Raw genomic sequence first — 144,179 nt, forward strand, 5'->3', positions numbered from 1 at the left:
TTGGAATAAATTGATACTTTATTGAAACTTTATAATACTAAGACTTTCCCACCAAGAACATGGTACTTTTTTTCCATTTATCCAAATGTTCATTTATGTCTTTCAGTAAAATTTTATGGTGTAACAAAAAAAAAAAAAAGAAAGCTCCTTTACCCAATTTCTTTATTATAGAGGAATCATTTTTAGGATAACAGCATTTCTAGGATGATAGCATAACTAGGGCCTGAGGTTAATCTTTAAAAACAAGAAAATGGCCAGGTGCAGTGGCTTATACTTGCCTGTAATCTCAGTGCTTTGGGAGGCTGACGTAGGAGATCACTTGAACCCAGGAGTTTGGGCCCAGACTAGGCAACATAGGGAGACCCTGTCTCTGAAAAAACAAAAACAAAAACACACCACCACAACAAAACAAACCAAACACATGTGCGCACACACACACACACACACACACATGCACACACACACGCGCACACACACAAACCCCAAGAAAACAACTCATCACTTGTGCTTGTTATCCAACACTGAGACTGGGTACTAGCCACTTTTAGAGCTGGTGACAAGCTATAACCTGAGGGCACCCTGGCAGGTGACTATTTACAGGGAAGGGTTTAGTGCTTGAAAGAGTGGAAGAGCACATCCAAGACAAGCTAAAGGCAGAGGGAGTTCTAAAACTCAGGGTTCTGCCCAGCACTCCTGGGGGAACTTCACAGGCTTCACCTTCATGTACTTTGAAATCCAACGGTCCCAGCTAGTTTGGGAGCTCTCAGACAATACTGAATGTAATAAAATTCCAGCCAGAATGTTTTTCTGGCTTTGATTTATTTACTTTATTTTGGGAGGTGGAAGTGGAAGGCAGATGGAAGCTGGAAGTGAAAAGGCTGCTTTCGAGTGGGAAGCAGTTCCCTCCCCTATTCCCACCAGGGACAGTCCTATGTCATGGACATAAACCCCGGGAAGCAGCTGTGATCTCTCTTGGGAGAGGGAAAAGAGAATGGAAGTCTTCTGAGCTACAGCCCCAAAATACAAAATTCTCTCTAGGAAGGCAGCTTATGATGCTGCAGTTAAAATCTAAAGGAAGGAAACTGGATGTTTTTCTGAGTCCCAGCAGAACATCCTGGGCAGACTGGCATTGTTAACTTCTCTACTCATGGATGGGTCCCATCAACCCTCCTCTTGAAGCCATGCACCACTTGCATTAAGGACTTACCATGCTTGAGGGTCTTCTCGTAATCAACCTCATCCCTTTCTTCTCTCAGCAGATATTACTTTATTACTTATTCATGAAGAAAACAGATTATCTGGAAGGTTCTCTTTCAACTACCTCCCACCCATATGCTTACTCTTCAGGCCTTCAGTCCCAACAAGGTCTGTTTGATGTCAGTCCATAAACTCACATCCAGACAGCCACTTTCCTTCTTTTTGGGCTCTTTCCCCCGAAGAGATTGTAAATAGGCTCCAGTTTCTGCTACGTTAAAATGAGTCTATCTTGAGTCACTCTCCAGCTACCATCACAGCTCTCTTTTCAGATACTATTTTCTTTTTTTTGTTGTTGTTGTTGAGAGGGAGTCTCGCTCTGTCATCCAGGCTGGAGTGCAGTGGTGCAATCTTGGCTCTCTACAACCTCCGCCTTCTGGGTTCACGCCATTCTCCTGCCTCAGCCCTCAGAGTAGCTGGGACTACAGGCACCCTCCACAACACCCGGCTAATTTTTTGTATTTTTAGTAGAGATGCGGTTTCACCGTGTTAGCCAGGATGGTCCCGATCTCCTGACCTCGTGATTTGCCTGCCTCGGCCTCCCAAAGTGCTGGGATTACAGGCATAAGCCACCATGCCCGGCCTCAGACACCATTTTCTAAAAGTTATCTCAACTCTTACTTACTCATCAACCTACTGCAATCTGGAAACACCTCTTACAGTCACAGTCACAGCTCTTAAAAGCCAAATCCAGAAGACATTTTTCAGTCCTTATCTTACATTTGACATTTTTAAATGATGCTTTCCTGGGAATTTTCTATTCCCTTGGTTTCAGACCACCATACTTTTATCCCTCTAGTCATCCCATCCCCACCTCCTTTGCAAGAGCCTCTGCTTGGCTGTAGGTAAGGCTACTCCCCAGCCTGACCTTGGCTTTCTGCTCCTCTCATCGCGCACATTCTCCCTGATGACTTCAACATTTCTCATGGCTCAACTACTTCCTCCCTGTTAGTGGCACTGGCTGGACCTTCTTAAACTTCGCAATCATACATCGAATTATCTGCTGATGTCTCCATACAGATATCGTCACAGGCAACTCAAACTAATGATGCCTAAAATAAACTTCCCTCCCCACCATGCCTAAATCCAATTCTTCATCTTAATGTGCTCTCTCTCAGGCATGGCAACATTATCCAAGCAGGCATGCCACAGCCTCCTAGATGGAGTCCCTGTCTCCAGCCTGGTCCCCTTCAATCAAATGCAACAGACACAGCCAACAACCGGTCTCTTTAAGGAACCTGCTATCATTACCCTGCTTAAATTCTCCACTGCACTGAGGACAGTCAGCATCCCTTAAGGTAACATACAAAACCCTACATCGTCTGGCCCCATCTTTTTTTTTGTTGTTTTTTTTTTGAGATGGAGTCATGCTCCGTTGCCCAGGCTGCAGGGCAGTGGAGCAATCTCAGCTCGCTGCAGCCTCCACTTCCTAGGTTCAAGTCATTTTCCTGCCTCAGCCTCCCAAGTAGCTGGGACAACAGGCGTGTGCCACCACGCTCGGCTAATTTTTGTATTTTTGGTAGAGACAGGGTTCCACCATGTTGCCAGGCTGGTGTTGAACTCCTGACCTCAAGTGATCCGCCCATCTTGGCCTCCCGAAGTGCTGGGATTACAAGCGTGAGCTAATGCTGCAGGCCCTACCTGGCTCCATCTATGTCCCCAAACCCTCATCCCTGGACACTTCCTGCCGCCCACTTTACATAGCCTAAGAGGGACATACAAACACAACACAGGCCTTCATCTCCGTGCTGCTGCTCACGCTGACCTCTGCTGGGAAGGGCTTCCCTTCACTAATGCTCACATCCTCAAACAACTTAGAAACCCTGTCCATACCTTCCTAGTCAACTCTCCTGCCTGGATCCCACACTCCTCGTCAGGGATCCTGTTATACATTCTCATTTACTCTGAGAGGATCATTTTATGAGCTCCTGTTTCTAACCTTGTGGAGGGCAGGGACTAGATTCCTACTCATCTTTATGCTCCTTGGGCCTCTGCCTAGCAGACATACTAGATACTTAATAAAGTTTAGCTAAACTGAGGCCTATAGGAGGGGCACTGTTATTCCTTACCTCTGATAAGGAACAGGAAGCTCAGAATGAGGTTACATGGCTTTAAAAGTCACCCAAGGAAAAGTCTAGGGGGAAACCTAGAATGCAAAAGCACACCAGCTAAAATAAGTCTTCTTGATAGCAGAAGGCCTCTCAGAGCTAAGCATGGTGGGAACAGGGAACATGTCTATGTTTTTCCTCTGTTACCCTAAGCCTGACAAAGTGTTACACAGTGCACAGCAAGTGCTTAGCAAACATGGGCTGGCTCACTATGATTGTGGAAACATCACTTTCATTTATAGACTATGTAAGAGTGGGTTTGCTTCTCTCCAGCAGATGGAGCTACAACCCTGTGTTATCTCCAGCTATGATCTGGGAACCCTGAGAGAAGAACCAGCCTTTTCCATCCAACCCTTGCCATGCTTCTTTTTGTCCTTTATCAGTCTCACTTAGAAACAGCAACAACAGCCGGGTGCAGTGGTTCATGCCTGTAATCTCAGCACTTTGGGAGGCTGAGGCAGTCAGATTGAGGTCAGGAGTTCAAAATCAGCCTGACCAACATGGTGAAACCTCATCTCTACTAAAAAATACAAGTTAGCCAGGCGTGGTGGTGGGCGCCTGTGATCCCAGTTACCCGGGACGCTGAGGCAGGAGAATCGCTTGAACCCGGGAGGCAGAGGTTGCAGTGAGCCGAGATCACACCACTGCACTCCAGCCTGAGCGACAGAGTTAAGACTCCATCTCAAAAAAAAAAAAAAAGAAACAGCAACAACAAAATAGCAGGATAAATGTTTTCCACAGACTATTCTGAATGGACATAGATCTTTTTTAAAAAAATTTGTTCAATGCTCAATATACTTGCGTATCTTTTCCTTCCGGGACTTTAAAAAAAATCTGGGATAATTTCACCCAACTTGATTTACCCAATCTATCAAGTGCTAATCAGTGTCTCCACCTTTATATACTCTTCATAGGTCCTTGTTATGAAAGTCACTTATAACCCAAAATGTTCATCATACTCATCTCTATGTATATGCCCTATGTCACATGGGAAAACATTAGTTTACTAACCATCTCTCATTTAAAAACAAAACCCTTTGGGCCAGGCATGGTGGCTCACACCTGTGGTCCCGGTACTTTGGGAGGCCTAGGCAGGCGGATCATCTGAGGTCAGGAGTTCGAGACCATCCTGGCTAACACAGTGAAACTCCATCTCTACTAAAAATACAAAAAATTACCAGGCGTGGTGCTGCGTGCCTGTAGTCCCAGCTACTTGGGAGGCTGAGGCAGGAGAATCGCTTGAACCCAGGAGGTGGAGGTTGCAGTGAGCTGAGATCATGCCACTGTACTCCAGCCTGGCGACAGACAGCAACACTCGTCTCAAAAAAAAAAAAAAAAAAAAGTCTCTTTTGGCCAGGTATGGTGGCTCACACCTGAAATCTCAGCACTTTGGGAGGCCGAGGTGGGCGGATCACTTGAGTCCAGGAGTTCAAGATCAGCCTAGGTAACATGGCAAAACCTCATCTCTACCAAAAACAAACAAAAATTAGCTGGAAGTGGTGGTGCACACCTGTAGTCCCAGCTACTTGGGAGCCTGAGGGAGGAGAATCACCTGAGACCGGGAGGCAGAGATTGCAGAGAGCTGAGACTATGCCAAGGCACTCCAGCCTGGGCGACAGAGCAAGACTCTCTCTCAAAAAAGAAAAAACAAAAAGCCTCCTTTAAAAAATGCATTTTGATGCCATAAATTTATCAGTTAATAGTTTTGGGGGCAAAAAATATTTTCTGACATTTCAATAAGAGCTATAGACAGTCCAGCATTAGTCATGACTCTGGACTAAGTCTGGAAATCTGGAATCTCTTCCCAGCTCTGGGAGGTACAAAGTTTTAAAAAATAAGTTAAGGTCAAAATGCTGGAAAACATTCAATTTATTTCCTTATTAACTCAATTGTTTACTCATAAACGACAGTAACACTTGGTGCTATGGGTCATGCACTGAGGTCAGAACAAGGAACAGAAGAAAATGAGGTAAATTGATAAATCTTTTTGCAGGCTGAGGAGAGAGAGAATGCTGGCATGCCTGCTCTGTGCTGGTTTTTTTTTTTTTTTTTTTTTTTTGAGATGGGGTCTTGCTCTGTCACCCAGGCTGGAGTGCAGTGGCGCAATCTCGGCTCACTGCAAGCTCCGCCTCCTGGGTTCACGCCGTTCTCCTGCCTCAGCCTCCCAAGTAGCTGGGACTACAGGCACCCACCACCACGCCTGGCTGATTTTTTGTATTTTTAGTAGAGACAGGGTTTCACCGTGTTAGCCAGGATGGTCCCGATCTCCTGACCTCGTGATACGCCCACCTTGGCCTCCCAAAGTGCTGGGATTACAGGCATGAGCCACCACATCCAGCCCTCTGTGCTGGGTTTTATGATGTCATCCAATAACTCACAACTATGTAATTTATTTCCTTTTTACAGATAAAGAAGTGGGGGCTCACAACTATGTAATTTATTTCCTTTTTACAGATAAAGAAATGGGGGCTCAAAACTATGTAATTTATTTCCTTTTTACAGATAAAGAAGTGGGGGCTCAGAGCAGTCACGATTAACATGCCCCAAGTTATTCGTCAGTGAAGCGGAAATTGTGGTGTTCTTGTGTAAGTTCACAGTTTATACTTTACCATTATACTGTGCTCCAAAATAACTGATATTTACTTTCAAAGCATGTGTGGGAAGTTTACTATGACGATGCAGCGACATTGTCCAGAATCCAGTCCCTTGACTCTCAGGTCCCCAGAACACTCACTTCACGATTTTGTTGACCTCTTATGTCAACTTAAACCTAGCACTCTCTTGGCTGGCTTTCTCTGCTCTTCGTGGGCACTCCAAAGCTTCTGTACTTACATGCTACAATTCCAGTCATAGGAAGATGCTGAGTTCTTTAGTCCCAGATCCATATTCCTGAGAAAACCTGATTGCCTAGGCTCAGGTCATAACTCTGTATCTGTTTCAGTTGATTATGGCTGGGCCTACTGCCCCTCTGTATGGTGGCAAAAGTTCCCAGAGAGAGGCAGGGGTGACAGGGACTGTTGTCTCAAATGCTAGGCAGACATCTGGAGTGGTAACCACTACATCTGTTCACAGTGAGCACATCCTTGCAGGGAAACTGGGTTAATCATCTCTATTATTGAAACTCAGAGGTATAGTGTTTCTTCATAGGAATTTTCTTTCCTTATTTGAGATGGGGGTCTCACTTTGTTGCCCAGGCTGGAGTGCAGTGGTGTGTGATCTTGGCTCACTGCAGCCTCCCCTCCCGAGTTCAAGTGATTCCCCTACCTCAGCCTGCTGAGTAGCTGGGACTACAGGCATGGGCCAACATGCCTGGCTAATTTTTGTATTTTTAGTAGAGACAAGTTTTCACCATATTGGCCAGGCTGGTCTTGGACTCCTGACCTCAGGTGATCTGCCCACCCTGGCCTCCCTAAGTGCTGGGATTACAGGTGTGAGCTATCGTGCCCAGCCTATTTATAGAAATTTTCTATAGGTATATAAGTAATAATTTGAAGGTCACAACTAGATGCCTTTTCGTGTAACCGTATCTTGAATGGAACAAACATTTTCTTTCTACATAGAAATTATACATAAATAACCCAATGCTTTTTAATACCCATGAAAAACCATTAGCTCAAAGACACTTGCAAAATTGTATCAGGTTGTTTTCCTTGGTGTGTATTAAGTTTGAAGCAAAGGGGATTTTCAGATACCAAGACAAAGTAGAAGTCTTCCACCAAGTTGATATCATCACATTGCAATTTAATCATACGACACAACCAATTTTTTGATGTGTTATGCCATTCACCAAATACCAAAAATTTTTAGGAGAAACTTTACATCCTCAACTATACACTTCCAGCTACACCACCACCTAACATGGACTTTAAAAAGAATACAAAGTACGGTATGCCTTCTCAGTGCCTTGTTGGTAATTCAGTTACAGTTCTGCCAAACTTTCTTTAAAGGAATACAATTCTCAATCTTACACTGTTCAGAGCACAAGCATAGCTTATTGTATACAAGAGATGTGTATCAGTTCCCACTCCTCAGGGACTGTATGAATTTGGCTTTATTTTTTTGACGGAGTCTCACTCTGTCGCCAGGCTGGAGTGCAGTAGTGTGATTTCGGCTCACTGGACTCTGCCTCCCGGGTTCAAGTGATTCTCTTGCCTCAGCCTCCCAAGTAGCTAGGACTACAGGCGCACACCGCCATGCCCAGCTGATTTTTTTTGTATTTTTAGTAGAACGGGGTTTCACCATGTTGGCCAGGATGGTCTTGGATCTCTTGACCTCATGATCTACCCGCTTTGGCCTCCCAAGGTGCTGGGATTACAGGCATGAGCCACTGTGCTGGGCCAAATTTGGTTCTTGGAAACCAAGGAGTTGATGTGTGCACCAGGCCCAGGGCTGAAGAGCTGCTTCTCACTAGATGCCTCTCTTGGTCTGGCTGCTGTATCCAGTCCTATCCAGGGTTAGCTCTGTTCCTCCTTCTTGTGGCATCTGTGTTTCTCTTTCTGCTCTGTCTCTCCCTATCTCCTAGTCCAAACATCCAGAGAAATTAATTACCTCCAGGAGATTGAGACCATCCTGGCTAACACGGTGAAACCCCATCTCTACTAAAAATACAGAAAATTAGCCGGGCATGGTGGCAGGTGCCTGTAGTCCCAGCTACTTAAGAGGCTGAGGCAGGAGGATAGCGTGAACCTGGGAGGCAGAGCTTGCAGTGAGCCAAGATCACGCCACTGCACTCCAGCCTGGGCGACAGAGCAAGACTCTGTCTCAAAAAAAAAATAAAAATAAAAATAAAAAAATAAAAAAAAATTTATGACCTCTGCCCCTAACTGAACAAAGCCCTTCATCTAAGGCCAACTTTGGTTGTCAGCCTTAGCCAGACATCTGCTTCTGGTCAAATCAATGTCTTGTCCACAGGGAGGCCCAGTGCTGTTTCTAGTTTTAGCTGGATGCAGGGTGTCAGACATGGCAGGTACTACGGTCTACCTGGCGGGTATCAAAGAATTGGTCGACGTTCTCTCAACAACCTAATAGGGACCAATCATGTAAGGCCAGTAGTAAAGGAGTTTGAAGTTCCCTTTCAGGAACCAATTAACAACCCCAAAGAGACAGTGTCTAACATAAAAGAGCAGCCATAAAAATATACAGTTAAACATATTTAATAGAAATATTAAAATAATCATTACACTTCCTCTCATTGTGGAAACCAGGAAAGAATATGCCTTTTGTAATCAAAGTAATAATTTTTTATCATGCAAAAAAGTATTGTTATGACATTTGTTAAGTAGAGACTATATTTCAAAACAAGTTTATACAGACTTCAAAAGGTCTAAAGTCAAAGAGAAAGTGAAATATATTTAAATATGATTAGTTACATTGTATGCAGCTGGCACTCATATTCACAGTTTATAAAGTAAAAAAACTAAACTCTTCATGTCAGTTCTGAAATAGATGCATTTTCATTAATACATTCACTAGTTAGGTCTGTTCTTCTAAGACAGGAGGAAAGACAAGATATATGAGATATTTTTTAAAGAACAAACTCAACATATCCAGCAGCAAATTTCAGTTAAACTAAATTGGAAACCAATGTTCTGTGTAACCAAAGTGCAAAGTCAGTTCTCCAGCTCAGAAAGAACATTAAGAGTACAAACTGAAGGCTTAAGAGAACTTCAGAGAGCATACTGTGTGATTAACACATAAATATTAAAAATTATCCAATTTCTGATTTAAGAACCAAAATTATCCAATTTCTGATTTAAGAACCAAAATTATCCAATTTCTGATTTAAGAACCAAAATTATCCAATTTTTGATTTAGTTTTGATCTAGTCATTAAAACATATGCAGAGGTGTCAAAGGCAAGTAACATTACCACCTAAGGTTATTCAGAGGAACTGTGAAGATGTAGCACGGACCTCTAAGATGTCTTTCTAAAATCCCTTCTGATGGAAAGCTTATGGAACACTATCTGCCAAAAACACTGAAAGCACCAGTTTTATATTTAGATACAATGCTGAGTGATATAGTCACTGTTGTGATAGGTTTTTATTTGGGAAAATGGAGAGGATTCTGAAAACAGATTCATGGCTTGCATGCAGTGACACCATACCAAGAGCCTGGAGAAGCACCATGAAATCACCTCAACTCAACTCAAGTGGTGGGCCCACCTATTCATAGTCAGTGTTACACTAGCCAGCTCTAGGGCTCTGACAACATAATGAGTTTTAAGATAGTATAAAAAAAAAAGAACAGTTTATTTTAAAGCAAATAACTAAATTGTAGTTTAACTTAGCATAATTAACTGCAGCATATTTACTTCATAGCCCCTTAACATGTCACTTTTACCAATAAAGCTTTTTCATTCATATTCTAATCACAAAAATTTCTCAACAATTTATAACAATCTGTAAATCTGACCTTGCAATAAATAGTCATAAAACGTTATTTTTATTTTATTACTATTATTATTTTTAGAGACAAGGTCTCGCTCTGTTCCCCGAGCTGGAGTGCAGTGGTACAATCACAGCTCACTAGCCTCAAGTGATTCTCCAGCCTCAGCCTCCCAAAGTAGTGGGATTTCAGGCATGAATCACCACACCTGGCCTTGAAACATTATTTTTAAAGCCTAAATTCCAGTTGGTATGGTACCAAAATTTAGTTTAACTTCAAAATTCACAGTACTGCCGAGAAATGGGTGGGTCCTGAGGTTCCAGAGAAGTGGGGAGTGAATTCATTCCTGGTGGTTTTATTCTGGCAGCATGCATGGGAGATCACGAGTCAGAGGGCTGTGGCCTGGTTCAACACTTCAAGCTGTTGTACTTTTACTTCAAGTTGAAACTTTTAAAATACATCTGTCATATAGATGTACAAATATATGTAGATGCAAACATATATACACACTTTTTGACAAGAGAATGATGGTAATATACATGAACCATTTTTGTAAATAGATTCTATTTGGTTAAAAATATTCCTTCCATCAACCTATCGAAGTCCAGACCAACTATGAAGATAGGATGCCCATCCAGAAGAACGGGAAGCATTTTCTTCCTCACCTTTGGAAAGTAAAACAAAAAAAAAGAAAAAAAAAGAAAAAAGAGAGTATTAAAATTTCTCAATGTAAAATCTATATTTTAAAACCACTCTACAATATAAGCAAATAATGTCTTTTTTACTGATTGCATGCCTTTTTTGGGGGGGGTTCTTTTTTTTTGAGACAGGGTCTTGCTCTGTCACCCAGGCTGGAGTGCAGTGGCGTGATAAGACTTCAATGCAGCCTTGACCTCCCAGGCTCAAGTGGTTCTCCCACCTCAGCCTCCCAAGTAACTGGGACCAAAAGGTGTGTGCCACCATGCCTGGGTAATTTTCTGTTTTTTTGTAGAGATGCGGGTCTCACTGTTTTCCAGGCTGGTCTCAAATTTCTGGGCTCAAGTGATCCTCCCACTTCAGCCTCACAGTGTTGGGATTACAGTCACGAGCCACTGTACCCATCCATATGTCATTCTTTAGACACATTACTTACTAAATTTCTCTTTTTAAAGGATATACTGAATTTCCGGTTGAGCCAACTTAACAGCTAATTTTATATTTTAGCTTTAAAACATTGATAAGCAACATGAAGCAATCTAGAACTTAACATTTAAATGGCTTTATTAAAGAAATCCAGCTATGAAAATTATGCAGAAATGTTTATCTACAAACAATTCTACCAGCACATAAGAAATTCTCCCTCTATTCTGAAATACCATCTTCTCAGAACATACTTTGATGTTATGAATCAATGTCTGTTCTTGAACATTATTTATTCTTTCTCTATTAAACAATACCAAAATAAAATTTCCAGCACAACTAAATATTGTTGACAATAAGAGGATTTTAAAAAAAATTCTTTTAAAACAGAAGCTTATATACAACTTAGAATCTAAAACCAATAGATTTATGGTAAACCTTAAAACTGAACCAAAACAAACAAAAACCAAAGTTTTAATCATTTAAAAATCATGTTTATTGAGGTACAACCTACTTATAGTAAAACCTGCCATTTTCAGCATATAGCACTGAGTCTTGACAAATGCAGAGTTATGTACCACCACCGACCAAGGCCTGGCACATTTTTACCTCCTCAAAGTTCTCCCTGGCTGCTTCTCCCACTCCTGGGCAACCACTAACCTGTTTTCTGTCCTTATAGTTCTACTTTTCTCAGAGTGGCATGTAAGTAGAATCACACTGTACATAGTATTTTGAGTCTGACCTCTGTCAACTGGCATAATGCATTTGAGAATTATCCATGTTGCTGTACTGGCAGTGCATTCTTTTTTATTACTGAGCAGTATTCAACTGCATGGCTGCACCAGTTTGTTTATTCATTTGCCAAGTGAAGGGTAACTGAGATCTTCCTCGTTTTTAGCAATTTTAAAGAAAGTTTCTATGAATAATTGTATACAGGTTTTTAATTAAATGTTTTGGAGATATAATTCATATACCACATAATTCACCTTTTTAAAGTGCATAATTCACTGGTTTTTAATATATTCACAAGGTTTGTACATAGGTTTTTGTGTGAATACTGGTTTTCATTCCTCTTGGATAAAGATTTAATTTGGTATTACCCTTCCAGACACCTTTCTGTGTTTTCATATGTATCTATCTATGTATGACAGTTTGACCTTAGGCAGAGTAGCATTTTCAAAATTTTACATGGGGAAACTTTCTAGAGTTAAAGCCATTTTATTTTTCTGTTCTGTCTGGTTTTATCTGTGTGTTATTTACAATCTGCTGCATAACAAATTACTACAACCTTAGTACCTTAACACATATTTATTTCACAGTTTTTGTGGGTCAGGAGATCAGAAATGGTTCCATTTCAAGGTCTCTCACACGGCTGCAATCAAGATGTTGGCATGGCTGGGGTCTCATCTGAAGGCTGGAGTGGAGAAGAATCTACTTCCAAACTTATGTGGTAGTTGGAAGAATTTAGTTCCTCAAGGCTGCTAAACTGATGGCCTGTGTTCCTTGCCTCTGGGATGGTAGCTTGCTTCAACCAAGTGTGCAAGCAGAGAAGACAGAGAGAGTCCGCTAGCAAGACAGAAGCCACAATCTCTTGTAATCTATCATTTTTGCTGTATTCTACTGGTTAAAAATAACTCATTAGGTTAAGCCTACTGGCTCTCAAGGGGAAGAGATTATACAAAGGCATGAATTTCTGGAGGAGGGAATGAGGGCAAAGAATTCTGAGAAGTCTGTCTTCCACAATCTGAAGAACTTCTAGAAAGTAGGAGGAAGCGATATTGCTTAGGGATGGACAACTTGGCACTGGTTGTGTTCCAAGTGAGGTAACCTTGTTCCCAAGAATAAAGAGAACCAGATGTCTGTAAATGTTTCCCTGAACTGAAATGCAGATTGTTGTATGTTCACCTGAAATGAATGGTGTAAGCTGAATATAAGATTTTTGACAAAATAAAAATTTTGCTGTGTTCTCAGATCTGGCAGGCTCCTGCCCTTGTGCAAACAATGTTCCTGGCAGCTATTCATCTCCTTAGGTAAATAAGAATTGAAGAAAAGCTGTGCTGAGACAGGGTGCATTTGCTCTTGCTTTGGAAGGTTGTTTTCTGATAAGGTTCTATATCCTCTGCAAATCAAATCAGGCACTTACAGTGTGAGTATGCATTCTCTTTCTGCCAGTCTGGAGATGATCAAAAAGCCTATAACAGCTCGGCCTATTTTCCTATTGGGTTGCTGGGCTTTTTTTCCTCTTTATTTACTTGAGAGTTTTAGACCTCTGTGTATGTATGGTGTACAAGTGACAATATTCAGATCTGTAAATTGTAACCCAGTCTGGGAGCAAAGAAGATACAGAAAAATGACTTTTACTTCCTGCTTGAGTAGTAAAATTGAGATTCAAATTTTGCATATAGAAGTACTATATGGCTAACTTATTTGGGGAGCAAAGCTGACTTACCATAAGTCTATCTCAAATAGAAATGAAACACTCAATTTGTGAAATACGCTGAGTTTTAATGCGTGTGGGGGCAGGGTGAATTAACATTTGCAATGCAAGGAGAGGAGCAATCTATACTTACCAGTGTCTATTTGACATTGTTTGGGGACTACTGCTACACTCTAAGTCATTTTACATTATAACGCAGAGTTGTGACACGCTACTCTGAGCAGCTCATGACATCTGCTTGAAATTTAAGTTGGGCCTCTAATATGTGTTTATTATAAGGACTTTGATGCTGCTTTTCAGAGTTGGGTAACCTACTTTACCCCCTAAGCTAATGTTTCCCAAATACACCCAAACCCACAGAAAGGAAAACTATTCCTCATAAACTTACAGCCAACATCATAAACATTTTATATCTAGAGCTGATGATACAGTCAGATATTTACCAACACTCATGTATATATGTAGAGTTTCAAGAAATAATTGCTTACCCTTACTAGATTCAACATATTCTAATGTTTGACATATTATTTTTATCTCTTAATTTTTTTTTTTAAAGATGGGGTTTTACTCTGTTGCCCAGGCTGAAATGCAGTGGCGTGACCAGGATTTTGACCAGAAGTTTGACTGCAGCCTCGAACTCCTTATAACAAACAATCCTGCTGCCTTAGCCTCCCGAGTAGCTAGGACTATGGGCACATGCCACCAGATCTGGCATATTTTAAAATTTTTGTAGACATACGGTCTCGCCATGTTGCCCAGGCTGATTCTGAACTCCTGTTCTCAAGCAATCCTCCTGCCTGGTCTTCCCAAACTGTTGGGCTTACAGGTGTGCATCACTGAGCCCAGCTTGTATTCTTTTGATTTAAAAAAAAATTCTGAATGTGATCCACCAAATTAATTTCACCATCCACTAATAGGTAGCAACCTGAATGAAAAATACTGTTATAAACTTTACACAAAACCAGAGATTATAAACATTTCCTTCCAAGGAAATGAAAGAGGCAAAAGGTACTTGTTTGCTCTGATGGGCCCTGTTTCCTTCAGTGCCAGGAAGAGTGGCTCTCAGACCTTTCTTCTGGTATCCCTCATGTATGCAGTGTTGGTTATTATTTTCAAGGCCTTGGTAACAAAATGCCCCTAGTGTGATCAGTCAGACTGACAGTCCGTATCTGTCATATGGTGGTAAGTTTCCTTTGCATGTCTTTCTTTCTTGCGTCTTAGATCTCTTACTTAGGAAATTTCCTTTTTGCTTGAAGTACATCATTAAGAATTTTCAATGAAGGCGGATTCTTAAAGTTTTTGTTTTCCAGAAGAGATCTTGGAAAATATAAAAGGTTGGCAGTTATTTTAGTACATGAGATAGTACTACACCAATGCTGTTGAGAAGTCTATTGTGAGGCAATGTGTCTTCTTTCTCTGGCTGCTTTTGAGATTTCTCTCTGTCTTTTTTAGGGGCAGTTTTACTCTTATGTGACTAGAAAAAAAAGATTTCTTCTTTTTTTTTTTAATACTGCTTGAGATTTTATTGGGTTTTTGATCCGTGGATAGATATCCTTCAACAGTTCTGAAAGATTTCCAGCCATTCTCTTCATATATTATCTGTGCTGTATTCTTTTCTCTCCTTTTAGAACTTCGATTAGTAAAAACATGTTTGATGTCTTTTCCCACTCTTGTTTTTTGTTTCTCCCATGCTGAATTCTGTGTAATTTCTTTTGAACTATCTTCTAGTTTACATTCTTTTTTTTTTCTTTTTGAGACAGAGTTTTACTCTTGTTGCTTGGGCTGGAGTGCAATGGCACCATCTCAGCTCACTGCAACCTCTGCCTCCTGGGTTCAAGTGATTCTCCTACCTCAGCCTCCCAAGTAGCTGGGATTACAGGCATGTGCCACCGTGCCCGGCTAATTTTTGTATTCTGAGTAGAAAGGGGTTTCACCATGTTGGCCAGGCTGGTCTCGAACTCCTGACCTCAGGTGATCTACCCTCCTCGGCCTCCCAAACTGCTGGGATTACAGGTGTGAGCCACTGCGCCAGGCCTTACATTCTCTTTCTTAAAGAGAGAATGTAAGTATCTAAATCTGCTGCTAAATCATCATTGTTTTTCATTGTAATAAGGTCTCTTTTATGTACTCACATTGATAAGAGACAAGTAGTAAATAATCTTTAAAGCACAAACTAATTTAAATGTAAGTGTTTTCCTGTCTGTTTACAGGACTTAGCAAATGCACATCTTAGAGTTCTGGGTTTCTAATGTGTATCTCCTCTATGAAATTCTTTAAAAATATCTGTTATTGGTACCCCTTAGACTATTAGTCTCTTTTAGAACTTCTAAATCAATGGACCCTTAACTTATAGGAGCCACCTGGATGTTAGCAACATCTACATTAAACATGCTGAGTTTTTAAAAGAGGGCTGTTAGACATGCTAAGTATTTTGAGATAATACCATTGTTGTATTGAAAACTTTAATTTTAAAATGCAAACGTTCTTAAAGTCCTGGTTAATTTTATAACTATAAAATTAGTTATAACTTTGAGATTTCTGTCTTGTTTTTTATAGGGGCAGTTTTACTCTTAGATGACTAGAAGTAGATTTCTTCTTATTTATAACTATAAAATTAGGTTTACTTTTGTTAGAATAAATTAAAGAGAGTGAATTTGTAATTTGAATAACTATTTACTAAAAATATACAAGATGTATTCTTATTTGGGCCCTTGTGACAAAAATACTATTGTGGCCATAGAAATCTATCCTACAGTTTGAAGAACTGAGATTACTGTCAGTACTGAGAACATTCTACCTTCATCATTAGAAAGATTATGAAAAACCAGATTCAAACAAACTATCAATACTACTTATGAAGTATGTCTGTAAAAAAAATTAAGCCTGAGTCTTATCAGGCCTCTAGACCAGGGTTTCTCAAGGTATGGGCCCCAGACCAGAAGCATCAGCAACAAATTGTTAAAAATGCAGAATCTTGGGTCAGAAATTGGGGACCAGCAATTGGAATTTTAGTAAGTATACCAGATGATTCAGATGCCTGCTCAATTTTGAGGATGACTCATCAGTTTAGTTATTAGGATTTACAGGGGATAGGGGAACATGTTAAAGAGCACCAACTAGATAAGGTCAGTCAGTCAAAAGTAAGATGTCTGGACATTCTGGGCCTCCTGATGTCTTAGAAAGCACACAATACCATCTATGATGTATTTTTGTCCACCATCCCACCCAATTGCACCTGGATCTTCCTATTTATAGGCAATTGGAACAAGTTCAGTGTTACCCTGTAATGATTAAAACCCAAATATAGGACTGCTATAGCATAAATGACCACTTTCTTCAATTAATAAGTGGCACATTAAAAAATACATTTCTATATATAATTGTTATAGATAAAAAAATAACAAAATGGCCGGGCGTGGTGGCTCACACCTGTAATCCCAGCACTTTGGGAGGCCAAGGCGGGCAGATCACAAGGTTAAGAGATTGAGACCATCCTGGCCAACATGCTGAAACTTCGTCTCTACTAAAAATAGAAAAATTAGCTGGGTATGGTGGCGTGCATCTGTAGTCCCAGCTACTCGGGAGGCTGAGGCAAGAGAATCGCTTGAATCTGGGAGGTGGAGATTGCAGTGAGCCATGATTGGACCACTGCACTCCAGCCAGGGTGACAGAGCAACACTACATCTCAAACAAACAAAAACACAACAACAAAGTAAAGCTTAAGGAACATCAACCAAATCCAATATATGAGCCCTATTTAGGATACTATAAAAAGACATTCACAATAACACAGGCAAAATGAACATAAACTAGGTATAGGTGACAGAGAAATCCAATAAACATTGAATTATTCACTGGGGAAAGAAATGATGTGTGGGATTTAAGTCTCTAACTCTCCCCTATTTACGCCAAAAGACTGTCCGTGAGTTGAAAACTATTAGAGATGCGTGACAACTCAAGAGAGATTATAGTGTCCTCCTTGTATGCTTGAAAATGTCAAAAATAAAAGTAATTTAAAACTAAAACAAAAACGAAACCATAATTCTTAAGATGCAGCTTGAATTCAGTTAACTACAGCAGTTGTATGTGAAGCATTTCAAAGAAGTTAATGACATCACAGTATTAAATCCATCTGACATGGAAACCAACTCTAACTACAACATAGGTTTTTGTTTTGTTTTGTTTTTTTTGAGATGGAGTCTCACTCTGCTGTCAGGCTGGAGTACAGTGGCGTGACAGATCACTGCAACCTCCACCTCCTGGGTTCAAGCGATTCTCCTGTCTCAGCCTCCTGAGTAGCTGGGACTACAGGCGCATGCCACCATGCCCAGCTAATTTTTGTATTTTTAGTAGAGACGAGATTTCACCATGTTGGCCAGGATGGTCTCAGTATCTTGACCTTGTGATCTGCCTGCCTCGGCCTCCCAAAGTGGTGGGGTTATAGGAGTGAACCACTGGTGCCTGGCCTATGGCACAGTTTTAAAACTGCGTTTGCCTAGAAAGTGGATTGCTGTATATAGGCCAAGTGTTGGGCTATATGACTCCATTGTCTTAGGCTATTTGGGGTTGGAGGAAGGAAGAGGGGTGAAGTAGAAAAGGAACAAGCTAATAAATGTTTTTTAAAAAGTAGAATTTAAAACAAAACCACGTTCAGCTGAACACCAGAACTCAACACCAGGATAAAAATCCAATTTTCAAAGAGCTAGAAGATCAAGCTAAGCACTTACTGTATTTTGCTGAATGTTAAAATTATATAAATGTACTACAGTTGCCTCAAGATGTTAAAAAGTCAGCTTTTCAAATCTGGTCACGGCCTACTCATATGATAGACCCAATTCAAATGAGCAAAATTTAAAAGTTACACATACAGACAAATTCTCAACCACCAGGCTGTTTAGTTTAAGTTATAAGTCAGAAGTTCTAAGACTCTCCTTTTACCCACCTTGAGCAATCGCAGCAAGTTTTCCCTTTTCTTCAGGGCTGAGCTGCAACATTGTATTTATAACAGGAAGAAGTCTCTCTCTTTCACTACCTGGTTTCAAGAAAATGAACTGCAGCAAGACGTTCTTCAAGTATTCCAGGTTAGCTGCAGACTTCTCTCGCTCTTGATTCCTTTCCAATCTTCTTACTTCACTTTTGAGAAGCTGGTGTTAGAGAAATGAGTTAAAAATGGGCTTTAGGAGCTTCTGATTAAATATGGCAGACTGAACTCATGTATTTTTCTTCTCTTCCCCGCAAATTTCTCCCTTCCCTCCATATGGCAATAAAGGAAGGAATTCAGTTAACTACAGCAGCTGTATGTCAAGCATTTCAAAGGAGTTTATGACATCACAGTATAAAATCCATTTGACATGAAAACCGGAACTCCAACTATGAGATAGTTTCAAAGCTGCATCTGCCTAGAAAGTGGATTGCTGTATATGAACCAAGTGTTGGGCTATATGACTCCATTGTCCTAAGCTGTTTGGGGTTGGAGGGAAGAGGGGTGAAGTAGAAAAGCAACAAGCTAATACAAGAGGAGAAAAAGTAGATGAGACACATCAAGAAATTCTCACGATAAACAGATGAAGAGGTGGAAATGAGTCAGTCCAGCAGCTTACCAAGTATCACTGACAAGAGGAGAGGATGCATCCTGTGTAAATACTGGGGTTCTTGTCTCAGAAGCACAGGGTATCATGGAAATTGGAGTTGAAAGCTGGGGAACTGATGGAAGATCTCCATGAGGAGCAACTAACTGGAGCCATGGGTTGGTACCAAGATGTTCCCTCTGCCTTCTACTTTCTATAGAAACTAAGCCAGTATGGCATGGGGCTCTGAAAATGGGCTGAGGGGAACATCTGTAGCCTCCACTAACCCCCTGCCCCTACCCTGTTCCTAAAGTCCCAGGCAGTTAAGACGTCCACAGTGAACGGCACTTAATCAAAAGTTCAGACACAGTGAAAATTCAGGAATATAAGACAATGTGAAACACTATCAGAGAAATGAGGCAAAGAATGATATAGAAAAGGTAATAGCATGTTCAAGTCTTTGAGGAAGATTTCCAGTTGAAACCAAGCCATAGCTTTTAGTATATTTTCATTTTAGGTTAGACAAGAAAGTTAGAGAACTTTGTCCTCAAACCTAAGACCATTTAAAAAAGTGACAATAAAGAAGACTAAGAAATCATGAAGAGAGTATAAATTTATGAAAATATAACATTTGGCCAGGCATGGTGGCTCATGCCTGTAATCCCAACACTTTGGGAGGCTGAGGCAGGCAGATCACGAGGTCAGGAGATTGAGATCATCCTGGCCAACATGGTGAAACCGTGTCTCCAGTAAAATAAAAAAAATTAGCCAGGCATAGTGGTGCGTGCCTGTAGTCCCAGCTACTTGGGAGGCTGAGGCAGGGGAATTGCTTGAACCTGGAAGGAGGAGATTGCAGTGAGCTGAGATTGCACCACTGCACTCCAAACCTGGTGACAGAGCGAGACTCTATCTCAAAAAAAAAAAAAAAAAAAGAAAATATAACATTTAAATAAGTCATTTAGGTTTACTGGGCTAGTTGGTGATTTGTTAGCTATGATAATGTTTTTATTAGTGGGAAAATGTTATTTTATAGAGATGCATACTGCAGTATTTAATGGTGGAATGTCATGATATATACAAGTTACTGAAAATAACTGAATTCAGCTTTAAAATAATCTGACAAGGATAGCTAGTGGCCTTGCACAGTGGCAGGACAGATCTATTAGGAGCAGCAAAGTACAGGGGAAAATCATGTCCTTTTCAGACAGCTATGAGTTTGAATTTTGTTCCACCATTTACCAGCTTCAATTTTTCTCTCAACCAGTGATGAGATTAAATAATATATGTAAAGCCCAGGGCCTGGGTCATAAGAACTCCTCAATAAGCAGTATGACTCTATTCTGAGGGGTGATTTATCAGTGAGCCAGGGTGGAAATACCTCATTTGAGTAATCCTCAACTGCTCTGCACCATTCCTAGATGTTTCTGGTGTCTACTTTAAACAGGAAAAACTTCCCATGCCACTTTGCCATCTCCACCTGAAAACTGTTTAGTAGTTCAGTACTATAAATATCAGCTGAATAATTTAAATTTACTGTTTATCTTTAGAATTCAAAGACTCACATCCATTTAAGTTTTATTTAAGCATATGTGAACAATGATTTGTGAATATCTCTCTAGTTTCTAAATCTATTACGGTTTCTTAGAAAAAGTAGGAATAAGAAATAATCTTTATGTAATAGGTGTAAAAGAAGTATTTTGGCTGGATGCGGTGGCTCACGCCTGTAATACCAGCACTTTGGGAGGCCAAGGCAGGTGGATCACGAGGTCAGGAGATCGAGACCATCCTGGCTAACATGGTAAACCCTGTCTCTACTAAAAATACAAAGAAATTAGCCAGGCATGTTGGCGGGCACCTGTAGTCCCAGCTGCTCAGGAGGCTGAGGCAGGAGAATGGCGTGAACCCGGGAGGTGGAGCTTGCAGTGAGCCGAGATCGTGCCATTGCACTCCAGCCTGGGTGACAGAGCAAGACTCTGTCTCAAAAAAAAAAAAAAAAAAAAAAAAGGCAATATTTCTCACCATCAGGAATCTAATATAAAGATCAAGACATTATAGATGCATCTGCAATGTGAATTTTTAAACTTGGGTGCATGTGTACGGAGGGTCAAGAAAACCAAACTGGCAGTTTTCACGGTGGCCAGGTTTTCTGATCTCACCTTAATTTGCTCCATAAGGATTGCATTGGTTGCTTCTGTTTCCCGAAGCAGGCCATTTAAGTGATCTGCACTTTTTGTGGTGGAACTGAGCTTCTGAACCAACTCTTCTTTGGTAAATTCAGCATGCCATAATGGAGGCTCTGCAAGATGTTGTTCCAAGAATTAATTTTCAAAATCATAGATTACAGATGAAGATTCTAAGTAAGAAAAATCTAAATATGAATATCTTACTATGTGATATTTTATAGGTCTGCTTTCTTTGCCATTCATCTATTCAGCATACCTCAATCAACAGATTATATGTTGTAGGTGACACAAATAAAACAGTATCTCTGTTGTAAAGCATGTAATCTAACTGAATACAAGCCCTATGAGTCCCAGTTCTGAAATTTGTCAGAATTGTGTTTATAGACAGTTTTATTACACATCTTCTTCCCATCTATTAATATACCAAGATTTTATGTCATTTCACGTATAAGGAAAGCATTAACATTTACTGGTCACGTATCATGTTCCCTCCTAAGAATCTTCTATCAGGTGGGGTAGGTATCATTATTCAAACTTTACAGACGATGAAACAGGCTCACAGTTGACAGGTAATTTTTGCAGAAATCACAAAGTCAAATTGGCTTCTGGAGTCTGCTGCTGCTCTATCATGATGCCTCCATGTCACCACTATTAACTTTGCCTGAAGGAACCATGACTTGCAGTTTCTACCCCACGTGGTCAGTGACCATGAATACAAATGACCCTTACTCCAGGTGATCCTGAAGTCTCAGGAAGATGACAAACAGATTCCCCCTAAATTTTGAACAGTAATATTAATTACAGGTAATAACATATACCAAAACATCACTACAAAAATTTAGCATTACTTCATCAAGAGGAATAAACTGAAACTGTCAGTTTCTTGGAAGGGTGAGAGTATAGTTTATCTTGCTTTCTAATATCCACCACCTATTTGTGACTATAAACTTCCCACCACTTATTTATGGTTCAAGCCTAGGGCAAGACCTAGCATTTTATTTTAAAAAAGATTTGTTTAATAATTTTTCCATTTGGACAGTGTGATGGTTAATACTGGGTGTCAACTTGATTGGATTAAAGGATGCAAAGTATTAATCCTGAGTGTTGTCTGTGAGGGTGTTGCCAAAGGAGATTAACATTTGAGTCAGTGGGCTGGGGAAGGCAGACCCACCCTTAATCTGGTAGGTACCATCTAATCAGCTGCCAGTGAATATAAAGCAGGCAGAAAAACCTGAAAAGGCGAGACTGGCCTAGCCTCCCAACCTACATCTTTCTCCTGTGCTGGATGCTTCCTGCCCTTGAACATCAGACTCCTAGTTCTTCAGTTTTGGAACTTAGACTGGCTCTCATTGCTCCTCAGCCTGCAGATGGCCTAGTGATCATGTAAGGTAATACTTAATAAGCATCCATCCATCCATCCCATCCATCCCATCCATCCATCCATCCATCCATCCAATTAGTTCTGTCCCTCTAGAGAACCCTAATACAAACAGGTAGTGGAATATTGAAAGAAATTTTATTGGAGCAGCCCAAAAAAGTGTATGTAACTTAGAGTAATAGTAATTAAATAAGACAGTGAAATTAAATAAGAAAAACATATTTAGACAGAGTAACATACCAAGTTTAGTTGCGGGAGAATTAAGCAGCTGCTCTAAAGACTGTGTGTATGTGCTGGTGGAAGACACAGACTCAGTATCAGTTGTTTCCATGCCTTCTCCCTCTTCCCGGGTTACAGTGTGCATGTCTAGAAGTGGGAGGTCTGTGTTTCTCCTTTCTCGAAGGTTCTTCAAAGATTGTTGAGAGGAAACTGGGCCTATTAGATTTTTTTTAAAGGTTAAGTGTGAGATTGTTCAAAATCTATTGATTCGGCCTTACAGAGATACACAATAAAATGAAAATATCAAATGATAAGAGTAGAGGAATTAAGTAACTATAAGATAAGTGAAAGGTGTATGAAGAATTGCTAAAACATTTCTTAAAATTTAGTCATCAAGGCCGGGCGTGGCTGAAATCTGTAATCCTAGCAATTTGGGAGGCTAAGGTGGGTGGATCACGAGGTCAGGAAGTTCAAGACCAGCCTGGCCAAGATGGTGAAACCCTATCTCTACTAAAAATACAAAAAATTAGCCAGGCACGGTGGCAGGTGCCTGTAATCCCAGCTGCTGGGGAGGTTGAGGCAGAGAATTGCTGGAAACCAGGAGGTGGAGGTTGCAGTGAGCCAAGATCACGCCATTGCACTCCAGCCTGGCAACAGAGCGAGACTCCAGCTCAAAAAAAAAAAAAAACAAAAAAACAAAAAACAAAAACTTAGTCATCAAACTTTTAACTACGATAGTCATCTTAATAGAAGCTATAAATTAATTGCTACTAGCTAAGATAAACTGTTAGATAACACAGCTCATAATATAGTACTACTTATTTTTTATTAATTTAGAGTAGAGGGCCAAACTACTGCTAAATACTGGCCAAAATTAAAAAACTAGATTGTAGCAATTTTTCAGGATTAGGTATTTCAGATTGCTGCATACTTCTTGAAACATACTTGCTGAAATCTGCTTGGCAGACTCCTCAATCACTGCCCTTATACCTTTACCTCTGCAGCTTCTTAATTGTTGCTGCTCATACCTACAGTGCTCATACAGTAAGAGCCCAGAATCCAGGGCATGGAAATAATCAATTACATTGTCTAGCAAGACTTTCCTGTTTGCTGATAAACTGTAAAGTGTTTTTTTTTCTGAGACAGGGTCTCACTCTGTCACACAGGTTGGAGTGCAGTGGCACGATCTTGGCTCACAGCAACCTCTGCCTCCCAGGCTCAAGCCATCCTCCCACCTCAGCCCCACAAGTAGCTGGAACTTACAGGTGCATGCCATCCACCCAGATAATTTTTGTATTTTTAATAGAAATGGGATTTCACCATGTTGTTCAGACTGGTCTCAAACTCCTGGCCTCATGGGATCCAACTGCCTTGGCCTCCCAAAGTGCTGAGATTGCAGGGGTGAGACACCACGCCCAGTCTAAACTGTAAAGTTTATCAGGCCCTTTGACATGTATTGGTTTATTGACTCCCCAAAATCTGAAGTTCAGAGAAATTTAATGACTTTGCCCAAGGTCTCATAACTGAGTTAGAAACCAGAATTATAATCTAGATTTTTAAACTTCAGATTTCATTTATTTTGCATTTCATTAAGTTGCCTTAGTCCTGACTGCCCTTTCTGAAGCATTTTCCTGGGTTTCTGGTAAGCTGACTCCTTATTCCACTGCTGATTGCTAGATTACAATCTCTTGTGCGACCTTTGCCCTGGCTGATTACTTCCTTTGTTGATTCTTTGGCATATGTTAAATTCTTCTGAAGTTGCTTTTTTACCCTAATAAGTGACTGATAGCTGCTAATGCTCCAGTGACAATATTTCCCATGGGAAACCAAAACACCATCAACTTGCTACTAAAATACTGCATCATCATGGCTGACATTTTTCCATTTCTTCCTGGAAGCAGAATGGAAGATACTGGGTGCGGCTGAACTAAAACTCCAACTAGCTGTAAATGTGAAAGCAAAGAAGCTATATTGGTTATGCAATTCTACACATTCAGTGCCGCTTGAGTGTTTCTAAGTTCCTTGCTCTATCTAACGTTTCTATTTAAAAAGTAGACAAATTTGATGACTAACAATGGAGAACACGAAACAAATCTGGTGAATACTAGAATTAAGACGTGTCAGCCAGGCACAGTGGCTCATGCCTGTAATCCCAGCACTTTGGGAGGCTGAGGCGGGCGGATCACGAGGTCAGGAGATCGAGACTATCCTGGCTAACACGGTGAAACTGTGTCTCTACTAAAAATACAAAAAATTAGCTGGCCTGGTGGCAGGCACCTGTAGTCCCAGCTGCTCGGAAGGCTGAGGTGGGAAAATGGCGTGAACTCAGGAGGTGGAGCATGCAGTGAGCCGAGATCGCGCCACTGCACTCCAGCCTGGGCGACAGAGCAAGACTCCATCTCAAAAAAAAAAAGACGTGTCATGAGACTGACAGAGCATGTTTAAGTCAGAGAAAAAGAAATACTCCTTTCCATTGAGGGTAAGGAATACGTCAAAGTCAGCATTCTAAGAGGTTATACAGGCTTCTGTAAGTATAATCAAGAGGGAAGGATTCAGATGATTCAAATATCTTTCTAGTAAGCAAATCCAAAATTCATTTATCAGATTTGACACTGGTGACACCTAGTAAATTTTCTTTCTTATGAATTTGTGAAGAATGTATTTAAGAGACATAAATACCTGAAAACATGAACAACTAATATTTCCATGTGTACATACATACTTCTTGTGGTCGGTTCATTCTTAAGCTGGAAGAGCTGTGCTTCCATCTTGGAGAGCTGCTGCTGTAATGTCTCCACTGTCTTTCTGTGCTCTTCCTGCAAATGTCGCACTTGATCTCGGAAGCTATTTTGAAGGACCTCGTTCTGGGATGTGAGCTGACTCACAGTCTGTGTATGTTCAGATTTCATCATCATGTTCTCTGATTGTATTGAACACAATCTGAAAGATGAGAAACTTAGTTACAGAAGATCTTTCAATTTTATATGCTGACTTAGCCTTTCTCAACTGGGTTCTGCAAGAGAATTAGCTCTAAGACCTCTACTGAATGTATGAATCAACTTCTCTCCTACATACCTACACTGTACTCATTGTGAAATAACTTGATGAGAACTGACACTGGCTGTCATCTAGTTCAAATAATCTGTTACACATTTCAGATGAAGAACTCCAGTTAAGAAACTGTGTTGTGTTGTCCAGACTAGGAACTTCTTTCATGGTTCATCAGAAAATAGGACTATATTTAAAGCATAAAATAATTATACTTTTAATTAGTTCACTTCTTCACATCATCGTATGTGGTAGCTCACATAAATGTAAGATTAATCTCCCTTTTATCTACTACCCTGAAAACATTAAAAAAAAAAAAAAACCCACACTCTTTTGATTTACTCAGAAAACTTTAGCGGACAGTATCCATTTTTGAGTCAATTAACATGAACCACAACAAACACAGACTTGGTTTACTATAGCTGTTTCAAATCTCACTGCACATGAGAATCACTGGAGTACCTTGTTGAAAATAGAGACGTCTAGTTTTCATGTTACACCCACTGAATCAGGATCTCAGTAGTGGTTCTAGGAATTCTCTACTTTTAAGTAGTTTTCAATGTGATTTTTATGTACTCAGCCTGAAACTAACCAGTGGGCCTACAATTCGGGAACCATCACTTTTAATGGTTTACCTGTAGTTTTCATGTTTTATATGTTTGGCTTTGGTAAAAAGTAAATAAATAAATAAATAAATAAATTTCCTTTTATACAGGGGATCCACAGAGTTCTCTCATAAAAATTAAAAAAATACAAAAGCTGCCAGAGAAAAAAGTAAAAGCCCCTTATTATTACTCTCATGCCTGGCAGGATAAAATCCCAATTCCACAGGTAGATAAACGTTGTTAACAGTTTAGTCTGTACTTTTCCAAGATATTTTTTCTACCTGCTACACATATGGGCACCATACAAGGTTTAAAACAGGGTTTAGTGGCTGAAAGGAGAAATGCAATAAAATACCATGTTTCAGGAAAGAAATCTTAATTACTAAGTTCATATTGATTAATGAATCTAGAAAATACTAGTGTATACACATTTCTCTGCAAGCATTTTGTTCAAACAATATCTACCAAGAAAGTGAAGGAAGAACCATCGGAGGTTACAAAAATAGTCTAAGCAGGATAAAAATTAGAGGTAGGGTAAAGTGTCTATTCTCAGGCAGTATCACTGACATTTATGAATTACCAATTTGAAAGCTAAATGCTTAAACCCCCCATCTGGAATCAGAATGATTGTGCTGACAGAAGTTCACTGTTCTGTCTCAGTTGTTACAGAGGTGTTTATATTAACTGTAGTCTCTGGGTAATACAGATATTCATTAGTTAGCCTAATTATCACATTCCTCTGGAACCATTTTCACAATCTGCTATAAAGAAAGTATGAATATTAAAACATTTTTTAAAAGTGGAGACTATATAAAGAGAAGGCTATTTCTTCATACTTGGGCACAGACAGTAACAATACCATTAGTTTTTAATATTTCTGAAGAAGAGGAAAGACTCCTAAAGATATCTCAAAATGCAATGAAAACTGACTGGCACATAGTAGGTGCTCAAAAAACACTTACTGAAAGACTGAATTACTTTAGAGGAATCAACAGTACTTTATTTGTGTTAGCAATGTAATTTGCAATAACTTTCCTAAAGAATAAGTGTTGGAGAATATCAAGCAAACATCACTATATATAAGATAATCTCATGGTAAACCCTGGTGATAGGCAGTTAGAAAACTGGTACATCTTCCCTGAAACTTTGGTTTACATGATTAACAGGCAAATTACACTGTTAACAGACAGAAGCCACAAAAAGCTAAACCTGCTTTCATTTTTCAGATCAGCATAAGATTAGGTATATATTATATAAGCAAATCTGTGATAAAATTATCTTAACACCCTTGATAAAAGATGCTCAATGAAGAATTCTTTTCCTCAGCCTAATACTCCTACTACCCAATTTCTTTATCACAGGAGTTGAAAACTTCTTGTTCACAATAATCTATTTATTTTGCCAATACTTCTAATGTCTATTTAAAGTATTATAGTGATGAACAAAATATGACAAATTGAAGACAGAATTGCAAAGATAAGTTGTATATTCTTTTTCAGTTAGCAACTATTTGGGTGTTTTCTTCTAGAAAAAAAATGCTTATGATTTGATACCTGGGTTGAAAAAGTAGCATGTTTTTGTTTGTTTTTTTAGAGAAACATCCTAGCCAACAAGGCTGTAGGAGACACAATACTGGATGAGCAGATAGACATTAATTGTTCTTAAAAATGCAAAATATAAAAGCAATGTAAAAGGCGAAGCTCTAAGGTAGATAAAGCAAAGTTACCAAGCCTTTAGAAATGTCTATTTTTTATTTTCTAATCTGCATTTATCTCAAGGATCAACATATTAGAAGTTTCAACAAAGAAATACATTGCTGTCTGGTACAGCGTTAGTGCTGCTAACAGCCTTACTTTTCCCGGAGTTCCGCCTCTTTGGACAGTTTCCTGCAGCATCTTGTTGTGCCTTTATAGCAGTGTATCATGTTCAGACTGCAATGTTTGAAGTTCAGATACATTAATCTGTAAGTTATTTTGGCTATCTTGTAATTTCATTTTTAGCTGGTCAATCAGCATTTCCAGATGTTCCCTAAAACAGAAATACAGTTTTAAAATTTTTTGAAAAAGGTGAATTTGATTTTGTGGTTTCAAATATAGTTTAACCGTTCAACCTTTCAATGCCATACACTTGGATGATTCTAAAGGAAATATAATAGTCTGAAGAATTCAAGACTAGGATTAAATATAATACAAAAGATACTATAGCCAGATTTAAAATCTTAGGCACTACAGATTTACAAAAAATTTCTTCAAAATTTAGAATTTCATATTCAAAAAGGGGCATCAAAATAGCCTATTTTATGTTACAGGACTATGTCAGTTAAAGAAAAAACCTCACACTACTTTTTTTTTTGAGACGGAGTCTGGCTCTGCTGCCCAGGCTGGAGTGCAGTTGCGCAATCTCGGCTCACTGCAACTTCCACCTCCCAGGTTCAAGTGATCTTCCTGCCTCAGCCTCCTGAGTAGCTAGGACTACAGTCGCCCACCACCACACTGAGCTAATTTTTTATTTTTAGTAGAGACAGCATTTCACCATGTTGGTCAGGTTGGTCTTGAACTCCTGACCTCAGGTGATCCTCCAGCCTTGGACTCCCAAAGTGCTGGGATTACAGGTGTGAACTGCCATGCCCGGCGCACTCACACAGTTCTTAAATTGTTGTTATAAGAATGGTATGTCAGACCAAGTTACAGTGAAAGATAATCCCTGAAGAAAAGCAGGCCTTTTTAGACTTGGAAAAAACACTAGGTGGAAATAGTTAAAATCCTGATTCTGCCACAATGAGTACAATACACTATTAGTTTCTTTTTTTTTAATGTATATTATAAGAAAGTAGAAGGAACACAAAACATTTACATTCATATAATGTGAACTCAAAATTTAGGCATGGTCAAAAATGGCTCTTGAAAATGGTGACATTTATATTAATGAAATGTATCAGTATCTAATTTCCCCTTTATATAATGAGCTACTAGAAAGAAAATACCATGTTTCAATCTACAGTCTCTATATTTAATAGATTCCTAAATGAAAGTAACAGAAACATAAACATACAAAAATTTCAGAATAATTAGTCTTGTTTAGAACAGTAAGAGCCAGATGTAAAACTGCTTTGAATACTGAACCGCTCAACACAGATGCCATGGAATGCCCTATTTCTCTCTTACTCCCAGTACAAACAGGATCTGTATGCTAGTTTTAAAGCAGCATAAACAATATACCATTCAAATAGAACTGAAATGGTCATAAATAAGAAAAGTTTAATTCTAGACCAAAATTCAGTACTAAATTTAAAATTTTTGAAATAAGTGAAATATTTTAAAGCAACTTCTGTTTAACCTAAATTAATGGCAAATAAGTATACTTAGCATTTTAATTTTTACTTCTAAATTTTCAAAATTGGAAAAACAAATCATAATGTAATTTTAATGCCTGTATTTTCTACCATGACAAGATCTTATTAAGACAAGATTGAACTGTGAGCCTATTATCTCATATCCTGGCTTCACTGTGCACTTTAACATCTAATTTTAGAGTTTGCAACAGTGTCCTTTGTAATGAAGTTTCCCTGTTACTGTTTGCAGACACAGTGAAGCCAAGAAATTCTGTTCTCTTTGGTAACAATATACATAATTTCACAGTTAAAAATCATAATAGGATTTTAGGCCGGGTGCTGTGGCTCACGTCTGTAATCCCAGCACTCTGAGAAGCTGAGGTGGGTGGATCATCTGAGGTCAGGAGTTTGAGACCAGCCTGGCCAACATGGTGAAACCCCATCTCTAATAAAAATACAAAAATTAGCTAGGCATGATGGTGTACGCCTGTAATCCCAGCTACTCAGGAGGCTGAAGCAGGAGAATCACTTGAACCCAGGAAGCGGAGGTGGCAGTGAGCTGAGATTGCACCACTGCACTGCAGCTTGGGCAACAAGAGCGAAACTCTGTCTCAAAAAAAAAAAAAAAAAAAAAAAAAATCATAATTGGATTTTCAATCTACTTGGTGAAGAACCTGCATTGTGGGAGGAAAACTCTGCATATTTAATTTAGACTTTACCTTTCTTGTTTAGCGCCCTCAGTTTCAGCCTGAGACACAGATTTATTTTTCTGTTGTTTTAGAACGTTATGAACTCGGACTTTGTAGCTCTCGAATTCAGAGGTCATAGTAGCTTGTTCTGCCTATAACATTTAAAAGAGAGAAACGTTTTCTATTGTAACAGGGTCCTTCTGTTTTCTTTCAGAGATTAACAAATTGAGATAAAAACGTGTTTTTGAAAATGAGAAAGATAGCTGACATTCTTTTTGGTTTCTTGATTAACCTTGCTAAAAAGCATACTTCTGTTGGCTTTACACTTAAAAAATTTTAATTGATACATAATTGTACATATTTATGGGGTGCATGTGATATTTTGATGGATGCATACAATGTGTAATAAGCAAATCAGGGTAATTAGGATATCCATTGCCTCCAACATTTATCAGGTCTTCATGTTGGGAGGCCTTACACTTTTTAAAGGCCTCTCAATAATACATATTTTCTGATAAGAGATCCGTTTCTACCATGTCTTCTACCCTGGTAGATTAATTTACTAACCATACATTTTATAGTGACACTATGTACTTTTGGAACTTTATAAACATTTTCTCTTATGATATCTCCTCTTTTTATAAATTTGAGAAAAATTAACTCAAAGAAATTAAGTTATTTGAACTTCAGTTTTCAAAACAGGGTGGTTAAGTGTTAAGTTCTAGGTCTTCCACTTTCTTGAAGTGATCTGTAAACTCCCACAACAGTGTTGCCATGATTGCTTAAATAAGAGCTGCATCTAACACAACCACTGCACTGTGTCTGTTTTGGATGATGACAAGAAAGTAGGCCCCCCCACAGCCATGCTATTAAAATGTTATTTTATAATCATTTAGCCCTAAGAACTGTAACACTTTTCTAATAAAAAAAAGCTTTATAAATAAGTGACACATAAATTGCAAAACAAGGTTGAAATGGAAAAAACATCATGTTTTTCCTTTTGGCAAAAAAAGTGATCCAAGTTACGATTAGGGTTGGCATGGGATTGGGGTTAGACCCAGATTAACTGAACAGGTCTTAATCTAATAAGTGCTCTTAACAACAAAATACTAAAAAGGGAGAGCACAGCCCTGGAGTAAACCAATGACTAGCGATAATAAAATCCTAGTGGCTTGCTGTGGCTGAAGAACGCACCTTGGCAGCACAGCTCTCTTCCTGTAGTGCTGTCACTCTCTGCTGGTATGCACTTAGCTTACACTGGTGCTGTTCCGCAGAGGTTTTCAGGTGCTCGTGGATTTTGTGCTTCTCTGATGTTATTTCAGCCAGCTGTATCTGGGGGTAAATCTTTAAATTTAGCTTTAGCAAATCCTATCTTCACTAGTTAAAGAGGTTTTCCTTAAAATACAAACTTTAGGTTTGAGACATAAGTACATATAAGGCATAATTAAGTAGTGAAATATTTTTATGTATTATTATTGAAAAAGTAGAGACAAGTAGAACATTTTCTCACTAAGCTATCGTTTCTTAAACCAACATCAATTCAAAAAAATGAACATCCCAGACTACATATTTAACATACAATGTTTAAATACTTCAAGACATTATATATATAAAAATATACACAAACATAGCAAACGTATAAAATCATTTTATAAACTGTTCCTTGTGACTGCAATATCATTAAGTTCAGATGCAGGCTTATTTTATTTTGCACTATTCTATAGTATATTACGAATTTCCAAATACGTGAAAATAATCTAGCTTGAGCTAACCAATATACTCCAGTTATATGCCAGATTTGATTTATTGTTGTAACTTCCTCAAAATGTTGAGGAATCTTTCTAGATATCCTTATAGGATAATTAATAAAATCTCTAAATGGTACTTCACTTCTACATGAAAAAACTTTTTTTAATCTTAAAAAGTAAAACCCTTACTTTATAGACTTCTACTTGCTGCTGGCTTGCCTCCAGCTCACCTTTTAAAGATGCTTGAAATATTAAGTGATCAGTTTCCTACAGAATGAGAATCTTGGTTAAATTTTTTTTAATGTTACTCACAAATAAATTATGAACAAGTACTAAAATATGAAACTGAAAAATTAACGTACTGCTTGCTTTGAATCTGCCAGTTCCTTTTTGGCTTTCACAAGCAATTGCTTGATTTTGGTGTTTTTTTCTTCATATTGTTGTACTGAAGACTGTAATGAAGCTAGCACAAGAAATAATTTCAGCAGAAAAAGATGTAACAATTTTTATCAGTGAATTTAAATACATAAATATGTCTTCTTTGTATTGGCTTATCTTTAAGCCTGTTTTAGCTTTTTATTATGGAATACTTCAAACATATGTGACAGTAGTAACAACAGTGCCATAAACTCTACTGTACCCATCTCCTGGCTGTAACAATTACAACCCATAGACAATCTTAGTTAACCCAGACCAGGAAACAGCAAGGTACTTAAGAAATGTTGAAGTGAATAAATGTGGACTATAAACATCTTAATGGCAAATAGTTTTACACCCATTCTGGGTCCCCAGTAACATTTATCACTGTGTTAAACACCCGACTGACAGTGAAAGACTGGTGAAATAAACAAGTAATGCCCCCCACCAAATCAAGTTGTTATGATGAAATAATTAAAAGGTAAAGTGAATTTTCTTTAACTCACTTATTTCTTCTTGTAGGGTTTCTTGTTTCTGTTTTTGAATTTTTATTTCTTGCTCCAAATCTTCTATCTTGTTGTTTTTATTAGTTAACTTTTGATTTAGTTCTTTCATCAAACGTTCATAATCAGCTATTTCCATATTCATCAATGTGGTCTGTTGGGCATCCTGCACATTTTATAAGTAGAAGATTTACACAATAGTAGATCAGTTCATTTGTAAATTTTTTTTGTCATTTGTAAAATTGCTAAAATGATGCCACAGCAATAAATGGGTGCTTTTCTGTAATACTGAAATCGTTTACACTGTAACAAAGAAATGAGGAGTTGGATATTTTCTAGTTTTTAATTTCACAAAATATTTTCTAGTAGTTTAACCCAACTTTCTTAGTTTCATTTTATTTCATTATAACTAACTACAACTGACAGTTGTAGCTTGCGGAGCTCTTATTTATAAAATACTAATATGTCAAGTGGCTCTTATAGTACATTTCTTTTTAGCCTCATCTTTGAAGGAGTAAAGTCAGCCAAAGTTTTAAGTATAATACAAATTTCAAGCTTTGACATTAATTAAATCTGAATGTGTCATACAACAATCATGTATACAAAATGAAATGTCAAACCAAAATCTTGTAAATCAGGAGCCTAGATTCTTCTGAAAGGACTGGTACTTAGACAATTAAGTTAAATTTTCAATTTTTTGAGCAAATAATTTATAAAGCATTATTTTAGTACCACAAGTAACATTCTAAAACACTTCTTTTCAAAATGTATAGAATAGTTTAACAATGCAGGCTGAGTGCGGTGGCTCACACCTGTAATCCCAGCACTCTGAGAGGCTGAGATGGGTGGATCATTTGAGGTCAGGAGTTCCAGACGAGCCTAACCAAATTGGTGAAACTCCATCTCTACCAAAAATACAAAAAATTAGCCGGGTGTGCTGACGCATGCGTGGAATCTCGGCTACCTGGGAGGCTGAGGCACAAGAATTGCTTGAACGCGGGAGGCGGAGGTTGCAGTGAGCCGAGATCATGCCACTGCACTCCAGCCTGGGCCACAGCGTGAGATCGCAGAGAGAACAGAACAAATAGAACAACAAAACAGAACAATGTGAACATTACATCAATTTTCATCCTAGTGTTTTATTTTACCTTTTTAACCAGCTCTAATTCTTGCATGGTTTTCTGAAGCTGTTTCTTTTCCTTTTGAAGTTGTACCTGAAGTTCTTCAAGTTCATTTACAGTAGTGGCATGTTCCTGAAATTAAAAATAAAAACAACCCACACAACCCAACCAACATTAAAAAGGTATTTTTAAGGGGCTTTAAAATAAATCTGACAGCCTGGCGTGGTGTCTCACACCTGTAATCCCAGCACTTTGGGAGGCTGAGGCGGGTGGATCACAAGGTCAGGAGATTGAGACCATCCTGGCTAACACAGTGAAACCCCGTCTCCACTAAAAACACACACGAAAAATTAGCTGGGCATGGTGGTGACTGCCTGTAATCCCAGCTACTCGGGAGGCTGAGGCAGGAGAATGGTGTGAACCCGGGAGGTGGAGCTTGCAGTGAGCTGAGATTGCGCCACTGCACTCCAGCCTGGGCGACAGAGCGAGACTCCGTCTCAAAAAAAAAAAAAAATAAATAAATAAATAAATAATAAAAAATAAAAATAAATAAATAAAATAAATCTGACATGCTAAAATACAGAAAGTTTGGGAATATTTCAATGTTTAAAACGTATACACCCCGAAATCACAGCATGGATTCTCAAATTTATGGTTGGTATTAAGAAATTAATGAACTCTGCTGTATTCATAAATGCTACTCTTTAGTAAGTCTTCCCTTCATTTAAATAATATTTTGGTAAATGCATCATATATATGTGAATCAATCTCACAGGATTGTTTTTACCTTTATCTTCTGTTCTTTCTGAAGTTTTTCAGCTTCTAATTCTTTGTCTATCATTGCTTTGGCTCTCTGGACTTCTAAAATCTGTACTTCTAATAATTTGGCATTAGACTGTAGTGTCTCAATACGAGCCAGGAGATCTTCATTATCAGAATTTATTTTTTCACACTGAAATGACAAATGATTCATTACTATAAACATGCAGAAAACATATACAGCAGAGGAAGAATGAACAGGTACATTAATGAGAATATTGGCATAGTGTGACAAATGAAGATTTCCAAGTCCATGCTACAGAATAATATTAAGAATCAGTTTTAAAATCTGTCATTGAAATACTAATATGGTAAACCTTACAAGAGATCAGGTTGCACTGGCAGAGCAAAGAGCAGAAATGAAAAACAAACAAACCCCCAAACAAACAAACAATTCTCTAGGGGAACTGAGATTAGAATAATAAGCAAGATAGTTGCTAGCTGTTTCGTCTTATTCTTCTCTCCTAAGTGGGAAGGAGGGTGAAGTGGGGGGGGAATAACTTCTGTTTCCGACTATATTTAATTTTTTATGCAAAAAGTATTGAGATTAAAATATACCTGTTATAGTTTTCATTTTTGGATTTATTAAAAAATTACCTGCAAAGTCGAATTTCTTAATTGTCTTGTAAGGTCTTCAATATGACGCTCAAAATTATCAGCACGTTCTTTTTCCACATCCAGTTGCTCTGACTGCTTTTCATATTCTAATAAAAGATTCTTCAATAAAAGAAGGATTTAACTTTGGCATATTATTATGCATTCAACAGGTCAGACTTCATCATCAAGCCACCTTAAGATTCATGAGTCCATTCCGGATGCTTAAAATATTTACCCAAGTTGAACAGAATACCTAACTGGCATTAGGTAATAAAATTAGCATATTTTGGGTAACTTTTAGTATTGGAGGGTGGGGGAAACATATGAAAGGAGAAGAAAATTTTAAATATAAACAATATAATAGCTCCAAGGTTAAATATTCTACTCATTAACAAAAATGAACTTCTGAAATGTAACCACAATTTAAGGATAGATAAAACGTTTTATAAACACAATTTAAGGACAGAGGATAAAAAGTTTAACCTGGATACCTAACTCTACCTGAAGAATTCTGATGAGAGAAATATTCCAGGCCTGACCTAATATAAGGTAAAGGTGCTAATGAAAGAACACTGGAAGACATTCATAGATTTAGTCTCTCACACTCTGCAGTGACACTTTCAGTATTTCCTGAAGAATCCAAAGCCAACTGAATTTTCTTTGATATTCCTAGTTGGCCTACTGAAGGACAGAATGATCAGACTTTTTTGCCACACACAAGCTAATTAGGTTATCCACCAAAATATGTAAATGAGATTCAGTTTCGAGATTGCATGTAGTTCTTTTTCTCTCTCTCTCTCCTTCCTTATAAATCCTGTTTTTGCCTTTGTTTCTGGAAAACTTCTATTTTCTTCCCATAAATGTGCCTGCAAAATTACTAGCAAAATGGTGTTTTTAAAAAATTTTTTAAGTTCAGGGGTACATGTGCAGGTTTGTTACGTAGGCAAACTTGTGTCACAGGGGTTTGTTGAACAGATTATTTCCCCATCCAAGTACTAAGCCTGGTACCCATTACTTATTTTTCTGATCCTCTCCCTCCTCCTACCCCTCCACCTTCTGTTAGGCCCCAGTGTCTGTTGCTCGTCTGTATGTGTCCATGTGTTCTCATCATTTAGCTCCCACTTATAAATGAGAACATGTGGTATTTAGTTTTCCATTCCTGCATTAGTTTGCTAAGGATAGTGGCTTCCAGCTTCATACATGTCCCTGCAAAGGACATAATCTCATATTTTTTTATGGCTGTGTAGTATTCCATGGTGTATATATACCAATTTTCTTTATCCAGTCTACCACTGACAGGCCCTTCGGTTGATTCCACGTCTTTGCTATCATGAATAGTGCTGCAGAGAACATACACGTACATGTGGCTTTATGACACAATGACTTACATTCCTTTGGGTATATACCCAGTAATGGGATTGCTGGGTCAAATGGTATTTCTGTTTTTAGGTCTTTGAGGGATCTGTTTTCCACAATAGCTGAACTAATTTACACTCCCACCAAAAGTGTAAGTGTTCCTTTTTCTCTGCAACCTTACCAGCACCTGTTATTTTTTTAACATTTTAATAGTAGCCATCCTGACTGATGTGAGGTGGTATCTAATTGTGGTTTTATTGCTAGCACACTGTTTATGTTTTCTTGCAAAGTTTATATTTGGAAGTTCCACTGAGATATTATGCGTAAAAGAGAAACGACATTAACCAAGAGGACTGTGAAGCCTGGCAGTGGCTTTCCTGAGGACCTGGACCTCTTGTGTCCTTGGCTCACCTCCAGAGGCTTCTCTGGTGTTTTTTTTTTTTTAAGATGGAGTCTCGCTCTGTTGCCAGGCTGGAGTGCAGTGGCGTGATCTTGGCTCACTGCAGCCTTCGCCTCCCGGGTTCCAATGATTCTCCTGCCTCAGCCTCCGGGGTAGTTGGGATTACAGGCATGTGTCACCACAACTGGCTAATTTTTGTATTTTTAGTAGAGACAGGGTTTCACCGTGTTGGCCAGGCTGGTCTTGAATTGACCTCAGGTGATCCGCATGCCTCAAGCCTCCCAAAGTGTTGGAATTACAGGCATGAGCCACTGAGCCCGGCCTCTGCTGGGTCTTGTGTGGCATTTATGCTCTTTTGGATCGTGCTTGCGAAATCTTTTTTTTGAGACGGGGTCTTGCTCTGTCGCCCAGGCTGGAGTGCAGTGGTGCAACCTCAGCTCACTGTAACCTCTGTCTCCTGGGTTCAAGTGATTCTCCTCCCTCCGCCTCCCAAGTAGCTGGGACTATAGGTGTGTGCCACTACAGCCAACTAATATTTGCAGTTTTAGTAGATGACAGGGTTTCGCCATGTTGCCCAAGCTGGTCTCAAACTCCTGAGCTCAGGCAATCTGCCTGCCTAGGTCTCCCAAAGTGCTAGGATAACAGGTGTGAGCCACCATGCCCGGCTCTTGCTTCCCAGATCAGATCCTTGACTAACGCACTTTTGTTTCTAATTCTCATTTACATATGGTCAATTATTTGACTCAACTGGTGGCTGACTGTTACAATCTGAATTTTAATTTTATAGTCTGTCCATTTAGTGATTTCAGTGGCAGAAGACAAGACTTGGGAATCTAGAATCTGGCTTATGTTCTATTTTTTTTGAGACGTTGTCTCGCTCTGTCGCTAGGCTGGAGTGCAGTGGCGCGATCTCAGCTCACTGCAACCTCCACCTCCCTGGTTCAAGCAATTCTCCTGCCTCAACCACCATGTCCAGCTAATTTTTTTGTATTTTTTAGGAGAGATGGGGTTTCCCCATGTGGCCAGACTGGTCTCGAACTCCTGACCTCAGGCAATCCTCAAGCTATGGCCTCCCAAAGTATGTTTTTCTATGTTTATTTATGAGTTTGCTACTTCTTGGCACACATGCATACAGGGTTGAGGTATCACTAGGGTCTTTTCTTTTCCATAGAAAGAAGATTCTGTGCTTGTTTAGTATTTGGGTAGGCTCCTCTAGAAATCAGAGATATTTATCCTCTTAGTCTCTATCTGGCCTTCTTCATTTTTACTCATTCTGGTTCCAATTGCTGTCAATAGCTGTAAAAACTGAATTGCTATGCCAAGGCATAATAAATAATGGCTCCCTTTGGGAAATTCTGATTTTAATCAAGTATTATTCCTAAGGGGAGTCTTGGAACAAAAACGAATGCCATGCATACAAGAGTCTACTTTCCTTATGCAGGGTAGACACTTCTAAACATCTGAATAATTACAAATTATTGTCCCTCTAGAACTCCTGTGTGTTCAGATCTTTTAATAAACCGATACAAGTTATTACAAGTGATATGAACACTAAAAAACTAGCCAAATTAACAAACTCCAAAAATTACTCAGTATCTTTATAATGATGCATCCTGAAGAACCTAATAGAGCATAGGTATATGTGTTTTTTAAAGTGATAAACATTAATAAGCATTTCAGCACCTCTGGTTCTACCTTAAATCCTGTCACATTTTTATACGTAAGTTTATATTACATATGAAAATATGGTAATGAAATTTGAAAATTTAAATTTATACATGACAAAGAATTAGTATGCTTATATATAAAGATCTTATAAATCCATTAAAAAACCCATTTAAAATTTATATATGGGCTTCTTCATAAGAGCAAGTTACATGAGGAACTTGCTTCTTTACATTTTAAGAGACCCTATAATCTATTAATTTCTTCCAGAGGTAGACCAGACATATCAATTTCAAGTAGTTAAATCTATCAATCTTTTCCTTTGTAATTTGTTAAAATACTTTAGGTAGGGGTGCAGTGGTACAATCTCCGCTCACTGCAACTGCCACCTTCCAGGTTCAAGTGATTCTCGTGCCTCGGCCATCCGAGTAGCTAGGACTACAGTCACCATGAGTGTGTGTGCCACCATGCCCAGCTAAATTTTGTATATTTTGTAGAGACAGGGTTTCGCTGTGTTGGCCAGGCTGATCTCAAACTCCTGGCCTCAAGTGACTCACCCACCTTGGCCTCCCAAAGTGCTAGAATTACAGGCGTGAGCAACTGCACCTGGCCTAAATTTAGTATCTAAAGTTTGAAAAAGTCTTTTGTATCCAGAAGTCAGTTAAAAAAAAGATCAAGTACTTCACTTCAGGTTTTTTAAAAATATTTTTCACAAAATTTTTTAACCCATCCAGAATACATTTTGCTATGTGGAGTGAAATAAAAACCTAATTCCTTAGAAGGAATGTCTTTCTTCATTGGTTTCTGTTTCAAACTTTACTGAGATGGTATAGCTTAGTTGATGAAACAATAGATCTGGAACGAGACTCCCTGAATTAAAATTTCAGCTCTGCTCTGTTACTTGTTCTGTGACCCTGAGGTTTCTTAAGAAATCTGAGTCTGTGACTTTGAGTTCCTTCATCTATTTATGCCTCAGAGTCCTCACTTGTAAAGTGTTGATGCTAATATACTTGGGGGTTGTTTTGAGAATGAAGTGTATTGAGATATGTAAAGTGCTTAGAAGAGAGCCTGGCACCTGTTTGTTGTTATGCGGAAGTATCTATCTCTTCTGCTACATTCATCTGTACCATTCTTGCATCAGAATTCTACCACATTACTGTAACTGTGATAAGTTTTAGTGTCTCTTTCATCAGTAGGATGTCACTTTTTTCTTTTCATTTACAAAAAATTTAGCTACTCTTGCTAGTTTTTTACTTAAAACTTAGAATTCTCTCAAGATCCAGCCAAAAAAACTCTACAATTTTTAACGAATTTGTCTTAGAATTTATAAACCAATCTGAGAACTGATAGTTCAAATAACAGTCATCCTATATAAGTTTTGCAGTTTTCTTCATTAAGTGCCAAAACTTCTCATTTAAGTGCTTCCTAAGATTGGATTTTATGGCTGCTGTGGGATTTTTTTTTTTTTCATCAAATCCTGCCTGATTACCACTCACTCTCTTCTCCCTTCCCACCTTACTTTTTTTTTTTTCTTATGAAGTATTTATTGATGATTCTTGGGTGTTTCTTGGAGAGGGGGATATGGCAGGGTCATAGGATAATAGTGGAGAGAAGGTCAGGAGATAAACACATGAACAAAGGTCTCTGGTTTTCCTAGGCAGAGGTCCCTGCGGCCTTCTGCAGTGTTTGTGTCCCTGGGTACTTGAGATTAGGGAGTGGTGATGACTCTTAAAGAGCATGCTGCCTTCAAGCATCTGTTTAACAAAGCACATCTTGCACCGCCCTTAGTCCATTTAACCCTGAGTTGACACAGCACATGCTTCAGAGAGCATGGGGCTGGGGGAAAGGCCATAGATCAACAGCATCCCAAGGCAGAAGAATCTCTCCTAGTCAGAACAAAATGGAGTCTCCTATGCCCACCTCTTTCTACACAGACAGAGCAACAATCTGATCTCTCCTTCCTTTCCCCATACTTTCCCCCCTTCTTTTCAACAAAACTGCCATCGTCCTCATGGCCGGCTCCCGATGGTCGCTGTCTCTTCGGAGCTGTTGGGTACACCTCCCAGACAGGGCGGCCGTGCAGAGGCGCTCCTCACTTCCCAGATGGGGTGGCGGCCAGGCAGAGGCGCTCCTCACTTCCCAGAGGGGGCGGCCGGGCAGAGGCGCTACTCACCTCCCAGACGGGGTGGCAGCCAGGCAGAGGCGCTCCTCACTTCCCAGAGGGGGCGGCCGGGCAGAGGCGCTCCTCACCTCCCAGACGGGGCGGCCGGGCAGAGGCGCTCCTCACTTCCTCCCAGACGGGGTGGTGGCCGGGCAGAGGCGCTCCTCACCTCCCAGACGGGGCGGCCGGGCAGAGGTGCTCCTCACTTCCTCCCAGACGGGGTGGCGGCCGGGCAGAGGTGCTCCTCACCTCCCAGACGGGGCGGCCGGGCAGAGGTGCTCCTCACCTCCCAGACGGGGCGGCCGGGCAGAGGCGCTCCTTACTTCCCAGACAGGGCGGCCGGGCAGAGGCGTTCCTCACTTCCCAGACGTTGGGCGACTGGGCAGAGGCGCTCCTCACATCCCAGACGATGGGCGGCTGGGTAGAGACGTTCCTCACTTCCTATACGGGATGGCAGCTGGGAAGAGGCACTCCTCACTTCCCAGATGGGGCGGCCGGTCAGAGGGGCTCCTCACATCCCAGACGATGGGCAGCCAAGCAGAGACACTCCTCACTTCCTAGACGGGGTGGCGGCGGGGCAGAGGCTGTAATCTTAGCACTTTAAGAGGCCAAGGCAGGAGGCTGGTAGGTGGAGGTTGTAGCAAGCCGAGATCACGCCACTGCACTCCAGCCTGAGCACCACTGAGCATTGAGTGAGCAAGACTCCGTCTGCAATCCCAGCACCTCGGGAGACCGAGGCAGGCAGATCACTCGAGGCCAGGAGCTGGAGACCAGCCCGGTCAACACGGCGAAACCCCGTCTCCACCAAAAATACTAAAACCATTCAGGCATGGCGGTGCATGCCTGCAATCCCAGGCACTCGGCAGGCCGAGGCAGGAGAGTCACAGGAGCCTGAGGCAGGGAGGTTGCAGCGAGCCAAGATCACGGCAGTACAGTCCAGCTTCGGCAACAGAGGGAGACCGAAAAAAGGAGAGGGAGACCAAAGAAGGGAGAGGGAGAGGGAGAGGGAGGGGGAGGGGGGAGGGGGAGGGAGAGGGCCCCTCTCCTTCATTATAAACAAAAAATTAGTATCATTTCCTAGCTAGGAGAAAAAACAGTACACCGTATGATACAGATTCTTGTTCCACTTCTGCTATTACTCAGTAAAGACACCTTGGGTAAATCAGATAGCCTCTCTTGGCCTCAGTTTACTCATGACTAAAGTCTTCATTTCTAAGTTCCCTTGGGACAATGACATTATCAGATTCAAAACAGAATAAGGCTCTATATTCTACAGTAGTGTATAGGCACATTCGTTTTTAGGTCAGGGATTCCTAACCTAGAGCTCACAGAAACTATACGCAAGTATACATCCACTTTTAAGTTAACACTTCACATTTCTCAAAGACCGTATCTTTAAAAATAAAAGATTAAGAGCTACCTTAGCTAGTAATAAAACCGGTATACTTAAAAAAAATTCAGAGATTGTTACTTTATCATTGTACTTGTTTGGCATGGCTAAGATGTGTTACTGGTCACTAATGGTGAGATTTCACTTCCCTAACCTGTTCTTGAAGGCTTTCAACAGATCCCACTTCTTCTTCCACTCTAGTAGCCACACTTCTAAAAATGATCTGTGCAACACATATAATATGCAAGCCGTAGAATGCTGGCTGTTAAAAATGGGGTCCATTTTCAAATACAACATTTTTCTAAACCATGCACAAAAGAACAGCCCTACAGGGACACTCTTCCATATTGTATACATGCCGTTGCCACTACATTTGAATACTGGCAGACGTTAGTGGCTAAAGATAAACATTAGATAAAACATAGGTCTTCACTGAGCAGACCTGAAATAACAGAGCAATGAAGTACATTACAAATCAGCATCCCAGTACATTTTAAAAAAACAAACCAACAAGGGTGTCATGCCACCAGTCAAAAGGTACTTTGCTTAAACTGGCATTCTTTAACATGCATGTTGTAGTGCTAAGTACTTAATTTCATATAGCCACAGTTATTAATACTTTGCTAAGAGCTACCACCTGCTAAAAACTGCTGTTATCTCATACTGAGAATGCTAGTTCTATACCTTTGCTCTCAGGCTGTGAGGAAGGGGTGCTAGTCCAAAAGGCCATGGGATTAGATTTAAAAAGGCTAAAATTAAATCCTAGAAAATAAAGAATATTTTTTAACATTTTGGGAAACAAAATGAATATGCTTTTAAAACATAAAAAGCCAGAATCCCTCAATTTATACCACCAATCTGATTGTCTTACATATTCATTTATCCCTGTAGTTTCATTCTTTGCTCATTTAATAAATGAGCAAGACTGACATACAACATATAAAATGAGAACATCTCAATATCATGTTCTTTTTTTTTTTTTTTTTTGGAGACAAAGTCTCACTCAGTCAGGCTGGAGTGCAGTGGCATGATTTCAGCTCCCTGCTACCTCCATCTCCTATGCTCAAGCGATCCTCCTGCTTCAGCCTCCTGAGTAGCTGCTAATTATAGGCACGCACCACCATGCCCAGCTCATTTTTGTATTTTCAGTAGAAACAGGGTTTCACCATGTTGGCCAGGCTGGTCTCGAACTCCTGAGCTCAAGTGATCTGCCCACCTCAACCTCCCAAAGTGCTGGCATTCTAGGAGTGAGCCACCGTGCCCAGCCTCAATATCATGTTTTCTGAGTGACAAAAGAAACTGAACAAATGAAAATGAACACTTTAAAAAAAGACTCACATTAATGCGCATGATTCAAGCATGAGTCCGTATACTGTACTGAGTTCTTTTGCTCTGCCCTAGCATGATAGAAGTATCTTCCAGTTACTGAAACGTCTTAAACTAAGTTCTCTTGCTCTTTGAAACATCACCGTGAACTTATTAAGGGAGAAAAAAAAATTGCTCAAATATTTTGGGGGTGTTCACAAAGCATCATTTATATCCCAACATTAGTATCCTACAAAGAGTCTGCATCAAGCTAAACATTAAAAGAAAGAAAAACTGTGCTTAACTTAACAACAAAGTACTTACCCTTTTCTGGTGTTTTAAATGTGTAGTTGATTGAAGATTCTTCCGTTGGAAAGGAAGCAAAGAGATTTTTGACTTTGCTATCTGAAGACTGTTCCATATCAGAGTTCTTTGACAGTTCACATTTGTTAGGTTCCACTTTGCTTTCAGATCCACTCTGGGATACTGAACTAGTTTCACTATTGTTACTTTTCAAAGGTGCATTAAAACTAAATCCAGGAGAAACCACTGCTTGTTGTTTCAGATGTGCTAGACACTTCAACTTCTGAAGTTGCATCTGCTACATCATCACCCTGAATAACATCTGTCCTCTCTCTTGTGGTTTCTTCTAATACAGCTACAGCAATTTTGCCACATGGTGACTCTCTGGGAGTGCTTGACCGAGAAACATGAGGTGTTATCAAAGAATCTTTTTCCTAGGCTGTTTTTGCTTCATGAAAAAAAAAAAATTTTTTTTTTAAGCTTTCCAAAAAGAACATATTCCTATTTTATTTATTCTAATTTAATTACCCTTTTTTAAAAAATTATTATACGTTTGCTTTTATGGTATATGTGTGCAATGTGCAGGTAAGTTACGTATGTATACATGCGCCATGCTGGTGCACTGCACCCACCAGCTCGTCATCTAGCATTACGTATATCTCCCAATGCTATCCCTCCCCCCTCCCCCCTCAAAAATTTTCTTAAACGAGTCTGCAACATCCTGTAGTTTAAAACAAACAGCTAAATGCTCGACTTTTCTTTCTCCATCTGCAAAATCACATGCAGTCCACACCCATACTCTTTCTGTTCCTTTCATATTTTGCAAAGTCATGTCTGGAGTTATTCTGTGATTGGCACAAAGTTTTAATACTTGGTCACTTCTCATCACTATACGAACTTGCTTATTATCATAATTCTGTAAAATCTTTATATCACCAATGCCCCTTTCTTTCCATTGACCAACATCTTTATCATATCTGTAGAGTTTTGCCCTGTGACTAAAAACAACTTGTTCATTTTCCTCACCACTGGATACTTCAACTAGATCAGGTAAAGGAACAACAGGTTCAAAGTACTGTCCATCTCTCTCTTCTTCTTGAGTAACATCAGATTCTTCATCAGTGCCAACTGAAGTCCCACTCTGATTCAACTTGGCAGGAGACTTAGATGGACTCAAAGCAGATTTCAAACTCAAGTTAAATCCTGTTGTTGACTCACCAGAGCGGAAAAGATTTTTTCTCACAGGGCTACCTGCCAATGCAGAAGCATGTACTGAGCTACTACTAACACTATCATCCAAAGCATCTTCCCTTAACTCGTAGTTATCCCATTCTAATGTGGGCCCAGTGTTTTCAGGATTGGGTTTTATTGTTGTGTCTGAGGCACTGGCTGCATCTGTATCTGAACTCTTATCCTCTTCCTCAGTGACTTTTGTTTGATCATTTGTCAAAAATGTTTTGATATCTTTCAGTCCACTCTTCATTTCTTCAGCTCTCTGTATTAACTTGGCAGCTCTGCCAGTATCTACAAACTTATGGGGAGTTTGAAGTGGTACGTCTAACAGAAGCCGCTGGCATTCCTCAAATCTCTGCTTGAATTCTTCAGCCAGCTCTGGTGTTTTAAATTTTGCTGCCAACTGCTCTAGTTTGGCATCACCACCAGAGAAATCAATGGCTAACCAGATCCATGCTCTATCTGATCCAGAGAGAGGCTTCAGGTTCATTGTAGTCGTTATCCAATGATTAGCACACACTTTTAGTACTTGTTCTCTTCGCATCAGCATTCTTAGTTTGCCATTGACCTCATTTTTGAGAATTTTTAAGTTCCCCAAGCCCCTTTCTTTCCACTGACTTATCTCAGCATCAAATCTAAATAGTTTTACCCGCTGTGAATACAGAACTTTTTCATCTTCTTCTCCTGTTACAAGTTCTACTTTTTCAGGCATTTGAACTACTGGTTCAAAATGGATGTCATCGCTGTCCTCAGTCTTATAGGCATCATCATCTTTCTCAAAATCACCAGAAGTCTTTGCTTTATTGGCCATTTTACCGCATTGTGATGAGAATAATTTTTCTCCAGCACCTGAAAATCCCTTGAAATTGGGCTCTTTTTTGCCAAACTGAAATCCTTCTCCGGAAGTTGATTTTGCAAGATCTGCAAATGTAAGCGTGCTACTTGTTGTTTGGCCAACAATCACAACACGACCATTCTTCTGGCTACTAATATCCTGAGCCTGGAAGCCAGTATCATTTCCAAGAGGCTTTTCACTTTTCTTTTCTTGATTTCCTGGTTCCGAAATGCCAAACTTAAATCCATCAGCAGACACAGGGATGGAAAATCCTTCTTTGGTTGACTTAAATTCTGTATTAGAAGAACCCTGAAACATACATGAAGGTGAATTTTCTTGATCCACATGCCCAAATTTGAATCCTTGCTCTGTATTGCCAAACTTAAAAGCTTTTTCTGAGAAATTACTTTTAAATCCTGTTCCCACCTGACTTCCAGAAGAGTCATGCAACTTCATTTCTGAGCCCAAAGTGAAAGCTGAAGGAGCTTCTGCAATAGGTTTATAAGTTGGTTTAGAGGCATCACAAGCCACACATTTTAAGAAAGAACTCTCATTTTGTACACAGCAAACACTACAGTCCCACTGTCCTTTCCTGATGAACATTCCTTCAAATCCACTCTTTGGAGCCTTGCTTATCTTGTTATCATGACTTGTGGGTTCTTTTACAATTCTGACAGCCTGATTTGATGCTGTGGCTACATTTGTTCCTGGGGCTTTTAAAATGCTCTGGGCTTCTTCAAACTTGCACTTAAAAAGTGCTGCTTCCTCAGGAGTTTTGAACCTAATAGCAAGTTGTTCTGGTTTTAGCAACTCATCTGCATAATCAAGGGCATGCCATACAAAAGATCTGTCTGATCCAGCATTTGGTGTCAATTTCATATCTGGACTGATGTAATGATTTGCACAGATTTTCAATACTTGCTCTCGTCTCATTAGAAGGCGAATTTTACCAGATGTTTTATGCCTCAGTATTTTTACATTGCCAATCCCACGTTCTTTCCATCCATTGGATTCTACATCAAAACGAAACAATTTCGCGCGGTTGCAAAAGAATTCTTCTTCATCTTCCTCACCAGTTTTTACTTCAACCTTATCCGGAAGAGGTACTACAGGCTCAAAGTGAGGACCGTCATCATCATCATCCCCATGGGCACTTCCTCCATCTGTCTCCTGATTCTTGTTTGCTGTCTCTAAAGTGGGTGTTCCAAATACTGATTTCCCTGGACCATGGAAAGTAAACATATCATCACTTCGCCGAAAACCAGAATTCTTTTGCTGACTCGACCCCATGTTTTCTGTAAATGAAATTCCAGACACATTTTTGCTTCCAAAATTGAATGTATTTCGAGGCCCAATGGTTTGACCACCAGGAATTGGTTTGGGTCCACTATAGCCATCTCCTTGCAAGGGTTTATCTGAAGTCAGGAGACCTAAAAGGCTTTCACTGTTACAGTAAGCTGCAGGAGGGGGCTGTGTCACAACCTGTGGTGAGGAAAACGTGAAGTCACCATCATTTGATTTGAAATTTGAGTTAAATTTAAAAGGAGCTGGCTGTGTTGTGTGTGCTGGTGTTGGCAAAGATGGCCTTATTCCTTCACCCGGCATGGGCTGAACAAAATTAGTTTTCCCAAATTCTATAGCCTTAGATTCTGCAGATCTTGAAGCACGAGCTGCAACTGGAGGTTTTGTGAAATATCCTGGTTCTGGCAAAGGTGGATTTGTGCTTGTCTGTTGAACATTGTAATTAAAGGAATCATCACCCCTGGGCGATAGAATTCCTGTTGCAGGAGACTCAAAATGCAATGCAGGAGGACCATACATCTCCTGAGAGAACATACAAGCAGATGAGCTTTGCACTGGCGGTGTGTGCATCTGTTGCGGATAGGCATAAATATGCTGTTGGGGTGGAAGCCTATTCATGCCATAGACTGGGCCCTAAAAGACAGAAAGTTAAAACATTTTGTAGATTGTCTACAAAACTACAGATAACTAAATGCAAACCAATTCTCACAAACTTGAAACATGAATATGAAGTGAAGAAGATCTCATTAGGGGATGTAGTACACATCATTAACCCGTTTATGCCAGAGGCTGCAAATTTTCTGTGTGAAAAATCAGACCCTGGCAATGACCTTGAGCAGTAGGATATAAATAACTCCCATAAGCTTAGTGTTCCAATAATGGAGCACTAGGCATAAGTAGGTTAAGAGAAAACCACATTACTACAAAGATACTTGCATATATACTTGGCATATAATGAAAATTAATTATAGCATCTTAAAATCTACAGCTAAAGTCATAAAATAAATAGCTTCTTCATTCCTAAACAATTTATCAAATGATGTTAACAATAATGATGATGATGATGATGATGATGATGATAACATTCATTGAGCATTTATTAATGTGCCAGCTGGGCACTGTTCTAAGCACTTTACATTATTATCTCATTTTAATATCCCCAAAAACCCTATGAATTAAGGTATTATTATTATCCTCATTTTACATATGAGGCAACTGATGCATTGAGAGGTTAAGAAACTTGCCTGTGCTCAAAATAAGCAGAAGAGCAAGGGTCTAAATGCACCCCAACACTCTGTCCTCAAAGCTGTCACATTCAACTACCACTGTAATATTGAGTCTTCAATCAATTGTTATACATATAGCTGTATCAGGCCTGAAAGTACTTACCACATAGTGGGTCAGCAAGGGCATTACAGTTCTATTTCTGTTAAAACAGAATGATGAAGGATCCACCACCACCACTCCCATTTTTAAAATATTCTAAATATTCACACTTATTGTAACACAAAAATAAGGTGACTAAGAAGTATAATTTCTGTATTTGGAGATAAATTTAAAATATCTACATTTTAAGGGACATAAAAGTTTTAATACTGAACTACTGCTCTCTTGAATTTATTTGAAGGAACCCTAAACAATTTAAAAAGGAAATAATTATAAATGTATAAATTATTCCTTTGTTACCTTTGTGGGAGTAACATTAGCTGCTGGTCTGAGAAGATACCGGGAATTATATGCTGGTGACTGACTATAACATACTGAAGGGCCAGTAGTTGCAACTAAAAAAAAAAAAAAAGAAAAGAAAGAAAACACTGTTAAAGTCTATACTACAGTTAAGACTATCTAGGCAAGAGCTATAAATACAAAAGCAATAGAAATTAAAGAAAGATTTAACTACATAAATTTTAAATTTCTATACATCAAAATACACCAATCAAGATTATCAAATGACAAACTAGAAAAAAATTGCTAAATATGACATGAAGAATAAGAGAATAGCATCACTGTGATCAACAAGAACAACTACCTCACAAGCATTCAAAAAGGAATAAAGAAGAAAGTAACTGTTGCCTTTTCTAAGAAAGATCAGTATGATGTGGAATTATGGACATTCAGTCACAGAAAGGACGTAAGGAACCAAGATGCCATCTGATGGTCAATGCATTTGAAGTGGGCCTAGAAAATCTGCAGAAAGACTAGGTTGTATTTTGTAAACTAAAGCTATTACTGAGAATGTTCAGCTCAAAAATCACCTGACAAATTCATGGAAAGGATGTCATAAACAACATAAAATGTGTTCCCTGGCTTAAAATAAAAAGCACATCAACACTCATGCTGATGTACAAACTATCTGCTCCCTCTGTTTTGTGTGTTTTACCAGGAAACAAAACGACTAGAAGGCACCCATGTTAACGGCAAAACTACCAATAGTCATTTGCTTGAACTGTTTTATGATAGTTTTACCAGAAAACAACCAAAAGACCTTTTATGCCTGTACATGGAAGAAGAAACAGAAACTGTGCCAAGAGGTTCCAAACAATTGCCTCTGGAAAGCATTGAAAAATCAAGACCGAGAAAAGGCTAGCCAGAAGCCCAAGTTTGATTTTGGAAACCTAACAGAGGTGAGGATAGCTATTTTGAAATTACTATGGGGAGGAAGCAGGCACAGAACACAGAACCACCTGACAGAAATGGCCCAAGAATCTTCAAGTCTTGCAAGATGTCTGTCTACATGAAAGCAAAAAGAAAAAATATAATTTTAAATTTAAAAAAAAAATCTTAGTCTGAAGTTTAAGTAGGGACTTTAATTGACTACTGACTCTAAACTGTGCGGAAAAAAACTAAAGAGCTCTAATAAATCTACTAAAAGTAATCTAATTTTTAAAAGCACCATATGAATAGACAATTTAGGAAAGAAATATAATAGGCCTCAAGGAACATGTTTTTGAAGTGAGCCTTGAAAATCCGCAAAATGACGAGGTTGCATTGTGCAAACTGAAGCTATTATGAGAATGTTCAGGTCAAAAAAATTACCTGACAAATTCATGCAAAGGATCTCACAAGGAACACAAATGTGTTCGCTGGCTTTTAAAAAATCACATTAACATTCATGTTGATATACAAATTCTTCTCCAACTGTTTTGTGTGAGTTTTACCAAGAAACCAAACAACTGGAAGGTACCCACGTTGAAGATGGCAAAACTACCAACAGCCATTTGCATGAATTGTTGAGCATGACTAGTATTAAAAAACCTTAAAAATTGATATCACTTTTGTTCCTACAAATTGGCAAAGGATTTTATAAACTAGTAAGTCAGCATTAGCAAAAGTGCGAAGATGGCACTATCAGATGCTAGTGGTAAGAGCACAAACTGAATATTTTGAATACCCTACAAAACTAGGACAGTGTCCTAGAATTTGTAATGGCATAAACCAGAAACAACATAAATAAAGGAACAGAATTTACAGTACTTCCATGTGATGGGATACCATGAACTCATTAATCTTCAAAAAACATTTAAGTTTAAAAATGCTCAGAACTAAAGTAACATTTAAAAAACAGGCTAGCTCATCTACACACAACATAATAACATGGTAACAATCTCATAAAAAATACTGTATGTATAGAGAAAGAACCAGAAGGAAATGCTCTCAAATATAAGAAATGTTAATAAGGTGGTTAGTTTTTAGTTTTCTTCACCCTGTTCAGTACTTCTGAGTATCTCCTATGAGCTCATTAATCTTTAATTTTAATCATCTTACTTTAAAAAAAACAAGGACCATCTTGATATATGTTTACTTTTATTAAGGAAAAAGAATCTATGAACACAGGAACAGAAATCAGGAGATCTTGGCTCTCGCCCTTTCAGTGCCCCAAAGCTGTTTTGTGAACCTGTAAATAATCCATTTGGAGTCTCCATATTTCTCAATTGTAAAATGAGGATGTGCTGCTTCTACACATTTCATAGGGTCATTGCAAGAATAAAATGAGACAATGGGAATGTTGTATTTACATGCTTGTATAAGAACAGAAGACCTTTTATGCCTGTACACAGAAGAAATGGAAACATGACCCACAAGGCACCAAATAACTGACTGCACACATCACTAAAAAAGCCCCAGAAAAGGCTAGCCAGTTCGTTTGTCCTCTTACAAGGACCTATATGATGTATAAGGTTTTAAGTAAACAAGGTTTGAACGTTAGACATTTCATATACTTATCTATGACTTATGACATTTAATAAGCTTGACTTCACAAAGATTTTCTGTTATTTTCCTTGTGTTGAGAAGATACTATCACAAAAGGCTAGTGGGGTTGCCTTAACTATATGAACCATCACACAAATGTGCTAATCTAAACTAGATTTTATTCTAAATCTTTCCTGGGCTAAAAAGAGAAGAAAAAAAAAAAAAGGGCACTACTACTACCGTTTCAGAAGTCTGTCGTACGTAAAAGGAACAATTTTGTTATTTCTGGCTGCCTGGGAGCAATGTATTATACTGGCAAGTGCTTTGGAGTTACACCACTGGAGTGTGAATCTTGGCTCTATCAATAACTAGCTGTATAATAATGAGTAAGTTACCTAACCTTTCTTGATCCCATTTCTTTATTTATAAAAAAGGGATTAAAATTACATTCACAAAGCACTTTTGCACATAGCCAACCCACAGTAAACACTATTAGTAACCTTAGTTCATTAACTGTTTACTGTATACTCTAATAAATGTCTGATACACACCCACGCCCACCTGCACATACACAAATGCTCATAGTAATTATGTAAGGCAAGTATTATCTCCACATTTCAGACAGGTTAACTTACACAGCTATTATAGTAAGTGATAGAGCAGAACTTAAAAACCCAGTATGATTCAGGTCCAAACTCCTTTTCTTTCTTTATATAACCATAATATTTCAAATTAAGTAAGATTTCCTATATAATGTCCTGCCTCTCATCATTATCATCAAAATAATTCCCCAGAGGTGTAGGTTCTTAATTAAGCATTTCTTAGTGCATAACCCTATCCACTAACATTTTTCAATTTAAGGAATAATCTCATCTCAGCTCATCTGAGGTGTGGATTAAGTGTTCTTTAAGCCTTTATATACACGTGATCACATACAGCTCGTTTTTTCTGCTTGGGGTTATAAAAATCTCCGTTAACACCAAATACAGCTTCTGAAGTAACATATAAACAGACGTTGACATGTATATTAACAAATATATATAAACAAGGTGATTTCACAAGTTATCTACTTAAAAGACGGAAGTAAAGTAGTTTTACTAAAATATGCAATTATCCACTTGCCAGCTCACCTGTTAGTGGAGCCCCATGAAATGTCTGTGACCCCTGATATCCACCAGGCACTGAGTCTGGTCCATAATTCTCTGTGGGCCAACGATGAAGGGATGCTGAGTTACTGCTATTTAGTTTCAACTCCTGCATTTCTTTCTATTGGAAGAAAAAAAAAAAATCAAATAATTTTAAACATTTAATTATATCATGCCAGAAACAGTGCTGGGAAAGCTTACTCTTTTAAATTTAAATAACTGATTTTTTTTTTTTTTTTTTTTTGAGATGGTGTCTCGATCTGTCGTCCAGGCTGGAGTGCAATGGCACAATCTTGGCTCACCGCAACCTCCACCTCCTGGGCTCAAGCAATTCTCCCACCTCAGCCTCCCGAGTAGCTGGGATTACAGGCGTCAGCCAGCACGCCCGGATAATTTTTTGTATAATAGTAGAGATGGGGTTTCACCATGTTTGCCAGGCTAGTCTTGAACTCCTGACCTCAAGTGATCCACAACCTCAGCCTCCCAAAGTGCTGGGATTATAGGTGTGACCCACCACGCCCGGACCTGATTATATCTTTTGAAAGTTTCTATTTGCCAATGAGTTCTAGGTACCTGGTGCTGATTTTAAAATATGATTCTTAATTTGTTAAAAATTTATCTGCTCCCATTTTCATTCGTTAATACAAAACCTAATTCATTAACTCTCTCACCTAAACAAATAACCTCCTAAATGATCACACCTTCATTTCCATTCTGCACTTGCCTACATTAACCTTTCTGATGTTCACCTCCAGCCAAGACAATTCCCTGCTCAAAAAAACAAGTACCTAGAAACTAAATTTCTTTCCCCAACTTTCACAGTCCTCTAACATTACACTGACCATCCTTTCAGTGTGTTCTTTCTACACTGCAATCTGGACTACCTGACATTCCAAATCACCTCCCCAAATTAGCTTTTCACTTAACCCCGTGCTGAAACAAAATACAACTCATTCTCAAGGTGATGTTCAAATGCTCCACCAGGAAAGGGAAAAAAGTAGTAGCTGCAGAGAAATTTATTATGTATATAATAATATGTCCAACGCACTTAAACTCTTAATTTTTATACTATCTACACTGTTAGGTAAACAATATTAGCTCCTATCTTAAAATGAGAGAAAGGGACGCAGGGAATAACAGCTGGAATTTGAACCAGATCTGACTCCAAAAATGGTTTCTGAACACAACTCTGCTGCCTTGACAAGATGGCAGATAGATACAATGCCGTCTCGTGTAGCTATGTGGCTACCTGATCTCTGCTGAAGAAAACTAAATGACAGCACCATACCCAACCCTAGAACCTACAAAATGTCCCCTTACAAAACACTTAACAGGAAATTGTTTTTCCAAAGAAATTGTAGTGGTATCAGAAAACAGGTAAATTTTGAAAAGTTTCAAACTTCTCTGTATCAGCCCAGGAATCCGACCACTTCTAACAAGTGAGGTCAGGGACAGATCTAGCATGTCGGCTTTCTTTTTCCATAAGTGTTTCAAATAAAAATTTCCCAGAAAGACCTAACCATGAGGTCCAAAACCATCTCAATTTTCAAGCTAAATAAAATTTCCCCCACTCATCCATCTACAGTGCCTAGTCCAGATGCTACACATACACATCCAAGAAATAAGAAACTAGTGGAATCACCTAGAAAACTTTATGGTCACTGTTGGTATCCACACCAGAGCTTTGAATTTGCAATCACTGCTGTAACTGTAATTTTTAACATTCAATGTGATGAGAACTGGCTTCAATAATTCTCTCGTTTTTAAAGATAAGAAGCCAAACAGTCGCAAACGAAGTGACTGGCCCAAGATCATTAATTAATGGCAGAGTCAGTACTAGTACCAAGCTTTTCAAGCTCATGGACTAGTGCTCCACTATACTTCCACAGAATACAATGCTGGGAGCCTGAAACCTGAATGTTAAGTCAAAATTGTATGTAATTGTCATAGGCCACGACTACACAGAATTAAGATTCAAAATTTTTGTGCAAATTCAAAAATGTCTTCCCCACCAAATAGTATTCTCTTAAGTTGCAAATACTGCTGATCACACTGTAATAATCGCCACACATCAGCATATCTTTGATGTAACTTTAGCAGTATGAGTAATTTAGTTCTTGCCTGATAAGCATGAAAGAACCTACTTTTATTTCCAATTCCAAAAAAGTCAAGCTCCTTTGAACCCTATTGTTAAAATAAGATATATATACATAACTATTTCCTTACATAATTAAGTCAAATTCATATGGAAGTATTAAAATATAGTAGGACTTTTTGAAGCTCAGACCACTTTTCAATTCCTAGCTATACATTTGAAACACATGTAATCCACAGCTAATCTGGGAATGAACTCATAGACCAGAGTATGATTAGTACAGTGTAGCAGTTCGATCACTCAGGAAACTTCTCTGTGCCAGGAACTCTTATATTTTAAATAAAACAGTTTCTACCTTTGAAGGTCTCAAATTTTGTGGAAGATGAGGAGAGAGACACATAAAGTACTTTCAAAAATATGGTAAAGGGTTGGGCGTGGTGGCTTACACCTGTAATCCCAGCACTTTGGGAGGCCAAAGCAGGCAGATCACCTGAGGTCAGAAGTTCAAAACCAGCCTGGCCAACATGGTGAAACTCTGTGTCTACTAAAAACACAAAAATTAGCTGGGCGTGGTGGCGGGTGCCTGTAATCCCAGCTACTCTGGAGGCTGAGGCAGGAGAGTCGCTTGAACCTGGGAGGTGGAGCTTGCAGTGAGCCAAGATCGCACCATTGCACTCCAGACTGGGCAACAGAGTGAGACTCCATCTCAAAACAAAACAAAACAAAATATGGTAAAGGGTCAAGACCGAGGTATGTAGGCTGGGCACAGTGGCTCACGTCTGCAATCCCAGCACTTTGGGAGGCTGAAGCAGGACTGTTTGAGCCAGGAGTTCAAGGCCACCCTGGGCAACATGGCAAAATCCCGTCTCTACAAAAAATACAACAATTAGCTGGGCCTGGTGGCGTGTGACTGTCTGTAGTCCTGGCTTCGTGGCAGGCTGAGCCAAGAGGCTCTCTTGAGCTAGAAGGTCGAAGCCGCAGTAAGCTGTGATCATACCACTGTACTCCAGCCTGCACAACAGAAGAAGACCCTGTCTTTAAAAAAAAAAAAAGACCAAAATGTCCCCTTGCCATACTATTTGGATGGCAGGGGGACATTTTCACCAGCTTCAGAAAAAAAGTGAGAGAGTGGCCAGGGAAGGAATCTTGGAATAAAAAGTACAGCTAGAGAAATTAAGTGACTTACCTTAATGGCCTTTAGTTGTTGGCAAATCATTTTCAGTAAAGAATTCTGATCTTCTGCCCATCGAGGTGGTGTTTTGGGAGAATACTAAAAAAAAACAAAAATAACAAAACAGCATTTAAAACACTTAGAACAGAAACAATTTCACAATGAAATGATTCCATTCTTTCCTGTTTACCTTGTAACTTTTACTTGGTGATAGTGAATATTTGGTAGGAGATGGTGTAGAATGTTTTATTTCTGAATCTACATTTCGCAAAGAACCATTTTTATAAAGAGGACCTCCTTCACTATAGTCTTCGAGTTCCTGCATGACTGAATTAAGCATCTCTTTTACAGACTCCAGGGGCACAGGCAACTAAAAAGACATTAATTAAGGGCTTTTGTTTGCAAAAAATTCCAAAAGTAAAAACTCTAAAATGATATATTTTATCTTATTTACATTTTTGTCACTTTAATAAGCACTTTACACTTTAAATAATAATACACGTGAAAGTGTTTTTTAATTATCTTTTTTCTTTGTTTTTCTGTTGTTTGGTATTATTATTTTTATTTTTTTGTCTTTATTCTATAATTTTTTTCTTCATGAACACAGAAAAGTGTTGTACAATCTAACATCTTCTGATTCTAAAGTCCATGCTCTTTCTATTACTTCCGTTAACCATGATAATTGTAGAGGAATGTTAACTTGGAAAGCTTTTCCAAGTGAACAAAATAAGTTACTGATGTTTCCTAACTGATTTTCAATGGTGACAGAAATACAGATGCTACAATACACCAGACAACATAAATCCTAATAAAAGAGTAGTAACACAAATTAATCAACAAAACACTCAGAAGACTGAACATAATTTAACATCCTCATGACAATCTCAAACAGCTGACAGCAAGAAAACAAGGGCATTCATAATGGCTGATGAGGATGAGAAGAAATGCTCTTAAGTTGTCAGCAACAACTTTCAATTTCAGCAAAGTTCATTAAGAATCAGTCCTGAGGCTATATTTGTTTTGATTACACTGCTAAGATAACAAAATCAATGTCTTATCTTAGAAATCTTTTCTAATTCCCCAAGAAGTACTTTTTAAGAGCATATACCTAGATTCCCAAGTTTAAAAAGACACACCAAACCTAAGACAAAGCAAGCAAATATAAGCATTTAGACACACACATCCCTTCTGTGCATTAGTAACAACATATTACTGAGTATTTTTGAAATTACCAAAATATAAGACCAACGCAAAAACATTGACCAGTGGGTTATCAGTAAGAACGTACATACAACAACCTGCTACTTACTTTCTTGACCACTGAAAGATTTGAATCACTGTCATCTAAAATCTTTATTAGGTAATCCCTGGTCTTTCTCAGATAATTTTTGCATTCTTCTTGTTCTTCAGGAAACAGGGCATCATTTTCAATGTCTTCTGCCTTCCTGTGAAAAATCTATACAAATAGTGCTTTTATGAAATCATTAGGTTTTTAAGACAAAAAACTTTTAGCTTGGCCAGGCACGGTGGCTCATGCCTGTAATCCCAGCTACTCGGGAGCTGAGGCACAAGAATCGCTTGAGCCTGAGAAGCAGAGGTTGCAGTGAGCCAACATTGTGCCACTGCACTCTAGCCTGGCCAACAGAGAAACCCCATCTTTTAAAAATAAATAAATAAATAAATAAAACTTGTAGCTCAAGTACCACATCTACTTACCAGTGCGAGATTCCAATAAGAAACAACGCTTTTTATAGATTCAAAAGCAGTCATAGCATCTTCTATATTTCCGTTTACTGCATCCAATATAGCAAAAGTTATGTGTGCATCTTCTTCATATTCAACAATTTCTGATGCCTAAACACACAGAATAGTTTTTAGTCAAATTGTTTATACTCAATATAAAACCCAAATGATTTTCCAAAGATTTTATGTGATCTTAAGAGACAAACATCTCATTACTCTTCTCTGTCATATCTTATTTGTGAGAGCTAGTGAATTTAGAGAACAAGATTACCATTAAATAACAAGGCAATTAATTTAAGCAGTTTATAGCTCAATGTCTTTGTTTATAAACTGGAAATTCCCATCTCCAATAAATTCATAAAGGAACTCTGTTACCTGAATGTCTACACTATGAAAATGTTTAAACAGAGGATCAATAGGTTCAGGAATACTGTTCTTCTTTTTTATTATCTTCAACAATGGCAAAACTTTCTTCCAATAATGAACACTTCTCCCTATGTATTCTCGTTGATCATAAAAAGAATTAAGATCGCTGCCCTAAAAAAGAAAGTTAAAAGCACACAACTTTAAGGAACACGCATGATTAGATCTAAAGTTCATTTACAAGTTGTAAGAACTGGCTAAAATTTCAAGTCAAAACCAAATGGTACCTCAATAGTCATTTGTTCAGCTTCCAAATACTGTAATAACTAAACCACCTTAATACCAGTGATCATTCTACACTGACTTTTTTTTCTTTTTGAGACAGAGTCTCGCTCTGTAGCCCAGGCTGGAGTGCAGTGGCGTGATCTCGGCTCACTGCAAGCTCCGCCTCCTGGGTTCACGCCATTCTTTTGCCTCAGCCTCCCAAGCAGCTGGGACTACAGGCGCCTGCCACCACGCCCGGCTAATTTTTTTTTTTTTTTTTGTATTTTTAGTAGACGGGGTTTCACCATGTTAGCCAGGAATGTTCTCGATCTCCTGACCTTGTGATCTGCCCACCTCGGCCTCCTAACATGCTGGGATTACAGGCATGAGCCACCGCACCAGGCCTCTACACTCAACTTTTAAATGCTTCTAATGATACCACCCTAACGTAGCAATCCAAACTACTTTTTAACAGTTACCATTTTTAGATAGCTGAAACCTGCCTCTTCTGTAGTGTCAGTTTGTTCAAAAGGCTGACCATCTACACCTAATGGTGACACAAAAAACACCTTAAATATTTAGAAAGATCTATAATGGTCTTACCTACAAAGCCTTGTGCTAATTTTTTTTTAATTTTTCAGGCTGAATAATTATCAGAACTTAATTATTAAGGAATAACAGTAACAGCTCAGCTAATATGTAACATTCACTGTGTGCCAGGTACTGCTCCTCTAAGTGCTTATATTTAACTACATTAACTATTTTGCAGCAATAAAAAACACATCTGTCATAATATGACCAAGCTGCTGTTTTCAGAACAAAAAAACTTTCAATGAAAAGTTCATGATTTTAAAAAATTAAGGTAATGTTCTTTAAAAATGCTTATACTTTAAAACTCACCATTTTCTGAAGGCATTTTGCCCAATGTACAAGCAGAGCAGGTTGAAGGCCATGTTTTTCCTGGGCTCTTAGAGTGTTTATTTCATGCTGAACAAGAAGTCTCAATTTTGCTGAGTTTCCAGGTCTAAAAAATAGTTCAATTTACTAAAATTGCTTTCTAAATACACAGTTCAGCGCTTACATACATATATGTTAATGGGTCACATGACAAATTAAATCTTCACATGAGGATTAAATCCCTGGTAAAACCTATGCACTAAGTGACAGCAATATTTTTGTTTTACTACTTACACTGCTTTTCTGTGAATCAGAGTACAAACCGCATCCCACCAAGATTTTTGTCTTTCTGTACAAAGCTGTTTACACACAGGAAGGGGCAGGCATAACGGCTGATAGGAGCTGTGGTGAGAATTACATTTCTCCTTCAATTGTAAGTGGCTGGTATATACTACTCCAAGGAGAAATACCTGTTTTATTTAAGGAAAAGTTAAGTTAGAAAAAAAAAATTAAACAAAATTCAGAATATTTAATTTGTTAAAATCTTTGCTTACTTCAAGGTCTAAAATACATATTGATTCAGGTGCATTTGTTTCAAGCCTTGAGGTTTCCTGGGGCAAACGATGGAAAAGCTGTTTTAGCCATTTTCGGATTCCAGGTAAAGCAGGCAATGAATTCCACTGTAAGCCAAGCCAAGTAAGGTGCTGAAGACTACCATTATGTGCTCGAATAGCACCTAAAATCAAATTAAAAAATTGGCTTAAGGGTTTGAAATTTTTCTTTGTGCCATTAGTTTTGCCAACATAAGCAATTCACATTATATATATCTTAATTATATAACTGCTTTTCTATATCAAAGCTGGAGAGAATTCTATGTTAGGCAAAATCTCATGTTCTTATTAAATGCATTCTCACTTGATTATTTCTAGAAATTTTAATAAAAATAGTAGTGATGAAGAATGTTTAAGTCCATCTTAAAAAATGACACTGACTAGAACTCAATAAACCAAAATCAACTGACAAAAGCCAAATAAAGAACACCTAACCTAATAAGAAACCCCAAAACAATGGGTTTTCCTTTAAGTCATTAAAGCAATGGAACATCACTATATTAATCCATCAGTACAGTAAAGAAATCTGTTTTCCTATAAGAAAGTCAATACTGAAAAGGTTATGCGCAGTCAGGAGTTCGAGACCAGCCTGGCCAGCATGGTGAAACTCCATCTCTACTAAAAATACAAAAAATTAGCCGAGCATGGTGTCACGTGCCTGTAGTCCCAGCTACTTGGGAGGCTGAGGCAAGACAATTGCTTGAACCTGGCAGGCGGAAGTTGCAGTGAGCCGAGATTGCGCCACTGCGCTCCAGCCTGGGCGACAGAGTGAGACTCTGCCTCAAAAGAAAAGAAAAGAAAAGAAAAGGTTATGTGCTTCTGGAAGCATAAAGAGGTATAATCTTTCTGTCATTTTGGCAATTTGCAAGACTTAAAGATGTTCATGTCCTTTGTCTCAGTAATTCTGTTTTTAGGTATCTCTATGGAAATAACTTGCAATGAAGACACTTTTTGTTGAAGTTTTTATCAGAGTATGATTATTAACAGTGGAAAAGTTGAAAACAACTTGGATGCCCAATAACAGAAAGTAGCAAGCAAATTATGACTACTTCATAAAAAAGATTCTATTGCCAATAAAAGTGATATTTATAGTTTTAATACAGAGACTATGGGAGAGAATTCATGAAGGAAGCAAGATAAATCATACATAAACAACCATTTAGATGAAAAATATGGCCAGATGCAGTGGCTCATGCCTATAATTCCAACACTTTTTGTTTTTGAGATGAAGTCTCACTCTGTCGCCCAGGCTGTAGCGCAGCGGTGTGATCTTGGCTCACTGCAACCTCCACCTCCCGGGTTGAAGTGATTCTCCTGCCTCAGCCTCCTGAGTAGCTGGGACTACAGGCACATGCCACCACGCCCGGATAATTTTTGTATTTTTAGTAGAGACGGGGTTTCACCATGTTGGCCAGGATGGTCTCGAACTCCTGATCTCAGGTGATCTGCCCGCCTCGGCCTCCCAAAGTGCTGGGATTACAGATATGAGCCACTGTGCCGGGCCCCATCCCAACACTTTGGGGGGCTTAGGCGGGAGGATCACTTGAGCCGGGCGTGGTGGCGGGCACTTGTAATCCCGCTACTTGGGAGACTGAGGCAGCAGAATCACTTGAACCCGGGAGGCAGAGGTTACAGTGAGCCGAGATTGCACCACTGAACTCCAGCGTGGAGGACAAGAGCAAAACTTGGTCTCAAAAACAACAACAACAAAAACTACATGCCACCCCCACAGCACCACATTCAAACTCCCCCCAGCCCAACCCACACACGAAAGGAATACAGGAAAATATTAAGTCATTATTTCTGGGTAATAAGATTATGGGCAATTTATAAGAATTAAGACAGAGACCGTTTCCTCTGAAACATATAACTTACCAACATCATATCTAGCCAAATCTTCAAGCTCTGGTTCTTGTACATCAATGTTTCCAATATCATCGCTACCAAGAAAAGATGTATCCTTAGGTGACTGACTAGAAAACAGAGCATCATATAATGCAGACTGCCCGCTTTTGTTGGCAAAAGATTCAACAACCTCTTTTAAAAAATCTTGCTTGCCACAACTTAAGTTTAGCAACATGTGCCCTGAAAATAAAATTTATTTCCATCACTTTAAAAATACAGATTGTATTTGCTCACATTGTCTCATTTGTATACCCAAAGGGGAAATAACATGATTATTGCAGACCTAACCCTCCAACCCAAAAAATACAGCTGGACAACAAAACGGGTGCTTATGTAGAAAATGAAAAGAGTACAGGTTTAATATTCTCAGTATCTACAGAAGACAGCAGAAGGGGGAAAAAAGACAGGAATGTGTATGGAAAATGCCAAACATATTTGCATTTTAGATGAAAAGGTCTGGATTTAAGTGGCCATAGGAGAACAGGGACAAGCTCTTATTCTCTGATCTGATACACTGATTTCTAAATCTGGCTGATCAGAATCCTCCTTTAAACAGCTTTTAAGAATTATTTCCGGCTGGGCACGGTAGCTCATGCCTGTAATCCCAGCACTTTGGGAGGCCAAGCTGGGCGGATAATGAGGTCAGGAGATCGAGACCATCCTGGCTAACACAGTGAAACTCCGTCTCTATTAAAAATACAAAAAAAAAGATTAGCCGGCCATGGTGGCGGGCGCCTGTAGTCCCAGCTACTGGGGAGGCTGAGGGAGGAGAATGGTGTGAACGCGGGAGGCAGAGCTTGCAGTGAGCCAAGATCACACCACTGCACTCCAGCCTGAGCGACAGAGTGAGACTCTGTCTCAGGAAAAAAAAAAAAAAAGAATTATTTCCAGGCCTCGTTCCCAGAGATTTTTATTCCATATGTTTACAGTAAGCAATCAAAAAACATAGTCCTCGGATAAAGTACTGATACATGCTATAACGCAGATGACCCTTGAAAACCTTGCTAAATGAAAGAAGCCAGTCACAAAAGACCACATACTATATGATTCCACTTACGTGAAATGTTCAGAATAGGCAAACCTACAGAGACAGATTGGCGGTTGCCAAGGCTGAGAGGTTTGAGTAAAATGGGGAGTAACTGCTAATAGGTACGGAATTCCTCATGGAGTGATGAAAATCTTCTAAAACTGATTGTCGTGACAATGGTAATACTCTATGAACATACTAAAAGCCACTGAACTGTACACTTTAAATGGGTGAAGCGTATGGTATACGAATTCTATTTCAATTGAACTTTTTTTAAAAACCGTCCTTCGAGTTAATTCTGCTGGGCAATTAGGTTTGGTTACCACTACACAGTTGTGTCTCAGCACACTTACAGAGGCACCCTCGGGATGCCCAGATCAAAGACATAAAAAAATATAGGCCATTTTTATCTAACTGTGACCATGCAAAGGCACTTATGAGAGCCCTGCAAGGGTAGAAGAAAAAGAGAAAAGGAAAAAAGTAGAAAGTCACTTTAAGGATTGAAAGCCCAACTCCCACAAAAAAAGTGGGCTATGGAATAAAAAAGCAATGTGAGCTTTGGCCAACAGCCTAACTATATACCAAAGCTTATAATAACTTTGATTTAATATTACATCTTGCTCTTTACAAAATTCATCCAATTTTATATCAAAACTGCTCCTTATAGAAAGCATTATGTTTCTTCAGTTCACTGCTTGATTCAATGGCCACCTAACTACCTTAAAGTTTGTATCTTAGCAAAATCACAGGTAATATGCAACAGACCTTTAGGATTCATCCCAAGCCAAAAATGGGGGGAAAAAATCCACAAATTCCAAGAGCCTAATATAAGGTAAGTATATATCTTCTATCTTCCTCACTATCCTCTCAGCTCTTTAAGACAGATCCATATCTTCTTCATCTTTATATCCCCACAGCAGTGTTTTTAGAATCAGCTGGTGTTAAATGGTTGGCAAATCAATAATTATACTTAGTTCAGGAAGTGACTAAATATTCAGGATAGAGGCTCTAGCAGCCAGATAAAGAAAGAGTTAAGAAATCCTCTCCACCTAGGAACAAACAATATCAAATATTCATGTTTTTTAAAGAATGTGCTATTTCTTCGCATCTCTTCCATACCTATTGCTCTTAACTGATACGGCAAAAAGAAATAATTTTGACAAATTATCTCCTGGACAGATGAAGATTTTATCATAAGATATGCCTTAACAGAAATTCCTTTTTCTTTTTAAATCAAATTAGTTTAATATTACTATTACCTGATTGGCTCAGTCGGTCACAGGCCATCATTTCCAGCAGATTTTGTCCAGCTTCACCTTTTATTAATTTAATCTTTGGTCTTGGAACCTAATAATTTTAGAATCAAAAATCTTAATTTGATGATACCCATACTTCTAATAGTAACATGGTCTTATCTATTACACTGTACTTTTTTTGATAATGAATAAACAGGTAACCATTAATTAAACTGAATTGGAAAAGACTGCAAAAACTGGGAACCAAGGAATTTATATAACCTATGAAAGACAGGCCAGGTACAGGCGTGGTGGCTCACACCTGTAATCCAACACTCTGGGAGGCCAAGGTGGGCTGATCACTTGAGGTCAGGAGTTTGACACCAGCCTGGCCAACATGGTGAAACCCAGTCTCTACTAAAAATAATTTAAAAAAAACAAAGAGCCAGGCGTGATGGCACACATCTATTAATTCCAGCTACATGGGAGGCTGAGGCACAAGGATAGCTTGAACCTGGGAGGCAGAGGTTGTAGTGAGCCAAGACCGTGCCACTGCACTTCAGCCTGGGTGAAAGAGCGAGACTCCATCTCAAAAAAAAAAAAAAAAAAGAGCGGCCAGACATGGTGGCCCACACCTGTAATCCCAGCACTTTGGGAGGCCAAGGTGTGGGGATCGCTTGAGCCCAGAGTTCAAGACCAGCCTGAACAACACGGTGAGACCCTATCTCTAAAAGAAGTTTTTTTTTAATTAGCCAGGCGTGGTGGCACACACCTGTGGTCCCAGCTACTCAGGAGGCTGAGGCAGGAGGATCACTTAAATCCAGGAGATCAAGGCTGCAGTGAGCCATGATCATGCCACTGTGCTCCAGCTTGGGAGACAGAGTGAGACCCTATCTCCAAAAAAAGAAAAAAAAAAAAAAAAGCATACACAGAGCAGTTCTGAGAAATTAGTTTCTACTAAAAGCACATTCATGTTACAATCAGAGAAATGGAAATTTTAATTACATTACTTTTCTACCCTGCCTAAATAGGACAACAGCAGATGTTGTCCTATCTGAGTAGATATGACACCCTACTTTAAAAAGTACAGGTGAAATGACACTTGGAAATGCCACGTTGTAGATAACACATTTTCAGAGTATGGATAATATGGGATAGCACTGGAATAAATGGGACAACCAGGAAATTAAAGAGATCCTAATGTAATAACCTGTGAAAACAAAAAAACATGATGAATAGAATGGCGAAGGGAAGACATGACAGCTGCCTTCAAATATTAAAATTATTTTATAAAAGCAATCATCAAAAGAAGAAACAAGACCAACAGGTAGAAGGCTTGAAGAATATTTTTATTCTATATAAGGAAGTACCAAGAGCCAAACCACCTAAAGATGCACTGGGCTATCTTGAAAAGTAATGAATATCCATCACTGAAAATGTCCAGTCATAGGCAATGCCCACTTACTAGAAACATGCCAAAAGTAACTATATGGGTGACTAGAGCATCGGCTTTTAATTCTATCACCACTTTCTTAATTGGTGGTGGAAATGTAATTTGATACAACCTCTTTAGGGTTAGATATTTGGCAGCAGCTCTAAAAATTATAAATGCACAGATATACTTTGATACTGCAATTCTTTCAGGAATTCATGGCACAAGTTAATCATTGCTAAATTACTTGAAGTAGCATTAAAAAAAAAAAGTAAAAGCAAGCTAATGTCCTGGTTTTAGGACCCTGGTTTTAAAAACTCCAAAGCTACAGTACATCCACACAATGGAATAATATGCAAGCATCCAAACTAATGAGAATGCCCTTTATATATACTGACATGGAAATATCTCCAAGATACAGTTAATGGAAATAAAGTAAATGCAATCTTCAAATGTTTTCCTCCTTCTTTTAAAGACAGGGGATGTATGTGTGTTTACTTGGAGATGCATACAACATTTCCTGAAGAATACACAAGAAAGCAATAACATTAGTTTCTTTGGGAGTGGAGAAAGTAAATAACTAGGGAACAGAAAGGAGTCTTCATAGCATATTCTTAAGAGCCGCCAGAATTTTAAACCATGTATATATAATTCTTTCCAAACATGCTCATTTTTCAAAATATATGATTTATGAACCTAAAAGCTTCTGATTTTGAATTTTAGAAATATTCGTATCGCCTATCCTTTTACTCACAAGTTTTCTAAACATCATGTCAAAGTTTGTCATCTATATGTTGAAAAGAGCACACAAAATAAGAAACAAAATGTTGACATCATTCTTTTTGTTTTCAAACTGACCTCAATTCATAAACCCGGCCTCTTTTACAAAATTATTCAACAGTTGAATTTGTGACCAGTTAATTAGTTGTGAATCCACTCAATCAAATCATCTCAATTCACTATTTCCTTTTTTTTTTTTTTTGAGTTGGAGTCTCGCTCTGTCGCCAGGCTGGAGTGCTGCAGTGGCAAGATCTTGGCTCACTGCAACCTCCGCCTCCTGGTTTCAAGCAATTCTCCTGTCTCGGCCTCTCAAGTAGCTGGGACTACAGGCACCCGCCACCATGTGTGGCTAATTTTTGTATTTTTAGTAGAGATCGGGTTTGACCGTGTTGGTCAGGATGGTCTCGAACTGCTGACCTCAAGTGATCCGCCCGCCTCAGCTTCCCAAAGTGCTGGGATTACAGGCATGAGCCACCGCGCCTGGCTATTTCCTCATCTTAACTAAAAGGTTTCAAGATACTTTGTTAAATACCTAGCTGCAATGCAGATGTACTTACTAGAACCACAGTATTCCTCTGATTAAGAGTCTGAAAATCTTGCCATAAAAGTTAGCCAATTCTTAAATACCCAAATGCCAGCACATAACCTACATTTTATGCTTATAATCATTTGATCATTAAGCTTTAAAATAAACTGATAAAATAAAATACAAGCATCTAAGATGTTTCTATTATATATTCATTCTACAGAAATATGTGGTAGTTAAAGACTGAGGTAGGTATCTCTGTGCTGAAGTGGAACAATGAAGAAACATTTAGAAAAGCAAGGCATCTGGCAATAGGTAAAGCACACCCACATTGAGGCACAATATTTTTTAAAAGCAGAGAAAGAATGTATTGCACATTTGCATATGCAAAAAATATTTCTGAACACCCAAGAAACTCCTAACAGTAGTTGTCATCTAGGAAAGGAGACCTGAGTGAATGGATTAAGAGGGAAACTAACTTTTTATTATTAAAAGTTCACAGTCAGGTGTGGTGGCTCATACCTGTAATCCCAGCACTTTGGGAGGGCAAGGCAGAAGGATCACTTGAAGCCAGGAGTTCAAGACCAACCAGCCTGGGAAACATAGCAAGACCTTGTCTTTACAAAAAATTTAACAATGTAGCCAGGCATGGTGGCAGGCACCTGTAGTCCCAGCTACTGAGCTGAGGCTGAAGCAGGAGAGGATCGCTTGAGCCCAGGAGTTGAGGATACAGTGAGCTATGATCATGCCACTGCACTCCAGCCAGAGCAACAAGAGTGAGACCCTGCCTCCCAAAACTACATATCAAAAAATTTTAGGCTGTGCACAGTACCACCTATAATCCCAGCACTCTGGGAAGCTCGAGCCCAGTTCAGCGTTACAGTGAGCTACGATTACGCAACTGCACTCCAGCCTGGGTGACACAGCAAGACTCTAATAGACACACAGACAGATAAATTTTAAAGTTTCCATTAAAAATAAGAACTATTGGCAGGGCGCGGTGGCTTATGCCTGTAATGCCAGCACTTTGGGAGGCCAAGGTGGGCGGATCATGAGGTCAGGAGATTGAGACCATCCTGGCTAACATGGTGAAACCCCATCTCTACTGAAAATACAAAAAAATTAGCCGGGCGTGGTGGTGGGTGCCTGTAGTCCCAGCTACTCGGGAGGCTGAGGCAGAAGAATGGCGTGAACCCAGGAGGCGGAGCTTGCAGTGAGCCGAGGTCGTGCCACCGTGCTCCAGCCTGGGCGACAGAGTGAGACTCCATCTCAAAAAAAATCAAATAAATAAAAATAAGAACTATCAGTTACTTGAGAATTTCTATAAGAACCTTTTAATGTTTGTATTACCTAGTGAAACCTCACTAAATCCATTAATTTTCACTAATCCATTCCTTATGAACACAGAAGTTTCTACTGAGCATTTTAAATATTAGTACTTAACATGTGAACTCTCTATCAACGGTGTTTTCAAAAGATTTACAGGCCGGGCTCGGTGGCTCATGCCTGTAATCCCAGCACTTTGAGAGGCCGAGTCGGGTGGATCACGAGGCCAGAAGATCGAGACCATCCTGGCTAACATGGTGAAACCCCATCTCTATTAAAAAATACAAAAAATTAGCCCGGCATGTTGGTGTGTGCCTGTAATCCCAGATACGTAATAGGCTGAAGCAGGAGAATCACTTGAACCCAGGAGGCACAGGTTGCAGTGAGCTGAGATTGCACCACTGCACTCCAGCCTGGTGACAGAGCGAGACTCTGTCTCAAATAAAAATAAAAAGATTTATATTAGGCAGGGCATGGTGGCTCACTGCCTGTAATCCCAGCACTTTGAGAGGCCGAGGCGCACAGATCACCTGAGGTCAGGAGTTCGAGACCAGCCTGACCAACATGGAGAAACCCCGTCTCTACTAAAAATACAAAATTAGACGGGGGTGGTGGCGCGTGCCTGTAATCCCAGCTACTTGGGAGGCTGAAGCAGGACAATCACTTGAACCTGGGAGGTGGAGGTTGCAGTGAGCCAGATCACGCCATTGCACTCCAGCCTGGGCAACGAGAGCAAAACTCCGTCTCGAAAAGAAAAAAAGATTTATATTAGAAGGAGGGGCCTTCTCTAAAAGTAATGAATCCTTTTTTTCCCTCCCCAAGCAAAAAATCCTTCTCTAAAATTAACAATCATTTTTCTAAGCCTGGTTTAATGCTTTTTTGGAAGACTGCTTATTTCTTTTCCTTTCAAAAGTTATGCAAGCTCATTAAAAAAAAAAAAAGGCCGGGAGTGGTGGCTCACGCCTGTAATCCCAGCACTTTGGGAGGCTGAGGCGGGTGGATGACTAGGTCAGGAGATTGAGACCATCCTGGCTAACACGGTGAAACTCCGTCTCTACTAAAAGTACAAAAAAAAAATTAGCCAGGCGTGCTGGCGGGTGCCTGTAGTCCCAGCTACTCGGGAGGCTGAGGCAGGAAAACAGCATGAACTCGGGAGGCAGAGCTTGCAGAGAGCCGAGATCGTGCCACTGCACTCCAGCCTGGGCGACAGAGCGAGACTCCGTCTCAAAAAAGGCCAGGCACAGTGGCTCGTGCCTGTAATCCCAGCACTTTGGGAGACCAAGGCAGGTAGATCACGAGGTCAAGAGATTGCGACCATCCTGGCTAACATGGTGAAACCCCGTCTCTATTAAAAATACAAACAATTAGCTGGGCGTGGTAGCACGGGCCTGTAGTCCCAGCTACTCAGGAGGCTGAGGCAGGAGAATCACTTGAACCCAGGAGGTGGAGGTTGCAGTGAGCCGAGATCACGCCACTGCACTCCAGCCTGGCGACAGAGAGACTTGGTCTCAAAAAAAATAAAAAAATAAAAAATAAGAAAAGGTTTTATGTTTTCAAGATTAATAGATATACTGTTACACATACACAATACAGTCATAAATGTTATATACATGTTTTTCAATTAACATGTTAAATTGCAATCATATTCTTCTATCATAGGTTACAAAGCCACTGCCCTACATCTACTTATTAGGATTTTGTCCAAGTAACACATCTTTTTGAATCAAGCTTTACCCATAATACAAGATTACATCTTTATCATGTTCCCAAAAATGGCAGAGTAAAAAGATTAAACTCTTCAAATGTGTCTACAAACAAATCATGGCAATGCAGGCTTTCAACAAGAGTGCATTCAACATCCCTGTTTCACCAGCCTCACCAGTATTGTGTATGCTTAGTTATTTTCCACTGTATCAAATTGACTATTTCATTTTAACTTTAATTCCACAGGTTTGTTCACATACTGTCATTACATACCAGAGCACACCTTCATTTAAAACACATCAAGACTCAGTGAAATGTCAATTGCTCCTACAAGTGGAAGACTTACCTGAAATGCTATGAGATAGCACAATGCAGCCAGCTCAGAAAGAGCTCGCCATTGAACATTACTATGCTGACCCATCTTCAAAAGCAGAGAACCAGCATGCATGTAGAAATGTCCTTTCATTTCTAAGAAAGTAGCTGACAGTTCATCATTTCCACCCAAAGAAGATTTCACAGACTGAAGAGAACTACCAAAACTGTAATATGAAAATATCAAACAGATAATACACACTTACTGCACTGTGAATAATCATGGTTTATTTAATTCAAAACAAAATAAACATTTTATTTCAAGCTTCATCTTCCACATTCAACTTCTAATAATTCTTATTCCCCATGTTATAAATTATGAATCATCTAATGCTTATTTTTATCCTGCATGCTTCCTATACTTCATGCTTAACCTCTCAAATGATGTCTTATTCCCAGTTATTTCCAGCCCTCCAATCACAGGATAAATATAAGATTAGTGATTATAGGTGCACATTTCAAAATAAACCAGGAGAAAATTGGGAGACTATTTTGTAGCTTCTTCCTGATCATATAATTTCATTATTTAATTAACAGTTGTAATTTCTCAAATTAGACATACCATTTCCAAATTACAAGTAAATAACTGACAGGTATTTGAGTATCAATACAGTAATTGCTCTCTTTACTACACAGATCATTACAGTGTTAAATAAATTGTCTTCCTTTTTTTTTTTTTTTTTTTTTGAGACGGAGTCTCTCACTATCGCCTGGGCTGGAGTGCAATGGCACGATCTAAGCTCACTGCAACCTCCACCTCCTAGGTTCAAGTGATTCTCCTGACTCAGCCACCTGAGTAGCTGGGATTACAGGTGCCTGCCACCATGCCCCGCTAAACTTTTTTTATATTTTTAGTAGAGACAGGGTTTCACTATGTTGGCCAGGCTGGTCTCGAACTCCCACCTCATGATCCACCCGCCTCAGCTTACCAATGTGCTGGGATTACAGGCATAAGCCACTACGCCTGGCCTATTATTTGTAATCTATATTCTAAATTAGTTCTTCTAAATCCTAATGTTTCTCCAAATCCTCACTTTGGAAGAAAAGTAAAAGCAAAAAGCAAACACTTAAACGTGAAGCATGATTTTAAAGTGGCTTATAATAAAGCAGCCAGAGCAAGTGAGGTCTAAAGATCTCTGAGGGTGCTCAAAAACCCCTTCAGGGGATCCATGAAGTTAAAATTACTTTCACAATAATACCAAAAAAAATTTATATTTTACATATTCATTTTCTCATGTATGTAGAGCTGAGTTTTTTTGTTTTTGTTTTTGTTTTTGGAGACAGAATCTCGCTCTGTCACAAGGTTGGAGTGCAGTGGCACAATCTTGGCTTACTGCAACCTCTGACTCCCAGGTTCAAGCAATTCTTCTGCCTCAGCCTCCCGAGTAGCTGGGACTATAGGCGCGTGCCAACATGCCCGGCTAATTTTTTGTATTTTTAGTAGAGACAAGGTTTCACCGTTGTTAGCTGGGATGGTCTCGATCTCCTGACTTCGTGATCCATCTGCCTCGGCCTCCCAAAGTGCTGGGATTACAGGCCTGAGCCACCGCGCCCCACTGAGCTGAGTTTTCTAGAAGCTTCATGACATGTAATAGTTTTACAGACTGAAAGAGGAAGTAAATGAGAATCTAGCTATGTTCTATTAAGTGAGACATTAAAAAGATTTACAAAAATGCAAAAACAATGACACTTTTCTGACTCGTTTTTTGCTGTTGGAAAATAATTATTTTTCATAAAAAATGCTATTATTGGCCCTGCGCGGTGGCTCACACATGTAATTCCAGCACTTTGGGAGGCTGAGGCGGGTGGATCACCTGAGGTCAGGAGTTCAAGACCAGCCTAGCCAACATGGTGAAACCCCATCTCTACTAAAAATACAAAAAATTAGCCAGGTGTGGTAGTGGGCACCTGTAATTCCAGCTACTTGGGAGGCTGAGGCAGGAGAATCGCTTGAACCTGCGAAGCAGAGGTTGCAGTGATCCGAGATCACACTGTTGCACTCTAGCCCGGGCAACAAGAGCAAAACTCTGTCTCAAAAAAAAAAAAATAATAAAGCTATTATTATTAACACACAATAGGGCTTATTACATTTTTAATGGATTACATATTTTTTATTTCTTTTAATTTCTAATGTAATAAACACTGATAGAAATAACCCACATACAGCCGGGTGCAGTGGCTCAGACCCGCAATCCCAGCACTTTGGAAGGCCAAGGCAGGCGGATCACGAGGTCAAGAGATTGAGACCTCCCAGTACTTTGGGAGGCCAAGGTAGGCGGATCAAGAGGTCAAGACATTGAGACCAGCTGGGTGCGGTGGCTCACGCCTGTAATCCCAGCACTTTGGGAGGCCAAGGCGGGCGGATCACAAGGTCAGGAGATCAAGACCATCCTGGCTAACACGGTGAAACCTCATCTCTACTAAAACTACAAAAAATTAGCTGGGTGTGGTGGCGGGTACCTGTAGGCCCAGCTACTCAAGAGGCTGAGGCAGGAGAATGGCGTGAACCCTGGAGGCAGAGCTTGCAGTGAGCCAAGATGGCGCCACTGCACTCCAGCCTGGGCGACAGAGCGAGACTCCGTCTCAAAAAAAAAAAAAAAAAAAAGATCGAGACCATCCTGGCCAACATGATGAAACCCCGTTCCTACTAATTAGCCAGGTGTGGGCTGGGCATGGTGGCTCACGCCTGTAATCCCAACACTTTGGAAGGCCGAGGAGGGCAGATCATGAGGTCAGGAGATTGAGACCATCCTGGCTAACACGGTGAAACCCCATCTCTACTAAAAATACAAAAAAATTAGCCGATCGTGGTGGTGGGCGCCTGTAGTCCCAGCTACTCAGGAGGCTGAGGCAGAAGAATGGCGAGAACCTGGGAGGCGGAGCTTGCAGTGAGCCAAGATTGCGCCACTGTACTCCAGCCTGGGTGACAGAGCAAGACTCTGTCTCAAAAAAAAAAAAAAATTAGACAGGTGTGGTGGCGGGCACCTGTAGTCCCACCTATTCAGGAGGCAGAGACAAGAGAATCACTTGAACCCAGGAGGCAGAGGTTGCAGTGAGCCGAGACTGCGCCACTGCATGCCAGCCTGGTGAGAGCAAGACTCAGTCTCAAAAAAAAAAAAAAAAAAAGAGATTGAGACCATCCTGAACTCCGTCTCTACTAAAAATACAAAAATTAGCTGGGCGTGGTGGTGTGCGCCTGTGGTCCCAGCTACTCGGGAGGCTGAGGCAGGAGAATTGCCTGAACCCAGGAGGCGGAGGTTACAGTGAGCCAAGGTCGTGCCACTGCACTCCAGCCTGGTGACAGAGCAAGACTCCATCTCAAAAAAAAAAGAAAGAAAGAAAAAAAAGGAACCCACATACAAAGATCTTTGATGTCCTTAAGAAAAATGTAAAAAGAACTTGGGACCAAAAAATTTGAGTATACAAAGAATACAAAATAAAACATCCTACATGTTTTCTAAAATAATCTTAAAGTTATGTTAGTTCTTTTAGATACTGCTTTTACCCTACCAATTTAGGACACTATGTACTTTTTCAAGAAAATTACCTACTCCCTGCACTCAGTGAAATGAACTTCTGTCCTTATACCAGATGGGGAAATAAATTAACTTCCAAACAAATGGACAGCCTAAACTAGCAATCAGTAAACTTTTTCTACAAAAAGGAGGAGAATACTAATCTGGCTTTACAGGCATACAATCTCTGCTGCAACCACTCAACTCCAACCTTGTAGTATGTAAGCAGCCACAGACAATACATAAACAGAGGCATGCTGTATTCCAATAAATATTAACAAAATTAGGCAGGGGCCATATTTGGCTCACAAGCTCTAATCAACCCCTGCTCTAAACTAACATCTTTATACAAATCCAAGTGATGTTTTTGTTCAATGGAATTTATTTTCAAAATGGAGACACTGGTTTTCAAAATCAAAATTTAGGAAAAAAGGTAAATCACATAGTTGAGTTCTTTTGTTTCTTAGCTAAAACAGTATTCTCTGAAATACTAGTGATGCTAAGTGCTTATACTAGTACATGTGAACCTAGCCATCTGATGACAGATGAACTTTAATTTTCACTCAAGATTATACTATTATAAAAAATAAAATATGAAATAGCAGTTAGAACATTCATTTTAAGCTTGACTATGACAAAACTGAGTATTTAACCATGAGGCTAATTTTAATCAAGCTTGAACTATAAGAGTTCTCTAAAAAGGAAAGTCATATAAAACCAATTAGAACTTCCCCATAAAAGAAGAAAAATAAGATTGCCTCCTAGTGGTTCACTGTATTAACTATAACTCCTAGATACATTATAGAAATAATGATTCAGTAAAGAAGTTTACAGCAATGAACTTACTGCAAAAAGAAAAACTGCAATTTATACTAAAGCATTCTCCTCAAAGTCAACGTACCTTTCCAGTAATTCTCTACTTTCCTGCACATCTCTAGTGGAAAGCGTAAGAAGCATAAGATTAGCATAGGCCAGCAGTAAGTCTGTATTGGTTGCTCGCCAGTCACTGTTATCAGACTCCAAACACTGTAAAGACTCCAGATATTCCTATTTTGTGGAATGAACAGTAAGTTACAAAACTTAATCAAATGTTAAGAAATTAACCATTTTATGCCTACAAATTCCTTTTCTCACTCCAACCACGTTTGTAAAACTATATTGATTTTTACATCAACCTTAAAATGAAAACACCAAAAATATATACAGTTATCATAGTTATCTCCCCAATCTTCCCATTATAAATTTAACTGATCCTGGTAAAAATTTCATTTTATAACTGTTCTACATAAATAAAAGAAATTTAAGTCCAGCAGGGCACTGCTGCTTTAGTACAAAAAGATGTATGCTAATTGCCTACATAGAAATGTAAAGATCCAATAGCTTTTATCTACCTTAAGGGTCTGTACAACACACGAATTCCATTCTAAACTTGAACGCAAAGCTGTGTTCCTCTCTGCCTCATGGCAGTGGGCCACAGCATCCTTCAATCTTTTATTTGAGCGATACAACTCCACTAGCCGGATATTCACATGGACGTCATCAGGTCTTACATAAAGTTCTGACTGAATCAAGTCAAAAAGTTTATTCCATCCATCTTCACCTTCACAATCTAGAAGCTGTTCCTATTTAGAGGGGAAAAACAAAAATTATTAGAGTAACACTTGTGCAATTTTAAACAAGTCATGCTCCCAAAGAGCACCATTCCACTATGTCTAGTTTTATGATGATGCCACCAAAAACACCATCCTATATACCTTATTCGTCCCTTCTGAGAGTTGCTTACAACCCAGAAACTAAGCCTCAAGAACTGTATGTGAAGAAAAGCATCTGTGATTACTGCAGTAGCTCACACTCTCTTCAGAGACTACCACGACTATTGCCACACATCCCTGTCCAACTGAGTCACCACCAGAAGCCTAGACCTCCCCAGTCAATCCTCAGCAACAAGGTCTTTATCTTCAAACTGCTCTGTATCTCCTTAAATCTGACTCAATCCTGCATCCCCTCTCTTTCCACTGTTCTGTTACCTTCATCATCATCTCAAAGCACTGTCATCACCTCCTGACCTTAAATGAAGACAGTATCATCTCAGGATAACCCCCACTACCATGATGGCTTTTTCTCTCTGAACTTACATACAAGGAGAGGAAGTAGGGTTTGTGGCCACTCACTTCTCATTTGCGATGCTCTTCCATCAGCCTCTCAAGAAGCTAGGAGCACAGGCATGCACCACCATGCCCGGCTAATTTTTTTTTAATGTTCTGTAGAGATGGGGTCTTGCCATGTGGCCCAGGCTGACTACTCAGTTCCTTAATCACCTCATCTCCAGTGATGTTATCCTCCACTCCAACCTCAACCATCCACTTGCCACTGACACAGGTCTTCAAAATCTGTATTTTGGTCATACCACCGAAACCACCGTGCCACCCTTCTTATTCTTCCACCTCACTGAGGGCCTACATACCCTTACTTTCAGAAATATACTTCTCCACCACATGACAAGTTCCCTTCAAGACAATAACATCATCAAGTTTTAAACACCTGTAAACACATATAAATACACACACTTTCTTCTGTCAGGCAAAAAATGCTATAATCCCTTATATCCATAATTACTGTTTGCTTACAGATCCCTTCAACTAATTCCCTCTTTTCCTCAGAAGAATCCTCCGAACTGGTTTCTGTGTGCTTAGATTTGGGAAATCATAACCCCAAGCTAACTGATTTCATTTTCGTTATCTCAACCATCAAACTGGTGCTGCCTAAAACAAAATATCATTTTAGTACTAACAGACTCACTTTCTCCACTCCCTGACACTTCACACCTCCTCCTATTTCCTCAACTTCCCCATACCTTCCTTTGACCCTCACTTTCAACCTATAATCTAGATTCATCCTTCACTGAGAAACTTGATGCTATCACACATAAATTCCATTTTACCTTACCTACTTAAACTCGTCTTTCCCCAACTCTCAAGACCAAGCCGCCCATTAGTACTCTGTATTTCATTCCCCTCTCTCCTTTATCAATTTCTCCTCTTCTGGATGAGATGGATGATACCCTGGCCTCTCCCTATTGCAAAAGCCCTAGTCTTTGACTCTATGTTAAAAATTTTTTTAAAAACCACTATGAGTGCTTTTAAAAAGTTCTATCTCAAACTTGAGAGAAAAAGCCTTCTCAACAGTAATACTCTCATTCATTAAACAAACGTCAGAAACTGTTTACCTTAGCAAGCCTTAAATTTTAGGAGAAATGGAATTACTTTGCATGACAGTTATAAATCTCATGGATTTCAATTCCAAAAAAAAAAAAAAATCTGATACAGGAAAGGTGTAACAGTGCCTTCAAGTTATTAAAGAAAATCTTTAAAGAATGCTTCAAAGTATCTAACTTGTTATACTGCAAGAAAAGAATCCCCTATCATTACATATGTTCTTTAACACTACTGACACCAGATTAACTGGATTGCCATGCCCAATATGGGAATTATGTTTGAGGCATAACTCCTAAGAGAGTAAAGAAATCTGCACAATTAGACCTCACGTTTTAGACTAATATTTAAAATCCAGCTGCTTATTACTGGGGAGAAAAACTTATCAGTAATTTTTATCTTCGGAAGCATTTTCAATGCTTTTTCAGCTTCAAAAATCTGTACGTGACTGTTCATAGCAGTTAACAATAGCCAAAACCTAGAAATAACCAAAATGCCCCTCAAAAGTGAATGGTTAAGGCTGGGCACAGTGGCTCACACCTGTAATCCCAGCACTTTGGGAGGCCGAAGTGGGTGGATCACCTGAGAACCCAGGAGGCAGAAGTTGCAGTGAGCCGAGATAGCACCACTGCACTCCAGCATGGGCGACAGAGCAAGACTGTCTCAAAAAAAAAAAAAAAAAAAAAAAGTGAATGGTTAAATTGTGGACCATGAAATACTACTCAGAAGTAAAGGAACCAACTATGGATATACAAAACTTATATGGATCACAAATGGTATTATGCTGACTGAACAAGCCAACCTCAAAAGAGCACATGCTTGGCCGGGCGCGGTGGCTCACGCCTGTAATCCTAGCACTTTGGGAGGCTGGGGCGGGCAGATCACATGAGGTCAGGAGTTCAAGACCAGCCAGGCCAACATGGTGAAACCCTGTTTCTACTAAAAATACAAAAATAAGTGGGACATGGTAACATGTGCCTGTAGTCCCAGCTACCCGGAAGGCTGAGGCAGGAGAATCGCTTGAACCTGGGAGGTGGAGGTGGCAGTGAGCTGAGATTGCGCCAGTGAACTCCAACCTGGGCAACAGAGCAAGACTCCGTCTCAAAAAAAATGAAAAAAGAAAAAAAAAAGTCACACACTTCATGATGACATTTACATAACATTTTGAAATCACCAAAGTATAAAGATGGAGAACAGATTAATGGTTGCCAGAGGTCAGGCATAGTGAAGAGAAGTAAGTAGCATGACTACAAAAGGGGCAGCATGAGGAAGATCTCTGTGGTAATAGAGTAGTTCTGTATCTTGACGGCAGTGGTGGTATGAATCTACACGTGATAAAATGAAAGAAAACTATACATACACATTGTACCAATGTCAAAATTCCTGATTTTGATATTGTGCTTTGGTCAGGTTAAACAGGTTGAGTATCCCTTATCCAAAATGCTTGAGACCAGAAGTATTTCAGATTTTGAATTTTTTCAGACTTTGGAATATTTGCAGGATACTTAGCAGGTAGAGCATCTCAAATCTGAAAATCTGAAATCCAAAATTTTCTAATGAGCATTTCCTTTGAGCACCATGTCAGTGCTCAAAAAATTTCAGATTTTGGAGCATTTAGGATTTCGGATTTTAAATGCTCAACCTGTATAAGCACTGGGGAAAAATGAAGTAGCATATAGGATCTTTCTGTACAATCTTTGCAACTTCCTGTGCAAAAAAATCTATAATTATTTCAAAGTTAAAATTTTTTACATTTCTATCAGAAACATATATAATGGGGGTAGGAGGAGGCTAAAGGCAAATATACATTTATAATTTAATATTGTACATACACAATAAAGTATACATTAATATATAAAACATTACAATATACATTTTAAATGTTTGCCAAACATAGTTGTGTAGATTTTCTCCAGAACAGTTACTTAGTAAACTATATTTTACTCTATAAAGAATATCAGGACCAGTCAACACACTAGCAAGAACTTCCTACCATTTTTAGTAATTACGTCTTATATACTAGAGAAACCACCTTTTATCTTTTGCTTGAAAACCTTACTATCTCAAAATACAATCCCTTCTACTTTCAGACAATAGTTATTAGAAAACTCTTCTTTAAAATATCCCTAAATTGTCATCCTGTAGGTAATTTTCACTTAAAGAAGCAAAAATTGGATACCAGACAGAACTTAATGTAAATCTTAGCTCTACTTAGTTTACAGCTACTAAACTGTAAAATCCCTAAAATATTAATTATTTCAGAAGGGTAAATGAGATGTCACTTATAAAGTATAACTATGCCTAATAAGACAGTAGATGCTCAGAAAGGTTTTAATACACTTTTTAAAAGAAAAATTTTAAAGGAAACACAAACACCTGGGCTTAAGGTTTGCTATTGAAAAGTAATTTAAACTCCAAATATTAGAAATGGTTATGTCTTTTCTCCCTTTATGTTTTGTTTGTTTACCTTTAGTTTATAAACTGCAGGACTTCCTGGGAAAAGTTTAGCTGCTCTTTCAACCCAGTATTTTGCTCTTCCATCAGTAACATCATTTTTACAAAGCAATTTTGCAATCTTCAACACAAGATCTTTTTGTGTTGGGTTTAATTCCACTGAACGCTAATATCAGAAAAGAAATTAAAGATTAGTAAATAAATTGTATGTATGTATGTAGGAGTATATATACTTATATATAAAGGTTAAAAAATGATCACTCCAACCCTTAAAAAATTCTACTTCTAGAGAAAACATGTTACTTCAAAGGTGTTAAAATAAAAGTGTCTTGGAATTTTCTGGAAATGAATCAAATAAAAATTATATTTGTGTCATTCGAATGCAAAAAACACAAAAGAACACCATTTCTGACCGTGTTAGACTTACAATTTATAGGTGTTAAACAATTCTATAGCTGTTCCAAGCTGTGTCACGTAATGTACTATGATACCAATGCCTGTTTTATGATATTCATAAAATATATTTGACTTACTTATATAAATTTCTCTGGGCATCATGTGTTTGGCTATGCAAAGGCTATATTTGAATCCTATAACTTACCCTGTAACATTCAACGGCTTTGTCTGTGTTTTCTTCTAATTCATAAAGAAGACCCAGAAATCTATGAGCTTTGGGATCCCTCTCTTGCCCATTAATGTAAGTACATATGTATCTGTTTTTTAAAAGTAATACAAAAGTAAATTAAACTTAGAACTGTACTTTTAAATGCTAACCGAAGAATACATCTTAAACCAAAGCAACCACTAAACTCGTTTATATTGTTACTCAAAACTACCACTATTTATGCAGATAACTCAAAAGTATTCATAGAAAGAAATGGGTAATACTTAAAAACACGTACATAGAGTTGACCACATACTCATTTTACCATTAAATGTCACATTTACCAAATTTTTCTCCAGTGTTATCCACACATAAGAAATGAACATATAAATTGCTTTTTCTTCCTGATCACATTTTAATAAAGCACTAACAGTTTTGCAAATAAATTAGAAGTGATTATAGTAAACATTTTTAAAGTTGTCATAATGCAAAATACTAAACAGCAACAATTTCCCAAACAAAGGGAAATACATTTACCCTTTAAGCAAGAAAGTAATTTCTAACAGTACTATATCCAGCTAAAATCGAACAGAAGAAAAATTACTAATTACAGTACCAAATACAGGAAATTTCCATTTCTCAAATCAAGTAACAACTAAAATAAGTAAATATCCTCTAGGTTCCTTGACAGTATTACGATCAGAGAAATTAGGCCAGACCTAAACTAAGGGATTAAAGTCTCACAGTAAAAAGGTACAAGAGTTAACAGTCACAGTGCTGCTAGTTACATAATTTATGTACCACCATTTTCCTTTCTTACCAGCATTTCCATCTTCCTTTGGATGCCTTTAAAAGCCTGCCTCCCAGCTGGAAGCAGTAACACACACCTGTAGTCCCAACACTATGGGAGGCCGAGGCAGGCAGACAGCTGTGCTCAGAAGTTCAAGACTAGCCTGGGCAACATAGTGACACCTGTCTCTACCAAAAAATGCAAACCTTAGCCAGGTATGGTGGTGCGCATCTGTATCCCCAGCTACTTGGGGCGCTGAGGTGGGAAGATCTCTTGAGCCCAGAAGGCAGAGGTTACAGTGAGCAAAGATGGAGCCAGCTGCTGCACTCCAGCCTGAGCAAGAGAGACAGATACTGCCTTAAAAAAAAAAAAAAAAAAAAAAGCCTGCCTCCCTCTTAATTTCCTGCTTTAATCCACTCCAAGTCAGGAAATCAGAATCACCAAGCTTCTTATCCCTAGGATAGAGACTTAGAGCATCACATATTGTGTCAATTAAAGATCTTTTATACAAGCTATTCTCCTGCCTTACACTTACAGTTTAATTTTTTATTCATTGCTATTTTTCATCTGATTAAGGTATCAGATATTTAACCAAAAACAAATTAAGATATAGGCATGGTCCTCTTTTACTCCAACAGAAGACAATTTTTAGAAAAAGTGTTTTAAGCCAAACAATTTCTTGCCCTTGGTATAAACAAGCAGCAGCATGCAGAAAACACTAATTACCGTTTCAATCTCAATGGAATCTAGGCTGGTCCTTAGCATCAGTCTGAGTGATAAATCCCTTATTCCAGAATACACTTAGGAAGAACTACTAAGAACATATTTTTACCTATTTCAAAGAAGAAAATGAGAAAACGCATTGATTTTTAAAAAACGAATACATGTTACAGTTTGTACTTACTTTTTAGCAAGATCATATTCTTTAGCTTCATAATACAGCTTTGCAAAATAGAATCCTTTCATTGACATCTAAAAAAAAATTAAAAGTGGTTTTACTTTTCATACAGAAATATTTTCCAACATTTTTTCAAAAGCAGTAAAAACCTGTCCTAAGTTTATGTTCAAATACGCCATTTTCATTCACTTAAAAGTTTTTTTTAAAGCCTGACAAATGCATAATTCCATGTTTTATAATTTCCTATCACAAAACAAAAAATAGAGCTGGGTGCAGTGGTTCATGCCTGTAATCCCAGCACTTTGGGAGGCCGAAGTGGGCGGATCACCTGAGGTCAGGAATTTGAGACCAGCCTGGCTAACATGGTGAAACCCCGTCTCCACAAAAATACAAAAATTAGCCAGGCATAATGGTGGGTGTCTGTAATCCCAGCTACAGGCTGGGGCAGGAGAATGGCGTGAACCCGGGAGGGAGAGTTTGCAGTGAGCCGAGATCGCGCCACTGCACCCCAGCCTGCGGGATAAAGCGAGACTCCGTCTCAAAAAAAAAAAAAAAAAGAAAAGAAAATGTCTAAAATGGGAGAAAGGGAATTAAAAATAACAAAAGTATATATGTGTGTTACTCAGAAGTATATAGATGTAAAGCGCAGAAAAAACAACTAACAGCTGTCAAAGGTGCCTGCCTGTAGTCCTAAGTACTCAGGAAACAGAGGTAGGAGGATCATTTATGCCCAAAAATTTGATGCCAGCCTGGGCAACACAGCAAGACCCTATTCTAAAAAAATAAAAATAAAAATAAGAGCTGTCAAGTAGCCTTTGAGAAGTAGGAATCAGCTGCAGAATAAGAAACCAACTTGACAGAACATAGAAAAACTAAACAGAAGCCATCTGGAAAAAGAAAAACTAGAGAAAGAATTATTTTTTTTTATTTTTTTTTTTTGGAGACGTAGTCTCGCTCTGTCACACAGGCTGGAGTGCAGTGGCGCAATCTCTGCTCACCACAACCTCTGCCTCCATGGTTCAAGCAATTCTCCTGTCTCAGCCTACCCAGTAGGTGGGACTACAGGTGCCTGCCACCACGCCCGGCTCATTTTTGTATTTTTAATACTGACGGATTTTCACCATATTGGTCAGGCTGGTCTCTCGGCCTCCCAAAGTGCCGGGATTACAGACGAAGAATATTTTTAAGAAAGGCAAAAGCACAGCCGCCAAAGCTCACCCCGGAGCTGCGTCAGTCCCCACTGGGTTCCTCCAGGCCAAAGAGTTAAGACCTCCGTCGCAGCATATAGAGTAAATGTCCAGGACATGGGAAGAAACCCGCCGATATAGCACCCGGGTGCCCAAGCCCCCGAGAACTAGGCCGCGCCGGTACTACGCGGCGCGCCATCGGCCAGAAAGCCTGGGCCAGGGCGGGCCCACGAGCGAGCACCGTCGGGAGCCAGCACCGTCGGGAGCCAGCACCGTCGGGAGCCAGCACCGTCGGGAGCCAGCACCGTCGGGAGCCAGCACCGTCGGGAACAAGCCGGGAGAAAGAGAAAGCGCCGGCGCCAACGGTCTCCCGTCCACCGCGGTCCCCCAAGGACTCTCCCTGCGCTTGCAAGCGCCACGCCGCCCACAGGACTGCGCTAGCCGGCCGGCGCCTCAACAGAGCGCGCCAGGGAGCAGCGCCCGTCGGGAGCCATGACGCCTGAGCTGCGCCAGGCCGCCGCCCGGCCAGGTCGAGGCCGTCGGTCTCTTCCAGACCCACTCACCTTTCTAGGCGACGGGGCGGAGCCCTGCACCCAGGCGATGTACCGCTCCACGTCGGCCTTGCTGCGCTTCATCGCGCCGCCAACCTGGCTGCCGAGCCGCGTGAGACCAGCGCTCAGCCCCGCAGCAGTCGCCACTTGGAAGAGGAAAGCGCCTGGAAGTCAAGGACGCAGCTACGTAGCCCGCAGAGGACCATTGTGACGAACTTGCGTGCTGCGTCATCACTGTGCGTCACATTGGCGACGTCGGCGCTCGAGCTGCACTCCGCAGAGCTCTTGGCAGCGCCCTGGGCTCTGAGGTTGTCTTGGCAACCCCGGATCAGATTTCGGCCACCAGCCTCCACAGCCTAAGGTAGATTTCCAGCAGATAACAATTTGCGTGATGGGCTCTTAAGCGTTTTGGTCACTTGTTCTAAATTATAAGTGCGCAATGCATTGGAAGAAAAAAGCACTCAGGCCAATTTGGTGAACGTCTAAATTGGAACAACGTTTCTGGAGATGACTGGTTAAATACGTTGCATCGGACATGTGTGAATACTAAAGCATACATTTTTAAATTCATATCTATTAAAAGAAATGAGGGTCGGGGGTGGTGGCTCACGCCTGTAATCCCAGCACTTTGGGAGGCTGAGGCAGGCGGATCACCTGAGGTCAGGAGTTCAAGACCAGTCTGACCAACATGGTGAAACCTTGTCTCTACTGAAAATACAAAAATTAGTCGGACATGGTGGTGTTCACCTGTAATCTCAGCTACTCAGGAGGGTGAGGCAGGAAAATCGCGTGAACCCGGGAGGCAGAGGTTGCAGTGAGCTTAGATCACGCCACTGCACTGCAGCTTGGGTGACAGCAGGCACGCACCACCATGCCCAGCTAATTTTTGTATTTTTAGTACAGACGGAGTTTCACCATGGTGGCCAGGCTGGTCTCAAACTCCTGACCTCAGGTGATCCACCCACCTCAGCCTCCCAAAGTGCTGGGATTACAGGCATGAGCTACTTCGCCTGCCCTATGTTTTGCTTATTAATCCCTTGTCAGATAGATAGTTTGCAGATAATTTCTCCCCTTCTGTGGGCTGTCCTTTCACTTTGTTGATTTTTTTCCTTTGGGGTGCAGGAGCTTTTTAATTTAATGTGATCCCATTTGTCCATTTTTGCTTTGCTTGCCTGTGCTTTTGAGGTATTACTCAGGAAATCTTTGCCCAGACCAATGTCCTGAAGAGTTCTCCCAATATTTTCTTGTAGTAATTTCATAGTTTGAGGTCTTAATTTTAAGTGTTTAATCCATTTTGATTTGATTTTTGTATATGGTTAGAGAGAAGTCTAGTTTCATTCTTTTGCATATGGATATCCAGTTTTCCTAGCACCATTTATTGAAGAGACCATCCTTTCCCCAATGTATGTTCTTGACACCATTGTTGTAACGAGTCCACTGTACTGTGTGGATTTGTTTCTGGGTTCTCTATTCTGTTCTAGTGGTCTATGCATCTGTTTTTATGCCAGTACCATGCTGTTCGATTGCTATAGCTCTGTAGTATAATTTGAAGTCAGGTAATGTGATTCCTCCAGTTGTGTTCTTTTTGTTCATGATAGCTTTGGCTATTCTGGGTCTTTTGTGGCTTCATATAAATTTTAGGATTATTTTTTCTATTTCTGTGAAGAATGTCATTGGTATTTAATAGGGATTGCGTTGAATCTGTAGATTGCTTTGGGTAGTATGGACATTTAAAAAATATTGATTTTTCCAATCCATAAACATGGAATATTCTTCTATTTATTGGTGTCCTCTTCAATTTCTTTCATCAGTATTTTATTGTTTTCATTATAGAGGTCTTTCACCTTTTTGGTTAAGTTAATTCCTAGGTATTTTATTTTATTTGCAGCTACTGTAAATAGGATTACTTTCTTGATTTTTCAGATTTTTTGCTGTTGGCATATAGAAATGCTACTGATTTTTATATGTTTATTTTGTATCCTCCAATTTTACTGAATTTGTTTTTCAGTTCTAATATTTTTTTGGGGGAGCAGGTCATTAGATTTTTGAAATGTAAGATCATATCATCTGCAGACAAGAATAATTTGACTTCTTTCTTTCCAATTTGAATGCCCTTTGTTTCTTTCTCTTCTCTGATTTCTTTCTCTTCTCTAATTTCTGTAGCTAGGACTTCCCCAGTACTTGTTGAATAACAGCAGTGAAAGTGGGTATCCTTCTCTTGTTCCAGGTCTTAGAGGAAAGGCTTTCAGTTTTTCTCCATTGAGTATGATATTAGCTGTGGGTCTGTTATATATGGTTTTTATTATGTTAAAGTATGTTCTGTCTATATGCAGTTTTTTGAGAGTTTCTTTTCATCACAAAATACATTGATTTTCCTATCTCAGCCTCCTGAGTAGCTGGGACTACAGGGGCATGCCACCACACTTGATTAATTTTTTATTTTTAGTGGAGGTGGAGTCTTGCTATATTGACCAGACTGGTTTCAAACTGTTGGCCTCAACTGATTCTCTCACCTTGGCCCCCCAACGTGCTGGGATTACAGGCATAAGACACTCACTGTGCCTGGCCAAGATGTTGAATATTATCAAATGTTTTTCCAGCATCTAGTGAAGTAGTCATATCATTTCTGTCCTTTATTTTGTTGATATGATGTATTACATTGATTGCTTTGCATACACTGAGCCATCCTGGGATAAATCCCACTTGGTCATGATAAATGATCTTTTTTAATGTATTGGTGAATTTGCTTGCTAGTATGTTGAGGATTTTTGCATCAACGTTTATCAAGAATATTGACCTGTAGCTTCCCTTCCCTTCCCTTCCCTCCCCTCCCCTCCCCTCCCCTCCCCTCCTCTCTCCTCTCCTCCCCTCCCTCCTTGCTTTATATATCTGGGTGCTCTAGTATAGATGCATATATATTTGTAATTGTTATAGTCTCTTGATGAATGGACCCTTTTTCATTATATAATGATCTTCTTTGTATTTTTTATAGTTTTTGTCTTGAAATCTATTTGGTATGATGTAGTATAGTTACTTTGGCTCTTTTTTGCCTTCCATTTGCATAAAATATCCTTTCCCAATCCCTTTATTTTCAATCTATGTGTGTCTTTATAGGTGAAGTCTGTTTCTTGTAGGCAACAGGTTGTTGGGTCTTTTTTTTTTTTTTTTTTTTTTTTTTATCTATTCTGCCACTGTGTCTTTTGATTGGAGAGTTTAGTCCATTTATATTCAATATCATTACTGAAAAGTAAGCACTTAACTACTTCAATTTTGATACTTGTTTCCTGGTGGTTTTGTAGTCGTTCCTACCTACCTACCTTCCTTCCTTCCTCCTCTCCCCTCCCCTCCCTCCCTGCCTCCTTCCCTCCTTCCTTCCTTCCTTCCTTCTTGTGAAGGTGATTTTCTCTGGTGGTATGTTTTAATTTCTTGCTTTTTATTTTTTCTGTATCTGTTTTAGGTTTTTTTATTTGAAGTTACCACAAGGCTTGCAAATATCATCTTATAATTTACTATTTTAAACTGATGAAAACATAACACTGTAAAAACAAATAAGCAAAGAGAAAACTAATAAGTCTACACTTTAGCTTCATCTCCCCACTTTTTAACATTTTGTTTTTTCTGTTTATATCTTATTATATTGTCTATGTCTTGAAAAACTGTTGTTATTTTTTGATAGGTTCATCTTTTAGTCTTTTTTTTTTTTTTTTTTGAGATGGAGTCTTGCCCTATCGCCCAGGCTGGAGTGCAATGGCATGATCTTGGCTCACTGCAACCTCCGCCTCCTGGGTTCAAGCGATTCTCCTACCTCAGCCTCCTGAGTAACTGGGATTACAGGCGTGTGCCTCCACGCCCAGCTAATTTTTGTATTTTTAGTAGAGACAGGGTTTCACCATGTTGGCCAGGCTGGTCTCGAACTCCTGACCTCGTGATCCACCTGCCTTGGCCTCCCAAAGTGCTGGGATTACAGGCGTGAGCCACTGTGCCCTGCCCTCATCTTTTAGTCTTTCTACTCAAGGTATGAGTAGTTTACACACAACAATTACAGTGTTACCATATTCTATGTTTATGTGTGCAGTTACTATTACCAATGAGGTGTTTTTTTAACCTTCAGATGATTTCTTATTGCTCATTAATGTCCTTTTCTTTCAGATTGAAGAACTCCCTTTAGCATTTCTTGTAGGACAGGTCTATTGTTGATGAAGTTCCTCAGCTTTTGTTTGTTTGAGAAAGTCTTTCTCCTTCATGTTTGAAGGATTTTTTCACTGGATATACTATTGTAGGATAAAAGCGGGTTTGTTGTGGTAGTTGTTGCTGTTGTTGCTTTTCAGCTCTTTAAATATGTCATGTCACTCTCTCCTGGCCTGCAAGGTTTCCACTGAGAAGTCTGCTGCCAGATACATTGGAGCTCCTTTGTATGTTATTTGTTTCTTTTTTCTTGCCACTTTTAGTATTTCTTCTTTATCCTTGACCTTTAGGAGTTTAATTATTAAATGTCTTGAGGCAGTCTTATTTGGGTTAAATCTACTTGGTGTTCTATAACCTTCTTGTACTTAAATATTGATATATTTCTCTAGGTTAAGAAAGTTCTCTGTTATTGGCTGGGTGTGGTGGCTCACACCTGTAATCCCAGCACTTTAGGAAGCTGAGGCAGGTGGATCACCTGAGGTCGAGAGTTTGAGACCAGCCTGACCAACATGGAGAAACCCCATCTCTACTAAAAATACAAAATTAGCCCAGCATGGTGGTGCATGCCTGTAATCCCAGCTACTTGGGAGGCTGAGGCAGGAGAATCGCTTGAACCCAGGGGGCAGAGGTTGCGGTGAGCAGAGACTGTGCTATTGCACTCCAGCCTAGGCAACAAGAGTGAAACTCCATCTCAAAAAAAAAAAAAGAAAAAGAAAAAGAAAATTCTCTGTTATTAAGAAACAATACAGTATTATTAAGAAACAATACAAATAAATGAAAGGAAGACAGGAATGATTTATTTCATGGTTCTGTCAAGTGGGAAGACATGAGTTTATGTATTTAGCTTATTGGTAGAATACATGAGTCAGGCTAGGCTTGGTGGTTCATGTCTGTAATCCCAATAATTTGGGAGGACCACTTGAGACCAGGAGTTTCAAACCAGCCTGGCCATCAACATAGTGAGACCCTGATCTTTATTATAAAGAAAAGATGAAAGAGATAAAGAAAAGAAAACGAGTCAAAGTGAATGGAAGAGGTATAAGTGGAGGAGGATGAATTCAGAGTAAATATGTCATCTAGGAAATCCAGGTCCCCGCAGTGCTATGTGTAGCTACGGGCAGAGATGACCAGAGCTGAGTAGAGGAAGCTGCATTCAGTTCCCCATGAGAAGTAAAACAACATTTAGAGAAAATTACAGAGGATGACAGAAAGATTTTACAGCAGCTTAAGAAAAGCAAAAAGACAAAATGGTTCAGAAAAAAAAAAAAAAAACAAAGAAAAATCTATAAGGAGCTGATAAAAATGTGCCATAAACTAGATGTGGAGCTGCTCCAGGAAAGAACCAATAATATACCTAAAAAATGTTTGTAGTATTTGAAGTTCATACCTTAGAACAAGCTTGCCCAACCCACGGTCCGTGGGCCACATACAGCCAAGGACAGCTTTGAATGTGGCCCAACACAAATTCCTAACCTTTCTTGAAACATGGTGAGATTTTTGTCATTTTACAATACAGCTATAGTTAATCTTAGTGTATTTCATGTGTGGCCCAAGACAATTCTTTTTCTAATGAGGCCCAGGGAAGCCAAAAGATTGCACACCCCTGGCTTAGATGATATTATTTATTCAACACCATAGATATGTATGTGTGTGTGTGGGTGTATATATATGTATATGTGTGTATGCATATCCATATGTACCATATATATATAAAATATATATATCATATGTGTATCTCCTGCTTCTAAGAGGGAGGAACTTTTCCAAATAGAAACAACATAGATGAAATGTAATTCTTATCCTAACCATGAACAAGCAAGCTTTTTTGGAATTTTTGAGTGGATGTAATTTTATATTCCCCTTTATCAAACACTGACCACAGGGAATATTCCCCTCTAATAAGCTTCTTTTGTAGCTTTTTTCTGAAAAACTGGACAAATGTAATGTGGGAGTCAGACAGCATGTGTCACTAAGCTGAGAGCAGTGACATATGAAGGTGACATTTGCATGTCCTGGCAGCATTGTCCAGCAGAGGCTTCCTTTCTTTGGGGATGGACCCTCCCTCCTCACCTGGAGCAGCTCCACGTCAGGCATGTGGCACGTCTCCCACAGCTCTCTGTACATGTCTTTCATCCTTTCTAAATGTTGGGTCATTCTCACTTGACTGTCTTGTAGTTGTTGGAAAAGCTCTTTTGCTTCTCTGTCCAGTGCCTGCAGATGCAGTTGCTTCTCCTCATCGAGAAATAGAGGCATCTTTTGATATTGAATATTGATTATCACCTTACTTAATGACACATAGTTCTGCGGAGACATTTGGTTAAAAGGATTACATACTCTCACTCTCAACAGAAAACTTCAAATAATTATATGCTGGGTGTAATCAAGCAATCTATAAACTTTCTGCCTCACTCTTGCAAGGAGTCTTGAATATTTGTTATTTCTTTCTGTCTGTCTTTTTCAATGTTCCTGTTCTCTTTCCCTCTTTAAATCAAAACCTGTATAAAGACTTCCAGTTTCTCTTCCTGAGATGCTTCTTCACAGTTCTTACTGAGTCCATTATTTCCTCTATTAATCTCCCTTTTAGGATTTTTCCATGTCTGATTCGCCTAAATGTTAAAAAACATTTAGCCATACGCCATATTATGCAGATTGATTTTTCCTTTTACTATATTTTTACTCTATATACTATTTTATATACTATTCTATTTCTTTCCTCTTCCTCACACCCAATCTTGGTGAAATGTCTCATGTCCAGTGTCTGAAAAGGTTTATACCAACCTTCAAATTTGAACTAGAATACATATCATGCCATTTATCCAATAAACTAGAATTAATTTGGTTAGCTTGTGTGGGCTTCTCTATTTGCAATTCCTGTGGGCTTCTCTATGTGCAATTCCTATTATATCAATTATATCAAACCCCCTCTCTACTGACAATGCAAAAAAAAAAACTAGCCAGAGACAGAGCCAGACTCCTTTCAAAAAAAAATAAACAAACATAAAACTTCTGTTTTGAAGAAACCTAATCATCTATGTTAACACCCACCTACGCCCTGTGAAATGCAATCAATTAGAGGAAACGGATGTGGTCTTCACAGATTTATAAACGGACACTTCAGGAGCCAAGCTCATTCTTCTCCAGAGCCCACAGAGTAGCTTTGCAACTGGCTTTGGGGACTTCCGAAATCTACCAGCACTGCAGTGAGACTCTCATCCGTGAGCTCAATTCATCTGATTCGACAGCAAGCTTTGGTGAGAACACAGATATATTTCTGAGGTAAGTACACAGTTTCCAGAGTAGGAGCTACTATTAGGTTACAAACCAAAACAAAATTTGGGGACTTTAATTTATCTGCAAACTTAGATTATTTTTAGATGAAATGATCTCATTTTCTGAGTTTTAAAAACGGCTCCATTTCTTTATAAAATTATTTTAAACATAATCCATAGGTTTATGGATTAAACATGGGCCACCATGTTCAGCTGTTTGTTTGCTTGTTTGTTTGTTTATTTTGAGTTGGAATCACTCTCTATCGCCAGGCTGGAGTGTAGTGGCGCTCTTGGCTCACTGCAACCTCCGCCTTCCAGGTTCAAACGATTCTTCAGCCTCAGCCTCCAGAGTAGCTGGAAATATAGGTGACTGCCACCACGCCCAGCTAATTTTTGTATTTTTTTTAGTAGAGACGGGGTTTCATTATGTTGGCCAGGATGGTCTCCATCTCTTGATTTTGTGATCCGTTCACCTCGGCCTCTGAAAGTGTTGGGATTACAGGCCTGAGCCACTGCGTCCGGCCTTTTTTTTTTTTTTTTTTTTAATTTATATAAGTATTTTTAGAGACAAGATGATCTAGACATTTTGCCGTGTCACCAGTCTAGTGCTCCTGAGCTCAAAAAACCTGCCTGACTTGGCCTCCCAAAATGCTGGGATTACAGGCTTGAGTCACCTTCCCTGGCTTGGTTTTTATTTTTATTTGTATTTTAGCAAAACATACATTTAAAATGCTGACTTACTGTCTAGTGCCTAGTTTTTTGTTTTTGTTTTTTCTTGGGGGGGAGACAGAATCTTGCTCTGTTAGCCAGGCTGGAGTGCAGTGGCACAATCTCGGCTCACTGCAAGCTCCGCCTCCCAGGTTCACGCCATTCTCCAGCCTCAGCCTCCAGAGTAGCTGGGACTACAGGCGTCCGCACCACTCCCAGCTAATTTTTCATAATTTTTAGTAATTTAGTGAATCCCTATCTCGGATTCACTATGTTAGCCAGGATGGTCTTGATCTCGTGACATCGTGATCTGCCCGCCTCAGCCACCTTGGCCTCCCAAAGTGCTCTGATTACTGGCGTAAGCCACCGTGCCCGGCCTCTAGTGCCTATTATTGCATGATACTTACTCTTTTCCTGACTGTGTGAAAGAGTCATGATAATGCTTCAATTATCATTATCTTTTTGTAAATTTAATTAATTGTCTTTTAAGGATGTTGTAATATTAACCAGTACATCCCCAAATTAACAGACTGTCCAGGAACAGTAAACATGCCAGAAAGTTTTTGTTGATTAAATTAACATAGCAGCCTAGAAAAACAATGATTCTTAGCTTTACCTTGGAGAGGTACCTTACCTTGATTTGACTGTTTTTCCTTGGAGAGTAAAGGCTAGCTTTTTCTGATTTGGGTCAAAGTATGAGTTCTGCTCTAACATTTTCAAGCAAAGTCCTTCTGGAAAAGTCATTATGGATGGTTGTTATAGTTAAATAAAATAATGAGAGTAGAAGAGCTTAGTTAGCTTTCCTTCTCTAAACCAATCACCGGCAATTAAGAGTGTTACTGATTTTCAGACCATTCAAGACCCAAACCTTGAGTTTACAGGTTGATGAAACCCTTGAAGCCTAAGCAATTTGGTGGACACTAACACCTCAAAAAAATCCGACATTCTTCCATGCAAGAAAGTAGAGTTTGCAAATCTAGGTCATGTGTTGATTGGAGAACAGTCACTTTTTCTAGAGGTTGATGTCTCTTTGTGCCTTAGTTTTCTATTTTTCCTATTTCTGTCGTTGCAAATTAAAGCCTATAGTTCTCTAGAAAGAAAGGATATTATTCGATCACGAACTGATTCAAACTTTGCTCAGATCTTTGTCTCTCCAGGGTAGAAGCTTAAATTCTTGTGGTTTTCTTTCCTTAGGAAAATGGACTCAGACTTCTCACATGCCTTCCAGAAGGAACTCGCCTGTGTCATCTGTTTGAACTACCTGGTAGACCCTGTCACCATCTGCTGTGGGCACAGCTTCTGCAGGCCCTGTCTCTGCCTTTCCTGGGAGGAAGCCCAAAGTCCTGCCAACTGCCCTGCATGCAGGGAACCGTCACAGAAAAAGGACTTCAAAACCAATATTCTTCTGAAGAATTTAGTGACCATTGCCAGAAAAACCAGTCTCTGGCAATTCCTGAGCTCTGAGAAACAAATATGTGGGACCCATAGGCAAACAAAGAAGATGTTCTGTGACATGGACAAGAGTCTCCTCTGCTTGCTGTGCTCCAACTCTCAGGAGCACGAGGCTCACAAACATTATCCCATCGAAGAGGCAGCTGAGGAACACCGGGTAAGAGATAGCTGTGTGATCACCTGAAAGCTGGAGGATGGCAGAGTTAAAGAGATTAGAAGGACGATGAGAATCACGGTGGTTACTCCATTCTTTACTGAGTGCCAGGTGCTGTTCTAGGTACCAATGATGACATTTTGAATAAAATGTGCAACTCTACCTTCCTTCATGGAGCTCGCACCCAAAAAGAGACTGATTAAGTACATGTCATTCTTATTGACTCTACAGGTCAATGCTAATGACATTGAAAAGCTACCAAAACTACCAGTGCAAAGAAAGGTACTTTGGAAATATATTTAATATTACTGGACAAATGAGTATGGGAATAGCACACTACAAAATCAGGGGCTAGCATAGTGGGTTCTGAAGCAGGATGTTTCCCTGAACTAATTTAGCTGGGTTACAGGAAATCTTCACTCTTCAGTTCTCTAAACTGTTCTACATTCTGAAACCTCAAACTGAAAAATATCAATTAAGGATGAGCAATGAAAAATTTTGTTTTTTTCTCCTCCCACTAATGTATTTATCTATTATATCCATTGCCTGCATATACCACTCAGATTGTGGAATCTTTGGTATTTGACTTTCTGTTGTTCAACCTTGTAATTCTTTTGCAGGAGAAACTCTTAAAGCAAATGAGGATTTTATGGGAAAAGATTCAAGAAAATCAGAGAAATCTATATGAGGAGAGAAGAACAGCCTTCGTCTGGAGGGTAAGTATGAGACCGTGAGTCCTCCTGACCAGCTTGAGACAAGCACGCTGACAACATTTATATTAGCAACTTGAGTTGAAATTCTCGTATGCCAGATTTTGTCATGTGTTTATTCATAGGCTGGAAAACAACCAGACTGTTCAATATAACGATTGTTCAGGTTTTCTGTAAATGCTTTTCAGATAAGTAAAAAATAAATATAAATTCTGAAGGGCAAGCATGTGCTCAAAATTAATAAGTATTTCAGACAGAGTTTTCTGTATAATATGAATTATGAAATATTGATTAAATAGTATATAATTGAGAAATCAAGGCATTGATTGGTGAATATGATATTGTCCAAGGGGAAGAAACCGGGTGGGAACAGTAATTTAAGAAATGTGCCTGTGCTGGTGAAATCTGATAGCGAAGGACCCACATGATGCCAGTCCAAGTAGGAGAAAATGCAACATGATGAAAAGCTGAGGAGAAGGGATAAAAAATGACTGGGGGAGTGAGAGGATAAATATGTCATTATTGAGAGGAGAAACACAATGGAATGGGGATTCATGTTCTTAGAATGGCAGTGCAATACAGAGTCTATGGATTTGACAGAAGAAAGATAGGAGACAGAAAAGAGGTAGTCGGTTTGACAGATGGGGGTTACATTTTTTACAAGATCCTTTTTGTGTGATGGCTTCTGATCCCGATTATAATATACTAAAAACATTTCTACTAAGAGTGATTGTTCAGGCTGTGAAGTACAGAGATTTGAAACAACAACCTAATTGAGTAACAAAGATTATGTGTATTATTCATGACAATGTAACAACCAATCATAAATTTTAGTTGTTTTCTAATTGTATTTCCGATTTGAGAGGACATAGATTTAAACATTGAAATTTAAAGGGCTTTTTTGCAGGTGTTTGGGAATTGATGAATTACATAAACTTTGAAGGAAGGTCTTGCTTAACTCATCATCCTGTTTGTAAAGGATGGAAAATAAAAGAAGGAATGAGGAGGATGAATTTGTGGGTTCTGCGAGGTGGAAGTAGGCCTGGGTATATAACCTACAAAATTCATATCCCTACAGGGCGATGTGGTTTTACGGGCACAGATGATCAGGAATGAGTATAGGAAGCTGCACCCGGTTCTCCATAAGGAAGAAAAACAACATTTAGAGAGATTGAACAAGGAATATCGAGAGATTTTTCAGCAACTCCAGAGAAGTTGGGTCAAAATGGATCAAAAGAGTAAACACTTGAAAGAAATGTATCAGGAGCTAATGGAAATGTGTCATAAACCAGATGTGGAGCTGCTCCAGGTAAGAACGGAGGATGCCCCTTGAGACACTTTGTGTTAGCTGACCTTTACATCTTTGCCTTCCATTGGGTACCAAAGACATTATTTCTTCATCTCCTGCATTGATGGTGAGAGTCATTCCCACCAGTTATAGAGATAAACTGTAACTCCTACCCTAATCATGGAAATAAAGCTTTATGGAATTGTGCAACTAGATTTCCATACAACATTTTCTACCACAAGCTTCCTCCTCCAGCACATTTCATTAAAACTCTGGAAGAAAAAATTTCATGTGAAAATTCCATGTTTAACTCCAATGGATAATACATAGAAATTATGGAAAAACTGACATTTCCTTCTTCCTCCTTTTGGGAAGTCCTAGGTTTGAAATGCTCTTGATTTGAGCCACATTACACTTTGGGGACTAGCCCTGAAAGAGACCACACTGTAGACAGCTGCAGCAATGCGCAGTCACTACTCACACCTTTCTCTCTCACTCAAATTTAGGGTCCTGAATTTATCAGAAATTCATACTGTCAATAGGTCTTACTGGTATAATTGTTAGAGATGACAATACATTTTAAAAGAGTTGCAGTGATACTATGTGGTAATTCTAAAGTTTTCAAAACCTGAAGACCAGATAGGCAGAATAACAACTGTTTTTGTGTGTTTATTTTGAGACAGAGTCTTCTTCTGTCACCCAGACTGAAGTCCAGTGGCCCAATCTCAGCTCACTGCAACTTCTGCCTCTTTGGTTCAAGCAATTCTCCTGCCTCAGCCTCCCTAGTAGCTGGGACTAAAGGCATGCACCACCACACCCCACTATTGTTGGTTTTTTTTTTTGTTTTTTTTTTTGGATTTTTAGTAGAGACGGGGATTTGCCATGTTGTCCAGGCTAGTCTGGAAGTCCTGACCTCAGGTGATCCACCCACCTTGGCCTCCCAAAGTGCTGGGGTTACAGGTGTGAACCACCTCACCCAACAAGAATAACAACTTTCTAAATAAGTAATTTTTTTTTCTCTCTCTCTCTCTCTACAGGATTTGGGAGACATCGTGGCAAGGTATGTTTTCGGCCATCAGTGCAAACTGGAGCACAAGGCATGCTATGAAAAACAGGCTGTTTCCAACAAAGTGAAAACATAATTTACTAACACCATAATGTGTCAGTGTGATTGTGTGTGTATGTGTGTATAGTCACGTGTTTGTGTGGTATGATAAATGTTACCTATGCCTTTTATCAGACATTAATCTTTTCTTACTTTCCCAAGTGACTCAAGGGGTTATGTTTTGAAGAGTGCAATGCAGAGATTGCTAGAATACAGTTGCCTCTTTTTATGATTCAGAATCATAATTAGAGATCAATTATTTGGTGGCAGATAGGGAGAGAGGCATTTATCTTTCAGTGGCAGTAGGTTAGAAATGGAGTGAATAGTTAGAAAGATTCCCTAAGAGCCACAAACCCATCCTAGCGTTGTGGAGGTACATTACAGTATCAGAAGTGGGTTTGAATGAAGCATTTTCTGTTGGAATCTGTTTCTTAAACACAGACATCAGAAACTTAACCAACTCAACCTACTTCCTTGCAGGAGTGAGTCTGTGCTGCTGCACATGCCCCAACCTGTGAATCCAGAGCTCACTGCAGGGCCCATCACTGGACTGGTGTACAGGCTCAACCGCTTCCGAGGTGAGTGTCGCCCTCTTGGTGGGATCAACGTGCAATGCCTTCAATTATGGTTTTCTATGGGCAGCTTTCCCAGTGTAATGATCTTTCATCTAGAAGAAGAGAATAGTCTGTGAATAGGTATTTATATTTATAGTTTCACTATCATCAAACAGACAAAACTAAATAAAAGCTGGTGAAATGTAATAGGAATCAGCCATATAACAAATTTCTTAGAAAAATAAAACATGCAGAAGGGCTCTTTAGGACTTTAGGAACCATTCTCTGATACAATTTCATGTATACAATTATGACATGAAGCATACAGAACTGAATTCAGGACATTTCAATTTCAAATTCAGTGCAGTTAATGACTGATTTGAGTGACAGTTTTTTTTAATACATTTCAGGTGAAGTTTCATAGCATTTATAATTTTAATCATGTTTTTAATCAACTAAAGCACACATGAGTAACTTATATAACAATGCAAAAACTGAGAATCTGTGAACAATAGGAACATGATTTGGTGGTTGATGAGGTCTTAGATAGAACTCCAGGATAGATCATGACAAATCCAGCAGGATAAAAGAAGTCTGTGCCTGAATCTGGCATGAAAGTCAGATAATTCTTGCAAGGAATCTTCACTTTTCAGAAGGCAGATTCAGATTTTGTCTTTAAGTATGAATTTGCTAGCTTAAGTCGCAGATCATAATATTTCTGGAAAGTGATAACTTTTTTATTTGGGACTAAGAATGTCTGCCCACCTCATCTCCTGTCCAAAGCCTCCTGCTCTGCCCTGACAGAGAAGAGACAATGAAGGTTAATTTTATTGCTATGGACTTGGCTACAGCGCAAGAGCTTCCAGTTTTCAGTTGTTATGAAAGGTCGCTAATGAGACATAGACATGACCTTCCTCCCCTTTATACTTTTTGAGTTTATAGAAATTGTGATCATCATAGTTTAGCCGTTTATTTGTGCAGATCACCTAACACCCTTTGATTCCAACATTTTTCCAGACAGAATTTTCTTTCTAATCTTGACCTGTGTTTTCTAGTGAGAATCTCTTTCTTATCTGAACATAAGAATTTATAAACTGCTTTTCACTGGAACATTCTCTTTTTTCTACAGTGGAAATTTCCTTCCATTATGAAGTAAGCAATCACAACATCAGGCTCTTTGAAGATGTGAGAAGTTGGATGCTTAGACGTGGATCTTTGAATTCTGACAGATCTGACTATTTTGCTGCATGGGGATCCAGGGTCTTCTCCTTTGGGAAACACTACTGGGAGCTGGATGTGGACAACTCTTGGGACTGGGCTCTGGGAGTCTGTAAGGATGCCTGGATAAGGAAGAATAGCACAATGGTTAAATCTGAGGACATATTTCTTCTTTTGTGTGTGAAGATGAATAATCATTTAAGTCTCTTGACCACCTCCCCAGTGTTTCCTCACTATATAGAGAAACCTCAGGGCCGGGTTGGTGTGTTTCTTGATTTTGAAAGTGGAAGTGTGAGTTTTTTGAATGTCACCAAGAGTTCCCTCATATGGAGTTACCCGGCTGGCTCCTTAAAGTTTCCTGTCAGGCCTTTCTTTTACACTGGCCACAGATGATCAGGATTAAGAAAACTTACTGTTTGGGAACTCCATATACAAGGGAGCCCTTCACTGTTGATATAAAGAAATCATACTGTTCAGGCTTTTTTCTACTTCAGTGTCACTTCATTTTATTGCTATTAAATATAAAATTTGTAAAAGGCAAGACTTTTTGTACATTTTCTTACAATTAAAATAATCTCTTATGGCCCATTACCTAAAATACGTATTGTGATTTTCAAGTGTTTGTGAATTTATTGGATGGAATTCTGGAAATATGTGTGTGTGTGATTCCAACTTAATGATCTCATTCAGGAACAAATTTTGCACATCATGGACAGACGGTGTTTTGTACAATGAGTAAGTGTGAGAGTTCCCTCCTATTAATACAGTAAATTCTACACCTCATCACTTTGGGGGGGAAAATTTATTTTACACAGAAGTTTTCACTGAATCTTTGGGCTAGAACAGGAATTTAACAGTCATGCATCCCATGGCAACAAAATACATTCTGAGAAATGCATTTTTAGGCACTTTTATCATTGTGTGAACATCAGAACACACTACAAAAACCTAGATAGTGTATCGATCTACAGACATAGGCTAATGGTACAGCCTATTGCTTTTCTGAGAATTTGCCAGCAATGTCTGAGCAAGAACCAAAAGGGTTGAACCCACATTGAATTCTGTAGCTGTTTGATAAAGCAAACAGCGTCACCCACGGAATAATAGACAGATGTGCAGACTGTCTGCTTTAAAATGTGTTTGTATTTCCAAGTCACACAGACTGTGAATTCTCACTGATAACCTAGAGACCAGACATAACCATCACCTCATGTTACATTGGAAACATATTAGTATCAGGTAAAAATAAATAAAAAATAAACAAATTAACTAAATTAAACCAAAACCAAAAACAAAACAAACAAAACCCAGTTCTGATGAAAACCCAGTTTATAGTGAGTCCATTGAGTCTGTCTACCCACCAAATGGTCATTTTCATGATCACTGATTAAATAATGGAAACATTCTACTTCCAGTCCAGCAGATGATCCTGGCTGATGTCTGAGGTTCCTTGCTTGGGGCTGTTACCTAGAATATATTCAAACGGCCTCTCCAGGTAGCCGCTTGGGCTTGCTCACAGCATGGTAGATAATTTTCCACACTGAAGATTCCCATAGAGTCAGGAGAATTGTATACTACCATTATTCTACAGAGTAAAACATCAGCCGTAGTCACAACCCTACACAAAGTAAAGGGACTAGAACACACACACAGCAGTAGCAGTCTTGAAGTTACATCATAGAAAAACAATGTGGGATGGAATATATAATTTAGCACTCTTTTAGAGAGAGTGGGGGAGGAATATAACCTACTACACCTACTCTTCCTAAGAAGTGGACATTGAGGATCTATATCCAGAGACTGGGGGTCCTGTAAAACATGAGATCCAATGAGCCCCTTATAGAAACATCATTCAAGTTCCAGATTCCTGTAAAAGGGCAATTGATAATTGATCAGGTAAATATTTTTTGGAAATTTTCTTCAAGATTTGGTATCAACTGGACAATCATTAAGAACACAACACAGCAAAATCACTGACGAAAATGCACACGACACTGGAGTAGACGGGGGGAAGGGGTGGTCCATCTCCTTCAAGATGACCAGGGACAGACACAGTAATTCTAGGTCAGTGAGATAAAAAAGGTCAGGGCATCTTTGTCAGGAACCGCCTTCTGATATCTATATGCGGCTGCAAACTATTCATGTAGGCCTTCTGAATGCCTTGTACTTCCCAAGATTTCTTGATGTTAAGAGCCACTGACTGGGCTTCATAGTACATAGAATACCTTCAGCATACAGGGTGACAAAGTCTTTCCCTCAAAAGCCAGAAGTTCAGAAACCTGTAACCGAGTCATCCACGGGACCTTACGAGTAAGTGTGGGCTGAAGAGAGAGACACTGGCTTTAACCTCAGATAAAAGGTATTCCATTCTCACTGCCTTGTAGCCTCTCATACTCAGAAAGGAAGGTGAGGCTAGGTCCTGACTATTCATTCTTCCAGACTGTGAAAGTTTTTGATGCTGACTCAGAGAAATGTCCTCTGCTTACTAAAATCTAACGTCTATTAACATTCTGCTGCAAAAGAGATAGGCCTTGTCTTGTCACAGTCCTCTCAACCTGTGCCCATATGTTCCACTCCTCTGGCCCTTACTGAACCATGATTCCTGCCAGAATCACTCTGAAATTCTTCTGCCCCTGTCCGTCTTCTGGCCCAGTTCTCGGAACACAGGTCCCTGTCTATCCGCTTTCCAATGATCTGTCCATGCCCTTCAAATTCACAACATAAGAAAAGTTGATCATGAAAATATCCCAGAATGGGAAATACAGGTTCCCTGTTTTGTCTGAGACCAGCAATGCAGATGCAGGATTCTAGGGGAGGAGGAGAAAGCAAAAGTTGATGCCCTTGAAACTGCTCAGTCACATCCTTGTGACATCTAAAAGGGTAAAAGGTATTCAGGGTTAAATAATTGGAACAGAAAGAGGACAGTCAAGTTCAGGCATATACGGAGAAAGAGAGCTTCTATCAGAGCCTGACACCAAGTAAAACTCTTTCTTTAATGGAATGCACCCATAAATGTGTCAGAAAAATAACCCTTGGTGAGGAAAAGCAAAGTTGTAGAGAACAAGGGATAAAGAAGACAACAAGCAACATTTCCTGCCTATTTCAAAATAATTCTTGAGTGCTTACATTTCCTGGAATTGCCATGAGGCTACTGTGTATTATCACCCACTGTGAAAAGGTCAGCTGAGAGTAATATGGTATCATGGTTAAGAGCAATGTCTTGAAGCTAAATTTCCTGGGTTTGATTCCCCAACTCACTGCTCATAAGCCTCATTCCCAGAACAAAGTGCCTTTCTCAAAGCCTTGTGCGTGGGTGTGGGGTGTATGGGTGTGTTAGGCATATTTTTATATAATATAGTATTTGTATATTCACAGTAATTGTGTGTGTGTGTATTTGTGTGTGTGTGTGTATATATATATAAAAATATATATATGTGCTGGGATTATAGGTGTCAGCCAATGCGTCTGGCTTACTCTCACTTTTAATTATTGTCTTAGAAGCATGCATGATTCAATTTGTTTTTCAATTCACGAATATATCTAATGGTTAGAGATGTATTTTTTAACTTAACTGTCATGTTTTGCTGATAATAAAATTATGATATCTTTATTTCTATTCAACCCTCACATTATTTACTTCTTTTTCTTGTCTAGTTGCATTGAAAAGGACATCGAGCAAGATGTTGAACACAAGTGGTGATAACAGGGCTTATATCTCATTCCCATTCCTAAGTAGAAGCTTTCAAATTCTCTGTTAAGTATGGTACTGGCTCTAAGTTATTACCTTCTTATTAGAGAAAGTTCATGGCTATTTAAGTTTTTTTAATAGTGCTTTCAAAATTGTACATGACCATTTTATTGTATCAAATATTTACTTCCTCTTTTTACAGGAACAATAATATGTATTTCATCCTGTTCATGTGGTGAGTACTTATTTCAATTTCTGATGTTACATTAGTCAACCTTTCTAGAATAAGCTCCACTTGGAGATGATATGAATTTATCTCTCACAAGATTTGATTAGCTAGCTAACTTTTTTGAATTGTTGCACCTATATTTATTTTAGAGTCTGTTCTGCAATTTGCATTTCTTGTAACACACTTATCAGGATCGAAGATCAAAATTATATGTTGGAGCTTGGCACAGCAGCTAGAGCCTGTCATCAGAGCCCTTTGGGAGGCCAAGACAGGAGGATCACTCGAGCCTAGAAGTTTTGGGCTTCAGTGAGCTATGATCTTGCCATTGCACTATAGCCTGGGCAACAGAGAGAGAAGCTGTTTACAAAAAGTAAAAGAAAAACACAACAGAAAAGCAAAGTTACGAGTTGGGAGGTATTACTGCTTTTTTCTGTTCTCTAGAAGGGTTCGTCTAAAAGTGTGTGATTTTTTTCTTAAATGTCGTAAATATTTCACTGAAAAAGATCACCGGGTTTTTCATTGGGAGAAGTTTTGTTTTTTAAATAATAGGGTAAATTTTTAGAATCTACATCATGTCTTAGATTTGTCTATGATTTCTTCTGTTGGTTTTTGTCAGATATGTTTTTCAGGGAAATTTCTCATTTCATCTAAATCATTAAGTGTATGAGCATAAAAGTCGTCTTAAAATCTTCTTATTAACATATTCATTTGTGGACGACCTAAGTGTTTGCCTATTTATTTTTGATTTGAACCCCTCTTCTCCATTTTTTAATTGAGTCTTACTAAGAATTTATCAATTTAATTTATCTGTGTAAAGAGCCTACTTTTGGCAGGTGTGGTGGCTCACACCTGTAATCCCAGCACTTTGGGAGGCCGAGGTGGGTGGGTTATTTGAGGTTAGGAGTTGGAGACCAGCCCAGCCAACATGGTGAAACCCCAACTCTACTAAAAATACAAAAATCAGCCAAGCGTGATGGTGCGTGCTTGTAATCCTAGCTACTCGGGAGGCTAAGGAAGGAGAATCACTTGAACCTGGGTGGCAGAGGTTGCAAGGAGCCGAGATCGCACCACTGCACTCCAGCCTGGATGACAGAGTGAGACTCTGTCTCAAACAAAAAAAAAAAGCATACTTTTGACTTCGTTGATTTTATCTACTGTATGATTTTTAATCAATATTCTACAATTATTTTAATTTTTTTTTAGATTTTGGCATGAATTTACTTTTCTTTTTTTTCTTAAATATTATAGGTTTATTTAAAACTTAATTCTCACCTTGAGTATGCAAAATACAAACTCCACAAAATGTTCATTTTACTTTGTAGTTTACAAATATACAAAATAGACGTTTGCTTAAATTTATATTACATATTTATTAAGGCAAGGAACTATATAGAAAAACACATTTGTTCTGCTTAAGGCATACTTGGGAATAAACCATGGTACAAATTATTGCACATCTGAAACCACAGTGCATAACAGACTGTCTGCATAAAAATGCTAAAGAAGTAAACCAGGTATATTACCTGACTTAGGTCATAAATGTAGATCGGAAGACAAATATAGATTTTCCTTGTCAAAGTATGCAGCAGTTTGAAAACTTTGGCTTCCTTGTTTGGTACCTTTAGAACCAAGACTCACCAAGCACCATCATTTAGGCTATTTAAACATGTTTTCTGTACCTGAATTTCTTCCTCTGCTTCTAACATCATAATAATGGCTTTTAGAAGGTAAAGAGAATACGTGGTGATCTTTTATGCTTATATTGCATCAATACACAATTCAAGGGAATTCTGGTCTTCCCTCCCCCCAACTCACGGATATAATTTATACCCTGATATCCACAACTTCCAGTCACCCCCTTGGCATTTTGTAAGTCCAGGAATATTCAGGTTGGATCTAGAATTGGAATGATAGAAGATCCAGTCACAGACCCCATCTATTCTTTGATTTTTGTCTTTTGAATTCCTCATTTTTCCTGATTATCCACCCACAAGATGACTCAGTTGGGAACTTGACCATGATTGTAGTGCTTTCTGGCTGGGCTCCTTCCCTCATCGGGAAGACAGTGTGAAAAGTAAAAAATACTGAATTCTCTTCTGGCAGTGTGGGTCATATCCACTGTCTGGGATTTAAAAATGCCTCTTCATGTGTAAGGCAAGGTGGTCCGACCTGGAAAATGCTCGGTCGCATTTTTGGCACTGGAACGGGCGGTGCCCAGTGTGTTTACGGTAGTGCCTGGTCAGTTCATCTGAGCGGGCGAATTTCCATCCACAGCCGTCCCAGTCACAGTGGTAAGGTTTCTCACCTGTGTGGGTTCGCAGGTGTGCCTTGAGATGAGAACTCTGTGTAGGTTTTGCCGCAGCCCGCGTAATCACAAGTGTGGGTGGCAGTCCTTTTCCGGGGCCACGATCGTCTTCCCCTCTTTGGCTTGGGCTCCTCCGGCATGCACGAACCGGGTGGCATGAGCTCTTGGTAGTGGAGCGGCGGGACTTGCGGCTGCATCTGGTCGGGCAGGAAGGATGGGTAATTGGGCCCCGGGTGGGGATGGAAGCCGGGGGGAAGCGGCAGGGCAGGGTGACAGTCCCTGCTGCTCAGCACTGCCTCAAGACCCAGGGTCGGGGTAGTCCTGCTGGGGAGCTGCCGCCCCAGGGGGAGGTCGTGTGCAGCCGGCCGGTGGCCATTGCTGAGAGGGGGTCCAGCGCCCAAGTGGGTGCACGAGGAGACCGCCTCCTGCTTGATCTTGGGACACGTGCGCGGCGGCCCGCCGTTGTAGGGCGCCACCACCACCGGGTGGCTGCCGTCAGGGCTGCCTTTGCCGACGCTGATGACCGACGGGCTGCCGTACTCGCTGCCAGGGGCGCTCAGCGACGCCTTCAGCACGAACTTGCCCATCAGCCCGCCACCTGGCGGCTGCGGCTGCTGCGGCGGAATGTACACCGGGTCCAATTCTGGCCGCAGGAGCTCGGCCACGAAGCCGCCCGAGGGGCTCACGTCGTTGATGTCCGCCAGGTTGAAGGGAGCCGTCGGAGGGCGAGCGGGCTCCCTGCCATCAAGAGGCCTCCGCCCGTGCCGCCCGGCGCCACGCCCGGGTCGTTCCCGGCCCGGATCGGATAGGTGAAGCTGCAGGTGGAGGGCGCGCTGGCAGGGCCGCTGCTCGACGGGGACGACGAGGAGGCTGACGCTGACGAGGACACGGTGGCGGCCACTGACTCCGGAGGATGGGTCAGCGAATTAGAGAGGATAAAGTCCAGGTCCAGGAGATCGTTGAATTCCTCGGTCTCTCTCCGAGGTAGGGGCGCCAGGTTGCTACCGCCGCAAGCGGCACCGGCTCCGCCGCTCTCCAGGTCTGTGGCCACGGTCTCCGCCGCCAGGTCATAGGGGCGGCCGGGAAGCACCGGGGGAAGTCGCTTCATGTGGGAGAGCTCCTCCCGCCAGCGGTTATTCGGGGCACCTGCTTGACGCAGTGTCTTCTCCCTTCCCGCCGGGCCAGACGCGAACGTGGAGAAAGATGGGAGCAGCGCGTCGCTGACAGCCATGTCAGACTCGCCAGGTGGCTGCCTCATTAATGTGGGGGCCCAGAAGGTCCTCGGGAGCCCGAAGCAGCTGGGGCACCCGAACCCCAAAGTCAACGAAGAGAAGAAACGAAGCCAAAACCCAAAAACCCAAATTGGCTGAGATCCTTCTTCTTTGGATTAAATATAAATTGGAAGCGTCCTTTTTAAAAAGTTCCTTTGTATACAAAAGTTCTTAGAAAAGTTGTAAACTCAAAAATAGACAATCAGCAAGGCGAGTAAGTAGGTCTGGTGGCCGGGCTGCGCTCTCTTCCCCTCAGCAGCGTCCCCCACCACTGTCGCGGTCGCCTCGAGTGCTGCCGTGGGCGCAGGGGCTGTGGCCGGGGCGGTGGGCGCAGGGGCTGTGGCCGGGGCGGTGGGCGGGCGGTGCCGCCAGGTGAGACTGGCTACCGTGGCGCGGAGCTGCGAACTGGTCGGCGGCGCAGGGCGCGGAGTCCGGAGAGTTGTGTGGAGCGCGCGCGGCCATGGGCGCGGGCCACGGGCGGGTGGGAGGGTGGGGGGCCAGAGGGACGGGGAGGGTCACTCGGCGGCTCCCGGTGCCTCCGCCGCCCGCCACCGCCTCTGCTCCCCGCGCGCCCGCAGACACGTTCGTTCTCTCTGGTCGGGGAACTGCCCAATTTACTTTTCTTTATCTGGCTCTTTGGGATAGACCTTCATTTGTAAATAACAGATGAATATACTGCTATACATTTTCTTCTTAATATTGTTTTAATTAAATCTCAGAAGTTTTCTTTCTATATATCTTGAATATTATCCCATGAAAAATATATTCATTGCTTTTCTTTAATTCATGCATTTGCAGAGAAACTGTAAAGGAAAGAGAAGAAAATACTTTTTCAAACCTTTATTTTAAGTATAGCAATACATGCGCGGGTTTGTTACATGGGTAATCTTGTGTCATCAGGGTTTGTTGTATAGATTATTTTATCAACCAGGTCTCAAGCCTAGCACCCATGAGTTATTTTTCCTGATCCTCTCCGTCTTCTAACCCCCACCCTCCTATAGGCCCCAGCGTGTGTTGTTCCCCTCTATGTGTCCATATGTTCTCATCATTTAGCTCCCACTTATAAGTGAGAACATGCACTATTTGGTTTTCTGTTCCTGTGTTAGTTTGCTAAAGATAATAGCCTCCAGCTCCTTCCCTGTCCCTGCAAAAGACATGATCTAATAATTTTTTATGGCTGCATAGTGGGAATACATTTTCTAGTTACATTATAAAACAATAAGAAACAACTGAAATTAATTTTAATAAAAATTGTTAACCAAATATATCCAATATGTTTCGACATGATTAACATGACAAATATTAGTAAGATATTTTATATTGTTACTCTTTTGTTGTTTGTTTTGAGACAGGGTCTTCCTCTGTCACCCAGGCTGGCATGCAGAGATGTGCATTCCAACTAACTGCAGCCTCAACATCCTGTGCTCCAGCAATCCTGCCACCTCAGCCTCCCCAGTAGCTGGGACTACAGCTGCTTGCCACAACACCCGGGTAAATTTTTTTTGGTAATGATGAGGTTTCACAATGTTGACCAGGCTGGTCTCAAACTTCTTGAATCATGAAACGTCCCACTGCAGCCTCCCAATGGGCTGGTATTACAGGCACGATCCACTGCACTCTGCTTTCTTACTTTTCATGCTAAATTTTTGAAATTGTGCACTAGAAGATCTGAAGTAAGAGAAGTGTTAAAAAACATGAGGCCCCCAAATTGCAAGAACCACAGAGAGTAATAAACTGTGGTCCAAAGGTAATCAGACAGATTTAAACTCATATACAGAAAAACCAATCTAAAAAGAAAGGAAACATTGATTATAAAGCAAGATTCTTGACTTGGTGATTGCAGACTTTGTGATTAGCAGTTTTCTATAATGGTAAAATTCAGGTCAGGCCATGAGAGTGGAGGCAGAGATACAATAAAGGAGAAGTTCTTTCAACCAGACCTCACAATCTAGTAGAAGTAGCAGACACACTAGTAAAGCAACAATCCCAGTACAACATGGAAACTGCCACAAATATCTATCTATTGGACATATAGAATTAAAGATCAAATCGTTTGCATGAGTCTTGAAGAATGAATGGAAATTTTCCAGGTGAATAAACAGTAAGAGTTGTCCAGGTTCAGACAAACGCCTGCATAAGGGAGAATTTTCTGTCTAAGGTGGTTTTCAATACCTGCGATTCTCGGCAGATGAGCAATGCTTTGATGGTCCAGAAAAAATCGAGGGGTGAGTTAAAAGTGTATTTGTGGAATGCAACTTTTTATAAATCCAAAAAGTAACTTTTAAAAGGAGACTGTGGATGGATTTCTGAATCACAAGTAAGGGAAACTCTGTCAGAGAGGACTTCCAACTGGACAATTTCAAATGAGGAATCCTTAGCTCATTTGAAATACCAAGGTCTTAGAAAAAGAGAACAGAGGCCATGGACTGGAGATGAGAGTTTGTGTTTTAAACAGGGTGGTCAGAAAATGCCTCAATGGAAAATTCATATTGAGACAACGTCTTGAAGAGGAAGGCAAACACAAGTGTGTGTGTGTGTGTGTGTGTGTGTGTGTTGTGTGTGTGTGTGTGTGTGTACTTAGAGAGAGAAAGAGGGAGAGAGAATTCTAGGTGAAGAAAACAACATGTGCAGTAATATTGAGTTTGTGTTTATTTTGAGGGCTGAGGAACCACAAAGAAGTCTATGTTTTATGTTAAAGTCAGTATTAAAGGCAATGGAAAGAAATGAGATTAGAGAGACAAAGAAGGCCAGATCATAAACGAAGCCTTATTAGCATAGGTTTTGCTTGGTGAAATGCATTGAGCTGAGCATGCTAGTCTGAGGCTATTTCACACGTGATGAATTTAAATAACTTGCCCCAAATTTCAGAAATGAAAATAATTATTTCCTTTCTAGTCAATATAGCTCTAGAGTCTAACTATTAAGCAGGAACTGTCTGACTTTTGTATAAATATGGGTTGGAAAAGAGGAATCCAATTTGTTTTTCTTCTTTATGACTATCTTAGAAAAAACACTTTATCATGAATAAAGTGAATATATTTGGGTAGATACATCTATGTTGGTTGATCTTCATGCAGAAAAGAAAAAAGAGTAAAATTTCATATAGTCTGAGAATTGGCAAGACCAAGAGTTAAAATATGGGATGTTCAAGAGACAAAGAGGAATCAGTGAGATTCAATAGGAGATGAGTAAATCGGTTTTGTTTTTGACTAACCCATTGTTACTGCAGGATTATGTGAATTTAAAGATAGAAGCAATCAGAGCTGAATATTGGAAGATGCCTGCATTTCTCCATGAAGAACAGCAACATCATTTGGAGATGCTTCAAAAGGAGGACAAAGACAATTTTTAGCAACTCAATAAAAGCAATGCCAGAATGGCCCATGAGAGGGAGATTTTAAAAGGAATGTATGAGGAGCTGAAGGAAATGTCCCATAAACCAGATGTGGAGCTAATCCAAGTACTGACTGACCATGGGGTATCAGGATGTGGAACATTCATGTGCACAGGTGTTTTTCCTCTTTCCTGAAATGCTTTCTTCCCTGTCTTTCCACGACTTCTTTCCAGAAACACATTTCCATAACTCATGCTACTTTGTGGGTAGAGTATAGCCCCTCCAAGGGATTTTACCAGAAAAAAGGTCCCTCTTACTTTATCCACCAGCAACAAAACTTTGTGGAATGGTCAAGGTAACAGCCCTAATAAATATTCCCCATCTACAGTCAATAATATATTTTGGCTTTTTGAACATTTATAAAATAGTGAGCAGTTCATTTACATTAGGTCAATCTGGAGACATGGCAAGACTGGGAGTTTGGGGAATCTAAATATTATTTTTCATCCACTCACATTTATAATAGGGCCTAGGGAAGATGACTGGATAGGTTCTTCATAGTTACTGCAGAAGATAGACTCTCTGGACCTTTTCTCCCTTCACTTGTGTAAAGAATGTCTTCAAGACTCCGACTTCACTAGGACATTAATTCATAACAATATGAGAGACAAGGTTTTTCATTAGAGAAGAAATATAAAATGCTTTCCAGAAGGGAAAATGGCAGGAAAATAATATTTTCAGAAACTGCCTCCAGATCTCACACTGAACTTAGTGGAAGACTCATCTTGCAGAAAGCACAAACGCTTTCTTTTTTTTTTTTTTACAGGTGTTTGGAGACATATTACCCAGGTGCGTGTGTACCTGGATTTTAGCAGGTGTTCTTTCAGTTTCCACAAATATTAAACAGGATCTACTAAAGCGAAGGCATACATGATCAATATATTAATATTACTTTTTCCTGGATCTACTTTCGCTCCCCCACCTTATGTAGTCATCTATTATGTTGCCATCCTCAGTGATTTTACTGGACAGATGCAAAGAAAGTATCGGAAAAAAAAAGGAGAAGAAGCAAACACCAATACATAAATGAATAAACAAAAAAAGAATGAAAGAAAACAAGCTTCTCAATTTCCAATTGTTTTATACCTCCAAATCCTGGATAGGTGAAAGATAAAGTGTTGTTTCCTGGATGGTGGGAAAGTCACCAGGGGAAGCAGCAGGAGAGAGAAGGGGAAAGTATTTTAGAAGTGAGAAAGTGTTGATGATTTGTTGTTTACATATATATATATACACACACACACATATATATACACACACATACACATATATATAATCAGCTGATGTGCTGAAAAATAGATTAAACAAACTGTAAAGTGTTAGTGCCAGAAAAGCCTGGCCCTAAAGAAGAAGAGCACACTGACAGGCACCAGCAGACGCTGGCAGCCATTAATGGTACAATGACATGGAAATCAGCTGAGAGCTCTTGGAGGTGAGCCCTGCTGCTGAGACGTTTTACTGCAGGGGAACACCACCTTCCCACTCCATCCCCCTCCTGGCACACCATTTATCTGCTGAAAGCTGCTTTCACCAATCAATAAATCTTGCACTCATTCTACAAGCCCACATATGATCCGAGTTTTCTGGCACACTAAGGCAACAACCCTAGGATACAGAAAGCACTCTGTCCTTGCAAAAAGGCAGAGGGTCTAATTGAGCTGGTTAACACAAGCCATTTGTGGACAGCTAAGCTAAAAGAGCACACTGTAACACAAGCCCACTGGTGCTTTTCTTTTATAATACTATAAAATCTAAAACTTAAAGAAATGTCACTTTTATTTACTACTATACTCCAGGAAATAATAACACTTAATCGGTTAATATAATGTCTAGGACATAATGGATATGTAACAAATATTTCAATAATTAAACTTAAAAATGCATAAGAGAGATTTGAAAGCTTTGATGTTAAAGATAGGAGCATTAATTTAATGGTTTGCATTTTTTAGGATTTTAGGTTGATGTGAAAACAAATTAAATTCTAGAAGCTTATTTTTTTATTATTATTATTATACTTTAAGTTTTAGGGTACATATGCACAATGTGCAGGTTAGTTACATATGTATACATGTGCCATGCTGGTGTGCTGCACCCATTAACTCGTCATTTAGCATTAGGTATATCTCCTAATGCTATACCTCCCCCCTCCCCCACCCTAAACCTCATGCATTTTCCATTTTTTTAGAAAGTTTCCTATGTTTGTTGGGATGCAGGGATTATAGAGAGTGTATTAGCACAGAAGCCTAATGTGTGGGTGTGTGATAAAGTCATGGTGGTTATTCATTATTTATTTTATTTTATATATATATATATAAATACATATATAAATATATAAATATATGTAAATATATATATAAATATATGTAAATATATGTATAAATATACATAAATATATATAAATACATATTAATATATAAATATATGAATATATAAAATATATATCAATATATAACAATATATAAATATATAGAAAAAATATATAAATATATGTATGAATATATATAAAAATATGTATAAATATATACATAAATATATATAAATATATAAATATACATAAATACATAAATATATAAATATACAAATATATATAATATACAAAATATCTACATAAATATATAAATATATAATATATAATATATATAAATATATATGAAAATATATATAAATAAACATATGAATATATACAAATATATATAAAATGTATATAAATATATAAATATATAAAATATATAAATATATATAAATATATAAAAATATATATAAATATAAAAAACATATAAATATATAAATATGAAAATAAATATATAAAATATATATAAATATATATGAATATATGTAAATATATAAATAAATATGTAAATATATATAAATACATGTGAATATATAAATATATAAATATATATAAATAAGTATATAAATATATAGATGTATATGAATATATAAATATATAGAAAATATATATCTAAATATATAAATATATATCTAAAAATAAAAATATATAAAAATATATAAAAATATATATAAATATATAAAAATATAAAAAATATACAAATATATAAATATATAAATATAAAGGTACATAAATATAAATATATAAATATAAAGGTACATAAATATACATATATAAATATAAAGGTACATAAATATACATATATAAATATATAAATATATAAATATAAATAAATATATAAATATATATAAAAATATATAAATATATAAATACATACAAAAATATATATATAAATTTATAAATATATAAATATACATACATATGTACATATATACATATAAATATACATATAAATGTATATGAATATATAAATATATATAAATATATAAATGTATATAAATATATAAATATGTAAATGTATATAAATATATAAATATATAAATATAAATATATATAAACATATAAATATATAAATATATGTAAATATATACAAATATATAAATAAATATATAAATATATATAAATATATAAACATATATAAATATATAAATATATATAAATATATAAATATATAAATATATATAAATATATATAAATATATAAATATATATAAATATATATAAATATATATAAATATATAAATGTATATATAAATATGTATAAATATCTAAATACATAAATATATAAATATATATAAATATATATAAATATATAAATACATACAAAAATATATATAAATATATAAATACATAAATATATACATAAATATATAAACATATATAAAAATATATATCAATATATAAATATATAAAAAATATAAATATATATAAAATATATATCTATATATAAAAATATGTATAAATATATAAAATATATATAAAAAATATATAAATATATACATATACACGTATATAAATATATAAATATATACATATACATATAAATATATAAAGATATACATATATACATATATAAATATATAAATATATAAATATATACATATACATATAAATATATAAATATATACATATACATATACATATATAAAGATATACATATATACATATAAATATATAAAGATATACATATATACATATAAATATATAAATATTTAAAAATATATATAAATATATACATATATAAATATATAAATACATATAAATATATACATATACATATATAAATACATATAAATATATAGATATATAAATATATAAATATATACATATATAAATATATACAAATATAGATATAGATAAATATATATAAATATATACATATATAAATATATACAAATATAGACATAGATAAATATATATAAATATATACAAATATAGACATATATAAATATATATAAATATATATAAATATAGACATATATAAATATATAAATATATACATATATAAATATATACAAATATATACATATAAATATATAAATATATAGATATACATAAATATAGAAATATATACATATATAAATAAATGTATAAATATATACTATATAAATATATATAATATATATACTATATATAAATATATAAATGTATATACTATATATAAATATATAAATATATACTTTATATAAATATAAATATAAATATATATAAATATATACTTTATATAAATATAAATATATATATATATAAATATATATAAATATATAAATATATAAATATAAATATATATAAATATATATAAATATATAAATATACATAAATATAAATATATAAATATATAAATATATATAAATATAAATATATAAGTATATATAAACATATATAAATATATATAAATATAAATATATAAGTATATATAAACATATATAAATATATAAATATACAAAAATATGTGTATAAATATATATAAAAAATGTATAAATATATAAATATAAATAAATAAATATAGATATATATAAATATACATAAAAATGTATATATATTTGGATAGAAAGATAGACCGAATTTTTAAAATGGAGACAGGGTCTCACTATGTTCCCCAAGCTGAACTCATACTCCTGGGCTCAAGGGATGCTCCTCCCTCAGCCTATGGAGTAGTCAGGAATATAGGAGCTGGCCACCATGCCTGGCAGTTTGTTTCATTTTAATTTAATTTAAGGTCATCCCCCAGGCCATAAGAGAAGGGATGGGAGGATAGAAGAACAAAGTGTAGACATATACTCCCTACTTTCTATTCTCATTTCACCATCATACAATATCCCCTTGGTTTTTGTTTTAATAATTGTTCTGCCACAGTTAATTACACATTTACTAGTGTGTTTCCACTATCAAACACACTTCTTCAGTATACTGTGGAAATTAACAAATGCTTGTTAACAGAAAAAAAACAAAACTTAAAGCTTGGTCAACATCACTGTCTTCCATACCTGGGAATGAGTGTTGCTGTGGGGCCTTGAACAAGTCTCCTCAAGGTAGGGGGCTAAACTTGACTTTCGAGGTAGGGCTTAGACACCAAACCAAATTGAGGATTAGCTAAAACAGGGACCAGGCAGAAGCAGCTTTCCAAAATACACGCCCACCAGTGTGCCATAGCAGGTTACCATTGCCATGCCAACACCCAGGAGTTTTCACCCATTCCATGGCAATGACTTGACAACCCAAATTACCCTTTCTCTAGAAATTTCTGCATAAACCCCTTAGTCACCCTTCATCACCGCATTTCAACTGTTTACACACAAACACAATTTAAAGTTTTTTATGGCTTGGCATGGCGGCTCATGCCTGTGATCCCAGCACTTTGGAAGGTAGTGGCAGGAAGATTGCTTGAGGTTTGAGACCAGCCTAGGCAATATAGCAACACCCCATCGCTACAAAATATATATGTATATATAAGCCATGCATGGTGGCTCACACCTGTAATCTTAGCTACTCACAAGGCTGAGGTGGGAGGACCCCTTCAGTCCAGGAGTTTAAGGCTAAAATAAGCTATGATTGCACCACAGCACTCCAGCCTGGGTGACAGAATGAGACCTCGTCTCAAAAAAAAAAAAAAAAAAAAAAAAAAGTTGTACGTGAATATATGTTTACAAAAATGCCTGCTTTGTTCCAGACATGGATTGTTGTGCTCTGGATATATGAAGTTCTTAATATTCTCCTTACATAAGAATAAAAGAATTAATATAAACAAATATTTTTCTGTAATAGAATTAGGAAATTTTCCCCAAAGCATGGGTAGCGTAATATGATAGAAAATATTAAAGGATAATGTCAAAAAACGTAAGAAGATTAGTGTCAAGATTCACATGCTAATGAACTTTCATTATTTATATATTTGAAACAATTGTGTCTTATTTTTCTTCTATAAGGTTGATTTTGAAATTTTCAGAGGATGGCCAACATGTACCAGTAAAATAGGAAGATTCTTAGTGATAAGAAAATATAAAAAAGGACTTACAATGATGGAGACTGTCAGGAATTAAATTGACATATATATTAAGCTACTCACTAAGAATAAAATGATTTCCATCTCATTTACTGTAGAAATATACAAAACACACATTATAAAGAGGAATACAGATGATAGAGAGTGCAAATTTTTATAATAAATTGAGAAACCTATGTTAAAACAAAAAAGGAAAGAAAATATCTTGGATTATATACAAGAGATCAATTGTGACTGATATGTAAAGAATTTGTATCATCTGTAATTTATTCAGTCTCATAAAACTGAGGGTACATTTCTCTCAGATACTCAGTATCAGCGAAAACCTCTCATGGGATCAGTTAGGGCACAGGCTAGTTTACTCTAATAAAGATCCCAATTTTAAGTAAATGGGGGCTATTTTTTTTCATCTACTTATCTAAATAGAGGAGGTAATCAAAAAAATGACTATTACTTTCAACAACTGGATTTCATCTCTATTTGCAAGAAAGTGAAATTTGTTGCCATCTGCTGTTCAGCAAGAAAACTGAAAAACCATCCTGAGCAAGAGGACCTGAATGTAAGGAGATGACGTGGTGCTTTCTACAATACTTCTGTTCCCATCCTCTTCCTTCAAGCTTAGGCATGCAGCACACTGAGCTGCCAGATGTATCTGGAAATGCTGAGTACACATTAAATATTTATTTTTATTTCCTTTATTTTATTTTATTTATTTTCTATTTTTATTTTTATTTTTTGCCAGAGACAAGGTCTTGCTATGTTGCCCAGGGTGGTCTCGAAGTCATGAACTCTAATAACCCTCCTACCTCAATCACCCAAAGCTTGGGATTAGAGGCATGTGCCACTGTGTCTGGCCTTTTCTTTTTCTTTTTTTTTTTTCTTTGATTTAGAAGAAAAAAAAATTCAATGACAGACAGAGCAGAAGAAATACCCAGAGCTTGTGTTCAGTAAAAATCAGGTGATCCTTTACTAAAGAGTTGCTTTTAGTTCGAACTGGGAATGAGTATTCAGGAATAAGTACACTCTGCTTTTCACCACTGTCGAGGTGTCCAGTGTTTCCCCATTCAGCAACTGGCTAACTAAGGATCATATGGCAAGAAGGATCTTATGTGTCTTTTAATCTCTTAAATTGATGGCTAAATCAAGGTGATTATCCAAATTATGAAAATACTTATCAGCAATGCTTCCTTATTCTTTCTGTCTGTACTACCTAGACTGCTTAGTTAACTTTCTCTCTTCTCCTCCCACACATTTTTTTGTAGCACTTTACTAAGTAACAGGAAAACTCTATCACCTTCTGAAATTTGTGTCTCTCCAAGTGATCTCACATTGTGGAATTTTACCTTCTGGGCTTTCAACTCAATTTTCCTTTCTGTTTCCACCTAAAGTTCCTGAGCATTCTCTATTGACACTAAAATTTCCATAAGCAACAGCCATTACACTCTCAATATTACCTTGTTACCAATTTTGTTTGTCATTGATTCAAAGAAAATTTTATAGCTAATCTTATTTAGCTTAGATTTACTTGTACATACAGGTGGTATCAGCCACCAAGGACATTTAAGATATAGGTTGGTAAATTTTCTCAGCCATTAAACCAAAAATTTATTACATTCTTCTGTTTTGATAACTTCTATTATAGTTATTATCACCTGGGACGTTCCTAAATTGAGAAATAAAATTAAGGTAAGACACTGGGAACCTTGCCAGTTATATCAGAAACCTAAGATTCCTTCTCACCTCTTGAAGAGGTTATTGATCCATTTGCCTTGTCACATTTTGGGGGGCAGAAGTAAAATTCTTCATAGAAATAAAATTAAAAACTGATGTGGAAACATAGCATGTGTGTAGTTCAAACCAGAGAAGTGATATGAAATTTTAAGGAAGAGTATACAAAATGGGAAGAGATCATAGTCTATGATGAAATTCTGGGAAAGCCATAGCATAAAGGTCACATCAAGGAATATGAGCCCAGGAAGGAACTAAGATGTGTTAACCATGTAGTTAAAAAAAGAAAATTACATGTTGGGAGGCTGAGGCGGGCAGATAACTTGAGGTCAGGAGTTCGAGACAAGCCTGGCCAACATGGTGAAACCCTGTCTCTATCAAAATTATGAAAATTAGCCAGACATGGTGGTGGGCATCTGTAATCCCAGCTACTTGAGACACAGAGGCTGGAGACTTCCTTGAACCCAGAAGGTGCAGGCTGCAGTGAGCTGAGATTATGCCACTGCACTTCACCCTGGGTGCCAGAGTAAGACTCTGTCTCAAAAGAAAAGAAAAGAAAGGAAAATTATTTGTGGCAAAATCAAGCAAATGCATAATAGTAGCATACATAGAGTTCTTGTCTTGTGTTCTCCATTTAGCCAGCATAATTTAATTTATCATTTCAACTAACTATAGTTGATGATGCTGCAGACTCAGAGAGGAATGTCTACCCGGGTGTCCTCCTGTGAGCTTTCCTTTGACTCATTGTTAGTAACCAAAAATTCAAGATTATATAAAATAAAGTTACTGTTATTAGACAATAAAAATTCTACTGCCTTCAAATCAGAAAATGTTATTTCTGTTCTCAGTTCAACTCCTGATTGTGTGTGTGTATGTGTGTGTGTGTGTGTGTGTGTGTGATTTTGGCCAGATTTTCTCATATCTCTTTGGGTTTTCTCATTGTATATTTGAAGATATGAGAAGACAATATTTTTGCAAATTTAGCTAAGTGATCAAATTGGCTTCTATCTGTGATTCAAAAATCAGGAAATATCTCATCCAAAAATAGAGAGTTTCTATGCTGGGTATGGGACAAGAGCCAGTTTTTGTAAGGTTTCTTGAACAGGAGCAAAGAAACAAAATAATACAACAAATGAAATGGTTAACATCAGGTTACTCTTCTTCCGTAGATGAAAGAATAGAAGACTTCTTTATCATGCTGGCTAAAACTGGCCTGTTTTGGCGTTTGGCTATTATGCATCCATCCTGATTTTTTACTAAGTCAGGTAAACAATGTAGTTAAAAATTCAGGGATGGAGAACTTTAGCATGAATAGCTGCATTTTGATTTGGTCTGTTGGGGCATAGTCCAAATAAATGGCATTTTTTATAATTTGAATTAACAGAATGTTTTTACATTTATCTCACATTTCTATAGTATTTTAGGATTTAATTTTCTATCCTTGATATTCATCTGAGGTTTTCTTAAAATGTCTGAGGACAGTCACCTAATACATATTGGAATTTTATACTTCTAACCTTTCTAACTTTTAGGAACACACATGACCTTATTTTATAGGGGGAGCTTAAATTCATTATTTTATTACTTTTGAATTTCAGAAAGAAAATATCTTTCTTTCTGAATTTTCTGGGAGATAGGCAGAATAATCTGGGAGATAGGCAGAAAATCTAGAGACAACTGAGAGAAGACGGCAATATGATCACAATGTGGAAAAGAGATCAGTGGCAATTTTTTTCTTTTAATCCAATCTTGGAACCAGATCATTTATTCACTCACGCATCCTTTAATCCCAGCCACTTGGAATTCCCTTGTGAGTCTCTTCCCTCACCTGTAGTTTATTTCCAAACATATTTGGGAAACATGCACAGAGAACACTACGTTACCCTAATCCTATTAATAAAACAATCACTTTAATAGGAAGGAAGAAGCCTGTAAGAATCAAAAAGGACGATCAAGACAAATTTCTGTGATTTTTTTTGTAGCATCGTGCGTGGAGGATCCACATGGTTTCCACAGAGCTGGAGTCATTCAGGGAAGCTTCTTATATCAAGAGTGGTCCAGAAGAATTCTACCAAAGATTTAAGAAGTGTTTTTCTGCAACTCACATCTTCATAAGTGTAAAGGGTAAAGATTCTCAGAATACAGTTCATGGATATCTGATTCTTAACAGGTAAGACAGATACTGTCCAAGAGCATTTCCAACAGGATAATATTGAGTAGTGTATCCTTACATGCACCTGGAAAGCCAGGAATTAGAGAAAAGTATGAAGATGAGAAAGCAGTGTCATCTGCTATTTTTGCAGTGATGGTACAAGCTCCAGCTTACCAAACTATCAGTGGGCAGCATACTGCCATTACTCAGTGAGGAGCTTTAGAACTAACTAGTAATGATACTCTTGGTGCACAGGGACTGCAGAAAAGATAACGGACTAGAGGAGCTACTCTATTGCTGGTGACATACACAGTGCACTATCTAGAGACCACTGATGGGCAGAGAATGCTAGCAGCCAGCAACCAGGTTGTGGTACTAGCTGTCACAGAAAATGTGCCATCATCCCAGATTGGCATCCTCTATCAGCATTGTTCCTGAAGCTGGTAGGGCATCTTTCCCAGGTCCAACTGCTCAGCTTTTCAAAAGGCAGTGGAGAAGAGAGAGAGGCTGGCCCGAAAAGAAACAATGAAGCATCATGAGAATATTGTAGAAAGTATAAGGAAAATGGGAACAATTTAGAAAAGAAACTGCAGAACTTGGAAAAGTAAACAACTCTTTCATTAAGGACATAAATTCACTTAAGAGGTTTGTTATTGGAAAAAATAAAATAGATTATGTTTCAATTTATTTGTTGTGTTTATTTGCATGGCAAGTTTCCTGACATTAGCTTTATTGAAAGAGCTGTTTGTTCTGAAGAAAAGCAGCAGGAGTATCTCAGATTAGTACTGAAAAGCAAGGATACCATAAGGAAGAGTTTAGATTATGACAGGAGCTTTGCTTGAATGCTGAGTTATAAAATCTGGTCAGGCAGTGGTGTGCAAGATGTTCCATAGGCAGAAAGAGGCAACAGCTAAGAGATTAAAATAATTTCCATCAAAAGGAGCCTTGATTGTTAGTATAGCATACAAGTAACAGACAGAGAGATGGAAGTAAAAACAATACAAAGAACATCTCCAGCCAAATATTTCAGATATCACCATCTTATCCCTCAAAAGTACTTATCTAGGCCAGGCACTGTGGCTCACACCTGTGATCCCAACACATTGAAAGGCTGAGAGCGGGGGATCACCTGAGGTCATCAGTTCAAGACCAGCCTGGCCAACTGGTGAAACCCTGTCTCTACTAGAAATAAAAATAAAAAATTAGCCGGGCGTGTTGGTGGGCACCTGTAATCTCAGCTAATTGGGAGGCTGAGGCAGGAGAATTGCTTGAACCCAGGTGGCAGAGGTTGCAGTGAGCCGAGATCGTGCCAGGGCACTCCAGCCTGGGGAACAGGGCAAGAGTCCATCTCAAAAACAAACAAACAAATGAAAAACCTACTTGTCTAATGCAGTCCCATCTTCTCCAACCCAGAGTGTGTGAGGCGTGGATTCCTTATTTGGTCCTAAGCATTTGGCTGCATAGCTGAGACAGCTTTTCCTCTCAGTTGTGCTCTATGTCATTGTTTCTCTGCTGTGATATCAATTGTGGGTGTCCGTTTGAGTGCAGACTTTCATGCTTGACATGGGTGGCACTTTGTGGTATGTGTGATGGCAGATCCTCATCAGGACACAGATTCAGAGTTAGTTTCTCAGAAAATGAAGATCTCAGAGGGAAGAGCTGTGACTAAACTAGCCCCGTAAAATTTGAGAATCAGTCAATTACTCTGCAGAAAAAGAAACACACCTAAAATTTCACATGGAATTGTCTTCATTGACAAGTGTCTTGCCATATTTTAGTTTAGAAACTGTACATATGAGTAGGTGACTCTAAAGTAATGGCAACAGTAACAAGAAGTTGATAGTATTCCTAAATATAGAAAACAGCATTTTGCCTTTGTGGAAATAGAAGAGAGGACATTTGCACAGAGGTGCGCCAAGCACCATCTGATGAGGGATGGGCACCAAGATTGGAAATGGTTACAAGGAAATATATAAATAGCAATAGATAATAACCACTTTTAATTTATTTACCAATCCCCCAATTTAGTGAGGTGTACTTTGTATGTAAGATCTAGTTTTGTGATTCTTATTGTTGAAATCAAAGAAGGTAAATGGTTTTGTATCTGAATTGATGAAAACTCGAGCAGTTGCAGCTAACTTGAGTTTGGTAAAAAATATCCAGAACCTGAACTGATTCTGTTAAAGCAGGAGGTCATATTTGAGAGGTCACTATAGACTCTGTATACAATCTGGACGGATGTTTTGGGGCCAAATTTTGTATTTCTCAAAAAGCACAGTGGCCTCAATTAACATCAGAGGATCTGAACATATCTGCTCTGCTTTTTGTCCTGTGTGAGATGTTGTGAAGTGGAACAAGGAAGAAAGAAAGAGCACAGCCATGAGCTACCATGGTAAGTAGCGGCCCTGAAACCAGAGCTCTCCAGCACAGGGCTGGTCCTTAACAATGAAATACGAGCTAATACTGGGTGTCTAATTTGCAAGAAGAAGACCAACATACAAAGAAAGAGCCTTTTTATTAAGCATTAGGGGTTATGACAGAAATAACATTTTTTCTAGAAATGATGAGACAGAAGCTCACCACCAAAATTACTCATGCAGGGAATATTGCCATAATAACCAACGAATGCATGTTTTACATGTTGGGAACAGTTATCTTAGGACTTCTTAATTTTCTTAGGACTAGCACCAGAAAAAAGCAAAAACATCTGGAAAAGGCTGAATAAAAATTCCTTTCAAGGCCAGACATAGTGCCTTATGCCTTTAATCCCAGCACTTTGGGAGGCTGAGGTAGGAGGAAGGCTTGAATTCAGGAGTGCAAGATGAGCCTGGACAACACTGAGATACTCTATTTCTATAAAAATATTTTTTTAAAAAATTAGCCAGGTATGGTGGCACACATCTTTGGTTCCAGCTACTTAGGAGGCTGAGACGGGAGGATCACTTGAGCCCAGGAGTTTGATGCTGCAGTGAACCATGATTGTTCCACTGCATTCCATTCTGGGCAACAGAGCTAGAGCTTTTCTCAACACCAACTAACAAACAAAAAAAGGTATTTTATTTCACTACAATATTTTATTTGTATATATTTACATGTGCACATATATGTGTGTGTGTTGATATATTTTAGAGTAGAAGACAAACTAAGTCACTAGATGGATGACAGTTTGAGCTTACATCCCCAAACTGTAGCATGTGTTAGAATTATCCCCAGGGCTTGCTTTATAGATATTTCTAAACCCCATCATATAAAGCTTATTGTAACTACAGACATCTAAATAATTATTTATGTTAGCTCTATAAGAGATGCATATCTGAGAGTATATTCTTATAGAAGCAAAGATTTCACTTTCAATAGAAGCTTATTCTCATTAACAAATTGCCATAAAATGTTTTTTTAAAAGATGATAATTTTAAAAATAATATCAGCAAGCTTTTACCATTAAAATCTCCAAGGGATTTAGTCCTTTTGATATTTTCCTGTACATGTTTTTGTCTATATCCACCTTTGTCTATATTTTTTAAAGTTTTTTCTAAAATAAGTCATATTTATTTCTTGTATTTTAAAGCTCAAAATGTATTTAAACATTTTATTAATTTAGGCTCTTTTAAATAATATCTTGTTATTTGATATGTTCAGTTAATTACTAGTTGGTAACTTTAGACATAAAGTTTTAAATGGCAGAAGTCTATTTTATAAATGATGAAGCCTGAGGTTGTCAAACCCTAATTTGATCAATGCACAATTTATACATGTATCAAAATATTATATTGTATGTCATACATATGTGCAATTTTTATATATTGATTAAAAATAAAAATTTAAAAATTATTCAAATAAGTTGTCATTTAAATAAAGGTTTTTTTGATTAGCTTGAATTTAGTAAAAATGCTTTAAATAAAATCACCTGAATATTTTTTATGCACAGTACCTACTTCATTTCCCTGAGTTTAAAATTAAATCATCCATAGGTGCCAGACATTGAGGCTCTACTTGTCCTTTTCCAAAACCATCCATCATTGTCATTAGCATTTTGATCTTCAAATCTAAAGACTGGTAGAAATTGATCAGTACTGAAGGGATTTACATGTCGATGAGCCAGGTGAGATGGTAGCAGATCCTAGATTTCAGTGAAGAAAGGGCAGAAATTATCAAAGAATGAAATGGTGTATTCAAATCTCATATAAAAATACAATCAGATGTGGGAGCAGAAATGAAAGTAGACTTGGGGCCCCAGAAAATCAAACATTAATTTGCCACGTGGGTGTTGTTTAATAATCAATGACAAAAGCCAGGCATGGTGGCTCACACCTGTGATTCCAGCACTTTGGGAGGCCGAGGTGGGCGGATCACCAGAGGTCAGGAGTCTGAGACCAGTCTGGCCAACATGGTGAAACCCTGTCTCTACTAAAAATACAAAATCAGCCGGGCCTGGTGGCACATGCCTGTAATCTGAACAACTCGGGAGGCTGAGACAGGAGAATCCCTTGAACCTGGGAGGCAGAGGTTGCGGTGAGCCGAGATCATGCCATTGCACTCCAGCCTGGATGACAGAGGGTGACTCCGTCTCAAAATAAATAAATAAATAAATAAATGACAAGATAAACCAGCACTAACCACAACTAGAGGGTGTTTGTAGAGGGTTATTTACAGAGATTAGGAATTGAGTTGATGTAAACAATGGTGGAAAGGTAAATCCTTTCATTTGTACTCTGTACTGCAGAAACCTAATAAGGGAGGGGCTTTAAGGATCCTATAATACTTTGGCCTCCAAAAAGCAAGGATTATTACTTATAGAGGCATTTGGAATTTGCTAGACTGTGGAAATCTCAGAGAATAACATCTGTTATCCAGAAAGCCCAGAGGACACCCAACTCCTGAGCCAAATGCATGAATTTCCTGCAAGCACTGTTCAGACCAGTTATAGAATATTCAGGTGAGTATTTCCTTTAATTTTTTTCTTTGTGTATAAAAATTGTGAACTTCTGGGCAGCAGGTCCTGGATATTTTACAGTTTTATCTATAGCATGACATCTAGAATTTAATTGGAAACGTTTATTGTAGAATATGAAAAGTTCTATGTTGACTGTAACTTCAGGTTGTATGCAGCCTTGGTCCTCTGCAAAGTTTTCAAAGTGCTCAAAGGCACTTTTTTATTTTCCTAATATTCCACTGAAGTTTTTATTTATGTAATGGTATTTTTAATTTACAAAATCTATTTTGTTGTTTGAATGTTCTTTTCAAAGCCTCTTGTTATTTTTTGAGATTTTTACTCTATAAAATAGAAAACATGTGACTTTGTGAAGGTTATACGTTTGTATTTCTTTATTTATTTTTATTTTTTACTTTTTATGTCACAAAAATTAAAAAAATAAAAATTAATAAAAATTAAAAACTAAGAATTCATACAGCTTCACAAAGTCACAGGAGTCCATACATTATGTTTAAGATCAAAACTTACCCTCAAATGATTCAAGGATAAAAGGATGTCTTAAACTTCTAAGTATTTTACAAGTGATGATGATAAAAAGTAAAAAGTAAACAAATAAAAGATGTATTCTAACACAGAAAAGGGAGCAATCACATACAATTGACAAGGTTAATTTTTTTGAGACAGGGTCTCACTCTGTTGCCTAGTCTGAAGAGCACTGATACAATCAAGGCTCACTGAAGTCTTGCCCTCCTGTGCTCAAGCCATCCTCTCACCTCAGCCTCCAGAGTGGCTGGGACTACAGGCACTACGAGTGTGGGTCTGGCTACATTTTTGTTTTTCTAGAGATGGGGTCTCTCTAAGTTGCCCAGGCTGGTCTCAAACTCCTGAGCTCAAGCAATCTTCCTGCTTCAGCCTCCCAAAGTGTTGAAATTACAGGCGTGAGCCACTGTGCCTGGCCCTGTATACATTCTTAGTTTTTCCCAGCTTCTTTCTTTCTTTTTGTAAGAGATGGGGGTTTCTCACTTGTTGCCCAGGCTTATCTTGAACTCCTGAGTTCAAGTGATCCTCCCATCTTAGGCTCCTAAAGTGCTGGGATTACAGGCATGAGCCTCCACACCTGTTTGCAGTTTTCTCACGGAAGTAATACAACAGCAAGCATAAAATGACCTCATAGAGATTCAAGGAGAAAAATAAGATATTAATAATAAGTGTAAAACATTTGCATATTAGTTTGCTGGGGCTGCTGTAATAAACTATCACAGATGAAACAGTAATTTGCTCTCTCACATACTGAAAACCTAAAACTTATAATCAACACGTTGACAGAGTTGGTTCCCATTGGGGATTCTGAGTAGAAATCCAGCCCCTCCCTGTCTACTAGTTTCTGGTGGCTGATGGGAACATTTAGCTTTCATTGGCTTGTGGCAGCATAGCTCCAGTGAGCTCTGTCTCCACATGACTGTTGACGTGTCTCAGATCTTCCTTTTATTTCTTCTATAATGATAAGAGTCATCGGACTTAGGTCCCACCCTAAACCCAGACTAATCTCATTAGGAGATTACCAAGGTAATTACATCTGCAAAGATCCTATTTTCAAAAGGTCATATTCACAGGTTTCAGGGGTCAGGACTTAGACATATGTTTTGGGGGGCCACACTCTTTAACTGGCAATTTGAAAAAATGTCTGGCTCATAAAAGAGCCACATAACAACAAAAACACAACTGTATTTTTATTTTCACTGCTTTATACACATCATCCTAACATTTACAATTGGGAAGACAGTACTTCTTTTCCTAAATTCAGATTCTGAGTATTCCACATCTCTTTTCTAACATCAAGTCTATGTGACTTCTCCTTTTTCTGAGTTAGAATACATCTTATATTTATGTATTTATTTTTTATAATCATCACTTACAATATATTTGGAAGTTTGACATCTTTTTATCCCTGAACCATTTCAGAGTATGTTTTGATCTTAAACACAAAGTATGAAATCAAATGTTTTTTAATTTTTTTATTTTCCTTTCTGAATGTTACTTTTTTCTTAATTACTCTCCCGTTATACTATTAAGTTTTTTTTTTTTAGGACACTAATGAAATGACTTTTTTCAGATTTTTGAGGTTAAAAATTCAATAACTTTCAAGTTTACCCTCTTCTAAGTTTTTCAGTTTATTTTAATGCTTTTTTATAAATTTTAATTTTTTATTTATATTTTCATTTATTATGAACAATTTTCCAAAAGCCTTTTTCACATAATAAATTTGATATATGAGCTATTCTTTATTTTATCTTCTACCTCAAATATGGACTTGAATTATTATTCAATATTTTAAAACATTTTAATCTATATATTAAGGAATTTGTGTTTTGAGGCATGTGATATTATAACATTCTTCATACTTCTAGTGAATTTTTAACATCATTCAAAGGCTACATCCTTCTATACTTTACTGAGAATTAAAAATAGTTCTCAAAAATATTCTCACATATTCAGAAACTCATTCTCAGAATTTCAACCTCCACTGGCATCTTTTTTTATTATTATTATTATTATACTTTAAGTTTTAGGGTACATGTGCACAATGTGCAGGTTAGTTACATATGTATACATGTGCCATGCTGGTGTGCTGCACCCATTAACTCGTCGTTTAGCATTAGGTATATCTCCTAATGCTATCCCTCCCCCCTCCCCCCACCCCACAACTGTCCCCAGAGTGTGATGTTCCCCTTCCTGTGTCCATGTGTTCTCATTGTTCAATTCCCATCTATGAGTGAGAACATGCGGTGTTTGGTTTTTCAGTTTTTCATGTCCTTTGTAGGGACATGGATGAAATTGGAAATCATCATTCTCACTGGCATCTTAACTCTGTTCTCTTTCCCTTCTAATGCATATTTTCCCCTGAAGGCCCCATGTTACACTCCTTATGCACCCTCTATTTAAGATCTGGTTTAATTTAATGTTGTATGTATTTGTACACAATTTTACTGAAGTTAGGCTTTGTCTTAGAATAGAAGATTATCCTAAAAAGACTAGTGAAAGAGTTACGAGAATTTGGAGAATTAGTTGGGAAATCATGCCCCAGAGGAATTACTTTAGGCAAAACAAAATTGGTGGAAAAAAAAAAAAAAAGCAGTAGTTATCGGATCTGCCATGTTTTCAAGTTCTATAGTGGAAAATGCCAGGTACTTTGGAGGCACTTTCTGGAGGAAGCCAAACTTTCACTGAGGCTTAAAGATGATGAACAGTTAACCAAATAAAATTGAAATGTTTTATAATTGCCATTAAATCCTTGATATTTAAAAGGAGAAGCAGTATGGTTCACTAGAAAGCATTCATTCCCATGCATGGGTCCTGGAGAATCTTTAATTCAGTCTTTTATCACAGGTTCACATTCCCTCATAAAAAGGTAACAGTTGGATGCATGTCTGGAGGAGCTCTTGGGCTTGTCCTATTGCATCTTTAACTTCTCATCTGCAACTTTAGCTATGGCCATTTGGGCTGTGCTTAGAAAACGGCCATACTCAGGGCACTGTAGAATGAACAGTCTTTCCCGTTTAGGCATTTCTCCTTCCACTTTAACTTTTGACTCTGTCTTCAGGGCATTTCTGTTCTATTAAGCTTCTTAAGTGATGAGTGGTCTGGTGTTTGCCTTATGCAACTCAATTTAAGATCAGTTCATGTGAGATCTGGCAGAAAGAAGGCTGGAGTGGAGTGTGGAGATATTGAATATTGCACATGTAGCATATGAAAGGCAAATATGGATTTTAATTCAGAAATGGGCTATATTTTATTTATATCGTTAAGAGTAAATTAATTATACAAGGGATGTATGGCAAATAGGGTGTAATTTTTTTCATCAATCCCAATGAAGCAGAGTAACTTTCCTTTCTTTCTCCTCAGAAATACAGAATCACACATACTGCAGGACTTCCAGAAAGAAATCATCCACTGACTCTTAAAAGTAAGGAACTCTGTGTTCTTACTCTGATGTCTACATAACCGGGATCTTATAAGTAAGCCAGAGACATCAAAATGGCTTTGCCTAGAAGCCAAAGCCATTGGTCCAATGCAGACGTCTTGAGGTTACTGGAATGCATGGAGAATAATCTCCCATCTGATGACAACGGCACGTTCAGCTCAACTCAGTCACACATGGACTGGGGAAAAGTAGCTTTTAAAAACTTTTCTGGTGAAATGTGCAGACTCAAATGGTTAGAGATTTCTTGCAGCTTGAGAAAATTCAGCACTTTGAAAGAATTAGTCCTGGAAGCTAAGAAATGTGTTAAAAATACAAACGAAAGCCAAAAAGGCAGGAACCATCCAGACTTTCCAAAGAGGCCCCTTACTGCTTATATCCGCTTCTTCAAGGAGAATTGGCCCCAGTACTCCCAAATGTACCCTGGGATGAGAAGCCAGGAACTGACCAAAATCCTGTCAGAGAAATACAAGGAGCTCCCAGAGCAGATGAAACAGAAATATATTCAGGATTTCCAGAAGGAAAAGCAAGAATTTGAGGAAAAACTTGCTCGATTCAGGGAAGAACACCCTGACTTAGACCAGAAGGGCAAGAAATCTGATATCTCCAAGAGGGTTCAAACCAAAGTGCAAAAGAAGGTTCAGAAAAATATTGAAGAAGTGAGGTCTCTTCAAAAAACAGATCGATTTTTCAAGAAGGTAAAATTTCATGGAGAGCCTCAGAAACCCCCCATGAATGGATACCACAAGTTTCACCAAGATTCCTGGTCAAGTAAGGAGCTGCAACATTTGTCCCTGAGGGAGCGCATGGTAGAGATTGGCAGACGCTGGCAGCGCATCCCTCAGAGCCAGAAGGATCATTATAAGAGCCAGGCTGAGGAGCTGCAGAAGCAATACAAAGTGAAATTGGATCTCTGGCTCAAGACTTTGTCACCTGAAGATTATGCTGCATACAAAGAATCGACCTATGCTAAGGGTAAGAATATGTTGATGACAGGAGGTCCGCAGTCCTCATCAGCAAAGGGTCTGCAAGAAGGGTTTGGGGAGGGGCAGGGGCTCCAGGCTGCAGGAGCAGATGCATCACAGACTATTTGGGTAAACTGCCATGTCTCCATGGAACCAGAAGAGAACAGGAAGAAAGATGGCGAAGAGGAAGAAAGCAGTACCTCTTTAGACTGCAGTAGTGGAGAAGAAATGGAAGTTGATGTCTGAGGGCAGTGACTCTAGTGCAGCTTCCTCAGAGGACTTCTAAATGGGACTCTACCTGACTCAGACTCCGCCTGACTCAGACTCCAGGGTCAGGCAGAGTTTCTCCACAAAAGCCCATTCATGCCATTCGTGTCAAGGAAAAGGGACTCTCCTTCTGCCTCTTTTTACTTCTTTGCTTTTTTTTTTTTTTTTCTCTTTTCTGCCTTCCCCGCTCTCCTCCTCTACACAAAGTAGGAGAGGTTGGAAAGAAGCAACTTGGTGCAGCACCCTCTTACATCAGGATTACAAACCTGGGAGGGACTCTTTGGGGAGAATAAATATAAGTTTCAGACAATACCAACCTTATCCTTAAAAAACAGGCAAATATCCTCCCTTTCCCAGTGAATTCTCTGCAATTAATGCTTCTGGAATGAAGCGATGATTAGGTGTAGGGTACACACTGTATTAGACTGAATATTTCTGAAGCAAGAAGCTTTGCTTTACTCATTTTTGTTCTGCTAAAGGCAGTAAGAAGACACCCATGAGCCTGGGACCCCGACCTTCCCTGTGGAAATGTTTTTCAGGACTCCTGCACTTAATCTAGGGTTGGGGATATTTGATGAAAGGTGGGGTAGGTGTCTTAAGAAAATTGTTGTACTCTTGATATCTCTCTCCTCCACTCCCCGAAGTAAGGAGTTGGTCACTCGCATGCCTGGGAGTAGGCAGCAATATTTCTATATATATATCTGACTCTTAGCTTTCATTGAGACTTTTCTTTCTCATTTCCAAAAAAAAAAAATTGAAAATACAAAATAAAAACTTACCTATTTCATCTGAATGAGCTCCCCCACAGAATCCCTTATGACATTGGGTACAGCATCTCTAAGTGCCATCTGCATTTATTCTTGAAGCTCCAAATATTTTCTCCTGATTCAGGTGCAAGTGAATCTCACCTTAAGCACTCAGGATTGATAGAAAGATGCACAGAAAGACACATATAGATAAATACACTACTCTGTTTCACTATCTTCTCTATGAATTCATGCACCAATATAACATTGTTTTAATTTTTTTTGGTTTACTAATATGTTTGAAAATCAACCTAAGGTTAGTGCCTTCTCAGTATACCTTTATTCTCTTAAACATTTCTGGCTATTTTCATATTTTGTTCTCATGAATATAAGCATTACAGAAGTAGTTGTATACTTTTTATATGAAAACCATTGACTATCATGTGTTTATTTTGTCCCTAGATATCTTAATAAATTTTTATTTATAAGTTTTTTCTAGGTAAATAAGTTTCAGAGAATAATGAAAATATTTACCATTTTATACCTCTAATTTCTAAATGTATCAGATTAAAATATCCAGGAGAATATTAAGCAATAATAAAGTAATATGTTCTTTGCTTGCTTCTGATTTTCAATCTAATGCTTACAGAATTTAAAATCATGAAAATTATGCTGATGTGTATATTTGAAATAAATTATAAAAAAAGAAAATTGCTATTTACTGTTATTATTTGGTTGACTTTATAATGTTTATCGATTTGAACAAATTTATTTTGTTAAATTTATCATATATTTATGTAATTTTTCCTTAGTGTGTTAGTCATCATCCTTCAGAGAAAAGTAGCACCAACATAGAGAGAGAAACAGAGTGACAGAGAGAGAGATAGAATAATACAGAAAGGAGACAGAGAGAGACAGATACGGTGTCTTGTCGCCCAGGCTGCAGTGCAGTGGTATGATCTGGGCTCACTGCAACATCCACCTCCTAGATTGAAGCGATTCTCCTGCCTCAGCCTCCTAAGCAGCTGGAATTACAGACACCCGCCACCACACCCAACTAATTTTTGTACTTTTAGTAAAGACGGGGCTTCGCCATGTTGGCCAGCCTGGTCTCGAACTCCTGACCTCAAGTGATCCGCCCACCCAGAAAGACTAATTTTATTATGAAGAGTTGGCTCACAAAATTGTGGAGGCAAAAAATGCCATGATCTGCAATGTGCAAGCTGGTCACTTAGGAAAGCCAGAGGTGTCATTCAATCTGAGTCTGAAGGCCTGGGAACCAGGGAAGCCAGTGGTGTCAACCCCAGTTCAAGGGTAGGAGAAGATAAGATGGGATGTACTAGCTTAAGAAGTGAGGCAGGAACAAAAGGGTCAAACTCCTCTATCATCTGCCCTTCATTCTATTCAGGAGCTACTGGGGAGAGAAATCTACTTTACAGAGACCAATTCAAGCTGACACATAAAATTTACCATCACACTTTCATTTTCTTACAGATTCTGGGGAGTTAGGCATTTTTACCATTTTTTCATGAATTCTAGATGTCTGATGGGTTGAATTTATTTAGAAAATGTATTTGCATATTATGCCCCTTGTTTCGCTTCAAGTTTGCAAAATTAAAGATCTGATTCTTTTTACTTCCAATTTAGAAGATACTGTAAGTCACATTTCCCACTAAGTGGTAGTAAGGCCTATAGCTCAGGCTAGATAGTGAGATGTACAAATGCAGTTGGGGCTTTGCTTGTGATTTTAAATACAGCATTTTAAAATTTATTCAGCCCCTACTCTTTTTTAAGGCGTGCCCTCCTTGTGTGGGACACACAGATGAAAGGTACAATTCTTGACTTCATGACACTCAGAGTTAAAGATGGTATTATTTGGTTTAAAAAGGGCAAGTACTGACAAATAGAAACTGAACTTCTGAGTTTGCTATTATAATAAAATATCATTGGTTAAAATAATGATCTCTTTGCTTTTCTGTTACCTCATCTATACATTCTTGAAGTGGGAATAAAATTACAGTGAGATTAGGCCAGGCATGGAGGCTCATGCCTCTAAGCCACCTTACAGCACTTTGGGAGGCTGACTCTGGCAGATCACTTGAGGTCAGGAGTTCGAGACCAGCCTGGCCAACATGGTGAATCCTCCTCTCTACTAAAAATACAAAAATTACCCGGGTGCTGTGACACTTGCCTGTAATCTCAGCTACTCAAGGCTGAGGCAAGAGAGTTGCTTGAACCTTGGAAGTAGAGGGTGCAATGAGCCCAGATCATGCCACTGTGGGCCACCCTGGGTGACAGAGTGAGACTCCATCTCAAAACAAAACCAAAAACAAAATGAAAAAATTACAGTGAGATTAAATATAGGTAAAGGTTACACTTAATGCTTATAAAGTACCTATCTCACAGTAGATTTACAGAAAATGTTAGGTTGATTTTCACATTTTTTTCTCCTTTATTCCTTTTTTCATCCATATTTCTCCTTTATTTAATGCCAACAAAACCTTTAAGTAATGCATATGACATAACAAGATATATTACATTCAATAAATAAAAATTCAATGAATGATACTTGTCTGCAATGCATAAAGACCTGCACCCTTGCTAGAATTTGATCCCAACTTTGACCTAAGTACCAGAAATTTTAAAAAATAGTGTTGTTGATTCTATGGGTGTGTGTATATGTATGTGTGTGTATATATATGTATGTGTGTATGTATATGTATACACACTATATATATTTGTACATAATAATGGGAGATCCTTGAATGCAATGCAATTGATAGAAAGTACAATACAATTTTTTAAATGTAAAAATGTTTCTGCAAGGCAATTAAATCAAAATTTATCCTTGATAAAACAAGTATTAATTCAAAAAAGAAGTATTGGAAGTGGAAGTGACGTCCAGACAGAGGAAACAGCATACCTAAACACTCAAAGAGAAGAAGGCCATGATGCCTGTGGAGAAGCTACTTCTACAATTCTTTTGTTCTGGTCTTCTGTTACACACAGTTCATGGAACCTGCTAAACACACTGAGATCCAGTTTAGAGGCATTCCTTGTTTACACATTTTAAAAATTTGCACCTTAAAATTCTGAAAAGATAGAGAGGTGCAGTATACTTTCAGACCATTTCCAAACCTCTAAAGAAAAACAGTGAAAAACTAGAATAACAAAATTAAAATTCACGAACAATATCTACAACAACACTGAGTGACAATGTACCCTACAAAAATCCCAAATGTGAATAGTCACAGACAAATCAGGCGCAACAGCAATATCCATGAGGAATCAGAATCCTTTCAGGATGATGCAGAGAGGGTGAAGAGAACACATGTAGATTTGAGAACTCCCCAAGTCAGCAACAAGGATTCATTAGAAAGTGTGCAAGGTAATTAAAAAAGAGCTGCAGAAACTGAGTAGGGTGGGAGTTTGCACACATCAATAAGCAAGAGTCCAGGATAAGACAAAAAGAGGCTGGGACCACATGGCTTCTACAGCTCTTAAAATAACCAGCCCAAATTCTTCCATGATCAAATTCCATACTGAGAAGAATATACTGGGAGTAAACTACATATTAAACAAGGCTGACACAATAGGATAAAAAAAAGCGAAGGCCCCAATAAAGTAAGTGGAGACAGAAGCAGAACCAGGACAGAGCAAAAAGTCAGTGCTCTTATTATTGAATACCTTATGGAATCAACAGGAGAGCTCTAGAGTCAGGATGCTAGGAAAGCTATCTTGACCGATCTTTACCTTATAAAAGTTCAAGTTTCGTTCCATACAAATAGCACCAATAGGACATGCTTTTGTTGTTATTCTTCTTTGTTTCTTATTTAAGGAGAGGGCAGAGAGAAGAAAATGCCTTTCCAAAAATAGTATACCTTGATATGACTGTTCATGAAGTAACATCTAGCGTTCTTAAAAGAACCTTAGTGTCAGGGCTACAGTGAGCTTATATTCTGCAGCTGCAACCTGGAGAGACATGCCTCTGGGCAGTCCTCTCTGTTTCCTGCCCAGTAGAATCTCAGCTCCACCTCACTGGATCCAGCTCCATCACTGTGCCTGGCCACCTCCAGCTATTCCTGAAGGTCAATTTCTGCAGTATGTCCTGATCCTCTCCTCCTCCAAACACCCCTCTTGGTCCCTGCAGTATCCCTCCAGGACCCTACCTAGAAGCCTTTTTGCCTGTCCTTGCTCCATAGCACCTCATCCAGGAATGTATTATGAGCCTGTGTGGTGGCTCACACCTGTAATCCCAGCACTTTAGGTGCCCGAGGCAGACAGATCACTTAAGGTAAGAAGTTCCAGACCAGACTAGCCAACAAGGTGAAGCCCCCTCTCTACAAAAATATAAAGATTAGCAGAGAGTGGTGATGCATGCCTGTACTCCCAGCTACTTAGGAGGCAGAGGCAAGTGAATAGCTTGAACCTGGGAGGCAAAATTTGAAGTGAGTGAGATAGCAGCACTGCACTCCAGCCTGAGCAACAGTGATGATGAGTGAGAAAAAAATACCATAGGTAGAGCTAGAAGTACATATCTATCTACATATCTATGTATCTATGTCTTTAGCTATATATAATATAGATGTATATTATACATATACATGAATATACATGTTATATATTGTTTAATATGTAGTTTACTTCCAGTATCATATATAATACATTACGTATGTGTATATATATATATTGCATATATGAGAGAGAGATCTGAAATGTATAGAATCCCTAATAACAAGCAGCTACCACCCCCATCTTTCACAATGTCTAATTACTTGACTGTGTGATTTACTCTCAGATATGGTACTGCGGACCACGAGGTGTCTCCAGCAAACTAGCAGCAAATTCAAGTGCAAGTTTTTGGCTTTAGAAAAAGTTTCAATTAAGTCAGCTACACTTGGGAAAGGAGGTTAGGAATATGCACCCAAAGGGTTGATCTTAACTATTCCTTATTACTAATGGGAAAATTCTGGAGATGAATGGATGTTTAGGGTGGCTGTCTTGCTCTGACAGGAGTAGGGATGGGGGATGGATTTCTCCTCTATTCCTCTTGTGTTAATAATGGCGGGAGATTTTGGTTACTGGGAATAGTATCTGCATGAGCTGGATAAAGCGCAAGCACTAAAGGTCTTGGGAGGGTAAAGAGAGGGGCTGCAGGGGCTGCAGGGAGGAGGAACTAAGGCTTTTTCAGAGAGTGTGCAGAGAGAAAGCAGTCAGCTTCTCTGTCCATCATCCACAGCTCCAGGATTAAAGAAAACTCTGCTTTCTCCCTGAACATTCTCTTTGTATCTGTAAGAGAAAGTGGATGGGTTAAATTAGTGATCCGAAATGATTATTTTCCAGAAAGACAATTGAACCACTACCGAAATATATAAAGGCAGCTGGGGCTTTGCAAGGCCACCCAACCCAACCTCCATATGGGGGAATGAAAGGGGACCCAGTTGTCCCCAATTCTGGAGCTTTTGGGTTAATCAGGAAAGTGCCAAGGAGGCAGTGGAGGGGTGGGGTTAAATAAAACACCTTCTGTAATCCATGTATTAATGGGCCAGGCTAGGAAAGAAAAACTGGTAAACATGAGTTGATAGAAGAAAAATAGGAGAGAAGGTTTTATTTTATTTTAAAAAATAATTTTCAGAAACCAAGTTCCTATGAGTTTTACAGAAGAAAGGACTAGAAATAATAGAAATAAAAATATGTGTGTTTAGCAAAGGAAGTTCATGGTCAGATAAAGAATGTAGTTCAAAGGATGTTGGTGGTGAGATGAAGAACATGGTTTGTGTAAACTGTTGGGTATGAAAGATTTCATTGAGTTGAAGAAAGATGGAAAGTTTCACAAATGAGTACAAAGAACATACTCATGTGGTCAGGAATATGCTTTGTTATGGACAAAGGAGATAGTACAAAAATCAAGTGAAGATATTGGGTCAATGTAGCTATTTAGTTTTATTTTGAAACAGTGGGAGTAAATAAAGTAGTTTTTAAAATTGAGAGAAAATAACAAAGATAAAGCGAGAAGAAGAAAATGAAAGAGAGGAAATTAACATTGGAAGGCGATTGTCTGTTGAATAATGTCTCTGAGAATAGCATGGAAGTCAGCTTCTACGTGTAGGGCAAAGCCTTAGAAAAGAAGAAGCAAGTTGCACTAATGGGGTCAGGCTCTGGTTAGCAGGTAGTTTTTGAACTGCTAAAAGAAAAAATTTTGGAAACATCTTATGTCATTCTATGAAGTAATATTCACTGTTGTTTTTGAGAATAAAGACTCAGCATACAGGTAAAATATTTGAGAATAAAGAAACCAAACAGATTTAGTAATGAGGCTTTTGTGTATTATAAGATAATTAATTATCAAATCATAAGTTACCATTTTTAAATCAAATGTAGATACTTGAGGGCAAAGAGTTGAAGGCCAGATTTTGACTTCTGGTGCAAATACACATATACATACATACATAGAAAAGAAGGAAAGAAAAGGAAGAAACAAAAGAGAAACCAGTCTCTAATTTTTGGTTCATTCATTGCAACAAATTGCTAAATACCTTAAGATAAAACAAGAAATAAAAAGGCATGAATAAAAGTAGACTATGTGTTCTAGTGGTTTCATTATTACTTCAGGGTCATATGAATCTACGGAGGAAGATGATCCATGCTGTGTATTGCAGAGTTTCTCATTTGTTTTATGAGGAAGAGGAGTGTCACTTGGAGAGACTGGAATAGGAAAGCAAAGAGAAGACAGTGAAGACAGAATGAAATGAAAGGAGAAAGCCATAGGAGGAATGTATAAGAAACTGAAGGAAAGGTACCATAAACCAGACCTGGAGCTGCTCCAGATTAGGACTGAGAACAAGAGAGTCCACTGGGAAAAATGACCTCATTCTCTTTGCCTTCTGTGGTGTGTTTGGAATGATGCTTGAAAGTGAATTGCTTGTCTAGTAACAAAAGAGACAAAGACAGTTGTTCTTGATCCAGGAGCAAAACACAAACAAAAACAGTAGGAAAACACCCCAGAAAAAAATTTCCTTTCAAAATTCATTCAATTGCTGAAAAACTGCAGTAAAAAAGTTTATTTGAAGCTTTTTGAATTTGTATTTAAATATATTCAGATATTTAGATATTTGAGAATCCATGCAATATATTTCCTCAATGGCCATTTCCTGGATACCAATTGGTATAAACTTTGGGTTCACCCATCCTTAGGAATCTAATAAATTAAGCCTTCACTATGAATTTTGTGATGAATGCTAAGACTTTCTCTCTTCTTTCTTACCTAATTTTAGAAATGTGTTAGAAAGGTAAATTTCTTCTTATATTCAAGTTTTGAGAACTGTAACAGTGATCAGTCTAATACTGAAGTGGGAACATAATTTATTATGAAAATATACCCTCCTTCATAGTATATCTAGTCTTCCCATTTTCAAAAGGTAGAAAGGTTTTGTTTGTTTGTTAGGCAGGGCTATTATTGTCAAGGAACTATAGAGAAATCACATAGAGAAAATTACCATTTCCAATTTTAATTTTCAAAGTGTGTAAAGAAATTGACATAATGGCCCCAAATTATGCCAGGACTTATGGGGGAAAGGTAAGTATTTCTGACAGCGTATGGTGAAAGCAGGGTGTAAAGAAGCAAAAGAAAAGACCCTCAAGGATTTGGGGCTTCTGTAGGTAGGAGATGGCGGATTCCAACTTCAAATGGAAAGACTATAGGGTGCACTTAGGGAAGCTGGGTCCGAGGAAGCAGGATGCCTACCTCAGCTAAGCTTGTCAAGCCCCAGCTTGTGGTTACTGACACTCAGTATTACAGTGGTGCATAACAATACACAAAATACTTTGTATAATCATCCATGATATTAAAAACATTAGAGGAATATTTATAACAACAGCCACAAAGTAAATGGCAACTAATTTCACTGGATTTATCCCTTTCTCAAGAGATACTCTGGCAGAGAATTCTCACAACGAAATCTTTCAAAAGCATATGTGGATTTTCTTTTACTTTATTATACCTATGCATGCTTCAGTGAAAAATCCATAAATCTGAGACAAAGTGGTTATTTAAAATAAGAGTTATCATTTACATTATTTTTCTGAAAATAAGAGCAAGCTGCTTTTGCTACTCACTTTGAATTATTAAAAATTCCACAAATTTAAATGTTCTAGGGAATGTGAGCTTAGCAATAATTTCTGTTCTTTATATATTCCAAAAAATATTGTAATTTTTCCCCATTTTTCTGGTTCAGGATTTGCTTGTTATAAATATGGAGTAACCCTTGAACATCAGTAAACTTCTCGAGTGTTCCTGCTGTCCTGACCCATATTTCCAGTGACAACCTGACATATGTAGACACTATGCAAAGCCCACATCCATTAGACATTTATAACACTATGTTTTCATGTGACTGTTTTCTTATTTCTGCAGCACATATTTCCTGGGATAATAAAATAACCACTTGTTACATCCCCCTTGTTTGAAGTTCTGAAACAGCTACTCTTTGGTTCTGATGATCTCAACATTGCCCCAACTCCAACAGAATCTAAAGTGTTTTCTTGATGGCAAGCCCTGCCATTCACTTTTGAAGATATTACTGAGAGGTGGATGTTGGGCAGTCTTGGAACTGGGCTGTTGGATTTTGCAACGATTCTTGGACAATGAGAAATGACATGCTGGTTAACTCCAAGGAATTTTTTCTACATTTTGTGTCAAGAAGGCTACTGGTGTCATCTCAAGACCTCTTCCCCACTATTACCTCAGTATACAGAAAGGCCACTAGGCCAGATGGGGTTGTTTCTAGATTATGAGTCTGGCATGGGAAGCTTTGTTAATGTGGCCAACAGTTTTCTCATTTGTAGCCTCTCGGGTTCTTTCCCTTACACTCTTGGACGTTTGTTTTGCTTTGCTTTGCACTCACAGAATCAGGGATAGGTCGGTAACATGACTAAAGGTATCAGAAACACCATCTTCTGAAAATGCTAACCTACTGACTACTTGATTTTCTTTATCTGTTTCTATAAAATTTGTACCATTTTTAAATTGTGGAGATATATATTTGTTTTGATTTTCATTAAACTACTCTCTCTTAGAATACCACACATGTCTTTTTTTTTATGCTGTATCTTTTTTTTCCCTTGATTTCCAAACCAGCCCAGGTAAATGAACACCTGCGTGTGTTTATCCAAACTGATGGGTTAATGCAAGAGCACAGGGTTCTTCCCCCTGAACTGGAATTTTCTTTTCTCTGTTCCACATCTGCTGAGTCACATTTCATCAAGTGTAAGTTCCAACATTTCTTCAGGGAATTCTTTCTTTAGCTCCTGGGCTAGATTAGGCTATTTGTTTTAAAGACTCAGAAAACCTTACACTTTTCTTTGTAAAGCTCACAATGTAACAGTAGGCTTCTTTTCTGCTTTTCAAATTACAAGAAAAGGATTGTGTTTGTAACACAGTTATATTCCAAGAAAGTAGACAATGGTTAAGATATAACTGATATTCAATAATTGTCTGTTTGAATAAAAGAATAAATGCACAAATTAATTGAGGAAAACATATGATACAACTATTTAAAAGGCTACCAAATTTACCCCTGTATTCCTATTGATTTTGGCTACTGAATGTAACCAAAATCAACAAGGATACTGAGAAATATTATTTAATGAAGATATAAATTGTACACTTATCAGATTGATAGGCTCAGTCAATTTTCTTTAGCTCAGGAACAAACTATTGATGGACGCAGATCTTAACAGAATGACAATGATACAGATAAAAAGACTGAAAACCTGTTAGATTTTAGTAATTTCACTGATGGCATCCTACAGACAGTTACCTGGGAACATGTCATTACCAGAATAGAAAGTAAGACTCACTTTTTGCTTCAGAAAATACAGAATACTCAGAAGCCTCATTACACTTTAATAAAATTCCAAATTTATTAAGGTCTTTGAAATTTTTAAGATACATTTGCAGTAAAATATCCTTATTATCAGAAATACACATATTTTGGTCATGTTAACTTGGTATGAAGCCTTTCCTTAAGTATCGACTGGAAATTGATTCCAGGACTCCCCACAGATACCAAAATCTTGGATGCTAATAATCCTCGGATGTCCTTACATAAGATGGCGAAGTATTTGCATGCAGCCTAAGCACATCCTCCAATGTACTTTAATTATCTCTAGATCACTTAAAATACTCAATGCAATGTAAATGCTATGTAAGTTGTTGTTATACTATATGACTTAGGGAATAATGACAAGCAAAAAAAAGTCTGCACATGTTCAGTGAAAACGTAATCATTCAATTTTTTTCCTGAAATTTTCTAATCCATGATGAGTTGAATCCATGGGTGCAGAACCCTATCATATGCAGGTCCAACTGTATATCAAATATCATATTTAATGGTGTATTTTCTAGTATTTAATTACTGGCAATATGGCACACAACAAACATATCAAAAGTTTCTGGTATGTGTTTTTTGAATTTATTTAAAGCAATAAAATAATGCCTCCTTTAATGAGGATTGCTGAGAACAAAGTCTAAAAAAGGCTGACTCCATCTATAAGGAGTAACTCTGATCTAAAAGTTTAATGACAGAGAGGATCTCTGAGTTGTTATTCCACTGGATGTGGGACATAATTGTCAACTTCCTGATCTGTGAAAACAGTCTCCAAGCCACACACACATTGAATGGTAAAGGATAAAAATCTAACTAACTAGGAAGGCTTAGGCACAACTTTTCAAATGCAGATTTAGGTAGAAATAGAGAAAAATAGATATGAATATTGCTGAGCTTCGTGTTTAGCTGAATTCATAGTAAATATTTATCATCATGAATATGTTCATCTCAGAAGCCAAAAGCATACCTACTCTCACAGGAAGGTTGCATATATATACATATATATGTGTGTGTATATATATATGTATATATATAAAATACATATATTTCAAAGCAGTCATTCATATATATTTTTTTCAAGTAGTAAGCTAATTTTCCAAGGACTATTATTATATATACATAAAATATACATATATACATATATACATGTATTATATATATATATATATATATATATATATAGTCCCAGCACTTTTAGAGGCTGAGGTGGGAGGATCACTTGATCCAGGAGTTGGAGAGAAGCCTGGGCAACAGGGTCTCTCCAACAACAGCAACAACAAAATTACTCAGGCATGACAATTCGGCCTGTAGTCCAGCTATTTGCAAGGCTGAGGTTGGAGGACTGCTTGATCTGGGGAGGTCGACTCTGCAGTGAGCTGTGATCTCACCACTGCACTCCAACCTGGGTGACAGAGTGAGAGCCTGTCTCAAAAACAAAACAAAACAAAACAAAAACAAAAAGCTGACTATATTTATCCATTCTTCCTTATTGCTCTAATAGCTGTATTCTAATATACAATGAGATTATATACAAGATGAGGATGGTTAAAAGAGTATAATGCTATTAAAATATAAATGACTACAGAATTGTATGTTTGCATTACTGCTGTCATTGGAATACAGATCCTGTCACCTTGGTAGTCAGCATAGTACCCAATAGGTAGTTTTTAAAAAATATATCATTATCATTTATTAATGTGGAGAACAGCCTTCCAAAGACAGCTCCAATGTCCTTGTCACACAGAGGCAGCAGTCATCAGGAACTCTGCTGGCCAATGCTTTAGGTGCCTGTCTACAAGGAAGACATTCTGAAAAAAAAAAGTCAGGAAACTTCAGGAAAAAAAAAAAAACAAATCAAAAAGTATAATAATAATAAATTTAAAAAAAAAAGAATTTTCTCTAAAGAAAAAAAAAAAACCACCACCAACAAAAAAAACACCTTTTCTTCCAAAGTAAGTATTTTCTGACACTCTCACCTTCAGGCTGTTGCCCCTGTTGGAAATGAGAGAGTGACTAGTTACTGGCAGTGTGACACCATGAGCACGCTCCTAGGCTAATGGAGCTGACGGAAGAGCTCCCTCCAAGACAGGCTCCCTGCAGCGCTCCCCTTTCTTTCTTCTGAAAATTTGTATCTTTCTTTTCAAGCCACGACTTAAAGTCTTATTTTGTTCCTACTCTTAGAAACAGTCAAAAAGAGCCCTATACCAGCCATTTTATGAATCAATGTAATTTTAAAGCAGAGGGATAGTAAGGCATTATTTGTCTCTCTGGTCTTGGTTCCTTTTCTGCATCCTGCAATCATTCAACTGCATCTTAACTCTACCATGTCCATGACACCACTTATGACTAGGGCCTAGAAGACTGAACATCACTTGTGCCTACGTGCAGATACAGAGAAAGTCGTCTGGTCACATTACCACTTTGGTGGAGGGCACTCTTGAAAAATTCATCAGCCAGCTCTGCTATTATAAACACTGGGTCAAAACTTGGTTGACTTCAAAGTGTTCTCAGAAAGTTTGATAATACACTATTGAAAGATGGTTTTCCACCTCAAAACCTGACTGGTGGCAACCTTCAATTGGCCCCTGCATTTCCTCTGAGCTGAAGCAGCCAAGAGACGGAATCGTTTGCATGAGGAGTTCTTACTGCCACTATGGTTGTTAGAAAACATGGAATGATCCCTCTGCCCTCCAGGTGATTGAAAGCTATGCAAAACAAGGTTGTTTCTTTCTGAGAGGAAGGAAGGAATGGGTAAGAAAACTTTTAAGGCATAAATAATATAAAATGGCACACATTTTAAGACACATTCACATGACATTATACTACAAAAAAAAAAAAAATACTGACTTTCTCTGATTTGAATCAAGGTCCTTCACACAGTTCACTCCCAGGCCTGTTTTGTGCAGTTAGTTACAGGATTGAAGTTGGAACATGACCGGTTGTTTGCACATCCTCCGGTTTCTTGGAGCTGCTGGAGGACCCCTGAGGGGCTGTGCAAAGGAAAACCAGGCAGAGGCCATGTTGTCTCTTCAGCACAGTCCTCTGAGATAGGTGGCAAAATAAGAGGATTCCAGTGTAAAATGTTGCTGTCTGTTTCTGAATAGACCCAGCTGTCTCCTCTGCTGAACTCTTCTGGATTTTCTGTGCAATCACAGCTGACATCGTTTCTATTATCCTGACAGCACTTTTTTCCTCCTCTGTAATAACACACTTTGTGGATGAACCAAAATCACCAAAAACTGCCACGGATACTGTTACAGGGCCACTCAAAATAATACCAATGCTATTGTTGGCAATGGATTGGTAGAAACCCAAAAGAGAGAAGGTAAGAGAAAGCATTGTCAAAGTCCCCTGATGAAGCTTTGTATGTTCCATGTTTCTATCCTACTTTTTTCCATTATGCAACCATGAGCTATGAGTGGTCACAGGTCTGGCAGAGCAATGTAGTTCTACAGGTCCACCACGTTTCTGGACGGTAGACGTGGCTCAGAAGTAAAATAAGGTGCCAACTCTGAGCTCATGGAAGACAAGAGAATCATGACAGTAACATACAGCAGTGTCCATATGGATCCAAGATTCACATGCAGAGTGCCCGATTACAGAAGCAGGCAAGGCAGGCTTCCAGAGCAAAACTCAAGCCTTGGTTCACTTTCCAAGGTACTAGAGTTCAGGGTAATCAGACGCATTCCTTAACCTTGACTCCTTCCTGCTTACTAAGACTTTGATCAGGGACAGTCTTCATGCTGTCCACAGCGGGTCTCCGAAACTGAGAGTAACAGTTGGCTTACATCTCCAGCGATTCAAGTCTGCAAGGTGTATATGATTGTGCTTCGGGGGGAAAGCAGAGATGCCACTTTCTGTACTTACAATGGAGTTCACTTCAGTGCTAAAAGCACATCATAGCAGTTCTGCTCGTAATAAACTCCAAACTAGCAATCTGCCTTTGGGTTGAGCTGTTCTCCTACAAGATAAGCTGTTAAGTCATGCCTTGACTTTAGATCTCTCAGCCAAGAGGGCTAAGCATCCAGAGGTCCTGTGTGGCAGCCGGCTGGGAAAGCCACCCTCAGGTCCTTCCCACCGATGCCTGCGGCAGCAACTATGGTGGCGGCTATGGTGGCAGCGGCTGCGATCGATCCGAAGGGGCCCCTCCACGCACCGCGCAGAGC

The 144,179-nt window shown here is 38.6% G+C and overlaps 5 protein-coding genes, 1 long non-coding RNA gene and 1 pseudogene across 17 annotated transcripts; 4 read left to right on the forward strand and 3 right to left on the reverse strand.

Moving 5' to 3' along the window:
• Positions 1-5,868: 5,868 nt before the first annotated feature.
• Positions 5,869-70,197, forward strand: LOC134759632 (uncharacterized). Of its 2 annotated transcripts, none has more exons than XR_010136160.1 (2): positions 5,869-5,947; positions 70,141-70,197. It is a non-coding gene; the product is annotated as an uncharacterized LOC134759632 (long non-coding RNA). The 2 variants fall into 2 exon arrangements; XR_010136161.1 differs by lacking the exon at positions 70,141-70,197 and adding an exon at positions 12,187-12,733.
• Positions 12,167-35,058, reverse strand: LOC134759394 (GRIP and coiled-coil domain-containing protein 2-like). The gene is given in 14 exon segments (XM_063713342.1): positions 12,167-12,433; positions 18,247-18,448; positions 21,028-21,167; positions 22,673-22,867; positions 25,374-25,591; positions 28,158-28,181; positions 28,183-28,332; positions 30,355-30,476; positions 31,519-31,656; positions 32,262-32,339; positions 32,435-32,535; positions 32,996-33,158; positions 34,141-34,245; positions 34,901-35,058. Coding segments are annotated over 14 exon segments (1,878 nt in total). The 5' UTR covers positions 34,955-35,058; the 3' UTR covers positions 12,167-12,245.
• On the reverse strand, positions 35,530-96,957 carry LOC129057492 (E3 SUMO-protein ligase RanBP2-like). Of its 7 annotated transcripts, none has more exons than XM_063713327.1 (21): positions 96,819-96,957; positions 81,746-81,813; positions 80,049-80,160; positions 79,461-79,613; positions 75,173-75,403; positions 74,683-74,828; positions 70,241-70,433; positions 64,151-64,238; positions 61,835-62,044; positions 59,903-60,084; positions 59,643-59,818; positions 59,352-59,475; positions 58,200-58,361; positions 57,798-57,935; positions 57,391-57,537; positions 56,272-56,451; positions 56,097-56,180; positions 52,801-52,936; positions 49,166-49,260; positions 44,131-48,112; positions 35,530-35,649 (listed from the first exon to the last, which is right to left on the reverse strand). In XM_063713327.1, exons 2-20 carry the CDS (start codon positions 81,811-81,813, stop codon positions 44,759-44,761), a joined length of 5,979 nt encoding a protein of 1,992 aa, XP_063569397.1. In that variant the 5' UTR covers positions 96,819-96,957; the 3' UTR covers positions 35,530-35,649; positions 44,131-44,758. The 7 variants fall into 7 exon arrangements, with proteins under 7 accessions (XP_063569397.1, XP_063569395.1, XP_063569396.1 ...); XM_063713325.1 differs by lacking the exon at positions 96,819-96,957 and adding an exon at positions 83,490-83,622; XM_063713326.1 differs by lacking the exon at positions 96,819-96,957 and adding an exon at positions 82,958-83,372.
• LOC129057484 (tripartite motif-containing protein 43-like) lies at positions 83,704-98,718 on the forward strand. 5 transcript variants are annotated; one of them, XM_054547158.2, is made up of 8 exons: positions 83,704-83,838; positions 90,680-90,938; positions 92,834-93,248; positions 93,866-93,961; positions 95,034-95,264; positions 96,281-96,303; positions 96,829-96,926; positions 98,032-98,718. In XM_054547158.2, exons 2-8 carry the CDS (start codon positions 90,745-90,747, stop codon positions 98,511-98,513), a joined length of 1,539 nt encoding a protein of 512 aa, XP_054403133.1. In that variant the 5' UTR covers positions 83,704-83,838; positions 90,680-90,744; the 3' UTR covers positions 98,514-98,718. The 5 variants fall into 5 exon arrangements, with proteins under 5 accessions (XP_054403133.1, XP_054403134.1, XP_054403136.1 ...); XM_054547159.2 differs by having other exon boundaries at positions 83,720-83,838; positions 90,736-90,938; XM_054547161.2 differs by having other exon boundaries at positions 83,728-83,838; positions 90,760-90,938.
• A 4,613-nt stretch (positions 98,719-103,331) lies between these two features.
• LOC129057487 (Krueppel-like factor 4) lies at positions 103,332-105,838 on the reverse strand (annotated as a pseudogene).
• LOC129057495 (uncharacterized) lies at positions 105,603-110,058 on the forward strand. The gene is made up of 4 exons (XM_063713792.1): positions 105,603-105,770; positions 105,836-106,209; positions 106,966-107,104; positions 108,843-110,058. The coding sequence occupies exons 1-4, from the start codon at positions 105,603-105,605 to the stop codon at positions 108,963-108,965; spliced, it is 804 nt and encodes a 267-aa protein (XP_063569862.1). The 3' UTR covers positions 108,966-110,058.
• Positions 110,059-123,870: 13,812 nt separating this feature from the next.
• On the forward strand, positions 123,871-130,571 carry LOC129057488 (putative upstream-binding factor 1-like protein 6). The gene is made up of 2 exons (XM_054547164.1): positions 123,871-124,172; positions 128,073-130,571. The coding sequence occupies exon 2, from the start codon at positions 128,205-128,207 to the stop codon at positions 129,357-129,359; it is 1,155 nt and encodes a 384-aa protein (XP_054403139.1). The 5' UTR covers positions 123,871-124,172; positions 128,073-128,204; the 3' UTR covers positions 129,360-130,571.
• Positions 130,572-144,179: the final 13,608 nt, after the last annotated feature.

Source organism: Pongo abelii, chromosome 12, assembly GCF_028885655.2.
Source record: "Pongo abelii isolate AG06213 chromosome 12, NHGRI_mPonAbe1-v2.0_pri, whole genome shotgun sequence".
Lineage (NCBI taxonomy): Eukaryota > Metazoa > Chordata > Mammalia > Primates > Hominidae > Pongo > Pongo abelii.

Coding starts and splice junctions, on each gene's coding strand:
- LOC129057484 (XM_054547158.2), top strand. CDS start 90,745: ATGTGGTCTTCACAGATTTATAAACGGACACTTCAGGAGCCAAGCTCA. Junction 93,962..95,033: donor GAACAGCCTTCGTCTGGAGG/GTAAGTATGAGA, acceptor ATATCCCTACAG/GGCGATGTGGTTTTACGGGC. Junction 96,927..98,031: donor CAGGCTCAACCGCTTCCGAG/GTGAGTGTCGCC, acceptor TTTTTTCTACAG/TGGAAATTTCCTTCCATTAT.
- LOC129057492 (XM_063713325.1), bottom strand. CDS start 83,561: ATGAAGCGCAGCAAGGCCGACGTGGAGCGGTACATCGCCTGGGTGCAG. Junction 62,045..64,150: donor TGACCGACTGAGCCAATCAG/GTAATAGTAATA, acceptor TTTTATTTTCAG/GGCACATGTTGCTAAACTTA. Junction 57,936..58,199: donor TTCATAGTGTAGACATTCAG/GTAACAGAGTTC, acceptor CTGTGTGTTTAG/GCATCAGAAATTGTTGAATA.
- LOC129057495 (XM_063713792.1), top strand. CDS start 105,603: ATGTGGGGGCCCAGAAGGTCCTCGGGAGCCCGAAGCAGCTGGGGCACC. Junction 106,210..106,965: donor AGACACGTTCGTTCTCTCTG/GTCGGGGAACTG, acceptor GTTTTGAGACAG/GGTCTTCCTCTGTCACCCAG. Junction 107,105..108,842: donor CTGCTTGCCACAACACCCGG/GTAAATTTTTTT, acceptor TTGTTACTGCAG/GATTATGTGAATTTAAAGAT.
- LOC129057488 (XM_054547164.1), top strand. CDS start 128,205: ATGGCTTTGCCTAGAAGCCAAAGCCATTGGTCCAATGCAGACGTCTTG.